The sequence below is a fragment of the Capricornis sumatraensis genome, chromosome 18 (assembly GCF_032405125.1).
Source record: "Capricornis sumatraensis isolate serow.1 chromosome 18, serow.2, whole genome shotgun sequence".
Taxonomy (NCBI): Eukaryota; Metazoa; Chordata; class Mammalia; order Artiodactyla; family Bovidae; genus Capricornis; species Capricornis sumatraensis.
This window is the reverse complement of record NC_091086.1, coordinates 67,165,154-67,309,332: the sequence shown is the minus strand read 5'-3', so window position 1 is coordinate 67,309,332 and position 144,179 is coordinate 67,165,154.

The window sequence follows — 144,179 nt, the reverse complement described above, 5'->3', positions numbered from 1 at the left end:
TATTCAGGTTACCTGCCCCTGGCTGCAAACCTTTATATAGACTGGCTGCTCCTCCACCTCCCTGTAGTCAACTCTCGCAGGGCTTCCTGAGATACTTTCTCCAGGGCTGGAGTCCTAACATACCCCCCGAATAAAATCTCCCAACTTTAAGGTTTTGCTTGTATATATATTTTTTAGTCAACCTACCCTTATCAAAAACTTGAGGTAGTATATTTCATATCTCTAGTATGTATTTTCAAGGGAGAAAGTGTAGCAGTCTCTGATATTTTCAATTGCATTGTTTGGAAAAGGAGAATAAAACTTAACGTAATTATCACCATGGTTGAAACTCAAATATACACCAAACTGTTTCATGTTCTTTGAATAGTGCTTTAAAGTACACAGAATAACTCTATTAGGCTGAGCACAATGGAGAGGCAGTAAACTACCAGTTTTCTCCTATCACTGCTGTTTGTCTTTATAGGTTCCCAAGGATCCCAGGGGCTTTCCTGGTGGCTAAAGAATCTGCCTGCAATGCAGGAGACTCAGGTTCAATCCCTGGGTCAGGAAAATACCCTGGAGGAGGTGATGACAACCCACTCCAGTATTCCTACCTGGAGAATCCAGGCAGAGGCTCCAGAGGAGCCTGGTGGGCTACAGTCCATGGGGTCACAAAGAGTTGGACATGACTGAAGTGATGAATCCTAGGCCATAAAGAAGGTTGAGCACTGAAGAAATGATGCTTTTGACTTGTGGTTCTGGTGAAGACTCTTGAGAGTTCCTTGGGTAGCTAGGAGATCAAATCAGTCAATCCTAAAGGAAATCAACCCTGAATATTCATTGGGAGGATTGATGCTTAAGATGAAGCTCCAATCCTTTGGCCACCTGATGAGAAGAGCTGACTTAGTGGGAAAAACCCTGATGCTGGGAAAGATTGAAGGCAAAAGGAGAAGTGGGTGGCATAGGATGAGATGGTTGGATGGCATCACTGACTCAGTGGACATTTTGAGCAAACTCTGGGAGTTACTGGAGGACAGAGGAGCCTGGCATGATGTAGTCCACATGGTCACAAAGAGTTGGACATGATTTAGCCACTGAACAAAAACAACAACAAGGATTCTAGAAAACTACATTAAATCTTGGAGGAACAACCAGGACTACTACTTGGTCAGCCATTTGCTCTTCCTGACATGGGAAAATACATTGTTTATCATCTTTGATCACTTGGTACAAAGTCTTTATGAGTCTGTTTGCAAATGGTCCATGAATCAGCCTGCAAATGGTTCATGAATTGGCCTATAAGTTGCCTTATATAATTTTATCTACAATTAAGAGCCAAGGATTGTGATATATGTGTAGTCTCCATCATATAAGGAAAATTTAACAAGTAATAAACTGTTGATTAAACTAAGAAATTACATTTCCCAATGTGATTCAGAAAAGCTGATTTTTAAGGAAGGAATATTGGGCTTCCCTGGTGGCTCAAATGGAAAAGAATCGGCTTGCAGTGCAGGAGACCTGGGTTTGATCCCTGGGTTTGGAAGATCCCCTGGAGAAGGAAATGGCAACCTGCTCCAGTATTCTTGCCTGGAGAATGCCATGGACAGAGAAACCTGGTGGGCTAGAAACCTGGTCACAAAGAGTCAGACACGACTGAGCGACTAACACGACTATTCTAAATGTTAGATCACTGGTGAATTCATTGGGATAGTATATTACTTTCCAACTGTGTGGCTTAAAACAACAAAAAATATATTCTTCCACAGTCCTAGAGGCTGCAAGGTGTCAGTCGGGTCACACACCCTCTGTAACCTCTAGGGGAGGATGTTTCCTCTTATCTTCCAGCTTCTGATCGTCTCACACGTTCCTAAATTGTGCTGGTGTGACTCCGTTCATTGCTTTCACCTTCACAATGTCTTCTAATGTGTGTGTGTGTGTGTGTCTAAATTTCCCTATTATAGTAGTGATGATAGATTTAGAGTCCACCCTTCTCCAGTATGAACTCATCTTCATTTAGCTGCTTGTATCTGCAAGGACCCTTTTCTTAAACAAGGTCACATTCTGAGGTCCTGGGAGTGAGGATTTTATCACGTCTGTTTGGGGGGCACTAATCAACCATTACTGTGCTTAGTTGCTCAATCGTGTCTGACAGATGACTAAATAAAAAGATTAAATATTAATTGTTTGCTGCTGGATATATGGATACAGAAAGTTTGTTATGATGCAAGTTTCATGAGAGTGGAAATAAACTATTTATTTTTGTAAACTAGAAATTCAGAGGGTGTGAAAATGTTTGCTCAGTTTAACTGAGTAATTTTATGTTCTGCACAATCTGCAAGTAAAATTGCTCCATCATATTCATCAACTCAGGAAAATGCACTTATAAAATTATTCCCAAGGTTAGGTAATTGTTCTTCTTTAATAATTTGTTGCTTGTATGGCCCTCAATTTGTTAAAATGAAATAAACATGATGGTTCATTTGATGGGATCCCTATCCCAGTATTATTTTAATGTGCCATATAGAATACTCTAAAGTTGAAGAGCAGAGTTCTGGAGACAGAATGCATAACTTGGAATCCAAGCTCTGTCACGTACCAGGAATATGACCTTGATCAATTTGTTTATTATCTCTCTGCCTCCTTCCCTTTAATGGTACAATAAGCGTAATCAGAAAAGCTACTTGATGAGGTTGTATTGATATGAGGCACATTTACAAAAATATGTAGAAAAGAGTCTGACAAATATAAATTTCTTAATAAATATTTTTATTGTGGCTTGTATTAAAATATCCAATCTTTATTGGATATAGGAAACGATTTTTACTATTCAAGTAAATAAAACAAAGCTGTATATTGTCACCCTGCTTATTTAACTTCTATGCAGAGTACATCATGAGAAACGCTGGACTGGAAAACGCAAGCTGGAATCAAGATTGCCAGGAGAAATATCAATCACCTCAGATATGCAGATGACACCACCCTTATGGCAGAAAGTGAAGAGGAGCTAAAAAGCCTCTTGATGACAGTGAAAGAGGAGAGTGAAAAAGTTGGCTTAAAGCTCAACATCCAGAAAATGAAGATCATGGCATCCGGTCCCATCACTTCATGGGAAATAGATGGGGAAACAGTGGAAACAGTGGCTGACTTTATTTTTCTGGGCTCCAAAATCACTGCAGATGGTGATTGCAGCCATGAAATTAAAAGACACTTACTCTTTGGAAGACAGGTTATGACCAACCTAGATAGCATATTCAAAAGCACAGACATTACTTTGCCGACTAAGGTCTGTCTAGTCAAGGCAATGGGTTTTCCTGTGGTCATGTATGGATGTGAGAGTTGGACTGTGAAGAAGGTTGAGCACCGAAGAATTGATGCTTTTGAACTGTGGTGTTGGAGAAGACTCTTGAGAGTCCCTTGGACTGCAAGGAGATCCAACCAGTCCATTCTGAAGGAGATCAGCCCTAGAATTTCTTTGGAAGGAATGATTATAAGGGTGAAACTCCAGTACTTTGGCCACCTCATGTGAAGTGTTGGCTCATTGGAAAAACTCTGATGCTGGGAGGGATGGGGGGTAGGAGGAGAAGGAGATGACAGAGGATGAGATGGATGGATGGCATCACTGACTCGATGGATGTGAGTCTGAGTGAACTCCGGGAGTTGGTGGTGGACAGGGAGGCCTGGCATGCTGCAATTCATGGGGTCGCAAAGAGTCGGACACGACTGAGCAACTGAAGTGAACTGAACTGAACTATAGGAAGTCAAGAAACACCTGGAGTAACAGGCAAATTTGGCCTTCAAGTACAGAATGAAGTATGGTAAAGGCTAATAGAGTTTTGCCAAGAGAACGCACTGGTCATAACAAACACCCTCTTCCAACAACACAAGAGAAGACTCTACACATGGACATAACAAGATGATCAACACCAAAATCAGATTGATTATATTCTTTGCAGCCAAAGATGGAGAAGCTCTATACAGTCAGCAAAAACAAGACCAGGATCTGACTGTAGCTCAGTTCATGAACTCCTTATTGCCAAATTCAGACTTAAATTGAAGAAAGTGGGGGAAACCACTAGACAATTCAGGTATGACCTAAATCAAATCCCTTATGGTTATATAGTGCAAATTAGAAATAGATTTAAGGGACTAGATCTGATAGACAGAGTGCCTGATGAACTATGGACAGAGGTTTGTGACATTATACAGGAGACAGGGATCAAGAGCATCTCCAAGAAAAAGAAATGTGAAAAAGTAAAATGGCTGTCTGAGGAGGCCTTACAAATAGCTGTGACAAGAAGAGAAGCAAAAAGCAAAGGAGAAAAGGAAAGATATAAGCATCTGAAGGTAGAGTTCCAAAGAAGAACAAGGAAAGATAAGACAGCCTTCCTCAGCGATCAATGCAAAGAAATAAAGGAAAAGAACAGAAAGGGAAAGACTAGAGATCTCTTCAAGAAAATTAGGGATACCAAAGGAAAATTTCATGGAAAGATGGGCTCAATAAAGGACAGAAATGGTATGGACCTAACAGAAGCAGAAGATATTAAGAAGAGATGGCAAGAATACACAGAAGAACTGTACAAAAAAAGAGCTTCATGACCAAGATAATCATGATGGTGTGATCACTCACCTAGAGCCAGACATCCTGGAATGTGAAGTCAAGTGGGCTTTAGGAAGCATCACTATGAGCAAAGCTAGTGGAGGTGATAGAATTCCAGTGGCACTGTTTCAAATCCTGAAAGATTATGCTGTGAAAGTGCTGCACTCAATATGCCAGCAAATTTGGAAAACTCCACAGTGGCCACAGGACTAGAAAAGCTCAGTTTTCATTCCAACCCCAAAAAAAGGCTATGCCAAAGAATGCTCAAACTACTGCATAATTGTGCTCATCTCACATGCTAGTAAAGTAATGCTCAAAATTCTCCTAGCCAGGCTTCAGCAATACATGAACCATGATCTACCAGATGTTCAAGCTGGTTTTAGAAAAGACAGAGGAACCAGAGGTCAAATTGCCAACATCCACTGGATCATCCAAAAAGCAAGAGAGTTCCAGGAAAAACATCTATTTCTGCTTTATTGACTATGCCAAAGCCTTTGATTGTGTGGATCACAATAAACTGTGGAAAATTCTGAGAGAGATGGGAATACCAGACCACCGGACCTGCCTCTTGAGAAATCTGTATGCAGGTCAGGAAGCAACAGTTAGAACTGGACATGAAACAACAGACTGATTCCAAATAAGAGAAGGAGTATGTCAAGGCTGTATATTGTCACCCCGCTTATTTAACTTCTCTGCAGAGTACATCATGAGAAATGCTGGGCTGGAATAAGCACAAGCTGGAATCAAGATTGTTGGGAGAAATATCAATAACTTCAGATATGCAGATGACACCACCCTTATGGCAGAAAATGAAGAGGAACTAAAAAGCCTCTTGATGAAAGTGAAAGAGGAGAGTGAAAAAGTTAGCCTAAAGCTCAACATTCAGAAAACTAAGATCATGGCATCCGGTCCCATCAGTTCATGGGAAATAAATGGGAAACAGTGGAAACAGTGTCAGACTTTATTTTTTGGGGCTCCAAAATCACTGTAGATGGTGATTTCACCCATGAAATTAAAGGACGTTTACTCCTTGGAAGGAAAGTTATGACCAACCTACATAGTATTTTCAAAAGCAGAGATATTACTTTGCCAACAAAGGTCCGTCTAGTCAAGGCTGTGGTTTTTCCAGTGGTCATGTATGGATGTGAGAGTTGGATTGTGAAGAAAGCTGAGTGCTGAAGAATTGATGCTTTTGAACTGTGGTGTTGAAGAAGACACTTGAGAGTCCCTTGGACTGCAAGGAGATCCAACCAGTCCATTCTAAAGGAGATCAGTCCTGGGTGTTCATTGGAAGGACTGATGCTGAAGCTGAAACTCCAATACTTTGGCCACGTCATGCGAAGACTTGACTCATTGGAAAAGTCCCTGATGCTGGGAGGGATTGGGCGCAGGAGGAGATGGGGATGACAGAGGATGAGATAGCTGAATGGCTTCACCAGCTCGATGGACATGAGTTTGAGTGAACTCCAGGAGTTGGTGATGGACAGGGAGGCCTGGCGTGCTGTGATTCATGGGGTCACAAAGAGTCGGACATGACTGAGGGACTGAACTGAAGTGAACTATATATAAAAAGAAACCTAGAATAATTTAGTTCCAATTTACAAAGTCCTTTGTAATTTACAAAGACCTGTCTAATCAAAGCTATTGTTTTTCCAGTAGTCATGTATGGATGTGAGTGTAGAGAACAAGGCATAAAGAAGGTTGAGAAGTGCTTGCAAACGAGACTCTCAACCAGGGCTGAACATTCTTGCAAACGAGATGTTCTGCCCAGTGTAGGGAACTAGGTTTAAGGAAGGTTGAGAAGTGCTTGCAAACCAGACTCTCAACCAGGGCTGAACATTCTTGCAAACGAGATGTTCAGCTAAGAATCCTGTTTGTTCCCGTGGGAAAAGAACATTTCTTGCACACAAGGATGTTTCTCTGATTCCTCAAAAGGAACAGACCCTGGGACAAAACGGATTCTAAGTTGATAAGGAAGTTCCCCAAAACAAAGTCTTAGCTGCAGTAAATAAGTCAAGGTAAAGGTTATCTCGCCCTGCGCCTGCGCACTGTATAGTCTCTGAATCATAGTGCTTGGCAGCTTGCCCTGTAGGTTGTTGTGCAAGGGATATAAAATAAAGTAGCTGTAAGAAGCAAGTGTTAAAATATAAAGATTTAAACCACTCTGCAGTGTTGGTGTTTCATTCCGTCGCTGGCATGTGAGAGTTGGACTATAAGGAAAGCTGAGCACAGAAGAATCGATGCTTTTGAACTGTGGTCTTGGAGAGGCCTCTTTAGATTCCCTTGCACTGGAAGGAGATCCAACCAGTCAATCCTAAAGGAAATCAGTCCTGAAAATTCACTGTAATGACCAAATTCATTGGAAGGACTGATGCTGAAACTCCAATACTTTGTCCATCTGATGCAAAGAACTGACTCTCTTGAAAAGACCTGACTTGATGCTGGGAAAGATTGAATGCAGAAGGAGAAGAGGAAGACAGAGCGTGAAATGGTTGGGTGGCAGTGACATCACAGACTCTATGGACTTGAGTTCGAGCATGCTCCAGGTATTGGTGATGGACAGGGAAATCTGGCGTGCTGCAATCCATGGTGTCATAAAAAGTTGGACACAACTGAGCAGTTAAATGGAACTGACAGAACTACAAAGCCCTTCAGTTCAGTTCAGTTCAGTTCAGTTCAGTTCAGTCACTCAGTCGTGTCCGACTCCTTGCGACCCCATGAATCGCAGCACGCCAGGTCTCCCTGTCCGTCACCATCTCCCGGAGTTCACTCAGACTCATGTCCATCGAGTCTGGGATGCCATCCAGCCATACCATCCTCGGTCATCCCCTTCTCCTACTGCCCCCAATCCCTCCCAGCATCAGGGACTTTTCCAATGAGTCAACTCTTTGCATGACGTGGCCAAAGTATTGGAGTTTCAGTTTCAGCATCATTCCCTCCAAAGAAATCCCAGGGTTGATCTCCTTCAGAATGGACTGGTTGGATCTCCTTGCAGTCCAAGGGACTCTCAAGAGTCTTCTCCAACACCACAGTTCAAAAGCATCAATTCTTCGGTGCTCAGCCTTCTTCACAGTCTAACTCTCACATCCATACATGACCACAGGAAAAACCGTAGCCTTGACTAGACGGACCTTAGTCGGCAAAGCAATGTCCCTGCTTTTGAATATGCCATTCATATCTGCTCTGGTTGGGATTGATGTCAACTTGAATATCTTCCAGGTGTTTTCCTTATACCCATTCCATATCTTTGGAAATATATAGCACAGTTCAATGAATGCAGCAATTCCTTTATTCATTTATTATTGAAATAGGATTCTATAAAATTCTTTGTATGCACCTGCCCCCAACCATCACTACATCAATTCTTAGAAAAAATTCCTTGACTGTGAACATGAAAGACATTCACTTGTGTCTGACTCTTTGCAACCCCATGGATTGAATTCCATGGAATTTTCCAGGCCAGAATACTGGAATGGGTAGCCTTTCTCTTCTCCAGGGGATCTTCCCAACCCAGGTCTCCTGCATTGCAGGTGGATTCTTTACCAGCTGAGCCACAAGAGAAGCTGAAGACTACTGGAGTGGGTAACCTATCCCTGCTCCAGTGGATTTTCCCAACCCAGGAATCTAACTGGGATCTCCTGCTTTGTAGGCAGATTCTTTACCAACTGAGCTATCAGAAAAGCCCTTCCATGACTGTACATTCCTTTAAAATCCTGGAAATAGAGTCCAAAATATGGAATCAGAATTGTATTCATAAATTCTCTTATTTATGGGTATGTGGATGGCTTCTATTCTTACATGTGAATCTCCTAGAAGAATCTCTGTCTGTGCCTCTTGATGTACACATTTTACTGGGGTAAATATCTGGAACAAAATTTTCTGAATTACAAATTATGTGATTTTTAATTTTGTGGACTCTGTTATATTGACCTCTAAAACAGTTATTTTTGTGGTCTGATGTCTTTGCAGTACTTGCTAATACCCATTTTAAAATAGCCTCATGGATGCTTCACATTCTCAAAATTTTAATATTTGAAAATTTCTTACTCAAACAATATTAGCAACAGCTAGACCAGACATGGAACAACAGACTGATTCCAGATTGGGCAAGGCATACGTCAAGGCTGTATATTGTCACCTTGCTTATTTAACTTATATGCAGAGTATATCATGTGATGAGGCATAAGCTGGAATCCAGATTGCCGGGAGAAATATCAGTAACCTCAGATACGCAGATGACACCACCCCTATGGCAGAAAGCAAAGAAGAACTAAAGACCCTCTTGATGAAAGGGAAAGAGGAGAGTGAAAATGTTGGCTTAAAACTCAACATTCAAAAAACCAAGATCATGGCATCTGGTCCCATCACTTCACAGCAAATAGAAGGGGAAACAGTGGAAATGGTAAGAGACTTCATTTTCTTGGGCTCCAAAATCACTGCAGATGGTGATTGCAGCCTTGAAATTAAAAGACACTTGCTTCTTGGAAGGAAAACTATGACCAACCTAGACAGCATATTAAAAAGCAGAGACACTACTTTGCTGACAAAGTTCCATCTAGTCAAAGCTATGGTTTTTCCTGTAGACATGTATGGATTTGAGAGTTGGACTATAAAGAAAGCTGAGTGCTGAAGAATTGATGCTTTTGAAGTGTGGTGTTGGAGAAGACTCTTGAGAGTCCCTTGGAATGCAAGGAGATCCAACCAGTCCATCCTAAAGGAAATCAATCCTGAATATTCATTGGAAGGACTGTTGCTGAAGCTGATGCTCCAAAACTTTGGCCACCTGATGGGAAGAACTGACTCATTGGAAAAGGCCCTGATGCTGGGAAAGATTGAAGGTTGGAGGAGATGATGATGACAGAGGATGAGGTGGTTGGATGGCATCACAGACTCGATAGACTTGAGTTTGAGCAAGCTCAGGTAGTTGGTGATGGACAAGGAAGCCTGGCATACTTCAGTCCATGAGGTTGCCTAGAGTTGGACACAACAGAGCAGCTGAACCAAACTAAATAATGTTAGAAATCACTTTCTAGTTTTACTAGTCATTATACATTTTTCTGAATTTCCTGATCAAAGTCTTGGCTGATTTTTTTCTGTCAAACCACCCTCCCCCCACCCTGCTCTGACTGATTTGTCTGCACTCTCCAAGAAGATATATTCACTCAATCATGTCCAACTCTTTGTGACCCCATCGACTGTAGGCCACCAGGCTCCTCTACCCATGGGATTTTCCAGGCAAGAATACTGGAGTGGGTTGCCATTTCCTCCTCCTGGGTATCTTCCCGACCCAGGGATCGAACCAGCATCTCTTATGTCTCCTGCATTGGCAGGGGTGTTCTTTGCAACTGCCTCAATAAAAGGGTAACTGATTCACAAAAAATTAATATATACTCCTAAAGAGGAGAAGAAGTGAAACAAAGATGTAGAATGGATAGAAATCAAGTAGAATGTAAGTAGTAAATTGGTAGATTTAAAATAATATTTATAGTTATCAGTTCAGGTCAGTTCAGTCGCTCAGTCGTGTCTGACTCTTTGCGACCCCATGAATTGCAGCACGCCAGGCCTTCCTGTCCACCACCAACTCCCGGAGTTCACTCAGACTCACGTCCATTGAGTCCGTGATGTCATCCAGCCATCTCATCCTCTGTCATCCCCTTCTCCTCCTGCCCCCAATCCCTCCCAGCATCAGAGTCTTTTCCAATGAGTCAACTCTTCACATGAGGTGGCCAAAGTACTGGAGTTTCAGCTTTAGCATCATTCCTTCCAAAGAAATCCCAGGGCTGATCTCCTTCAGAATGGACTGGTTGGATCTCCTTGCAGTCTAAGGGACTCTCAAGAGTCTTCTCCAACACCACAGTTCAAACGCATCAATTCTTCGGTGCTCAGCCCTCTTCACAGTCCAACTCTCACATCCATACATGACCACAAAACCATAGCCTTGACTAAACGGACCTTAGTCAGCAAAGTAATGTCTCTGCTTCTGAATATGCTATCTAGGTTGGTCATAACCTTTCTTCCAAGGAGTAAGCATCTTTTAATTTCATGGCTGCAGTTCACCATCTGCAGTGATTGTGGAACCCAAAAAAATAAAGTCTGACACTGTTTCCACTGTTTCCCCATCTATTTCCCATGAAGTGATGGGACTGGATGCCATGATATTTGTTTTCTGAATAAATGTAAATATCCAGGTCATCACATAAAAGGAAGCACAAATAACAAACTAAATTTAAACTTGGCTGTTTAAATAATACATATTGCACTTTAAAAATAACTACTCAAAAGGTTAGAATTTAAAGAATGGAAAAAGATAACCCTTGCAAAAGAATGGAAATATTGCCGTAGCAATATAAAACAAAGTAGGCATCAAACAGCGGCCATAAGAGAAATATTTCAGTGTTTAATTTATCCAACGAAAATAAATCAATTCAAAAATCATATGAACCCAGTAAATATACCTTAAAATGTGTAAATGAAAATTTACCATAATGAAAGAGGAAGAGACAAATACAAAAATAATATTATCATTCTCTGAATATTTTTTGGAACCAGTAGTCAAAACACCAGTAAGAATATTGGACATTTGCAGCAGTACCTGTAAACATGATAAAGCCTTTCCATCAAAACTTACACAATTTTCAATTTTAATTGTTCATGAAATGTGTATCATTATTGACCATATGAAAAGTGAAAGTTGCTCAGTTGTGTTCTACTCTTTGCAAACCCATGGACTATAGCCTGCCAGACTCCTCTGTCCATGGAATTCTCTAGGCAAGAATGCTGGAGTGAGTTGCCATTTCCTTCTCCAAGGGATCTTCTTTACCTAAGCATCAACCCCGAGTCTCCTGCACTGGCAGGTGGATTCTTTACCACTGAGCCACCTGGCAAGCCGTTCTTTTAAAGATTTTACTTTAATGAGGTTAATAGCCATAATGACTTAAAGGAAATTTTAATTCTGGATTATTCATTAAATGTTTACAATACGATGAGAAGTTTAAATAGTCTATCAAACTATACTTTATATTTAGGTTATGAAATCATGCTAGCTCAAGATGTGGTCTGCAAGTAGGTTCAAAACAATTTTAGAACTCATGTTTTAACTTTGCCTTACTTATTTTGGTGACTCTCTTTAAGTTTGTGCTGTCACCCTTGCTGGTATGGATGACAGGATCTGGTGGAAATTTCCTATTCTTGGGAAGACCTGACCACATAAAGGGATGGAGTTGGGGGAGTAGTCCTCCCAAAAGGAGGACAGACGATCTGCTTCAGTGCAGTTCAGTTGCTCAGGCATGTCCAGCTATTTGCAACCCCATGGACTGCAGCACCCCAGGCTTCCCTGTCTATCACGCACACCTGAGCTGTTCAAACTCATGTCCATCAAGTCGGTGATGTCATCCAACCATCTCATCCTCTGTCATCCCCTTCACCCCCCGTCTTCAATCTTCCCAGCATCAGGGTCTTTTCTAATGAGTCAGTTCTTCCAATTAGGTGGACAAAGTATTGGAGTTTCAGCTTCAGCATCAGTCCTTCCAATGAATATTCAGGACCGATTTCCTTGAGGATTGACTGGTTGGGTCTCCTTGCAGTCCAAGGGGCTCTCAAGAGTCTTCTCCAAAACCAAAGTTCGAAAGTACCAATTCTTTGGCGCTCAGCTTTCTTTATAGTCCAACTCTCATCCACACATGACTACTGGAAAAACCATAGCTTTGCCTAGACAGATCTTTGTCTCTGTTTTTAATATGCTGTCTAGGTTGGTCATAGCTTTTCTTCCAAGGAGCAAGCATCTTTTAATTTCATGGCTGCAGTCATCATCTGCAGTGATTTTGGAGCCCAAGAAAATAAAGTTTCTCACTGTTTCCATTGTTTCCCCACCTATTTGCCATGATGTGATGGGACTGGATGCCATGATCTTTTCTTGAATGTTGAGTTTTAAGCCAGCTTTTTCACTCTCCTCTTTCATCAAGAGTCTCTTCAGTTCCTCTTCACTTTCTGCCATAAGGGTGGTATCATTTGTGTATCTGAGGTTATTAATATTTCTCCCCACAATCTTGATTCCAGTTTTTGCTTCATCCATCCTGGTATTTCACATGATGTACTCTGCATATAGTTTAAATAAGCAGCGTAACAATATACAGCCTTGATATACTCCTTTCTCAATTTGGAACCAGTCTGTTGTTCCATGTCTGGTCCTAACTGTTGCTTCTTGACCTGCACACAGATTTCTCAGGAGGCAGGTTAAGTGGTCTGGTATTCTCATGTCTTGAAGAATTTCCCACAGTTTTAATGTAAGACTTTCTGCTTAGCTCTTACATTACAAAGATGAGAAAGCATTTGATGTTCACATATAATCCAGGCTCATTGATTAAAGAAGGTGACTAGGCTGCCTGCTAATAAAACTCTCTCTTCCCAGAGGTATCTGTTTATGGACACACTTAGGTCCCCAGCGTGACCAAGAATTCTTGGTTGTAACCACAGACTCAGAGGAGTGGCACTGAAGCTTTGACTAATTTCATGTGAAGTGCCAGTTGTTTGACAAGTCATGGCAATTTAGGATTGAACTTTCAAATCATTAAATTATTCAAGTGTAGGCAATTAGAAGTTCTGAAATTACCAACTGATCCATTTTTTTTTTTTTCCTGCTAAGAGGAATACTTCTTCATTAAAGGGCTGTTATTCCCTGTGGTCATACAGTATCAGCTTTAGCAGATATATGTCCAGATTTGCACATGTTCACAAGAACTATTGGAAAATTCCAGATTTCAGCAGCGATTTCAAAGGTGAAGCAAATATAAACTTACATTTGAAGAGATTATGTAGTCCAATGAAGCTGCCTTTCGAGCATTACTTTTCACAGCTGAAATAATAATTATTGTTAGAGCTGGCAATTCCAATTATCTAGCAAAATAAATCACAAAGGGAACAACTTAACACTTGTAAGATCATTGTGTGTTGAGTATCATAAAGTTCAGCTAGCTCAGTTCAGTTCAGTTCAGTCGCTCAATTGCTAAAACTAGAAAACAATGTCATATTTGTTCAAAATCTGTCATTATGATATTCAAATCTGTTTTGAAACTCAGATTTTAAGTCATCATGAATATTATACATTGTGCATTTTGTTCTTTCTAATCTCATACAACTTCTAGAAGCTTATGACATATCTTGTTTCATCCAAAAACAAACAAAGCAAGCGTAAAAAAATTGAGTTTGAACATTATTTTCAATATACTTGTAGAACAGATCTTAAGCTAACATGAATTCATAATCTAAATATAAAGCATATTTTGAAAGGCTATTGCACAGACTTTTGAGAGTAATGTAAACATTTAATAAATACTGCAAAATTAAAACTTCTTTTAAGTCATTGTGGCTGTGTAATGCCTATAACTGGAACTTTGCTTCATTAAAGTAGGATATTCAGAACCTAGTTCAAGGCTGCCCCAGCCTGGAAATTGGCCTTAATAGTGAGCATTAGCCTACCCGTCAATGAATGGCTGACTATGAGTTAGAGCAGGAAGTGAGTTTATTACTATAATTTATAGAGTTATGGAAAGGCACAGAGTCATCAGAGGGTTTTATTGCACTCTCTGAAATGCTTCTCTTTAATTTGTTTGTTAAAGAAACAATGTCCTAATATATGAGATATGCATCAAGGGATGGATTATTGAATACTGAATGATCTCTGGCCTCACATAAATTAGAGTCCGGCTAACAGCACATTTTTTTTTTTTTTCAGTGAATCTTGCATGACAAGGATAAACTCAGGCATCAGGGAGTACATAGCAAGGAGAAAACATTCTGAATGTTATAGGAACAAATGGAAAGGGAGCACCTTTCTGAATATGTAATCACTATATAAAATAGCCCTTCACTATTTGGTAAGATAACCAGTAACTGCACAATGGCAACTGCACACATGCTTATATTTTTTATTTTGTTCATCATCTCCTGATCAATGTTTTTATTTTATTTTTTTTACATAGTTGAAATACCAACATTCTTCTAAGTTTAAGGTTAACTAATAGCTTTGCTTCCCAGTGGCTCAGCAGTAAAGAATTCACCTGCCGGTGATTCCTAGTGACTAAATCAAGTTCACGAGGTAGTCCCTGCTTCTAAACTGATGCCCACACCCAAAGCGGTGCTGAGACTGAGCCTTGCAGAACTCTGCACCATGCCCCCTGCCCGAGTACAAAAGCCCCTCCATGTTCCCAGCCTCTTGTTTGGTGAAAAGGTGAAGTCTCTCGGGGCTCCCCGAGTAACAAAAGAGCTGTACTGATTAAGATGAGAGTCACAGAATCATTTAGCTTCTGATACATATTCGAGTCATTTTTACAGGTACTATAACTGTCACCAGGGGAAGAAACGCTAACTGTATGCTGATCAGACCATGACCATGATGTAAACCCATGGCTAACATAATCCAAGAACTGGCCTCAAGACAATGGGATTAATATTGCGCCTGTGTTAAGTCGCTTCAGTCGTGTCCGACTCTGTGACCCCATGGATTGTAGCCCACCAGGTTCCCCTGTCCATGGGATTCTCTAGGCAAGAATACTAGAGTGGGTTGCCATCTTCTTCTCCAGGTGATCTTCCTGACCCAGGGATCAAACCCTCCTCTCTTGTGTCTCCTGCATTGGCCGGCAGGTTCTTTACAGCCCAAGCCTACTTATTGTTCATAATATCTGTGTATATGTGGGTATCAAGACAATTGTAGCTTGCTTTGCTTGTATATGTAAGTGGGCAGCCAAAATTTTCAGCAGAGTGATGCCACAGACCCAAGTCTACATATTCCACTCTAAGAATGAAGCAGCCCTTGTCAGTATGAGGAAATTACAGAAGATGGACCATTGCCCCTTTGTTGTTCAGTTGCTTAGTTGTGTCTGACTCTTTGCGACCCCATGGACTGCAGGACTCCAGGTTTCCCTGCCCTTCACTATCTCCCGGAGTTTGCTCAAACTCATGCCCATTGAGTTGATGATGCCATCCAACCATCCTCTGTTGCCCCCTTTACCCACTGTCCTCAATCTTCCCCAGCATCAGGATATTTTCGAAAGAGTTGGGTCTTCACATCAGGTGGCCAAAGTATTGGGGCTTCAGCTTCAGCATCAGTCCTTCCAGTAAATATTCAGGACTGACTTCCTTTAGGATTGACAAGTTTGATCTCCTTGCTATCCAAGGGACTCTCAAGAGTCTTGTCCAGCACCACAATTCTAAAACATCAAGTCTTCAATGCTCCACCTTCTTTATGGTCCAACTCTCACATCTGTACATGACAACTGGAAAAACCATTGCTTTGACTATATGGACCTTTGTCAGAATGATGTCTGACAAGTGGGGATTTGTAGGTAGTCTGTGACCATTTCCTGTTTACCTGATTCTGTTCCCCTTTATCCTTAATTACCAAAATGAGATCACTAGATAACCTTTAACTGAATTCCTGATTTCTCTCTAATGAATGTACACAGTGCCTTGCCTAACCTGTTGATTCCTTTCATGGATTAAAAGGAATCAGAATAAAGAATTAAGTGGCTCAATCTCTCTACCTTCTGCTTCCTTCTGCAGAGTACATCGACAAATAAACATCCAAAGTGAGATTAGGAGAAGTAGCAGATCTGCACGCGATGGAAAAATCAATGAAGAATCTGACCTCCTACATTAATGATTACCTGAAATGGCTTCCCTTTAAACACTGTCGTGACCAAGCAGAACCTTTGGAGTTGGTCTTGGAAAGTGTGCAGCAAGAAGCCCACCTGAGTTCAGCTAACAAGATTAATATAATTATTTAATTGAGCCAGGCACACAGGCTATAAAAACTGAGAAGAGATGGAAAAACAAATTAGTTCATTTTAAAATAATGTATAAAGTGTACTTAAAAATTTACGTTTACTATTTTAGATTAAAAATACCTCTTTTCAGGGATACAATTTTAGAAACAAAGATTAGATTTTTATTCTTACCCAAAAAGAAATATTTATGACATGAAGTACAAGGTTTATAGATCTAGAAAAAAATCCCCTGTTCTCTGGGGATAAAATCCTTACTCTGCCAAGCATTGTACCCCTAAAGTTTAATAAAACTTTAATTCTAACAATAAGCTGATTATTTAGCAGAAAGCTACAATATATATGGTAAATTAAAAGAAAAGTTAGAGCTTCCACAGTGGCTCAGCAGTAGAGAATCTGCCTGGCAATGGATGAGATGTAGGAGACACAGTTTAGATCCCTGAATCTGGAAGATCCCCGAGAGAAGGAAATGGTCAACCACTCAGTCCCTAAGTCTTGTCCAACTCTTTTGCAACCCCATGGACTGTAGCCTGCCAAGTTCCTCTGTCCATGGGATTTCTCAGACAAGAACACTGGAGTGGGTTTCCGTTCTTAGTGACTGAACATACACACAAAAGAATAGATCTGATAAAGCATTTATGTTACATCAGTTTAGATTGTAGCAGACCTCCCTGACAGTCTAGTGGTTAAGACTCCGTGCTTCCAATGAAAGGGATGTGCTTTTGATCCCTGTAAGGGAACACGTCTTTCAGTGTGACCAAAAAGTGAAAATAAAAACAAAAGAAAACAAAAAACAAAACAGTAGAATATGGGCCCAATGTGGCAGACATAATGAAATTAAGTCATTTAAAAATGAAAGAAAATCAGTGTGGGCCAGCCTCAACTGGAGATTGGCATGCCAAATAGGATAATCCTAGTTATTGTAATAAAATCAATGACGAGAAAATAATGACTCTTGGGGAAATCCTGGATGCTGTCATGAAGCTGATCGCAGTCAGAGACTACCAGACATTGGCTGCCAAGAATTCAGAAAGAAAAATGCTTAGGTGTAGGTGCTAAGTGTATGGACTTCCCTGGTGGTTAAGTGTATGATAATACTGTATTACACATTAGTTCAACATTTGCTTATTGGACATATTATTCATTATAAGTCTAGCATGAACTATAAGTAGAATGAATGTTGGATCTTTAACATTTACATTTGAGTCAACTCAGTAGCCCTGTGCTCTGTAGTCTAATCATTTTCCTTATATTTGAACACTCATTTTCCTTATATCCACTATACAAATGTCAACAAATTAAATTTCATAAATGTCCACTCTCTACATTTAAGTTAAACACTTGTGGCAGTAACTATACTGTACATAGACAGTCTAGCCTAGCTCTTAGGCATCCTTTATACCAGAGAAGATAAAGCTTACGGTGGAATTCTCAGAAAAAAAATTTAAAATGTTAGATGAAGCTACACACAACCACATACATGTGCCTGCTCACCGACACAACACACACATACACAACACATGTGTACTGAGGATGCAGAGAAAAGCCCTGATAACTTCCCTGGTGGCTCAGACGGTAAAGCGTCTGTCTATAATGCTGGAGACCCAGGTTCGATCCCTGGGTCGGGAAGGTCCCCTGGAGAAGGAGATGGCAATCCACTCCAGTACTATTGCCTGGAAAACCCCATGGACAGAGGAGCCTGGTAGGCTACAGTCCAAAGGGTCGCAAAGAGTCGGACACAACTGAGTATCAGCATACTCAGAATCCCATTCTTTCCCAGTCAAATATCCTTCAATAGCTTGGATATTTCATACCTTGTTTTGTAATCTAGAATTTCAGTTAAAATTAACCTAGAAGGCATATGTGGATGGCTCATACTTAACTAAAGTAATTTAATTATAAAAAATGACTAGAAGTTGTAATAAACAAGGTGTCAAAGACATACATTTTAATTTATTTGATTTTATTTGCAAAAACATTGAGTACATTCTACTTGAGAGAAGACTTGTTGACATAAATAATACACTGTTATGCTTAAATTCCTTTCACAAATAAGATTCAGAAAAGAATAAGATGTACACGGTCTGGTGGCCAGGGAAGAGCAGTCAACTGAAGTGCTGTTAGAAGCCAGCCTAGCCAGTCAAGGGTGTCTTTTACATTTCCCAGTGTATCAGGACTTTGGGTTGCTCTCAGTAATTTATTGAAAACAGGATAAAGTTGTGTTATGAATTAACTAAAAAGCTTTGTTTTGCTTTACTGCAAAGTAACTACTAACCAGAAAGCACATACACAAGTTTTGTCCACATGTGTGCTTTAAGGAATCTTAAAAGAATCTGGAGAAAAAAGACAAGGAGGCTTCAAATGAACAACAGGAAGACTACAACTGACTTCCTTACATCAGCCTGGGAAGCTGAAGACAGCAGAACGGGGCCTTCAAAGGGAGGAAAGCAGATATCTGTCAACTTTGAATTCCAAAGCCATCAACACCATTCAAAAAGTGAAGATTAAAAGAAGAGATTTTCAGGAAAATAAAAGTGAAGGTGATTTATTACTTGCACAATTTTACTAAGTAAATATATTTTTGTGGGGAAAGTACAAGAATGCCAAATGAAAGCTCAAGATGTAACTTTAAAGAAGAGCATCGAAAATGGCAAATGTATCAATAAATATAAATGATATTGACAGTGACTTATGGGATTAAGATAAAGATAATTAAATCACTTGACAAAAGTAGCTTGTAAGGACAAATGAAATTGCAGTGTTTCAGGATCATTATTTGCCGTGGAAATAGTAAAAGTCCTAAACATTAATAGTCAAGGAGGTATATTATAATTTCAGGGTAACCACTGAAAAGCCTGGCAAACATAGAAAGGCAAGACTAAAGGAAAGGGAGCTGAATTCATACCCAAATAGAACATTAGTTAAATACAAACAGGCCAGATGTTCTGATTAAAGGAAAGCCTTATCAGATTGGAGACTCGAATCTGGAATGTAAGGAATAAGACATTTGAAAACAGCAGATAGTACTGATCTAAACTTTAAAAACTTTTAATTTCTTTATTTGGCTGTGTTGGGTCTTAGCTGTGGCACAGGGGATCTTTGTTGTGTTATGCTGTGTGCGGGCTCAGTAGTTGTGGAGGGCAGCCTTAGCTGCTCTGAAGCATGTAGGACATTAGTTTCCAGACCAGGGATTGAACCCACATCCCCTGCATTGCAAGGCAGATTCTTAACCACGGGACTGCCAGGGGAGTCTCTTCAGACAGGATTGCGTTGACAAAAATCTATTCATAGCTCTATAACTAAAGGATATGTACCCAAATATTTCTAAAATTTGTTCAGACAGCATAGGTGGTCTTTATGCACTTTCTCCAAAAGAATAGAGTATGAACAGTTATATGTTGCAACCTATATCTAAATCTACTGCAGATTATTAGAAATAGAAACTTTCATTTTCCATTTGAATTAAAAAAATTCAGACTGACTTGCACTCCCCTCCCAGTTTTTCATCTAGTTCCTTCTCTAGTTCTCACTCAACTAGAAATTGAGTGCAACAAAATATGTTTTCTTTTCCTCCAGCCCTCCTCATTCCTTCAAAACCCCTTGTAATGAATCTCCAGACTGTTCATCTTGCTTGCTTATGTGTGTGTGTGTGTGAGTGTGTTAAATCGCTTCACTTGTGTCCGACTCTTTACGACTCAATGGACTGTAGCCTGCCAGGCTCCTCTGTCCATGGGATTCTCCAGGAAAGAAGACTGGAGTGGGTAGCCTTTCCCTTCTCAAAGGAAGCTTCCTAACTTGGCAATCAAACCCATGTCTCTTACATCTCCTGCACTGGCAGGCGGGTTTGTTACCACTAGCACTTATTTCAATTAGGGAGCTGTCACGATAGCTTTGAATGAGTTGCTAAATAAAAAGGATATAGTCTTCAGTCTGTTCATTTCTTAGGCCACATTTCTACCTTTTTCTTGCAATATTTGAATTCTACTTGCCAAAATAATACGGGCAGTGGGATGACCTTTGTCAAGTTAAAAGCTTAACCCCAGATATTTTCTGAGCTATGTTTCCTCTAATCAGCATTTAAAGTTGTATAACTTGAAATGTAAAATATGTAACTATATTTCTTTGATTTTATAGTGACATGGAAAATAAGCTATACCATATGTACACACGTACAATTACATGTAGGTGTATGTGTACAAATCTTACGACATGATTTCAAAGATGTCAAAATAAGAAAAAGATTAGTCTTAGAAGTGGAGAAATGTGTTGGTATAATAAACTGAATTATTTGCTTCATTACTAGATCCATGGAAAAGAAATTCCATGGAAAGCAGTACCACTATGAGCTCCTACATTTTTATTACGTCTAAGACTGTGTGTAGGACGGTTCTGAGTAAAGGTTCTGAGTGAAGGTTCTGAGTGAAGGTTCTAATTCTCATTCACATGCATATACCTGTCTGTCTGATATTCCTACTTGGTCTTTTAGCAAAATGCAAATAAGCTGAACAAGCCTAGCATCAATTTAATATTCTCCTTAATTCATCAACCCAGTTCCATGCCAAGGAGACTGTTAGGCAAATAAGTATTCTTACATCCCTTCACCCATATTGCAGGGATTTTATTCTCTTCCATTCTCATGGGCAATGTCAAGTTGTTCTTGGGTACACAATTATTTTGTGTATGTGCTGCCCTCACCAAATTATATATTTTTGAGAACCTGGTAGGACTGATCCCAAGGCATATGATGGAATTTTACATTACTGAAGCATTGATAGATTAAGTAAAGTTATAATATATACAACGGAATATCAGACAATAAATGAAAATGGTCAAATTTGGTACCATAAAACTTCCCTGCACTTCTGTCACTTTCAAATCTGCTACTAATCATGAGAAAGGAGAGAATTTCTTCATTGTACTGGTTTCATTATTTTGGGATGAGCATTCAGTGTCTATTCAATATCGAGGTCAAACCTTTCTCTGTCTCTCTTTATGTCTCTTTCCTCCCACCCCATTTGACACATGAACACACATGTATACAGAAAGAGAAAGAATCACAAGGAATTTTAATGAAGCAAATCTAGTATTACAGTGAACACTATAAAAAAAGGAAATGATATAAAAAATAAAATGGGTTAAGGAAAGAAAGACAGACATGGAAGAAAGTAAAACACTTTTTTCTTTCTTTCTTCTAATCTCTTTTTTTCCTCTCAATTACAATATACATGTATATTGTATCACTTTATCAATATATTAGATTTAATGAATTAGATAACTTTTTAATTTTAGAGAAATATTATGCTATAAATACAAGTTTTGAATAGCCATATTTCAAGTTCATGAATACAAAATTAATTATTTGCATTGATATTAGCACTGAAGACCTTTAGTGTACAAATTGCAACTCCATTAAAAAAAATTATCATTGCAGTTATTAGACTAATCTGTTTTCTTATGTAACCAGTAATTCTGGAGTGTCTTAAAGAAGTTGTGTTTAAAAAAGTTGTACACAACAAATCCTAAAAGAATCTCTCTCTTTCCTTCCCTCTCTTTCTCTTTAAACTTTGTTGATTAAAACATGGCTGCCTTCCTGACTTTGATTGACAAGGTATCAAAGTTTTGATGAACTATTTATATTTTAGATATTGTTGCAATGTAGGTAGGAGGAAACATGGAAACATTTAGGAAAAATGAATGTATTCTTAAATACAAAGAAGTAATGCTTCAGCCATGTCACCAAAAGGATATAGCAAGAAAATATCACATTTTTGACTCTAATAGTGGAAACTACTAAAAAATGGTATTTTATATGCAATAAACAATCTTCCAGATCATGGGTGTAGTCAGCAGAAAACTGCTAAAACTGTTCACAGAATGAAATACAGCCACCACTGGAGTAGAATTGATACAGGATTTGATGTTAGTAAATTTCTTTAGCTTTGGAAATTACTATAGCAATTTAATTGCTATAAAGTCACTACTGCCATGAATCCTGGGACAATAGATGGTTCAGTTCAGTCCAGTCCAGTTCAGTTGCTCAGTCGTGTCTGACTGTTTGCGACCCCATGAATCGCAGCACGCCAGGCCTTCCTGTCCATCACCAACTCCCGGAGTTCACTCAGACTCACGTCCATCGAGTCAGTGATGCCATCCAGCCATCTCATCCTCTGTCATATCCTTTATTTTAGTAAAAAAACTAAAATAATTTATTGCATTAAAATTGATTCACTTAAAGTTTCTGTCAATTTCCTCCACAAAATTTAAATGCAGCAATACGCTAAGGAATGCTTTGTAAATGTCAAGGTATAACATTAACATTTGATTTAAGTTGTTATAATTACTTTTCAAACTCCACAAAATGAGAGGTTTCTATTGTCAGTAAAAATTATTGTCACAGTATGCAAATATCAGAACATAAAATAATTACATTGTTATTTATGAGCCTGATACACTTTATTCCTTTTGCTGGCAAGAAAGATTACTTCACTTTTTTTCTGATTAAGTATGCATGTATACTTTTTAGAGTACATGCATATGTGTTAGAAGCCTTATGTGGAAAACTGCACACCAGCAACAAGTATTTGTGCTTGCTAAGTAGCTTCAGTCGTTTCTGACTCTGTGACACTGACTGTAGCCCTCTAGGTTCCTCTGTCCACGAGATTCTCCAGGCAAGAATACTGGAGTGGGTTGCCATGCCCTCCTCCAGGGGATCTTTCCGACCCAGAGATAGTACCTGTGTCTCCTGTGGCTTCTGCATTGCAGGTGGATTCTTCACTGCTGAGCCATTGATGGAGTCCATAAAAAGGTATATGTAGAAAAATAGATTAAGTACACTGAAATTTTTGCTAAGACTCATCCATAGGGGAAGCATTTCATCTGACATTACTTGAAAGAGAAGTGAAAGTGAACGCGGCTCAGCCGTGTCTGACTCTTTGCTACCCCATGGACTGTAGCCTGTCAGGCTCCTCTGCCCATGGAATTCTCCAGGCCAGAATAGTGGAGTAGGTAGCCATTCTCCTCTCCCCTCCCCTCTTCCCAGCCCGGGGATCCAGCCCAGGTTTCCTTCATTGCTGGAGGATTCTTTGCCATCTAAGCCAACAGGGAAGCCAAGAATACTGCAGTGGGTAGCCTATCTCTTCTCCAGCGGATCTTCCTGAGCAGGAACCGAAGCAGTGTCTCCTGCATTGCAGGTGGAGTCTTTATCAGCTGAGCTACCAGGGAAGCCCAAAGACTTTGTTTGGATCCTCTTTATTTTAAGGAAATCATAATAGTATTCAGGTTACCTATTTTTGCATAATTATTATGACTACTTACACATATTTCCTTGAAATATTAATCAAAGTTCCTCCTTCAAAAAAAAAAATTAAGAAACTTTGCCTTATTCGTGCAGTTGGGTTTTCTACCTTCACCTTGGGAACCTGAGTGCTTCCCAGGTGGCTCAGTGGCAAAGAATCCACCTGCCAGTGCAGGAGACACAAGAGACATGGGTTCACTCTCAGGGTCTGGAAGATCCCCTGGAGAAGGAAATGGCACCTCACTCCAGTATTCTTATTTGGGAAATTCGATGGACAGAGGAGCATGGTGGGTTATATACCATGGGGTTGCAAAGAGTTGTGTGACTGTGCAACTGAGCATGCGTGCACTGCATGGGATCTCAAAATAAACTTCAGTCACTGGAAACAATAATTAACAATGTTACTTGAATTTTGACCTTCCCACAACCAACCCTATTCCCATCAAAGTAAAATTCAGCACCAGTTCCACTTATACGATGTGGTACATGTATAGGAAGTCTTGAAATTCATGACCAACTAATATTCTGATCATCTTAAATTTGATTTTACTTGGTTTAATAATTGCATATTTTGGGCCCCCTAATAGTTATTTGTTGGGTGAAAATATAAAATCTAGGTTCGATACAGGATACAGGATGCTTGGGGCTGGTGCACGGGGAAGATCCAGAGAGATGATATGGGGTGGGAGGTGGGAGAGGGGTTCAGGATTGGGAACTCATGTACACCTGTGGCGGATTCATGTCAATGTATGGCAAAACCAATACAGTATTGTAAAGCAAAATAAAGTAAAAATAAAAATTTAAAATAGAAAAAAAAAAAACCAAATCATTTAAACTATTCAGTGACTGGACTATCTAATCGTTTGTTTTGACTTCAATGAATATTTAAAAATGTAATCTATTATCTTCTTCATCTTAAAACAAATCCATCAGTCTTTACAAAAACCATTTTACAAATTACAGCCTTAAAACAGACAGATTTTCATGCCTCCTCACTTAAAATGGTTTCATCCATGTTTGTTTCCAGGTGTTTGTTAGTTGCTCAGTCCTCTCCAGGGGGAAATAAGTAAGTGAATTTTAATTAGACACTTCATCTAAGTGGATTTTGTTTATGATTAAATGGTGATTCTTTTGTCTAATCTATCAAATTCAGGCTACCAGATTTCCTGTGTTCCTCCTTTCTACTGAATACATCATGTCCTCACTCTTTGCTCTCTCTACCATTTTCACAGATAACTCAACAGCATCTTGTCTCACCTATACCACTTGTCAAAATCTTCCTGTCCCTGACTTTCTCTAATGGGTTCTGGGCTCTCTAGGATCCAGCCAGCCAGTGACCCAGGCAGGTACCTAGAGTTGTTCATGAACCCGTGGGCCAGCTCTTGACAATCACTATACTCTGGTGGGTTTAGTTCAGTCACTTAGTCTTGTCTGACTCTTTGAGACCCCATGGAGTGCAGTACACCAGGCCTCCCTGTCCATTACTAACTCCTGGAGTTTATTCAAACTCATGTCCATTGAGTCAGTGATGCCATTCAACCATCTAATCCTCTGTCATCCCCTTCTCCTCCTGCCATTAATCATTCCCAGCATCAGAGTCTGTTCCAATGAGTCAGTTCTTCTCATCAGGTGGCCAAAGTATTGGAGTTTCAGCTTTAGCATCAGTCCTTCCAATGAATATTCAGGACTGATTTCCTTTAGGATGGACAGGTTGGGTCTCCTTGCTGTGCAAGGGACTCTCAAGAGTCTTCTCCAACACCACATTTCAAAAGTATCAATTCTTCAGCACTCAGCTTTCTTTATCGTCCAACTCTCAAATCCATACATGACTACTAGAAAAACCATAGCTTTGACTAGATGGGAGAAATATCAGTAAACACAGATATGCAGATGACACCACCCTTATGGCAGATAGTGAAGAAGAACTAAATAGCCTCTTGGTGAAAGTGAAAGAAGAGAGTGAAAAAGTTGGCTTAAAGCTCAACATTCAGAAAACTGAAATCATGGCATCTGGTCCCATCACTTCATGGCAAATAGATGTGGAAACAGTGAAAACAGTGGCTGACTTTAAAAATCACTGCAGATGGTGACTCCAGCCATGAAATTAAAAGATGCTTGCTCCTTGGAAGGAAAGTTAGGACCAACCTAGACAGCATATTAAAAAGCAGAGACATTACTTTGTCAACAAAGGTCCATCTATTCAAGGCTATGGTTTTTCCAGTAATCATGTATGGATGTGAGAATTGGATGATAAAGAAAGCTGAGCGCTGAAGAATTGATGTTTTTGAAGTGTGGTGTTGGAGAAGACTCTTGAGAGTCCCTTGGACTGCAAGAAGGTCCAACCAGTCCATCCTAAAGGAGATCAGTCCTGGATGTTCATCGGAGGGACTGATGTTGAAGATGAAACTCCAATACTTTGGCCACCTGATGTGAAGAGCTGACTCATTGGAAAAGACCCTGATGCTGGGCAAGATTGAGGGCAGGAGAAGAAGGGGATGACAGAGGATGAGATGGTTAGATGGCATCACCGACACAATGGACATGGGTTTGGGTGACTCTGGAGTTGGTGGACAGGGAGGCTTGGCGTACTGCAGTTCATGGGGTGGCAAAGAGTCAGACATGACTGAGTGACTGAACTGAACTGGACTTGACTAGACAGACCTTTGTTGGCAAAGCAATGTCTCTGATTTTTAATATGTTGTCTAGGTTGGTCATAACTTCTCTTCCAAGGAGGTAGTGGCTTTTAATTTCATGGTTGCAGTCACTATCTGCAGTGATTTCAGAGCCCCTCCACCCCAAATAAAGTCTGTCACTGTTTCCCCATCTATTTGCCATGAAGTGATGGGCCCAGTTGCCACGATCTTAGTTTTCTGAATGTTGAATTTTAAGCCAACTTTTTCACTGTAGTGGATACTGGAGGATAAATACTCACCTTTCTGTCTCATCATTTGTGAATTCTCTGATGCATTCTAATGAGTCCTTGTAAAATGTGTTCCAGGAGAATCCAGACCCAGTTACTCCTAGTAGTGATCGACTTAAAAGACAAACCGTTAAGTTGGTTTTTCCACTTTCTATGTCTTAATTGTCCCAGTTTTCTACCTCATTCATATACACATCCAAGCTCTTCTTTCTGGGGGAAAAACCAGTGTCAGGACCTCATTATCTGTGTGTGTGTGTGTGTGTGTTTCTATTGCTCTCTTTTGTGTCTTACTAATTCTTCATGCTTTCTTACCTTTTCCAATTTTCTTAAAATATTTTCCTTTATTTTCCTTTGACATTCTGTCTTTTGGGAGTTAAAAAATGATTTACACTTATAAAGGAGCAACGTGAAAGATGCTTATGATGGTGGGAATATTCTGTATCTTGATTGTGGTGGTGGAAATACAAACCTACAGATTATAAAATTGAAGAGAACTAGATATATACCCTGGAGAAGGCAATGGCACCCTACTCCAGTACTCCTGCCTGGAAAATCCCATGGATGGAGGAGCCTGGTAGGCTGCAGTCCATGGGGTCACTAGGAGTTGGACACGACTGAGCGACTTCGCTTTCACTTTTCACTTTCATGCACTGGAGAAGGAAATGGCAACCCACTCCAGTGTTCTTGCCTGGAGAATCCCAGGGACGGGGGAGCCTCGTGGGCTGCCGTCTCTGGGGTCGCACAGAGTTGGACACGACTGAAGCGACTTAACAGCAGCAGCAGATATATACACAAATACAAGCAAAATCTGAATCACATATGGATTGATCAATGTTAATATAATGGTTATAATTCTATATTGTAGTTCTGCAGGATGTCACCACCAGAGAAAACCAGTAAAAGAAACTTGCGGCTGTGATGCTGTTTAGCTGCTCAGTCACCCGGCTCCTTTGTGACCTCATGGACTATAGCCCACCAAGTCCTGTGTCCATGGGGTTTCCAAGGCAAGAATATTGGAATGGGTTGCTAATCTCTTCTTCAGTGGGTCTTCACCACCTAGGGATCAAATCCTCATCTCTTGCGTCTCCTGCATTGGCAGGCATTTTCTTTACCACTGAGCCACCTGGGAAGTCCAAAATACACGTGAGATCACTGTATATTGTTACTTACAACTTCTTGTGAATGCACAATTATCTCAATAAACATTTAATTAAAGAAAAAGCAATTTTGCTTTTCTCCAACTATAGCCCCTCAATTTAGATACACACAAGAAATACATTCTTTTAGTAAGCTAATAACCAGGTTAAGTACTTATATACACATTTGTAAGAGCATTTCACTTAAATTATAAACTCATAAATGCCTATTTGACTTTTAATTAAAAGCCATCTGTTAACTTTTGTCCTTCAAACATCCTGGAATCTAGTAAAAATAATTACATATTATATACAGGATTAAATTAATTTGAAAGAGCATTCTCATTTGGTGCTTTTAATATTTCTTAAGTAGCAAAACACTGCAAAGCTATTTGATCTGGGCTACAGAATATACCTTCTATAAAGGAAGTTGTATAATACTTGTTTAGTTTATAGTTTTTAATTTCCTTTATTTTTTTCCACTTTTCTAAAGGACATCTCTGCTTCCTTAAACCCACTGGAATGGATTTCAAATAAAAATATTGACCATTCACAATTGGGAAAAGAGAAAAAAATGATATCATTTGTCTGGATCAGTTATCTACCTGATTCCTAAGAGTCCAGTTTAGAGACTGAATTTGTATTTTGTATAAAGGATGTTCCCTCCACCCTTAAAGACAGATTAAGCATAGAAATAAAACACTATTAGGGCTAGGGTTAGGTTATTATTTGCAATAATACATGCAATGTATTATAATTTTAAGGACTTTCTCTCTTCAGAATTGTTTGTATCAACTCAGGACAACTTCAGAAGTGGAAGAAAAAAAAAAAACACAACTGGCCCAATGTTTTCCCTGTCTTATGGGTATAAAATCAGTTCTGCTACATCTTTCTATAAATGCTTTTGATGACTCCCCTCTCCAACACGTGTCTAAACATTAAAGTTTGCCTCGGTCATCTTTCTCAAATGCTTTGGTTCCCTGTTTTAGTTACCCTTGGTCTAAACCTTGACCTTCTGCTGCCTGTCTCAATAAATTCAGAACATAAGCATTTACCTGCAGCAAATGTGAATGGTTCCCCCAGAAATAATAGCATCCAATAAAAACCAAAACCAAGGGAAGAGAAAGGTGAGGTCGGGTATAATTTTCTCATCACAGCTTCCTTCGCTTTTTCTTTTTGGCCTTAGACACTCTGTTGACCTCTGTCTATTTTTATGGTGAGATTAATTCTTCTATTTCAATGAGTCTGAATCTTTCAGAATCATATAGTGGGGTTGACCTTAAAAAGTGCTAATCTTAAAAAAGATGATGTGAAAAAAATGACCAAAAAATGAAAAAAAATTCTTGCAGACCCAGGAAATAGAGATGACTTTACTCAACTTTCTAAGTTCATAAAGAGGGAGGTGGGTAAAGGACAATCAAGTGACACAGTATTAGGCTTGTATCCCTCCAGTATTGGCTGTCAAATCCTCTAAGCCTTGCTTCAGCAGAAATGCAGACCCCAGGCCAACTATATCCCAAGTCAGTGGAAGTATTAGAGATCCTAGACTGAGTGCAGAATATTTAGATTAAAATTAGAATTTCTAATACTAAAACTCTGAATATCTATCTATCCACTAGCAGTTGAGTGTTGGGATTTTACTCTGTTGCCAAGTCCTTGCTTTGTGCATTTCCATAGCCAGTGACAGGGTGACGTTATTTAGTACCTAAATCATTCCTTTTTTCCATAACCCCCCCCCCCCCCCCCCCGTTTAAGGTCTTGTGGACTTTGGTCTTGTCTTTTTCACTTTTGGTCCTTCTCTTCTCACAAACGCCCTATGGCCTGTGCAAGGACCCATAATTCATCCCAAAAGATGAAATATACCACTTATCCCCAGACTCCTAGGTGTTCACAACCTAACTTCTTTGAGGTCTTCTTCTGAGAAGGTCTTTCCACCTCTGTGGACTAGTATTAGGTCAGAACTACCTTTCTGGATGTAAATGTGGTTCTCCACAACCAGCCAAAGGGATTCCACAAATATCTTACCATCTAGGGACACTTATCTTTGAGAAATTTATCTTCAGACTTAAACATCTGTCTGAAGGATGTTTTTCTATGGTTGTCTAGCTTAATAGGTCTCCTTCTGCCCATGTTATGGTTAAATTCAGCCTCAAAGGTCTATTTTGGGTGTTATGAGAGAGGAGTCAGGCATGAGAAAAGCCAGTGTTTGAAAGTGATACATTCAAAATGGTGGAAGAGAATTAAGTGAAGTATGAAGTGAAAGTGACTCAGTCATATCTGACTCTTTGCAACCTCATGGACTATACAGTCCGTGTAATTCTCCAGGCCAGAATACTGGAGTGGGTAGCCATTCCCTTCTCCAGGGGATCTTCCCAATTCAGGGATAAAATTCAGCTCTCCAGCATTGCAGGTAGGTTTTTTATCATCTAAGCCACCAGGATAATCCAACTATTGTTTTTTTTTTAATAAGTATTGTATTCTCCTGATTTGATTAACTATCTTCCTTTATTCTTTTACATCCAAGATTGCCTTACTCATATTCAGCCCTGAAAACTATTTTCCTTAGGCACTACTACTGTGATATAAAGTATTATTTTGTGATTGCTGATGTTTGCTTTTTAAAAAATATGACATCATAGTTAGTGTTGCACAAGACACATTAGAGGTGATTAAAAAGTAACTGCTTTTACTAGTTGAGTTCTACAGAACATAAATGAAAAAAATATAACAAGTGTTTTATGATCTCTGAAGCATCATGCAAATGTAAAATATAAAACCTCTTATAATGTTGCACACTGATATAATGCAAACCAAGGAATGTTACAAATTTGAAATGCAATTATTTTAGATATTTATGGAGGATGGTAAACCAATAATTTCTGATTATTCCTTCATGCTTCATTTTTCTATATAGTTCTCACTAGCTAATCAAAAGGCAAAGGGAAAACATTTTAGGCAAACAATAGTACATAGTAGAAAATGCAATAAATTTCTATTTGCCAATTGGCAGGTACATTTACATTGGTACAGGACATACTGTTATAGAACAAAATATATTTAGTTTATATATATATATATATATATCTGTATATGAACTGATTTTCAGCTCTTACAAGCCCTGCATAATTAAAACCTGCAATTAGAACTACACACACTAAGACAAGTATTGTCAACATTGAGCAAAAGAAACTAAATACAAAAGTGAGCATACAATACTAGTCCATTGATCAGAAGGTGAACCACACACAAAACATACCAAGGTTAGGGTAGTGGATTGCCTATGGGTGAAAGTAGAACCTGGAAGGGGAGGTGTGTGTCTGGAATTGCAATAATGTTTTGTTTCTTGATCGAGGTGCTGGCTTCCTGAGTGTGTTTACTTTATGAAAATTTACTAAGCTTTCCAGTAGTCATGTATGGATGTGAGAGTTGGACTGCAAAGAAAGCTGAGTGCTGAACAACTGATGCTTTTGAACTGTGGTGTTAGAGAAGACTCATGAGAGTCCCTTGGACTTCAAGGAGATCCAACCAGTCCATCCTAAAGGGGATCAGTCCTGGGTGTTCTTTAGAAGGAATGATGCCAAAGTCGAAACTCCAGTACTCTGGCCACCTCATGTGAAGAGTTGACTCATTGGAAAAGACTGATGCTGGGAAGGATTGGGGACAGGAGGAAAAGGGGATGACAGAGGATGAGACGGCTGGATGGCATCACAGACTCAATGGATGTGAGTTTGAGTGAACTCTGAGAGTTGGTGATGGACAGGGAGGCCTGGTGTGCTGCAATTCATGGGGTCGCAAAGAGTCGGACATGACTGAGTGACTGAACTGAACTGAACTGAACCCCTATATAACATATACTCAGATGTCCTACTAGTTGTCTGACTAGTCTTGCTTATGGTTTCCAAATGGAATCCTGATTAATGGGAAGTGTGTATTTGGTAAGGATATACCAAATATTTTGGTTACATGTGAGTTACTGTTTTAAGGTTTTTATAACTAAAACAGATAGATATTGTCCTTTACTCATTGGAAGCAAGCAGGTGATGTGAATTCATGAATCTCTGTCTAAACTGAGTGAATTATCTTAAGTGAATATTTATAACCTTGTGAGAATCATTAATGTTTTCATGTTGTGAGTAAGATGCTATGAGTTGGAATGGTGTTGCAAGTGGTCATTTCTAGAGGTTAATAGAAACCACGTTTTGTGCTTCTCAAATACTGCTAAACTTGCTGTGTAATATTTTTTTTTTCCAAAACTTAACTGAAAGATAATAGCCAGAATGTTATAATTAAAGGCCATAAATACAGTAGCTGTTTAGTGTAAAAAAAAAAACTTTGACACTTAATTACCTACCTAAGGCTGTAATTTCATTAGAATCATGACACAAATACTGTTTACAGAATGCCTCATGAATCTCTTTGGATTACTGGGAACAAAAAGTCAATTTTTTCTCTACATTTTTTCTCACTCCCTGTCAAAAGAGATAACAATAACAACAGAAAAAAGGAAAAGGAAAGTAACAAAAGACAAAAGGAAAGTAACATTTTAGGAAAGTAACATTTTAAAAACTTTTTTGATTTTATAGAGAAACTAAATCAGTCAGCATAGCACTCAACAGCATTTTCAATCTTGAAATACCTTTCAGTCTTATAAAATATGGCTTAGCTCATGAAAATGAAAGATTCAAAGCAATGACTGATATAAAATTTTTTTCCAAGCATTTATTCTGTTATCATAGCAGAATACTGCCTAGTGATTGAAAGCATATATATTGCAAATTTATAATAAACCATTGTAAACTTTATGTCTTTAAATGGACCATAATTCCAACCCCCAGGCCTAAAAGAAGTAGTTGGCCATAAATAAGTTTTCAGAGTACTGACAGAAAATGTAATACTGAGGTTACCCTCAGTGACTGCTTTTGTCTAAATGTTGAAATAAAAATAGATTTCGCAGACTTTTCTTAATAAAAATTTCATTATTTAGATTTATATTGGCCAATTGCCTACCATGTTAATTTAATGATTTAGGTATTTAAAGAAGAATGAAAGTTCAGCTAAAGTTAATTTTATTAGTGAAAAATGAAAGAGTAATAAAAGTAATAAAAATGGGAGAAATTATAAGGCAATGGTAAAAATGGGTATATTTAGCAAGGAGAATTTCTTAATTTTAACCTAAGTGGATAGAATAAATTCCTCACGCAGTATCATTTATATTCTCTGTTGAGGGAAGGTGACTGATAACAGCATTTGATTAAAAAATAAATTATACCTAAAAAGCTACTCAGAAAATAATTCAGATAGTGTGTTCTACTTGTGAATTTTGAAATGCCTGATTGGAATGCCAATCCCAACTGCCTGCTGTATTGCCTTTTTAAAGCTCAGGCCATTTTTTGAGGAATCTCCACACTGTTCTCCATAGTGGCTATACTAGTTTGCTGTCCCACCAATAGTATAAGAGGGTTCCCTTTTCTCCACACCCTCTCCAGCATTTGAGAGAACAGCATTGACACATGTATATTGCCATATGTGAAATAGACGACCAGTCCAAGTCTGATGCATGAAGCAGGGCACTCAAAGCCGGGGCACTGGGACCAACCCAGAGGGATGGGTTGGGGAGGGAGGTGGTAGGGGGTTTGGGATGGGGGACACATGTACACCAACAGCTGATTCGTGTCAATGTATGGCAAAGCCCACCAAAATACTATAAAGTAAATAACCTCCAATTAAAATGAATAAATAAATTAAAAACAAAACAAAAATGCCCAGGCCGTTTTCTGGATATCAGAGAGCTCATCTGTGTGGAGTGTGGACCAAAGTGTAGAGTTTGCTCCAGTTTCAAAAGTTTAAATGCAATTTTATTATTTTCTTATTGATTAAAATTTAAGCATAATTGATCACATGGATGCCTTACAGCATATTCTTTGGTAGCAGAGAAAAATATTGAGGGCTCTCTATGTTCATGCAATGTTTCAAAGGAGAGATGGATAGAAGAGTATATGGCAGAAAGCAGCACAGCATGAAACCAACATAGCTGATGGGTGTTTTTAATAATTTTATCTCCTGCTCTGCTGCTGCCATCTGATTATCTCTCTGTTGTATTACACCAAAAGCTACCATCTACGGATGAATGCATATATTCAGTCAGCTCAGCTCAGTTCAGTTGCTCAGTCTTGTCCAACTCTTTGCAACCCCATGAATAGCAGTACGCCAGACCTCCCTGCCCATCACCAACTCCCAGAGTCCACCCAAACTCATGTCCATTGAGTTGGTGATGCCATCCAACCATCTCATCCTCTGTTGTCCCCTTCTCCTCCTGCCCTCACTCTTTCCCAGCATCAGAGTCTTTCCAAATGAGTCAGCTCTTTGCATCAGGTGGCCAAAGTATTGGAGTTTCAGCTTCAACATCAGTCCTTCCAATGAGCACCCAGGACTGATTTCCTTTAGGAAGGACTGGTTGGATCTCCTTGCAGTCCAAGGGACTCAAGAGTCTTCTCCAACACTGCCGGGGTCCAGCCCTGGTGGATCCAGGGTGATTCGAAGGTGGGGATGGAATCGGCGTCCTGGAAAAAACTTATTTAATTACAGATACAGAGGGAGATTAGAGACAGATAGTGTAGTAGGAGAATTAGTGGAGAAAAGAGGCTGAACAACTGGTTTACATGGAATACCAATCACCCACCTATGTAGGCCACAGGCGTCTTTCCATTCTCCCAAAGGAGAGGAGGCACTGAGGCCTCCCCAGTCCGATCTCAGAAGCCCAGGCAGAATTAGCAGGCTTGGTGAGTACCCACATTTCAGATGGTAATTCAGCCAGGAAAATGGGGAGCGAGAAAGAAACGACATGGGGGAATCAGTCTTTCCAGAAACTGATCCGATTTCTTTATTTTTCAGGTTTGTTTATATACCTTTTTGTTATACATAGGGATGAATACAGAGTCATGCGGGGGTCAGCAGACCTGACCCTTGTCACAATCAGGTGCTTCATATAAAATTATACCAAGGTCTTATGAGTTTCATCATCTTTTAGCCATGAGGTCTGCTGACATTTTATGGCCCTTTCTGATACTGGTCAGTTAACCACAAAACTTATTTTTCCAGGGGTGATTTTTTCTTAAATCAGGCGCCACACTCCAAATAAAGTTGCATTCCTATAGGGTGAGGGTGTAGTGAGTCACAATCAAGAAAGCAATTTACTTAAGCTAAGGTTTAACATGATTAATCTGAAAGGTTAATACTTATTTTTCCTATATGCTAGTTATATTCATTATAAGGGCAGGAATATGAAGTTTTAGCAGCAAATATTGGCTCAACAAATGTAAACCCTTTACCAATGTTCCCCTTAAGATCTATTTTGTCTTAAGATAGTGATAAAGTTACATAGCATAGTGATTTATAACAAAGTACAGTGATCTATAACAAAAGGGAAGATTAATTAACTCAAAAGTCTAGTATTGCTAACATCAAAAAACTACTATATTTCCTTTTCTATATTCCAAATACATTGATTAATATATTCCCAGGTGCCTAAGGATATGGAGGCCTGATGGCAATCATTGACTCATCAATGAAAAAAGCCCTATGCTGATACTCCAAACTCTCTGTGCGGTTTATGGCTGAGAGGCTGTCACACAAGCTAGTTTGTCAGCAGAGAGGTTTGACCTGAGACATCCTTGTCACACCCAGGGCAGGGAATTAGCAGTAATTATTGGCAGGATAAATGAAAAAACCCTTCACCAATATAATTCCTAATCATCCTACTAATACTATACTAATGATCTTCTAACTTCTCAAAAGAGTCTGTTTTTAGAAAGTTTTAAAACATCCCGTGCCTCTCACAGTTGGGAGGCTGTAAGCAATCACATGCGGCCGGACGAGCCTGATCAGCAGGCCAGAGAACCTTCAGAGTTCATAAGTTGAAACACTCTTATCATGCCCAGGAATTTTTATTAACTGGAGCTGCAAGTTAACTCCTTCTCTGAGAGAAATGGTTATGGGGGAGAGCTCCCCGTAAAGTACTCTGGTTTTGGGGGTAGATGCTCGGAAACAGGGGGTTTCCTGAGGCTTGATCACGCCTTTGCGTATGTCAAGCTTCCTTCCTCATGACCTTTGCCATGGGCGGAGTTCCTCACGCTGGCTCCCAACACAACACCACAGTTCAAAAACATCAATTCTTCAGCACTCAGCTTTCTTCACAGTTCAACTCTCACATTCATACATGACCACTGGAAAAGCCATAGCCTTGACGAGATGGACCTTTGTTGGCAAAGTAATGTCTCTGCTTTTTAATATGCTGTCTAGGTTGCTCATAACTTTCCTTCCAAGGAGTAAGCACCTTTTAATTCCATGGCAGCAATAAACATCTGCAGTGATTTTGGATCCCCCCAAAATAAAGTCAGCCACTGTTTCCACTCTTTCCCCATCTATTTGCCATGAAGTGATGGGACCGGATGCCACGATCTTCGTTTTCTGAATGTTGAGTTTTAAGCCAACTTTTTCACTCTCCTCTTTCACTTTCATCAAGAAGCTCTTTAGTTATTCACTTTCTGCCATGTATTACAAATTCATATTTTATGCTTAAAATTATAATTTTTCAATATTTTCCTCTAATAAATTTAACCCTATTTTTAAACAGTTTTATTGAAGCATAAACAGCATACAATAGACTATATGCTAGTTTAAATACTACATGCAATTCAGTAAGTTTGGGAAAAGTTCACTGTGTGGATTGTGGTGATGGTTTTACAGGTGTAAATGTAGTTCGAATCTGGATTTCTTCTATTCTGATTTGATTTAAATAGTCTTTGTATTGTAACAGTGTGCCTCCTTGCTTCACTCAACGTACTTACTCTTGTGAAGTTTTTTAAGGAAAATATTTAATTTAACAAATCCACTATGGAGATGTACATAATCAACAGAGAAGCCCAAGTTAGCCACACAAAGTTACTATGCAATTATTTATTCATTATTATATTTAGTCAATAAATATTTTTTTCATTCTGAGCCAAGAACTCTAGTAGGCATCAGAATATTTCTAAACCATTATTAAACTGGATGAGATGAAGAGGCTCTATTCTCTGTGTATAGTTTGATATACAGGAGATAATAGTTGAAAAGTGACACGATAGGCTGGGGGACTGGATGTAAGATAAACACAGTGTGCTCTGGGAATAACCCGAGAATCCTTACCCAATCTTGTGGAAGACTTCCTAGAGCAAATGATGTCTGAAAACAAGTAGGATCTATCCACTGAAGGGAGAAATATGTGAGTGCTCCAAGAAGAGGGGACTGAATTTGCAAGATCTCCAAGGGACACAGACAAGGAAACCTGAAAGTCACCCAGCACATCTGGACCAGTTGAGTTTATCACAGTTTGAAACACAGCAGGGACTGGTGGATCACTTTAAAACCCCTAACTCCGTGGTCCAGAGATGATGAGATTAAAGAATTGATTGTAATAATAAAATTCCAGTGACAGTATTGTCAAGAGTTGTAGCTTGAGTCTGTGTGTGATGTGTTACTTTAAATTAGATGAATAAATCTGTGATGGAAACAAGTTCAAGAAGTATTTATGAGATCCACACCATAGGTCTTAAAACAGAGAAAGCTGAAGAGAGAGGACTATGACCAAAACAGAACAAAACAAAACAAAAATCAAAGCTACTGCCCAGGTTTCTAATTTGACTAAAGGAATAAATTATGATGTTGCTTATAGAATTAAAGCATGAAGAGGGAGGTGAGGGTTTAGTTAGTTTTGATCCACTGTGTACTCAAACTGATAGGTCTGATGGATAATTACTTAGAAACTGGTTTAAGCCTCAGTGAAGAATTTGGAGCTGAACAGATGATTTCAGTTTTTCTTTTTATTGAGATGTAATTGCCAAAATCACTGCAGATGGTGATTACAGCCATGAAGAGACATCACTTTGCCAACAAAGGTCCGTCTAGTCAAGGCTATGGTTTTCCCAGTGGTCGTATATGGATGTGAGAGTTGGACTGTGAAGAAAGCTGAGTGCCGAAGAATTGATGCTTTGAACTGTGGTGTTGGAGAAGACTCTTGAGAGTCCCTTGGACTGCAAGGAGATCCAATCAGTCCATTCTTTTTATTTTTTTTAAGTTCTGTTTTTTTTAATATAAATTTGTTTTTTTTTTAATTAGAGGTAATTACTTTACAATATTGTATTGGTTTTGCCATGCATCAACATGAATCCGCCACAGGTATACACTTGTTCCCCATCCTGAACCCCTCTCCCTCCTCCCTCCCTGTACCATCCCTCTAGGTCATCCCAGTGCACCAGCCCCAAGCAGTCCATTCTAAAGGAGATCAGTCCTGGGTGTTCTTTGGAAGGAATGATGCTAAAGCTGAAGCTCCAGTACTTTGGCCACCTCATGCGAAGAATTGACTCATTGGAAAAGACTCTGATACTGGGAGGGATTGGGGGCAGGAGGAGAAGGGGACGACAGAGGATGAGACGGCTTGATGGCATCACTGACTCAATGGACGAGAGTCTGAGTGAAGTCCAGGACTTGGTGATGGACAGGGAGGCCTGGCGTGCTGCAATTCATGGGGTTGCAAAGAGTCGGACACAACTGAGCCGCTGAACTGAACTGAACTGAATTGACATACACCATTGTGTAAGTTTGAGGTGTACCATGTGTTGATTTGATAAGTTTATATACTGCAATGTGATTACCACCATAGAGTTAGCGAACATCTTTATCACATCACATAATTATCATTTTCTTTCTTTCCTTTTTTGGTAATGAGAACAATTGAGATCAAGTCTCTTAGCAACTTTGAAGTTTACAAAACAGAATTGTTGCTTAGAATTGTTATGCTGTGCAATAGATCTCCAGAACATATTTAACCTAGTTGAAAATTTGTGTCTTAAACAGCCTCTTCCCAATTGCCCCACCTCCCAGGCTGTAGTAACCACCATTCTACTTTCAGTTTCCACAAATTTGGCTTTTTGAGATTCTGTCTGTATGTGATGTCATTCTAGTCTCAAGCTATATGCTCTGTGATCCTGTACTTGAAGCTTTGAGAATACCTTAAATACAGAGTAAAATTTTCTACAGTCATACATTATTTTGTTTCATACCTGGTTCTGAATTTTCCGAATTCCATATACTACACATATGTTATCAAACATAAATATCAGGCTTGAAATCCTTATACCTTAAAACTTTCCATCTTAAAACATTTGCTAAAAGCCCTGAGTCTCTGTCTTCTTTAGGAAAAGATACCTCATGATTCATTTTAAAAACAAAAAGAATCACAGAGTGAATTAATCAAATTAATATTAAAGTCCTCACATAGCACCAGGAACATGTGATTATTATTACTTTTAGTCTGTATGATAAAAAGGATGATCCAAAATAAAAGTATGTTTTTTGTTACATGTATGGTGACCTTTGGGTTTCCCCAGTGGCCCAATGGTGAAGAATCTGCCTGCAATGCAGGAGTCACAGAAAGTATGGGTTTGATCCTTGGGTTGGAAAGATACCCTGGAGGAGGGCATGGCAACCCACTGCGGTATTCTTGCCTGGAGAGTCCCATGGACAGAGGAGCTGAGTGAGTTACAGTTCATAGGGTCACAAGGAGTCAGACATGACTGAAGCAACTTAGCATGCACACAGGCATGGTGACCTTTATGTATAAGATAAACAGATTTTTCCACATATTTATTTATCAACAGTAGTGTTTTAATAGGAGTGTTCATCTTCAAATAGTTTAATACTACAGATAATGAAATAGCTTTATAAATCATGGATATTGACTTCAATAAGTCACTCATCCAAGAGATTAAAAATAAAAACAATTGAATGCATCATAGCATAAAACCAGGGTTTCAGTTTTTCACTTTTAGTGATAGGAACACCAGGCACTCAAATGAGGAGATATATTTTCAATCACATTTATGAGTCTAAATATAACTTTACAAGAAAACTAGATGCCAGATAGCAATATAAAAAATAGATGCTGATATGATGTTTACATTCCTATGAATAAAGTTCTTTTATTATGACACTTAATTATTTTTATGTGAATAGAAGATCCTGAGGTAGTGATAACTGTTTTTGAAAAAAAATAATCTGACAAGAACTTCCCCATGAAAAAGAAGAATTATATGACTTTTAACCTGGTTTAGATCCTGGTTTTGACTGATTCTTGTATCTGTTATTCTATGTAAAGTATTTAAACATTTACAATTTTGATTTTAGTTCATTTGTCTTGCCCTTATTCTAAGGCAGGAGGATCTTTTTCTTTTCCACTCAAAATTCTGTATTGTTTTGTGTCAGTTACTATTGTTGAATAATAAATCACTCTCAAATTTAGTATCTTCAAACCACAGAAAGTTATTATTTCATGCACGTCTACATTAATTTGACGGTTTCACTAACTGGCCTGGGCTTGTCATGCATCTGTGGTCAGATGTCTGGTTGCTGGCTGCTCTGGGAAGACCAGGCTGGATCTATGTGACTCTGCTCAGCATCATATGGTCTCTTGTGGGCTTCCCAGGTGGCGCTAGTGGTCAAGAATCCGCCTGTCAATGCAAGTAGAGGTAGAATCCCTGGGTTAGGAAGATCTCCTGCAGGAGGGCATGGCAACCCATTCCAGTATTCTTGCTTGGAGAATCCCATGGATTGAGAAGGCTGGCGGGCTACAGTCTGTGGGGTCGCAAAGAGTCAGACATGACTGAAGTGACTTCGCATGCGTGCATGTGGTCAAGAGGGTTTGCCCAGTCTGGTTCCTTATTGTGGGCAAGACCTCAAGAGAGATAGCAGAAGTGAGCATCTAAGAGCTAAAGCAAGTTACAGAGTCAGTCCAGATTCAAAGGGAAAATTTGCAGTCATGCTGCAAAGGATGAGGGGACATAGGAAGGCTTGGAGAAATAGGGGCCATTTTTGGACATTAATCCTAACATATAGTATATGGTTTATTAATTTAGTTGCTTACAAATCATTTAGTAATTGAGAAGGGACTTTTTAAAAAGATAATTATCATTGGCATTAAAGAAGACAATAAGTCATTATTTTTAACATTTTCTTTATTGTTAATTCTTATTGCTAGTTGCAAACTATGAAATGTCTTTTAAGTGTTTTATACTACTTTTAATTTTCATGTTGATATCCTACTTATTTTTGAGCACCTATCAAGTAATATATTTTACAGCATAAAGATGAAGCACCATCTGCTTCACATTCAGTGAGTTCAGTTTATCAGGAAGACAGTAAAGATAAAAGAAAAAAATAATACATCATGGTTGTCTAAAAGCTGTGCAAAATTCACTGTGGAAATCATGGTGAAGGAAGAACATCCTTTCTGTGGGGGTTAGGGGATGATTTCATTAGCTGAAAAGACGTGATTACCAGCTAGAGAGGACCAGGAGTTCATTCTACAGAGGGTGAAGGGGAGGGTGTGTATGCTACACACAGGAGCCAGTAAATAAATCAGCATATCCAGCAGTCAGGAGGAGAGGGCTGATGTTGAAGTCAGAAGTCTGACAGGGATTAGATGGTGAAAGTTCTTGTAGGCCATATCTTTTCCTATTCCACCATGCCTCCACTATGAGTTATTTTTGTTTTCCCCAAGTATTTACTAATCTGACTTTGAGCTCTAAGAAAGTGACTGGGCAATATTTTCTGTTTTCTTTATTAATTTTTATGCCTCTTTCTTTTCATTCTTTTTTTTTTTTTTTTTTTTGAGAAACAGTACAAGTTTTTGTAGATACCCATGGCTTCTCTCTCCTGGGCTTCCCTTATAACTCAGATGGTAAAGACTCCGCCTGCAATGCAGGCACCGGTTCGATTCCTGGGTCAGGAAGATCCACAGGAGCAGAGATAGGGTACCCACTCCAGTGTTCTTGGGCTTCCCTGGTGTCTCAGCTGGTAAAGAATCTGCCCGCAGTGCAGGAGACCTGGGTTCAATCCCTGGTTGGGAAGATCTCTTGGAGAAGGGAAAGGCTACCCACTCCAGCATTCTGGCCTGGAGAATTTCATGGACTAAATAGTCCATGAGGTCTCAAGGAGTTGGACAGGACTGAGAGATTTTCACTTTCACTTTCTCTCTCCTATCTGCCACAACCACCAATCAAGCAGCAACATGGGTCAATGAACTCATTTATGACCATTAACCTTCATTGCTTCAGTCTTCCATGTCATGCTGCTGACTGGAAAGCAGTAAGACCCAACTTCCATTTGGGTTTAAGAAATTAATCAAAGGACATTTTAGGCCTATAAATGTATTCCACATTTCATAATTAAGTGTTGGCCAAAGCCTAACATGGGAGTTGCAGGCATTAGTTCCATTAATAGAAAGTGTAAATTCACTTCAAGTTTGAAATTTCTTTAGTGCAAATAGATTTCAGAGTCTTCCACCAGAAGAAAGCTTGCACTAGGGCAAATCTGGGCACCCTTGGTTCTTGGATATTATTTATAATACTGTCTCCTGTAATATCACCATTGCCCTGAACACATGAGTTAGCAGAATTTTAGAGCTAGAAGACAGAAAATTTCTAGATTTTTCTCTCCTTGATATCAGAAAGGAGGTCTTTTTGCTCATTTATCGTTGCTGTTTTTGCTATTTTAGTTCTAGGTTTACAGCCCAGTCCACAGTTAGTGCTCAAAAAAATGACTGTCCTATGAATCTAGTTTAATTTTCCTATCTTATCAAAAAAGAAGTATTTCTTAAAGGTCAAGATCACTATTTTATCATAATGTCATCTATGGAAGTTTAATTGCTGTAGTTTTCTCCAGATGTTTCCTCCACCTCCTCAAGTTTGTTTGTAACTTTATATGTCTTTCCTCTACCATAATGGATAGTCAGATGTTCTAATCCTGGTCAGTGATGTTATTTATGTCTCACTAGTTTCCAATGCTTTTTTGGTAATCCTTAAAACCTGAGGCAAGATAACAGTTCATCCATAGGTATTTTCAAAATTAGGCTGTTTACTCTGGAGGTCACAATACTGTCCCTCATTAAGTAAAATAAATTTAGCTCAGTTGTTTGAAATTGATGGACCAGTAATCTCTTTTCTACCCTTAATCTACATTGCTAATTTCAGTAGAGAAGCTAATAATTGCTTCCCTATTAAAGCTGTTAATTGTACTCACTTTGCCCCCGTAATCTGTAGACAAATGAAGTTCCAACCATCCCTCCATGGTTTTATTTAGTTTTTTTTTTTTTTTTTTTGGTAACTTGTAACTCCTTTAACACCATTGACAGAAGTAAAGTTTTGACATAAGGTGCATAATCTATGTGCGTACGTGCTCATTCCTATTCAACTCTTTGTGACTCCATGGACTGCAGCCCACCAGGCTCCTCTGTCCATTGGATTTTCCAGGCAAGAATATTGGAGTGGGTTGCCATTACTTCTTCCTTACTCAGGGCTCGGACCCGAGTCTTCTACTTGGCAGGTGGATTCTTTATCACTGCACCACCTGGGAAGCCCCCAAATAATCTATATACAATGCTAAGTCTGATTTTATAAGAATTGGAACCAGAAACCTTAGAGTCTAGGCCAGTTAAATTAAGCCAGATGCTGAACTTGAGTTCAACCTTTTAGATGTAAAGCCACAGTGGACATTAGGACATATTAAAGTCTTTGAGGAACAGAAAAGGCATAACTCATGGGGAAATGTGTGTTTGTAGAGAGGCAGGTGACTTAGCAACTGAGCGCAAGCACATACACAGGCTAGTGCATTAGATAATTCAGTGAAAAGCAGAGATGCAAAGAAGAGATGGTTTTAGTTTCTAACGTTCAAATTCCAGATCCATGTACCTTGGGTGTGCGTATTTTCTATTCCCACAAACACTTAGATCATCTATGTACTTTAACAAAAGAAATTCCTATACCTACATTGGCATGAATGTCTTTCTCTTATTGTGATTAAACAATAACTAACACAGTATAGCTTTTGAAGCTTCTAAGTCCACTATTAGAAATACCTTTTTTTGAAATCTTTGTAGCTGACATTAGTGTTGCTAGAGTTGACTTTCTTCTAGAAACTCTACTTTCCAGTTCTTAATATGACCTTTGGTTACAAAGGGCGGCCGCTCCATCAGGCTCTGAAATATTGATAAGGGGCACTGTTAAGCTCGTAAACCAAGCATCAGTAGGCGGGTGTTTGAAAGCAGGCTTCCTGCTCAATTTTCCATTCTGCAAATGCGTGTTGGCTTTAAAGGTCAAGAATGGTACCACAGGGATGTTTTTATTGCATTAACCAGACTTCTCAGCTCTGAATCACCTTCTTTCCAAAGCTGTAGAAGCAAAGGCTCTAAAATAAATTTAGTCATTACTTTTTATGATATTACCTCCCCTTCTTTGCCTGTCTGGAAAAATGCATAATAATGGCTGACAGTGGAAAAGAGCTTTTCAATTTTTCCTTGGAAGGAAGGGAAGGGAAAAATCAAAGAGGAAACAAAATACAACGGGCTTTAGAATATTCCTTTCTACTTTTGTTTGCCAGTGACTGAATTGGCTCATGGTTTTCTAGAACTATGAGCAAAGCTGCTTATAAAGGCCAAAGCAGAGCTCCTACACAATTTAATCTGTTACTTAATCAACATATTTATTTTTTATGAAGAGATATATGTAGTATTAGAATATTTATTTCCTCAAGACAAATAATTTATTTGTTTTTAAGAAGCTTATATTTTATTTTAGGAAATATACATACCTCATCTCACACACTAGTAAAGTAATGCTCAAAATTCTCCAAGCCAGGCTTCAACAATATGTGAACCGTGAACTTCCTGATGTTCAAGCTGGTTTTAGAAAAGGCAGAGGAACCAGAGATCAAATTGCAAACATCACCCGGATCATGGAAAAAGCAAGAGAGTTCCCGAAAAACATCTATTTCTGTTTTATTGACTATGCCAAAGCCTTTGACTGTGTGGATCACAATAAACTGTGGAAAATTCTGAAAGAGATGGGAATACCAGACCACGTGACCTGCCTCTTGAGAAATCTGTATGTGGGTCAGGAAGCAACAGTTAGAACTGGACATGGAACAACAGACTGGCTCCAAATAGGAAAAGGAGTGCATCAAGGCTGTATATTGTCACCCTGCTTATTTAACTTACATGCAGAGTACATCATGAGAAACGCTGGACTGGAAGAAACACAAGCTGGAATCAAGATTGTGGGAGAAATATCAATAACCTCAGATATGCAGATGACAGCACCCTTATGGCAGAAAGTGAAGAGGAACTGAGAAGCCTCTTGATGAAAGTGAAAGAGGAGAGTGAAAAAGTTGGCTTAAAGCTCAACATTCAGAAAATGCAGATCATGGCATCCGGTTCCATCACTTCATGGGAAATAGATGGGGAAATAGTGGAAACAGTGTTAGACTTTATTTTTTTGGGCTCCAAAATCACTGCAGATGGTGATTGCAGCCATGAAATTAAAAGACGCTTACTCCTTGGAAGAAAAGTTATGACCAACCTAGATAGCATATTCAAAACAGAGACATTACTTTGCCGACTAAGGTCCGTCTAGTCAAGGCTATGGTTTTTCCTGTGGTCATGTATGGATGTGAGAGTTGGACTGTGAAGAAGGCTGAGCCCCAAAGAATTGATGTTTTGAACTGTGGTGTTGGAGAAGACTCTTGAGAGTCCCTTGGACCACAAGGAGATCCAACCAGTCCATTCTAAAGGAGATCAGCCCTGGGATTTCTATGGAATGAATGATGCTAAAGCTGAAATGCCAATACTTTGGCCACCTCATGCGAAGAGTTGACTCATTGGAAAAGACTGATGCTGGGAGGGATTGAGGGCAGGAGGAGAAGGAGATAACAGAGGATGAGATGGCTGGATGGCATCACTGACTCAATGGACGTGGGTCTGAGTGAACACCAGGAGTTGGTGATGGACAGGGAGGCCTGGCATGCTGTGATTCATGGGGTTGCAAAGAGTCGAACACGACTGAGAGACTGAACTGAACTGAACTGAACCTGAAAATATCAAACACATGCCTATATATAGGTCTATGTATTAAATAAAACAGTTACTTAAACCATTAGTACTGTTTACTATGACTTTAAGGGAAAACACACATAATGGTGAAGGTATAATTAATTCACACATTTTTCATCCACAAAAATGTGTTGGTTTCTTTGGCTTAATGTGCTCATGACATGTTTAACATCTCATGTAAAATGTTATCTTTTGATTGATTTTTTTTCCTTTTGACTAGACTCTTCAAATTATGTCCAAGTTTTTTTTTTTTTTTTTTTCATCTTTAAATATTAATCCTTAATATTCTGGGCTCCCTTGTGTTGGGTCGGGGCTGTAGTAGAGATAAGTGTGTGAATGTCTATCATCTCAGACACATACTTTTCTCTTCCTGAATTTTTCCTAGGGTTGTACTTAAAAAAAAAAAAAAAAAAAGAGAGAGAGAGAGAAGAAGAAATGGAAAATAATGAGCTTTACTCAGGGAGTGGATGGAATTGGTCCTTCTTGTTTTTCTTCTAAATCATTGTTTATCCTACATAAGAAATCTCAAGTCAGGACTTTGAAATGAAAGACAGCAAGTCTTACTTAGCATTCTACCTTGCTCCCCACCCATCCATGGAGGGGAACTGGAGAAAAAGGGAAGGGGGCCGAACACATTGCAAACTCTGCATCGCAAATGAAAACTGTGAAAGTGTTAGTTGCTCAGTCACATCCGACACTTTGCGACTCCATGAACTGTAACCCCCAGGCTCCTCTTTCCCTGGGATTCTCCAGGCAAGGATACTGGAGTAGGGTGCCATTCTCCTCTCCAGGGCATCTTCCCGACCCAGGTGTCCTGCATGGCAGGGAGATTTTTTATCCTCCGAGTCAGCATCTCAAATGAGTGAGTCTCTATCTCTTCTGCTTCACAATGCTCTTGTTAAAAAAGTTGGGACTTCTGTTTGTCAACTTTCTGGACGATGTTGTATGAGATAAACTGAGTGACTCTGCAAATTAAAGCAAGTAACATGCTACATACAATTTAAAAAGAAGAATATATTTATGAATGGACATGAAAATAAGAAATAATCAGATGCCTCAAATATAGTGAAAGCAGCATCCCCGGGACAAGAGGGATGGATCTAACTTTCTCTCAGAGGGTTTCTGAAAACCTTGGATTTTGACTTTAATACTATCTCTGCCATATATGACAAGTGACGTCAATTAGCATTTCCTTAACATGGTGAAGCTAATAGGATGAATAAGAATTAAACCCTCCCACTCAGAAGGGTGGTTTCCTAGGTGGCGCTAGTGGTAAAGAATCTGCCTGCCAATGCAGGAGACACAGAGATGCAGGTTTGATCTCTGGGTCAGGAAGGTCCCTGGAGAAGGGAATGGCAACCCACTCCAGTATTTTCATCTGGAGAATCCCATGGACATAGGAGCCTGGTGGCCTAAAGTCCATGGGGTCGCAAAGAGTCGGATGTGACTGAGCAACTGAGCACGACCACTACCACTCAGGAAGATGATATGGATCCTTCCAAATCCAGATTAACTAGATAACCAAGAAAATGGATAAATTGAGATTTCAGGACAATACAAATTAAAAAAGTATATCCCAGACTAGACACTTTCCAGAGAAATTGTAAAACCCCAAAAGAGAAGATCTTAAAAAGTGGAGATTAAGTTTGGAAGGGTGGTCATCTTCAGAGTAAGGATGGATTGACAGTCTCACCATGGCAACAGTGAGGTAGAGTTACATCTGTATCAAATTACATTTGCCTGTATTGAGTTGCATCTGCATAAATTACATCTATATTGAATTCAGTGTTAACCTAGAATGCTATTCCAAACAAATGATCTTTTAGGAAAGTAGGTGAATCAGGACATTTGTAGATAACAAAACAGAATTTGCTATTAACCACCTTCTTGGACAGCATCTAACAAAAGAAGGAAGGTTGAATAAAGATATTTTTAATAATGAAAGTAAAATTTAGTAACTATTGATTGCATAAAAGCAAAAACGAAAATGATGGATAAAGTCATAATTTGATGTAGGTTAAATTTTTAAAATCTTTGCATTAAATGATTGTATCACTAACTCAATGGGCATGAGTTTGAGCAAACTCTGGGAGATAGTGAAGGAAAGGGAAACCTGGCCTGCTGCAGTCCACGAGGTCGCAAAGAGTCAGACAAGATTCAGTGGCTGAACAACAACAACGAGTAAATATAAAGAAATAAGAGTATACAAGGCCTCAACAGGTAGAGAAGAAAAGCATAGTCTTGAACAACAACATTCAATTCATACAGGAGCTGGGAAAGGTGAGGAGGATGAGGTGGGTCCCTAACAGTGGTCCTGCTGGAATGACGGCTCTAAACGGCTACCAGGTAGGCTGATCCTTTGAGACTGGAATACGGACTAATTAATACCTTAGCTCATCTGTTAAACTCTTGTTGTCAACTCCAGGAAAACAGAAATAACTTGTAATACCACTCTTCAAAATTAATTGAGACGAGGCAGAGTTCACCTGAAATAATTTTGAGTCTAGGAGGGAAGGTTAGAATTAATTCAGGTGGATCTTACATGAAGTGGCGGTTGTGAAACACTCATTAGCTGCAACTATCCTATTTTCTTTGGTACAAAGTATAGAGACTGATTAATTGAAAAGCATTTCCTATTGAAATGATGTACAGTATCCTCTTATTCTGTTCTTTACAGAGTACATGTTATGAAATAAAACTTACTGGAGGGGAGATAAATTAGGAGTTTGGGTTTAGCACACACTACTAAAAATAAAATAGATAAAGAACAAGGACCTATTGTATAGCACAGGGAAATATAGTCAATATCCAAATATAGCTACAATGGAAAAGAATATGAAAAAGAATTACATGTATATATAAAACTAGACCACTTTACTGTACCACTGAAACCAACACAACATTGTAAATTCACTGTAATTCAATAAAAAGTGGTTATAAAAATTCGAGAATTATATTTTTGTATAGAAGTCAAATATACTGCAATGTAAACTGCAAAGGCTTGTTTCAGTGTGTTTCAATAGTATTACTATTTTCAAGTGTAGATGCTCCAAATGTCAGCAAGAAGATATCAGGCCAAAAAGAATAAGATCTATTTTCCTCAAAAATTTATGCTTTCAATATGATTATGTCATCTTGAAAAAGTTTCTAATTTTCATTTGATTAACATATGATAATATATTTAGGGAAATAAACTTACTAAAATGTCCTTTCATATTTATTTGTTTTTGTAGACAGGTGACATTAATTGATTATAACGAAAATTATAAATTACTCTATAATTAAAGGGTCTAATCAAAATAATTAGAACTCTGAGTGATTCAGTTATTTGATTTGATTAATTTAATGCATAATAATATTTCTTTATAGAGAAATCAAAAAGTTTGGGTGAAATTATAAGATAAAGGATATCAAAAAAGTAAATCACAATTTTTATGAACTTGAAGGACCAAAATATCTTACATCTTGATATGATGTTAAAAGTTTCCAAACTTTCTAATATTATATAATTATATAAAATAAGGAATAATGACCACATACAGGCATTTCTAATTAAACTGATTTATTCTTTATAAAGAATTTCTGTTGTAAGTTTGTCATCTTTCTCATTTGGCCTTGTAAATAGTATTTATTTGTTTTGGATTTTGTTCAGTGTGAGATATTTTCTCTACACATTAAGCCTTATATTAAGAAATGTATCTGTTTAATTTTAGAATGTTTAGAAACTCCTTGTCATATGTTGCTTTTCTCATATTCATTGTCATTCAAGTCCCTGATTTTCTGAATTATATCTGTCATCTTGTTTTGTCTTTGAAAAGACATTAACAACTTCCTTTATAACTTCTGATTTCACAGTGCATTGCTGGCCCCACAGAGCCTCAGGCTAACTTAGTGAATGTGTGATTTATTTACTCACTTCTTATATCCAGTTGCTAACTTCTTTGCTTCTCTTTAGACTATATGTTTTAAGCAAAAAACAAACAAAAAACCCACAACTTTGTTACAAGTAAAATAAATTAAGTTTTGGTTTAAATTTGCAAAATATTCAGCATTAATTAAAGAAAGTACATACAAGTGATTCTTTCACCCAGTAATTTTTATCTGGTTAAGTTCTGCTAAGAATATAATTCATCGTGTAAAAATGGTTTGATTCCTGCATCATTTATTATTACAGTGGTCTTTAAATACTGTCTGCCTCAAGAGTCTAGAACTCAGTTTGCATTATATGGCTGCTAAACCCTTATATTCCCAAATGAGAATAAAAGAATACCATCAAGAAAGAGGAAGATGACTCTGTGAGGATGTGGAGTGAGACAGAAACAAGGCTGTTCCATAGCCACAGGAATGCACAAACATCCCCTCTTCTGTTTGCCATGAACAGTGTTTGCTTTTTTTTTTTTTTTAGGCCATAACAATGCTAACCATACTTCATTCCTCAGTGTCCTAGAGAAATATTATTAAAATGTATTGATATTAATATTAGTTGTATAGTTGCTAAGTCATGTCCAACTCTTTTGCCACTTGATGGACTATAACCCACAAGGCTCCTCTGTCCATGGGATTTCCCAGGCAAGAATACTGGAGTGGATGGTCATTTCCTCCTCCAGAGGATCTTTCTGACTCAGGGATTGAACCCACGTCTCCTACATTGACAGGAAGATTCTTAACATAATCATTAGGTTAGTAATTGATCATATAACACTAATTTTACATTGTATGTTATAATACATATAACATAATTATATGATATATTTTCATATAAATTTATATAATATACATTGCAATATGTACTAGTAAAAAATAGTATATACTTTTATTTATGTAATTGTACTTATATATATTACATAATTATAGTTATAATATATTTATATTTATAAACAGTTGTATAATATCAAAATAGTAACATTATAAATATTTATTGTAATCATAAAATTGTCTCTCTTTTGGACATAAAACAATAGACTGGTTCCAAATAGGAAAAGGAGTATTTCAAGGCTGTATATTGTCACCTTGCTTGTTTAACTTATATGCAGAGTACATCATGAGAAATGCTGGGCTGGAAGAAGCACAAGCTGGAATCAAGATTGCCGGGAGGAATATCAGTAACCTCGGATATGCAGATGACACCATCCTTATGGCAGAAAGTGAAGAGGAACTCAAAAGCCTCTTGATGAGAGTGAAAGAGGAGAGTGAAAAAGTTGGCTTAAAGCTCAGCATTGAGAAAACAAAGATCATGGCATCTGGTCCCATCACTTCATGGGAAATAGATGGGGAAACAGTGGAAACAGTGTCAGACTTTATTTTGGGGGCTCCAAAATCACTGCAGATGGTGACTGCAGCCATGAAATTAAAAGATGCTTACTCCTTGGAAGGAAAGTTATCACCAACCTAGATAGCATATTGAAAAGCAGAGACATTACTTTGCCAACAAAGGTCCATCTAGTCAAGGCTATGGTTTTTCTAGTGGTCATGTATGGATGTGAGAGTTGGACTGTGAAGAAGGCTGAGCGCTGAAGAATTGATGCATTTGAACTGTGGTGTTGGAGAAGACTCTTGAGAGTCCTTTGGAATGCGAGGAGATCCAACCAGTCCATTCTAAAGTAGGTTAGCCCTGGGATTTCTTTGGAAGGAATGATGCTAAAGCTGAAACTCCAGTACTTTGGCCACCTCATGCAAAGTGTTGACTCACTGGACAAGACTCTGATGCTGGGAGGGATTGGGGGCAGGAGGAAAAGGGGACAATAGAGAATGAGATGGATGGATGGCATCACCAACTTGATGGACGTGAGTCTGAGTGAACCCCGGGATACGGTGATGGACAGGGAGGCCTGGCGTGCTGTGGTTCATGGGGCTGCAAAGAGTCGGACATGACTGATCAACTGAACTGAACTGAATTCAAGACTGACCTCTGCTTTCTTAAACCACCAACTTTAGAATTATCCAGTAGAGGTCCAAACGCCCTATGAATTCCTTTCCAAGGCCTTCTTCTGAGATGCCCAACAGCTGCTGTGGAAGGTGTTCACCCTTGCTGTGCCAAAACTAATAGACCTGACTCTGTTATGCAGCCATCTAAGGTCTTACTACAGGCCTAGCATCATTTCCTGCTGCATGTCTTTATTTCCTGGTTCGAAGGGCAATTAGTAGAGCCCCTGTGATCTTAGACTATCTACACTGTGGGAACACAATGGCAACCATGTCATTTCTACTGCTTTGATGATTGAAAGAGAAGGTAATTGTGGGTGAATTATAAAATATCACTCAAATTGTAGTTGCTAATGCTATCATATTCCATCTTCCTACTATTTAGGCAGAATTCCATTTTTGTCACCCAATGTCCACAGCCACTTGTACTAGCTTTCACTGACAGAAAATTCTACTTTCTGCACTGTACTTAGAGGTAAGTCTGATTCCTTAAAATGTGTCATCAACAGTTTATTAGAAGATGCAAGGCTCAAAAACACATTTCTGAAGTTTCTCTACTTACTTCTGTATATCTTATGACTGATGTTTATTTGGTAGACTCCATTGACTCTGATTTTAAGTAACTCATAAAAAGCAGAGTATAATTGGCAAGTTCTCTAACAAGAAGAATATTATGTTTCCTGAGTACTGTTTGATTGTAAACCAAGTAATGTATCAAACATGTCAGACTTTTGTAGTCATGTTACTTAAGGAAAAAGCAGGATTCCATTTGAAACCTAATATCCAAATCTCCAGGGCTGGAATCCAAGCATCCTAACGTTTTAGAAGTACCCCAGCTCCTGCCCTGAAGTAGGGTTCCAAAGGAAGCTCTAGATAACTATGCTCTTGGCAAATCTTACGTACATCTTAAATTTCTAAAAAAGTTTCATCTTTCAAATCACAGAAGGGGGAAGAAAAGTTCATGAGTCAAAACCATTTTCAAATAACCTGAACATTTTGTTTTAATATTTCCAAAAATACTATTGTATTTCAAGGAAAAGAAAGTCAACAAGCATAGTAAAATTTTCTTACTCCAAAAACAGTGATAGCAGTCATAGAGAAGAGACCTGTGGTTGCCAAGAAACCTGTGGGAGGGGAGGATTGGAAGTTTGGGATTAGCAGATGAAAACTATCAATATTACATATGGAATGGACAAATAGCAAGGTTCTACTGTACAACACTGGAAACTATATTTAAAATCTTGTGATAAACCATAATGGAAAAAAATATGAAAAAGAATGTATATGTATAATTGAATCACTGCTCTGTACAGTGTAAGTTAACATAACATTGCAAATCATAATGTTAAATGTAAAAGATACTTCAGTAATCTTTTTTTAAAGGGATATAATAAATTATTCAGTTGTCATTTAGGACGTCTCTAGTAGATTGAAAATTCTCTAATTCTTCGTAACCCTACCATGATTTACATCAGGTTTAAAAATCATCATTAAAGTACACGTGTCTCTTTCAATTCTGGTTTCCTTGGTATGTATGCCCAGCAGTGGAATTGCTGGGTCCTAAGGTAGTTCTATTTCTAGTTTTTAAAGGAATCTCCACATTGTTCCCCATAGTGGCTGTACTAGTTTGCATTCCCACCAACAGTGTAAGAGGGTTCCCTTTTCTCCACACCCTCTCCAGCATTTATTGCTTGTAGACTTTTGGATCGCAGCCATTCTGACTGGCATGAAACGGTACCTCATTGTAGTTTTGATATGCATTTTTCTGATAATGAATGATGTTGAGCATCTTTTCATGTGTTTGTTAGCCATCTGTATGTCTTCTTTGGAGAAATGTCTATTTAGTTCTTTGGCCCATTTTTTGATTGGGTGGTTTATTTTTCTGGAATTGAGCTGCAAGCAGTTGCTTGTATATTTTTGAGATTAGTTGTTTGTCAGTTGCTTCATTTGCTATTAATTTCACCCATTCCAAAGGCTGTCTTTTCACCTTGCTTATAGTTTCACAGGTACCCCAATGTTCATTGCAGCACTATTTATAATAGCCAGGACATGGAAACAACCTAGATGTCCATCAGCAGATGAATGGATAAGAAAGCTGTGGTACACATACACAATGGAATATTATTCAGCCATTAAAAATAATACATTTGAATCAGTTCTAATGAGGTGGATGAAACTGGAGCCTATTATACAAAGTGAAGTAAGCCAGAAAGAAAAACACCAATACAGTATACTAACGCATATATATGGAATTTAGAAAGATGGTAACAATAACCCTGTATGCGAGATAGCAAAAGAGACACAGATGTATAGAACAGTCTTTTGGAGTCTGTGGGAGAGGGAGAGGGTAGGATGATTTGGGAGAATGGCATTGAAACATGTATAATATCATGTAAGAAACGAACAGCCAGTCCAGGTTCGATGCATGATACTGGATGCATGGGGCTGGTGCACTGAGACAACCCAGAGGGATGGTATGGGGAGGGAGGAGGGAGGGGGTTCAGGATGGGGAACACGTGTATACCTGTGGTGGATTCATGTTGATGTATGGCAAAACCAATACAATATTGTAAAGTAATTAACCTCCAATTAAAATAAATATATTTGTATTAAAAAAATTATTAAGGTAGAAGAGGGATCAGAATTTTTTTCCAGTTAATGGGTCACGGGGTTCAGTTCAGTTCAGTTGAGTTGCTCAGTTGTGTCTGACTCTTTGCGACCCCATGGATTGCAGGACGCCAGGCCTCCCTATCCATCACCAACTCCTGGAGTTCATTCAGATTCATGTCCATCGAGTCAGTGATGCCATCCAGCCATCTCATCCTCTGTCGTCCCCTTCTCCTCCTGCCCCCAATCCTTCCCAGCATCAAAGTCTTTTCCAGTGAGTCAACTCTTTGCATGAGGTGGCCAAAGTATTGGCGTTTCAGCTTTAGCATCATTCCTTCCAAAGAAATCCCAGGGCTGATCTCCTTCAGAATGGACTGGTTGGATCTCCTTGCAGTCCAAGGGACTCTCAAGAGTCTTCTCCAACACCACAGCTCAAAAGCATCAGTTCTTCAGCTCTCAGCCTTCTTCACAGTCCAACTCTCACATCCATACACGACCACAGGAAAAACTATAGCCTTGACTAGACAGACCTTAGTCGGCAAAGTAATGTCTCTGCTTTTGAATATGCTATCTAGGTTAATCATAACTTTTCTTCCAAGGAGTAAGCGTCTTTTAATTTCATGCCTGCAGTCACCATCTGCAGTGATTTTGGAGCCCCCAAAAATAAAGTCTGACACTGTTTCCACTGTTTCCCCATCTATTTCCCATGAAGTGATGGGACCGAATGCCATGATCTTCGTTTTCTGAATGTTGAGCTTGAAGCCAACTTTTTCGCTCTGCTCTTCACTTTCATCAAGAGGCTTTTGAGCTCCTCTTCACTTTCTGCCATAAGGGTGGTGTCATCTGCATATCTGAGGTTATTGATATTTCTCCTGCAATCTTGATTCTAGCTTGTGTTTCTTCCAGTCCATCGTTTCTCATGATGTACTCTGCATAGAAGTTAAATAAGCAGGGTGACAATATACAGCCTTGACGCACTCCTTTTCCTATTTGGAATCAGTCTGTTGTTCCATGTCCAGTCAGGGTAAATATGTTAAACCTTTCAGTCATTCAGCTTCTATCTCAACTACTTAAGTCTGCCATTATAACACAAAAGCAATCCTGGCAAACATAAGCAAATGGATGTGGATGTCTTTCAGAAATTTTTAATTTACTAAAACAAGCACAGGTTTTGTGTGCTAATCCCGACATGGAAGTTAAATTCTTTTTCTTTTTTTACTGAGTCAATTTTAATATGAATATGCTTTAGTTTACCATATTTTACAATTGATATAAATCTATTCTAATCACAATTCACATAAAACCTATTTGTTAGCAAACTGATTGGTGAGAAAAAGTGTTTCTAGGAATAAAACACACTTGTCAATGTTGAAAAAAATGTTAAATTCTTTATTGAATTGGTAATAATATTCCTTCTTTTTTAAAATTGTCTATTTATTTTAAGTTGAAGGACAATTGCTTTACAATATTGTGCTGGTTTCTGCCATACATCAGCATGAATCAGCCAAAAGTATAGTTCTGTCCCCTCCCTCCTGAACCTCCCTCTCACCTCCCACCCCATCACACCCCTCTTGGTTGTTACACAGCCCCAGTTTGAGTTTCCTGCATCATACAGCAAATTCCCACAGGCTATCTATTTTACATGTGGTGGTATATATGTTTCCATGCCACCTACTCTTCTTCTGTCTTATGTTTTTGGTTTTTGACCAAGAAGTATGTGGGATCTTAGCTCCCCACCCAGGGATCAAACCCACAGCTCCTTCACTGGAAGGTGAAATCTTAAGCACTGAACTGCCAGGGAAGTCTTTGGAAATCTTAACACATGCTTCATAAAACAGATTAGACAGTCTTGGAAGCTTGCAAATGCCCTCACTGGCCCTGATAGATTCCTATCCTCAGAGTAACCATTAACTGATTGCATATTAAGGATACAGTTAAGATTAATTGTACGACACTTGATCTTAGCCAAAAGACATGTTTGGATGTGAACGTTGGACCATAAAGAAGGCTGAGTACCAAAGAACTGATGCTTTCAAGCTGTGGTGCTGGAGCAGACTCTTGAGAATCCCTTGGACTGCCAGGAGATCACACTAGTAAATCCTGAAGGAAATCAACCCTGGAAATTCACTGGAAATACTGATGTTGAAGCTGAAGCTCCAATACTTTGGCCACCTAATGCGAAGAACCAACTCATTGGAAAAGACCCTGATGCTGGGAAAAATTGAAGGCAGGAGGAGAAGGGGATGACAGAGGATGAGATGGTAGGATGGTATTACCGACTCGATCAACATGAATTTGAGGCAGCCCCATGAGTTGGTGAAGGTCAGGGAGGCCTGGTTTGCTGCAGTTAATGATGTCACAAACAGTCAGACATGACTGAGCAACTCAACAAAAACAAGGTTATTTCAAGCCCCAATCAGAAATTCTATCTGTCTCTGTTCTGATTTTGTTTTGTTTCAATAGGTGGTTGGCATTATGCTTTTATTATTATTGTTTGAAAGTTCCTACTACAATTTACAAAGCAGAAGTTAGGTTTCTGGGGAGAAAGAACAAATGAGACCAGTTTTTCAGAATGTTGTCAGAACAGGTTGTAGCAAGTACTTCTGAGATCTGATATAGGAAATAGGGTCAGAAGCTCAGGCTCCCAGAACCAGATGACATGGCTTGTGGAGCAGACATCTCACATATGGCCCTGAGTTAGGATTTCCAGGTTTAATGCGGAAGCAGATGATTTCATGGGGTGAACTGCTGACTTAAGATGAGAAGAATCAAAATTAATTATCTCGTTCTTGGATGGATCTGAAGAGGAAGGTTTAGCTGCAGTCATTTGACTTAAAATATGTTCACTATAGTTTTACTCTTCATTCTCTAGTTGGACTATGAGAAAACATTTTTAAAAGTCTAGTCATCAGGACTTCCTTGGTGGTCGAGTGATTAAGAATCCACCCTCCAATGCAAGGGACGTTCGTTCAATCCCTGGTCAGGGAACTAAGATCTCATGTGCCACTGGACAATTAAGCTCACATGTACCATCAAAGATCTCATAGGCTGCAGCTAAGACCTGATGCAGCCAAATAAATAAATAAAATCTAGCCACCAATTTAAACTGAATTGCTTGGGAGAACTGGAATGATACAACTTCTGAATAGTGATTTCTTCTAATTGAGCTCTCAGAATTCATAAAAAGTACTTTACAGGAAATGTTATATGCATTCAGTTCAGTTCAGTTCAGTTCAATCGCTCAGTCATGTCTGACTCTTTGAGACCCCATGAATCGCAGCACACCAGGCCTCCCTGTCCATCACCAACTCCCGGAGTTCACTCAGACTCACGTCCATCGAGTCCGTGATGCCATCCAGCAATCTCATCCTCTGTCGTCCCCTTCTCCTCCTGCCCCCAATCCCTCCCAGCATCAGAGTCTTTTCCAATGAGTCAACTCTTCACGTGAGGTGGCCAAAGTACTGAAGTTTCAGCTTTAGCATCATTCCTTCCAAAGAAATCCCAGGGCTGATCTCCTTCAGAATGGACTGGTTGGATCTCGTTGCAATCCAAGGGACTCTCAAGAGTCTTCTCCAACACCACAGTTCAAAAGCATCAATTCTTTGGCACTCAGCCTTCTTCACAACATGACTACTGGAAAAACCATAGCTTTGACTAGACGGTCCTTAGTTGGCAAAGTAATGTCTCTGCTTTTGAATATGCTATCTAGGTTAATCATAACTTTTCTTCCAAGGAGTAAGTGTCTTTTAATTTCATGGCTGCAGTCACCATCTGCAGTGATTTTGGAGCCCCCAGAAATAAAGTCTGACACTGTTTCCACTGTTTCCCTGTCTATTTCCCATGAAGTGATGGGACCGGATGCCATGATCTTCGTTTTCTGAATGTTGAGCTTTAAGCCAACTTTTTCACTTTCCTCTTTCACTTTCATCAAGAGGCTTTTGAGTTCCTCTTCACATAAGGGTGGTGTCATCTGCATATCTGAGATTATTGACATTTCTCCTGGCAATCTTGATTCTAGCTTGTGTTTCTTCCAGTCCATCGTTTCTCATGATGTGCTCTGCATAGAAGTTAAATAAGCAGGATGATAATATACAGCCTTGACAGACTCCTTTTCCTATTTGGAACCAGTCTGTTGTTCCATGTCTAACTGTTGCTTTCTGACCTGCATACAGATTTCTCAAGACGCAGGTCAGGTAGTCTGGTATTCCCACCTCTCTCAGAATTTTCCACAGTTTATTGTGAGTTATATGCATTACTGTGTAACTAAGAGTACCTAAGAAGATAATTCCCTTGAAATTACTGAGTAATTAAGAGTAACTAAGAAGATAATTCTCTTGATAATACAACATGCATTGACCATTCTTGTTTGAAAAGTAGTTAACTGTTGATCTAAGTGGTTTTTTGAGTCTTTTGATTTTATGGCAAATTGTTATTTGGATAGATTAAAAAAAAAAAAGAACAAAACCAAACCCCAAATATTCAGTCAGGCCATGCCAGAGATGTTATATTTGAAGGAAAATCACTTGATTATATATATATATATATATATATATAATTAAGGAAATAAAGGCTATTTTCATACACAAAGATTATATGTGCAAATTCCTTCTACTAAACAAGTCTGTTGCTACTCTGGGGCTTACAGCATCCAGCCTTATAGGAACTATAGAATGTTATTTCCTGGCAGATGCCTTGGGCTACCTGGAGATTCTGGTTTCCAAGTTTGGAATGAATGACAAGAAAAGGACAATCAAGTTATATTTCACATGAGAAAGATGGTGAGCAAATAACTCTAGATACTTTGAAACTCCTGGTTTATTATTTATTGTTTTAGTTTTGTCAACCATACCACAAGGATATTGTTGTATGTTTATCAGTATCTTTTGTTGTCCCTGCATAAATGAAATAATCAAAATAGAACAAATCATTGGTTCTGAATAAGAGAAGCCACTAATCAAATCCACCTCTTTGTGGATGGCCACTGCATGTCCCTCGAAATGTGATCCTGCTATCTTGCCTTTATCCTCACCAAACATTTGGCTGTATGAGGAGAAAACAAAAACAAAAACAAAACAAAACAGACTAGGCCAAAACAGCTTATGTTTCTCAAAGTCTGAGACAAACAATCAACTATAAGAAATTCTTCAAAGCCATGAAAGTTAGAGCATTTCCAAAGCCTTGAATTTTGAGATTGGCCTTTTAGGACCAAAGATTTTTTTTTTTTTTTTCCACTAAAATTGATTCAAATTTATCTAAATGGAATTATTGTTGACAATATCAAAATCTGAGCTATAATTACTACTTTCACACTGTATGCTTCAAACCAGCTGTTCTGAAAGTTAGACTCCCCAGCACATGATTTCCTATTACTACAAAACTGTCACTCAGGGCTCAAAAGTTGTCAACAATTTTTTTCTCTAAAGTCATGTAATGTACTGATCTCAGCAAAACAGCAGTGAGTGGTGGCAGGAAGTGAGATCTTAATTCCCTGCCCAGGAACTGAACCTGGGTAGCCTGGATGAGAACCAGGAATGCTGGCCAGCAGGCCAGCAAGGTCTGGAGGCTAAACTGAATCTCTACCTCCAGTGAAAAATGCATTTATCACGGAGGCAGAAACTGTAAATGCAGGTACAAAGCTTACTGTTACAGAAATAGAACAGCAACAAGGGGGGGAGCACAGACAGGAAAGGCAGAAGCAAGGCAGAGATGAACACCCGGAGAGAAAGTGTGCGGAGTCCCCCGAGTGAGGAGGAGTGTCGTAAAGAGTGGTTTAAGTTATCTACACAGTTCAGTTCTTCCAGGTCTTTGTCTTCCTTCAGGCCAATTATCTGTTCTCTTTTTCCACACCTGACCTATTATGGGATCCTCTCCTGGGGTGCAGGCACCCCTCAGCCAAGACGGAACTCGAAGTGAAGGCTTCTGGGATGAGCAAGACTCAGTGTGGCCTGGAATTATCACCTGATTTTGGCCCACTAGGAGCCTTTTCTGCACATGTGCAGTATCTCCCATGTTGCAAAAGAGCAGAGCGGGAGATCCCTTAATCCTTTACTCACACAGGATTTTGCCCCTCTTTGTCCTTGCCATGACTACTACCTTATGGTGTTTGCAAGAGACAGACACTGGCTATTTGCTCTATTTCTGTTGCTATTTCCATTTCAGAGGGTGAACAGGAGGCTGATTACAAATGCCTCAACCGGAGCCCAACTGTCTCTTGTCTCAGGAAATGCAAACAGGAGGCTGGTTGTCAGTGTTCAACCTGGAGCCCATCTATCTCCTATGTCAGCACTATCACATACCAGATAGTTCAAACTGGCAAATGCCTGAGATAGACACTAGTATTTCCAACTCCAGGACAACTTCCAAACCTGCAAAAGTTTATGTTATGAAAAGTGTATCATTTATGACCTCAGTTTTGTGCCCATTAAATGCTTAATTTCACTTGATTGAGACAAAGTGGACACTAATTATATCCCAACAATCTGTTTTCAGTGAAGGGGTTGGAGGTAGAAATTCCTGTTTTATCCAGGGGAAAATTCAAAGAAATTACTACTTTTCTTTTTCATTCAAGAAGATCAATTGATATCATTATATGTGTATCTGATAGTGAATATCATTGACTTACTTTTTAATGAATGTGCTAAGTGGCTTCAGTCATGTCTGACTCTTTGTGACTACATGGACTCTAGCCTGCCAGGTTCCTCTGTCCATGGGATTCTTCAGGCAAGAATACTGAAGTGGGTTGCCATGTCCTTCTCCATTTTAATGAATATTTGACTTATAAAAACAATGTACTTGTATATAAAATTTATTTCATTTTGATTATGCAATACATTTTTCCTAAGTGTCAAATATGCACCCAGCACTCTCCTGAGGGTCATGATCTATCAATAAACTAAGCGGACAGAAATCCTTGATTATTATGAATATTATGGTAGAAATATCATGTAAAAAATACTAGCAAACAATTCAACAGTTCATTTAAAGTAGAAGACATTATGACCAAGTGAGATTTATTCTAGGAACACAAGAATGATTTCAATATTAGGAAATTCAAAAGTATTATCCACTGTACTGATGGATCTAAGTTTAAAAAAATACAGGATCCTCTCCACTGATGCAGAGAAGGTGTGAGAAAAAAATCCAATGGGCTTTCTGATCAATAACAACAACAAACACAACTTAATAATATAGAATAGCATAGACACTCCCCTAATACAAAGTATATATAGAGAAACCAGTAGGTGAGAATGAAATACTGTTAGGGAAACAGTATGCAGCTGGTGAAGCTGGAATTCAGGATGGCAATGTGAAGAAGGGAGATTAGATAAGCAAAAAAGAGTTTACATGGTTTGTAGAGAAAATTTATTTTATCTTGATGATATTAGGAAACAAATTATGGTCAGCAGGGGATTTGATTAACTTTAGGTTTCATAAACAGCATTGTTTTCTATACACTGAGTGCTACGTTGCTTCAGTCCTGTCTGACTCGGTGCCACCCGGTGGACTCTAGCCCTCCAGGATCCTCTAGTAGAACAAATTTCAGTCAAGGAGACATGGAGGTGATTGTAATAAAGAACGGTGGGGATCTGTGTGCAGGGAGGTGTGAACAGGATACTGAACACTTAGTCGGACTTTGATTAATGCAGTACTTAATTCACAGACAGAAAAAATTACCCAAATAATGTGATAGGGAAGAACAAATCTGACTCCATACAGGATATCTTTCTTTTAGCTTAACCTTTGTATTTTATTGCTTTTCCTACCAGTTAATCACAAAGGCATGTGGCTTGTAGTTTAGAGTATACATAATGGCTCATCTCTGGTCTCCCAGGCCTTACGGTTAAAATAAAATACCTTTGTTTAGCTCACAGGAAACATTCTTTCCTGCTCTCCTATGAATAGGTATAGAAAAGAAGAAATGAACATATCTCCTTTTCAGTCTGGCAGAACCAGGAAATATTTGAGACCAATTTTTGCCTTTGTTACTGTATTGCCTTACCTCCTCTTCTTTGCTTTATAAAAGAAACTAGCATCCGAACTCAGGTAAGATGGATCTTTTGAACAGTAGCCCACCATCTTCTCGTTCTGCTGGCTTTCTGAATGAAGCTGCGATTTCTTGCCCTGACAATGTCTCTACATTTAATGGCCCATAGTGTGGCGAGCAGTACAAGCATGGATTCAGTAATGATAAAATTTACTCATCTTATTTTATTTAAAAATCTTTGAGGATCTTGAAATAACAAGGGGTCAATGTTTTTGGTTAAACTAATTATTTCACAGTTCTAGGGATTAATAGAATATGAAGTAATAGGAAGTTTATGTTATGACTTCTGACTTTTATTGAAGTCTAAGATGTGGTTTTCTTTTTGGTTAATATTTTCTTGTTTTTATAATATTTGAAATGTTTTGTTAGATTATTTTTATTTGTATAATTTAAAAAAGTGTATAGACAACATACAGAAGAAGCTCTCTTAACTAAAAAGCAAACAAATAAAGCATATTGCACTTATTGCAAAAAAATATGTAATATGTGAGAAAAACTTCTCAGAGATACAGACTGTGTGACATGATTTTTTTTCTAGCATCTGTACACTGTTATTTTCTAACCTCATGTATTTAATGGCAGGAAAGAAAGAAATAACATATGCTTCTTCATATATTTACATTTTAAAATTATCCGTACAAGGTCAGCGTGTTGTCATTTGCCACTAGGCAAATTCTTTTATTTTCCTTTGATTATGGACAATGTACATAATTTAGGTTTCAAGATTCTCATCATCTCAGTGGTTTCTACTATAATCAGAATCATTAAAGAATGCAATTAGAGACAAATGCAAGAAAGTATGCTATGAACTGTTAAAATGATGTGAAGTATAGCAGAATTTTAAGTGGGATACCATTGGATTTAAGGGAGGGGTGCAGGTGCATTGTATCTTGAAAAATGTGGAAAATTTGGTTCAGCAGAGATGAAGTGTATTCTAGTCTTTTAGTTCAGAGCCTGAGTAAGGTATCCCCACCAAAGGAATGAATATTCATGTTAAATTAAAATGCTAGTAGGGATTCCATCCTCAGGTAACTGTTACTGATCCAGAAATTTTTTGTCATCTGTATAATGTTGAGCACCAAAAAATTAACTGCTTACTTTTATATTAATTTATTTTCAATGTTTGGGACTTGTTATTACTGAATTATATTGTATATATAAAGCCTAATCTCTTTGTTGTCATTCTTCTCCGTTTATTAAATAAATAAATTTTGAAGTTTGTCAACATGTTGTTGTTATTGGTCAGTTGCTAAGTCATGTCCGCCTCTTTGCAACCCCATGGACTGCAGCACACCTGGCATTTCTGTCCTTCACTATCTCTCAAAGTTTGTTCAAACTCATGTCCATTGAATTGATGATGCCATCCAACCATCTCATCTTTTGTTGCCCACTTCTCCTCCTGCTCTCAATCTTTCCCAGCATCAGTGTCTTTCCAGTGAGTTGGCTCTTTGCATCAGGTGGCCAAAGTATTGGAGCTTCAGCTTCAACATCAGTCCTTCCAATGAATATTCAGGGTTGATTTCCTTTAGAACTGACTGGTTTGATCTCCTTGTAGAGATCATTTAATTCATCCATTTGGTGTTTACAGAAGAAAGGAGCTTTCCAGGAGAGTGTGGTGGTTCAGCCTAAAATGTCCAATTTATTAACAGCTGAGAATAGCTGACAATCAGAGGCTCTGATTCCTAAGAGTCCTCTTACTTCTTTTTTATCTAGTATCCACTTAGACAGATGCTCGGTAATTTCTCTGAAAGGTAAAATATTGAACATAACTGTGAAAGAAGTCTTAAAGAGTGCAAAAAGCATGGATTATTTTTTAATAGCTGTGAGTTAGCAGAGGTTCATTTTGTGGTATGTCTTATTCTGATGAATAAATATATTGTAATTGACAAATACAATTAAATAAGTAATTTTTCTTGGCCAATATAACATAGATTGTATATGAGTGCAAATTAAAAAAAATGGTAGTTTGCTGTTCCAAATATAAATAATACCTCTCAATGAACACTTAAATATAGTTTTAAGCATAAGAGCTTTTTGACCTGGAAATTTTCCTACAAAAATGGCATTATTAAGCTTCATTTTCAAGATAAAGCAATTGAAGCCAGAATAATCATGTAAATTATGAAGATAATACAGTCCAGTAGTGATAATCTAAGATTCTAAATCCACTTGTGTGGCTCTCAGGTAAGCATGCCTACATTAATATGTTCCCCCACTCCACTTCTTAAAATTAAATATGACCTTTTGCTTCTATAGATTGATATTGAAGTTCAGCTTGTTTTTGCCTAAATGAAGTAAAAATATCAAGTCAGTGGATAAACTAGATTATTTTTCAAAAGCATATATTTCATATTTTGCAGCTAAAGGTTGATACTTTTAAAGGAAAATGATGGAAAAGGTGAGGAAAAACTATAACCATTTTATTTACAAAGTCATTGTTCTAAAATCAGAATCACAGTTTACTTTGACAGTAAAAACTTGCATTCTTGAAATTAATCTAATTTTTCCTATGGTGTTTAAGAAATGATTATCATTCTACCAAAACTTGGTATCTTTTTGCTATACAAAAGTTGAGATATTATCAACACTAATAATGAAAATATTTCCAACACACTCAAGGAATTGTCTGGAGATATCACTTCTATGGTTGACTGATTTTAAACAGGAAACTAAAAATTTATGTTGATGCCTTCAATGAAGCATCTCAGTGATTCACTTAGAGAAAGGAAAATCTTTTTCTAAACAATTTAACTCTTAGTTTTAAATAATAGTTACTAGTTCAGTTCCCCTAACCCTAATAATAACGTCTATTTCTAGTATATTTTTCAGTTAAGGTGATTTCCTATCAACACTCTCTTGTTAACTCATCACACTCGCTCTTGAAATTAATGAGATGACTATGCTTGTGAAACGGGCTGAGTATGTAAAAACTATGCTGAGAATGAACTATGTTACTTATCTCTGATCTTTTCACTCTAAACTAATTGAAATTTCCCCCACCCCACACTTACTACTCCATGGTGTAACTCATCACAGATTTTACCACTGTGATAAAAGTCACCAACTTTAAGATTATTTTTCAACCAATAAGTTAGTTGAGTCTGCCACACATAAAAAAAGAAAGTAAAAAGTAGAGATTTCTCTGGTGACTGCACTGGTCAAGGAAGACTTAACAAGATTAAAAACTGGGCTGTGTAGGCCCTCAGTTCAGTTCAGTTCAGTTCAGTCGCTCAGTTGTGTTCGACTCTTTGAGACCCCATGAATCGCAGCACGCCGGGCATCCCTGTCCATCACCAGCTCCCAGAGTTCACTCAGATTCATGTCCATCGAGTCAGTGATGCCATCCAGCCCATCTCATCCTCTGTAGTCCTCTTCTCCTCCTGCCCCCAATTCCTCCCAGCATCAAAGTCTTTTCCAGTGAGTCAACTCTTCGCATGAGGTGGCTAAAGTACTGGAGTTTCAGCTTTAGCATCATTCCTTCCAAAGAAATCCCAGGGCTGATCTCCTTTAGGATGGACTGGTTGGATCTCCTTGCAGTCCAAGGGACTCTCAAGAGTCTTCTCCAACACCACAGTTCAAAAGCATCAATTCTTTGGCGCTCAGCTTTCTTCACAGTCCAACTCTCACATCCATACATGACCACAGGAAAAACCATAGCCTTGACTAGACGGACCTTAGTGGGCAAAGTAATGTCTCTGCTTTTGAATATGCTATCTAGGTTGGTCATAACTTTTCTTCCAAGGAGTAAGCATCTTTTAATGTCATGGCTGCAGTCACCATCTGCAGTGATTTTGGAGTCCCCTAAAAAGAAAGTCTGACACTGTTTCTACTGTTTCCCCATCTATTTCCTATGAAGTGATGGGACTGGATGCCATGATCTCCGTTTTCTGAATGTTGAGCTTTAAGCCAACTTTTTCACTCTCCTCTTTCACTTTCATCAAGAGGCTTCTCAGTTCCTCTTCACTTTCTGCCATAAGGGTGGTGTCATCTGCATATCTGAGGTTATTGATATTTCTCCCGCAATCTTGATTCCAGCTTGTGTTTCTTCTAGTCCAGCGTTTCTCATGATGTACTCTGCATATAAGTTAAATAAGCAGGGTGACAATATACAGCCTTAACGTATTCCTTTTCCTATTTGGAACTAGTGTGTTGTTCCATGTCCAGTTCTAACTGTTGCTTCCTGACCTGCATACAGATTTATCAAGAGGGAGGTTAGGTGGTCTGGTATTCCCATCTCTCTCAGAATTTTCCACAGTTTATTGTGATCCACACAGTCAAAGGCTTTGGCATAATCAATAAAGCAGATGTTTTTCTGAACTCTCTTGCTTTTTCCATGATCCAGGGGATGTTGGCAATTTGATCTCTTGTTCCTCTGCCTTTTCTAAAACCAGCTTGAACATCAGGAAGTTCACGGTTCACATATTGCTGAAGCCTGGCTTGGAGATACACATTCTCAAGGAGAACTCTGAAGATTCATCTAGCTCAGATTAATCTCACTCTCCTCCATAACACTGGGCTGTGTTTCTTGAGCCTTAATATTACACTCATCAAAGCACATCTCTCTTACATATGTTGTGATGGTTCTGCATTCACCCGTACCTCCTATCATACCTTTCAGAGTGGTCCTCGACAAATTTGTGTGTTGAGCTGAAAATGTGCAAAAAGATAGGAGGAGGATCTGTCCTGATTTTCAATGGAGGAAGGGAAATTCTATATTTAAAGAGCCTATTGTGTGTCAGGCGTTCAGCAATGTGCTTTTCCATGTCTTAAAGTAGAAATCACTTAAAACAGATGTTATAACCATTGGTGTATTTAAAAGTGAGTGAGAGAGAGTACTGCAACATTAAGATTTTCTGAGGAATATAAGAGACTCAGTCAGTGAGCAGTCCAGTCTGATCTGTCTCCAAATACCTACTGCTTTCCACTTCTTTCTGTGAACTTCCCTTAGAAATATTCTTCAGTAACAAAAGGTAACCCATATTCCAAATGGGAGCACATTGGTTTGTAATTGGGTTAGAAGTGTAGGCATCCCTTGTAAAATGTGTTCAGGCATTATGGGTTTGACTCAGGGTTTCTGCTTAGAATTTGGAGAACTGAGAATTTCACACTGAGTTCAGTGACAAATGACCCTATCCTTAAGAAATGAATTTCCCTTACTTAACACGTTCATCACAGCACAGTTCTGGCTCTCAGTTTTGCTAGGCTAAGGAATGAGCCACTCACCTAGTTCTCCAACTGAAGTAAGAAATCTTGAAAAGTCAGGGAATTCAAAGGAAATTTTTAAAACACCAACATCACAGTTCAACTGACGTTTTTGAACTGTGGTGTTGGAGAAGTTTCTTGAGAGTACCTTGGACTGCAAGGAGATCAAACCAGTCAATCCTAAAGGAAATCAACCCTGAGTATTCATTGAAAGGATTGGTGGAAGGCTCCAATACTTTCGCCACCTGATGCAAAGAGCTGATTCATTAGAAAATACTGGGGTGGGAGGTGGGAGGGGGTTCAGGATTGGGAACTCATGTACACCTGTGGCTGATTCATGTCAATGTATGGCAAAACCAATACAGTATTGTAAAGAAAAATAAAGTGAAAATAACAATTAAAAAAAAGAAAATACCCTGATGCTGGAAAAGATTGAAAGCAGGAGGGGAAGGGGACATCAGAAGATGAGATGGTGCATGGCATCACCAACTCAATGGACCTAAGTTTGAGCAAGCTCTGGGAGATGGTGTGAGATAGGCAAGCCTGGTGTGCTACAGTCTGCGGGGTTTCAGAGTCAGACACGACTAAGCAACTGAACAGCAACAAAAGAATTGTGTTCTTTATGTTCATTCATAAGCATTTATTTGTTACAGACTTATTTTGCAACAGACAAATTGTCCAGACATAAAAATATAAGCTGAGAGATACTGACCAATCTGGGCAGTTCACAATCTACTTAAGTTACAATTGTATTGTTGACAATATAATTGTAACAAAGAAGAACAGATGAAATACAGAATTTAATGACATCAAGCTTTCCTTGCCTAAAATCTTTTCTCCGTCCCCCCACTGCATTAAAAATATCACCTCATTAGTGTTTTTGTGATTATCATTTCACTATGCTTCTATTGATGACCGACAGCTCTTACAATTCAGAGGCATTTTCTAGAATGTATCAGGTGTTCAATAAACACATGTTCACCAAGCCTGCTACTGATGATAAATGGACCTGGAGAGGGCTGGTTGGTAGATTTGAAAAAAGTAGTTTAATTTGAATATGAAAGGAGTGCCAGTTGAGGCTAAGGGAAATGGACACAATGCTCTCTTTACTTGTTGTTGATCAGTTGCTCAGTCATGTCAGACTCTTTGCGACCCCGTAGCACACCAGGCTTCCCTGTCCTTCACCATCTTGCAGAGCTTGCTCAGACTCATGTTCATTGTGCTGGTGATGCCATGCAAGCATCCTCTGTCATCCCCTTCTCCTCCCACCTTCCTTCTTTACCAGCATTAGTTCAGTTCAGTTCAGTCGCTCAGTCCTGTCTGACTCTTTGCAGGCCTCCCTGTCCATCATCCACTCCCGGAGTCCACCCAAACCCATGTCCATCGAGTCAGTGATGCCATTTAACCATCTCATCCTCTGTAGTCCCCTTCTCTTCCTGCCCTCAATCTTTCCCAGCATCAGGGTCTTTTCAAATGAGTCAGCTCTCCACATCAGATGGCCAAAATATTGGAATTTCAGCTTCAATATCAGTCCCTCCAATGAGCACCCAGGACTGATCTCCTTTAGGATGCACTGGCTGGATCTCCTTGCAGTCCAAGGGACTCTCAAGAGTCTTCTCCAACACCACAGTTCAAAAGCATCTATTATTCTGCGCTCAGCTTTCTTTATAGTCCAACTCTCACATCCATACATGACTACTGAAAAAACCATAGCCTTGACTAGATGGACCTTTGTCAAGAAAGTAATGTCACTGCTTTTTAATATGCTATCTAGGTTGGTCATAACTTTACTTCCTAGGAGCAAGCATCTTTTAATTTTATGGCTGCAATCAGTCCTTTCAATGAATATTCAGGATTGATTTCTTTTATGATTAACTGGATTTTATCTCCTTGCAGTCCAAGAGACTCTCAAGAATCTTCTCCAACACTGCAGTTCAAAAGTTTAAATTCTTCAGAGCTTAGCCTTCTTTAGGTCCAACTCTCACATCCATCCGTGACTACTGGAAAAACAATAGTTTTGACTAAACAGACCTTTGTCCGCAAAGTAATGTCTCTGCTTTTTATTACACTGTCTGATTTTTTCATAGCTTTTCTTTCAAGAAGTAAGCATCTTTTAATTTCATGGCTGCAGTTACCATCTTCAGTGATATTTTTACCTAACTATATCAATGATTTCCCACAATGCAACCTGCCAAAGACCTGCAACATACTTCTGAGAATCTTTGCACACTCATCTAGGGTTCCAATCAGACTGAAACAAACAAAAAAAATGTATATGTATTAAATTCTACAGGTATATGTATTTAGTACTTTCTTAAATAGGCTCATGCTACTATAGCAATAAAATGGTTAGTTACCAATGTAAATAATAAGTGGAAACTATTTGGAGGACAACTCATTTTCCTTTAGTGGGGATTCAATAAACAAATAGTGCGGAAATATGAAGAAAATTTCATGTTTCTCTCTAGTGGTGACATAAGAGAGCAAGGCAGGTGATAACCAGGATTTTATTCCATGAAAGGTGGCACACAGATTAGTGGGAAATAAAATGTAAGTTCTGTATATAAGATTTGTGAGACTCCATGTATTTTCTTTTTTTATCCTTTAAAAATATTTAGCATACCTGCTTGAATATTGTAAACTTGAGGACAAAGGTAAAATGTGTGAAGACAAGTGAAAAGACTCAAGCTGACCTCTTGGATTTGAAATAATAGATTATTAACTTTAGGCATATGACAGCACTCCTCTCAGAGTATGTTAGAAATGATTAAAGGAAAATTCCTTTGGCGTTTGGAATGCGTGGATATTTATGTATAGAACTGTGCCTCATGGTGCAGGGAGATGATAATTCATGAGTCACTCACTCAGGAGTCTCTCACCTGAAGAACCAGGGGGTTATCTTAGAGGGTCCACTGGAGAAGCACTGCAGTGTACAGTGCCTTGGAACTGATTTAAGTTATCTACAAATAGACATTGAAAAATATTTTATTGGAAAATACCTTATTGGAAATAACCCTGATGCTGGGAAAGATTGAAGACAGTAGGAGAAGGGGACAACAGAGGATGAGATGACTGGATGGCATTACTGACTCAATGGACATGAGTCTGAGCAGGCTCTGGGAGTTGGTGATGGACAGGGAAGCCTGGCATGCAGCAGTCCATGGAGTCACAAAGAGTAGAACAGGACTGAGAGACTGAACTGGACTGAAATGGGCAAGTGGACATATTTTACTCAACCTTTCCAATATTTTAAATTGACTTAGGTGTCAATATTTAAAAATCAGAAGTCTCCAAATAAACAGTTGCGTATTGCTACCAAGTTGATCTACGAGACCCCCTCTAGGTTCCTTCCTCAGATCAAGACCCCTTGTCCTGGCCAGGGAGGTCTTCTGATGTATTCACATAGCCAGTAATGAAACCAATGCTGAGACTGGAAGAGCACAAGCTTCATTCAATGGTCAAAGAATCTAGTTTGAAAAGCAACTTCTCAAGCTAATTCATCTGGAGATAAAAATATAGGAGATTGGAAGTAAAAGAGAGGGGTTTGGAAAGGATGGTAGGAATATTCATGACTTATCCAAGAACAAGCATGTGGTTAGAACCTAGAAGTGATGTAACACTTCTTTTAAGTCCTTATGTGGGCTGAAAAGGGTTGCACCATAAAGAGGACTGAATGCTGAAGAATAGAAGCTTTTGAATCATGATGTTGAGGAGACTCTTTTTTTTTTTTTTAATTGTTTTTACTTTACAATATTGTATTGGTTTTGCCAAACATCGACATGAATCTTCCACCAGTCAGTCCTAAAGGAAATGAACCCTGAATATTCATTGGAAGGATTGATGCTGAAGCTGAAGCTCTAATACTTTGGCCACTTGATGCAAAGAACTGACTTGGAAAAGACCTTGATGCTGGGAGAGATTGAAGGCAAAAGGAGAACCGGGCAGCAGAGGATGAGATAATAGCAGAGGTTAGTTAGCATCACCAACTCAATGGACATGAATTTGAGTGAACTCTGGGCGATGGTGAAGGACAGAGGAGCCTGGTGTGCTGCAGTTCATGGTGTTGCAAAGAACTGGACGCTACCTAGCAAATCAACAGCAGCGATAACGATGGCTCTTCTGGTTCTTGTCATGACAATTGCTGACTGTCATGGCACTGGTTGGCATGTCATTCAGCAAATGCTAATATATTACAATGAGTGTATAGTGAGGATCAGGGTCTATTGGAAGTCAAATCTTCTGCCATTTGGGGCCTAGTTTTTGGTTCTAACCAGTTCTTATTCTTTCTCTTGGCAGCTTCCTCCTGAAACTTAAATAAGAATAATTGTTTTCCATTTAAGGGAAGTGCAGAGGTATGATTCTGGGCCAACAACCTAGGTAACAATATTATTTTATAGACTCAATGATCAAGCAACATTGAGTCTATTTCCTCATGTCCTCCAAATACTTAAGCTGAAGACTGGTTGCCTTTTAGATGGGGAACCCATTCTCATGTAGGAGTGTGCTTCTTATCTAATAAACTCCAGTCTTCTGAGTTACTTACCTGCTTCTTCCAACATCTGAGTGTGTGACTCCCCAATATGTGAATGAAATGGATCTTAGAAGGGTCATTCTTCTGGGATGGACCAAAGAGCTCTCTAAGAGAAACTAGCTGTAAACTTCATATTAAGAGCAATGCAAATTTAAAAAAAAAAACTAAAAAAGTGCAAAGATGATGTATAAATCATGTTGCTTTAAGTTTTCTGTGTTACCATTACTTATATAGATATGAAAAAACCCTACAATTTCTTCTAAATGTAGAAGGAAAGGAAAATATTTGATTTTTAATAAAGAGCCGTCTTCTATTTATAAGGCCTTTAAAAGGCAAGTGGGTTCCTAGAATGTGCTGACTACCATTTTTTCCCAGCTTCTCCGCTGTTCATTAGCAATTTCACATAAAGTAACATGAGATTCCCTGCTGTACCTATTAATTCATTACAGAACTGATTGCATTTTCTTTTTCACCTTTTTGAGCTATCTGATGCATCCTTATTCCTCATAAAAATGTCTTCACTTGCCTACTTCTCTTTTGGATTTTATTTTAAACATAATACTATTTTTTTCCCTTTAGATGCATATTAACTTGCTACTTGTTCAAATCAGCTAACTAGAATAGGTTTTTGTGTTTTTTTTTTTGCTGTCCTTTTCGAACTTTATATCAAGTTCAAAGAGCTGATAAAGATATTTCTTTCAAGAAAGGAACCCAGGGATCGAACCCACCCCTCCTGTTTGGAAAGCGAATTCTTTACCACTGATCCACTGGAGAAGCCCATATATAAGTGTGAATACCAAGAAATATGGACACTTGAGACCCATCTTAGTGTCTACCTGCCACATCGTTGTATATACTATAGTTCAGTCCTTTGTCAATCTTCAATCTATTGATCCATTCAAGATAAAAGTTTAAAGCATACAAAATGCAAAAATAATGCAGGTTTTTCATATTATTAAAATTTACCCTTAAAGTATAATAGTGCACTGAATTCAATATACTATTACATGTGACTTCAAGTAATTCTGCATCTGAACTTCACGATGGAGAACTACAGTATGGAGAACTGTGATTCTGGTAATCATATCTTAAACAATGCTTAAGTTAAGGTTGTTAAGTTAAGGTTGTTAAGTTAAGTCAGTGTTGTGAGATACAACACTGACTCCTAAACTATTTTGTGACAGTGCTCCGTGTGGTTATTTCTGTTCAGTCACTAAGTCATTTCGACTCTGCGATTCCCTTTATTGCAGCATGCCAAGCTCCTCTGTCTTCCACTGTCTCTAACAGTGGATGTTGTTCTAATTCATGTCCATTGCAGCGGTGATGCTATCGAATCATCTCGTCCTCTGCAGCCCCATTCTCCTTTTGCCTTCATTCCTTCCCAGGAGTGCCCATAGCATTCCTGAAAAAATTTACTAGGAATTTTCTAATTTATGCACAGAGTTGTAGATGTTTGGGTTAGAAATTGTGACCAAAGAAAGTGAGATGGTAGCTGCCCAACCTCCAAATTCCATGGCTGTGCTTGGATAAATTGGGAACTTCATTGCAAAATGAGGTGAATTAGGATACCATATATTATCCCTTGGTGATGTGCAGAAATGAATGAACTTTTAACAAGGCACTTCTGATTTGCAAAGGGAAAAGCTACTTTCTAGGGATCAAATTAAGTATCTTCATTTAAAGGACAAATCAGCTAAAGTTGAATGGACAGAATTAAAAATTTCTATACAATAGATAAATTTTCTGGGTCAGCATTTTATTTTATATTAATATAGAAGATATAAGCCTTAATCAAACGCAATAACAAATACTGATTAGACAAAGTAATCCTTTCTGAAAACATATCGTAATCTCATTATAGCAGCTATTAGATTAACTATTTCACAAATAACAAATTTTCATGTTTACGAAATTTCCTCTTCAAGAGCTCTGCTAACCAAGTGATATTTTGTATCTGTGTGCTTCCAAAATAAGCATTTTATCCTGTGAGTTTGAATTTTAATGTTATAGTCCATGTATTTGCTTGGTTCCTTTATTTGCCACAATCTGAATTTATATAATTTATTGTGTTCTCTCGTTTATACTCTTCAGGCTCATTTATTCAATATTTAGAGTCCATTTTAAAGGTAAATAAGAGGTTTACATGTGAAGTTTTCTTATCTTTGTGTCCAAGTTTGCTGTTATTGTGTCCAATGTTGAATCCATAATGCGGAAGTATTGCTAAAATTGAAAAGCTAACATTATAATTTAGAAATGGTAATTCAGTTCTTAATTCCACCTTACGATCGTTAACTGCAATATGTCTTTGGAGTCTTCTGAAAGTATCCATCTATCAATTGCTGTATTTTCTTTTACCTTTAGTGAGAAGTATAGTTTGTCATTTATTTATAACTTTATGTACACTGTTGTGGATTTCCCTGGTGGCTCAGACGGTAAAGAATCTGCCTGCGATGCAAAAGATCTGGTTTTGATCCCTGGGTCGGGAAGATCCCCTAGAGAAGGGAACGGCTATGCACTCCAGTGTTCTTGCCTGGAGAATTCCATGGAGAGAGGAGCCTCACAGGCCACAGTCCATGGGGTCATAAAGAGTCAGACACAATGGAGAGACTAACATATATACATATATACACACACAGACATATATATATATAACTTCTTTATGTGTACTATTATAGTCACACATGATTTAAATAACATGCTTTCACACTTTTTTTAAATAAAATACAGAATGAGAAATTTCATAAACAGATGTTCTAATATTTTCTTTCTTAACCCTACTGCAGTGTTTTTCATATTCAATTTTAGGAATCTAAAACTACTTTATTTTAAAGTTCCAACGAAATTGCATGTTTTCCTTAGAGTTTATCCATATTGTTTAAAACGTTTGCTCTACTTGAAGTTGTTATCAGTGGTTTTAGCATTGAAATATACACTGCCTTGCTCTGAAATATGTTTTCACAGGTGTATGCAGTAAACTGCTAGAATACAATGTGATGTTTGATTCAGTTCAGATGCTATAAGATCTTATAATACAAACATTGTCATGCACAACAATAATTATTAAACTCTTGCTAATGTTGGCACTTGCGTAACCAGAGGTAGAGTTTTATTTAAAGTTGTAAATATGGCTGCCGTGGAATTGACCTACCCCTCCTGCTGGCTCAGGTATGTGTGTGTGTGCTTAGTTGCTCAGTTGTGTCTGACTCTTTGTGACCCATGGACTGTAGCCCGCCAGGTTCCTTGGTCCATGGAGATTCTCCAGGCAAGAATACTGGCATGGGTTGCCATGCTCTCCTCCAGGGCACATTCCCAACCCAGGGATCAAACCGGAGTCTCCTGCATTGCATGCAGCCAGTTTCTTTACCAGCTGAGCTACCAGGGAAGCCCAGCTCAGGTATGATTAGTCTCAATCAGAAACTCTCACAGTTAGAGAAGTCTAGCTTTTCCTAATGAAAGATAAAGGTGATGCATTAAGATTGTTAATTATTTATTTTGGGGTTAAATTAGTTTGACAAATCCTTTTTAGAGAGTGACTTTTGAAAACAGGACAACTTAACAGAGTGAATTGCACTGCGTGTATGGGATACAGTCCTAGGTATCATTGAGGGTTAAGAACAGGCTTGAAAGGGAGGGGACAAACATGCCCAGTATATTTGTTTTTCACAAGCCTTTTTCACTTAAAATATGTGTTCACTTAGTAGCATAGTATCATAGATGATTTGTGCATTAATAATTGAGAAAGGAAATTTAGGTATATAACACTAAATGACAGCCCACAAAATTGATCTTATTACTTAGTGAATTTTAAACAGCACTTGCAGCTTGGGTATATTTGATCTTCTGGGGAAGAAAATAATTTGGTTAAGCATAATGAAACCCAGGTTTTTAACGGCTATCTAAGTTAACAGTTCATAGTTAATTGGAGCCAAGATTGAATCCGAGCTTGGAGTATGGTTATAGGTACTTGGGTAATCTTTATATCAGTGCTGTTGTTCAGCTGCTAAGCCATATCCAACTCTTTGTGACCCCATGAACTGCAGTACTCCAGGCTTCTCTGTCCTTCACTTTTTCCTGGAGTTTCCTCAGATTCCTTTCCATTGAGCCAGTGATGTTATCTCATCCTCTGACACCACTTTCTCCTCCTGCCCTCAGACCAGGGTATTTTCCAATGAGTTGGCTATTCACATCAGGTGGTCAGACTACTGGAACTTCAGCTTCAGCCTCAATTCTTCCAGTAAAAATTCAGGGTTTATTTCCTTCAGGATTGACTGGTTTGATCTGCTTGCTGTCCAAGGGACTCTCAAGAGTCTTCTCCAGCATCACACTTTGAAAGCATCATATCAGTGGATATTAATTCATTCTTCAAATTCGGAAAAGAAGACCTCTTATATGTATGAGAAAGGTTAACAAATTTGCATCTCATAGATTATTTGCCTTTTTGCAAAAATACTCATTTAAAAACTATGTGAAAAATGTAAAAGTAAATTTTGATTAATTAGGAAATTTTTGGTCTGCTTGCCATATAATTTACTTTCTGCACAATCTGATGTGTGTTTTCATTATCTTTATGAAATAAAAATTCGTTGTTATTTGAACTTTCAGTTGTGATCTTAACTGGAATGAAAAATGCACAAAGATCTTTACATTCTTAAAAAAATAAAAACATATACTCGAGAGAAGGAGCCTTTCCCTTGTGGACATATGGAACAAAGAATGCATAATTTAGGAAGAAAATATGCCTTTAACTTTATACACATATTTAATCTCACAAGCTAGATGTTCAGCTGAAATTTGTCTGGTAAATACAAGGTGAATACTTTGATAGTGTCATGCATAATGTGACTTACTATATGTGGTAGGATGGGCTCCCTGCTTCTCCAGCATATGGTAATTCAGGTTCAAACTGTATTTAATCATCAAGATAGTACTGAATAAAATTTTTTTCTTTGTAATTCACTTTGTGTTTAATACTTGAATCCTACAATCTAGATCTCATATACACAAACTACAAGTTTGTTATTTCAAGGCTGATTTATGCATTTTAAAAATGTCAGCTACACCTAGTTTACTGTGTAAAAAATTTCATATAGGCTGCACAACAGAGTTATAGAAAAATGCAGATAAAGCACTGCCACTTAACACATCACTACACTGGTTAAACTCTGAAACATTAATCAAACCACATTAAGAGCTGAATTTGGAGTGCGTGGAAGGAAAAAAGGGATCTCTGAAAATTGACTGAAAGAAGAAGAGTCTGGCACTAGAAACCTGTAATCACAGGGGTTCATGCTGGAAGATGCTGATCATTGCCATAGCAACAGACAGTGTGTGTTACATCATGGAAACAAGGAGTGTGAGACTGCTTGGGAGCAACATCCAACCCGAGGGATGAATACAAAGCCATTATAGGAAAGGATAACATAAAATGTAGTCACAGGTCAAGCTGAGTGTTTTGGAAAGGGCGATGACAAAAGCTTGTGAAGATGCATGGGAGGCTCATGAAAGTTAAATTCTATTTTTATGTTGGGGTATTCATTTGTAACCTTTCTTAATCTCCGTTATCATGGCTTATTCCTTCCTCCTTGGCTTTCTCCCTTCCTTCTTCTCTCTCTCCTTCTCTACCTTCCTTACTTCTTTTATCTTTCTTTCTTTCTTTCACCCTCAGCAAAATGGAGCTTCAAAAAGAAAGTTCCGATTTTTACCTATTTTATTTTCTGAGATGCTGTACTTGACACTGTTGTCAAGAAATATATAAAGATTTAATATTATATATTGTAAATATGATTCTCATCCAAATATATGACTGGCTCTATAATGTAGAGTCATTATGTTAATGTTAAATGTATATTTTCCAAATATATGTACATCTATTCTAATACTGGGAAGCATATTAAATGCAAATGTGTTGATACATTATTAAGCAAAGTGTTCATTTGTATAACACCCTCATATTTGTTCAAAACCCTATAATATACAGCTGTATTTTCCATAGTGATGGAGTAAGGTCAAAGTGGACTGATGATGCCACAGAAAGCAGTGATGAATATGGACATAATATAATAAGCAGCTGTCTGAAGGCCCTAGGTGATGAAGAAGACAGGAGGGGATAGAATGCTGTTTCTGAAGGAAGATATATGGTAAGCTCTCCATTGTTTTTCCCCAACAGTAATGCTCACATATGTTGCTTGGGAGTGGGGCGATAATAGAGGGACCATAGTATTTCTGGCCTCAGAAACCACACTTGGGCATCACGGTGAGTCAGCTACTTTGAAGACAAGGCAAGGTACCTATGACAACATTGTGAATTTGCTCTGAAAAGGCCAGAGAAAGGATCTCAGATTTCTGTCTGATCACGTTTTGGCTAATCCTTGAACCATTCCTGAGTGGAGCAGACTCAGAGTAAAATCAAACAGATCTGAACTGAGATGGAAGCTAATATCAAAAAAACAAATTTAATTTTGAGAACTGTCTGCTAAAACAAAAGACACATTACTGACAGACAATAATAATGGATTTTAGATTTCTCACATCTCAACATTCATAACACTTAGGACACTCTCAAAGACAATTTTCAAAAGAGAAGGTAAAATTATGAGCCTCATACAGGTAAAAAGATGAACACATTTGAAATATTTTGTTCTGTTTGTTTATCAAGAAGGGATTGGATACAAGTTATAACCATTTCAAAAGATATACAGCAGGGATATTGAAATGAGTGCTCAAATGGGAGCAAAATTATTTTTTTCCTGCAGCAGAGAGAAAAGTGAGTTGAACTTTTTACCAGAGAAAACAGAATTTGCAGATTTTTAAGTTAATTATGACTTACCAAGCTTTAGCTCAGAAGACAAGGACCTAAATCAAATTATCTGAAGATTGTCCTCTACACATTGCACAGTTTTCCATTGAAATGAAACACAATCTAAAATTTCCTAACATAAAGAGGACCAGGAAACTGGGTAACATTCCTAATTGTCTCAAAAAGGCAACAACGTGAAATCAATCTTGAAATGACCCGTAGATTGAGATAAGGAAATAAAGACTTTTGAGAGCCATGATAAATATTCTTAGGGAAGTAAAAAAAAAAATTACTTACCTTTTTTTAAGAAATAGGAAATCTCATCAGATAAATAGAACAACAACAAAGGAAGACAGGAATTTCTAGAACTGAGAGCTAAAATACCCAAAATAAAAGACTAACAAGTACAAACTGGATGAATTTAAAAATTGAAGAGAAACAACAGAGAAAAGAAAAATTGGTGAACTTGGATACAGATCACTACTAATTATCAAAGTACAAAGAGATAAAGCGCTGAAAAAAAGAAAATGCAGAGACTCAGGAACTTTGAGATCATATCAAAAAGCTGAAAATACATGAAATTAGAATCTAATATGTTCAGAAAAATGTTTGAAGGAATAATGTCTCCAAATTTCCCAAATTTTATGAACTATACAAAATTATTGATTCAAGATTCTCAATGCAAACCTAGAATAAACACCAAAAAAGGTCACACATAGGCAAACCATTGAAAGTCAGAAGTTAATAGTGAATCTTGAAAGAATCAAGAGAAAAATATAATAATAAACTGAAAAAATGATTCAGCCAGAGACTTAAAGGAAGGAATCATGAACACCAAAAAACACTCGAGTAACATCGGTAAGGAGCTGACGTACTGAAATATGTTACCCCAAGATTCTGGATCAAGCAAAAGCTTTCTTGAAAGATGAAAATGAAAAATATGTTTCTAGATATAAGAAAGTTAAGAAAATTAATTGCAAGAAGAATGTCACCACAAAAAGTTTGTAAAAACTTCTTCAGACTGAAAGGAAATTATATCAGATTGAAACCTGAATCACCAGGAAAGTATGAATAATATCAGAAATGGTACATATAAAATATAATTTCTAAAATTTTTCATCTTTATATTAACTACTTTTTAATTTATGTGAATATTTAATAAAAATATGAGATTATACCATGAGTTTTATAGCATGTGTGTATATATATATATATGTATATATATATATACATACAATAATATAGTCATTAAATGGCTCTGGAACTATTAGATATACATATAAAAATATTTCTTAAACAAGATACAAAAACACAAGTCATAAAAGAAAAATGTATGAAATGTGAGAACTGTTTCTTCAGTATTAAAACTTGCTTTTTTGAAGCCACAATTAGGAAAATAAAAGGTCAGCCCAAGCCTGGAAGAATGTATTTGCAAATATCTTATAAAAGTTCTTTACCAAAAGTTAAGTACTCAAGTCTTTCAACTCAATGCTAAGAAGATAACTCGGTAAAAAAAATGAGCAAAACATACAGAAACATCACACAATAAGATATACAAATGGCTACAAAATATTTATGAAAAGATGATCAGTATTGCTTGCTCTTAATTAAGAAAACAGAGGCACATTCACAAGAATGGCTAAAATGAAAAAGCCTGGCAGTTTCAAGTGGTGACAAAGATAGGAGAAATTGTGATCTCATATGTTACAGATGAAAATGCAAACTGGTTCATTCAATTTGGCAAATAGTTCAAAAGTTTCCTATAAAGTTAAACATATACCTACCACGTGACCTGTCGATTTGACTCTGAGGTATTTATTCAAGTGAAGTGAAAACAAAGACATATACAAATATTCATGCAGTCTTATTCATAGTATGCCCAAATTGCAAAGCACCCAGATGCTTATTAACTACTGAATGAATTAACAGATTCTGGTATATCCATGCCTTAGAAATCAAATCAGAAATGAAAAGAATGAGCTGCTGAAACACACAAAAGCATGGATGAATCTTGAAAGTATTATGCTAAATGAAAGAAGCCAGACACAAAAGACTACGTATTGTATGATACAATTTACATTACCGTCTATAAAAGTCAACATTTGAGTGACTATAAACAAACCAGTGGCTGACAAGGATTAGGGGTGGAACAGTTTTCAGTGCAAAGTAGTAGGAGTAAACCTTTTGAGGAGATATAAATATTCTATATTTTCACTGCGGTAGTGAGTCCACAATAATATACATTTACCAAAATTCAACAAACAGTGCAATTTAAAAGGGTGTGATTTATTGCATATAAATTATACTTCAATAAATCTTATTTTGAAAAATCTTTGCAGTTTTATGATGTGGGTGGTGAAACAATATACTATTCAATTATAACATCAAACACACAAAATTTGATGCATTATATTATGAAAATTATTGAGACCAGTTGAATTTGTACTAATGATTATCAATGAGATTATCTTAACTCTTTCAAAATATTTATTTAATATATGTGATAGTTTTAACATCCATTCCATCACTATTAATGATGTTTATCTGTATATAAACATTCTGTTTTAATTAGTAAGTAAGCTGAATAACAACTAGTATGTTACATAGGTAACATTTTGATTCGACCATTCACCCCAGAAATGCATATTAATCAATGAAACTTACTGAAAGTTATTTATTTGCTGTCTTCCATTTTATTTAAAATGACTAAAGTAATACAGAAAAAGTATTTTAGTACCAAAAACGCAGTCCAGTTTTCATACATTTGTCTCATGGTGATAACTGTCATAGTTTAGTAAATCTGATAAAAATAGCATAGTGTTTATGGTCAGAAAAATTTCATTTTGTATCCTAATTGTATTTGCATGTGATCTGAGAAGAATTACCTTAATGTATAAAACCTGAGTTTACAATGGTAAAACTTATTTATTAATGCCTTAATTGTTGTAAGAATTTACCACAAATATAGAGGCTTCAGTTCACTTCAGTCAATTAGTGGTGTCTGACTCTCTGCAACCCCATGGACTACAGCATGCCAGGCTTCCCTGTCCATCACCAACTCCCAGAGCTTGCTCAAACTCATGTCCATTGAGTTGGTGATGCCACCCAACCATCTCATCCTCTGTCAAACTCCATTCCTCCTGCCTCAATCTTGCCCAGCATCAGGGTCTTTTCCTATGAGTCAGTTCTTCACATCAAGTGGCCAAAGTATTGGAGTCTCAGCTTCAGCATCAGTCCTTCCAAAGTATATTCAGGACTGATTTCCTTTAGGACTGACTAGTTTGATCTCCTTGCAGTTCAAGGGGCTCTCAAGAGTCCTCTCCAACACCACAGTTTGAAAGTGTTAATTCTTTGGTGCTCAGCTTTCTTTCTTAGTCCGACTCTCACATCCATATACGACTACTGGAAAAACCATATCTTTGACTACATAGACCTTGGTCAGCAAAGTGATGTCTCTGCTTTTTAATATGCTGCCTAGGTTGGTCATAGCTTTTCTTCCAAGGAGCAAGCTTCTTTTAATTTCATGGCTGCAGTCACTGTCTCCAGTGATTTTGGAGCCAAGAAAATAAAGTTTTTCTCAGTGTTCCCATTATTTCTCCGCCATTTGCCTTGAAGTGATGGGACTGGGTACCATGATCTTCATTTTTTTGAACACTGAGTTTTAAGTCAACTTTTTCACTCTCCTCTTTCACTTTCATCAAGAGGCTCTTCATTTGCTATTCACCTTCTACCATGAGGGCTGTGTTATCTGCATATCTGTGGCTATTGATTTTTCTCTGGGCAGCCTTGATTCCAACTTGCGCTTCATCCAGCCGGGCATTTCACATGACGTACGCTGCATATAAGTTAAATAAGCAGGGTGACAGTATACAGCCTTGATGTACTCCTTTCCCAATTTGGAGGCAGTCTGTTGTCCCGTATCCAGTTCTGTTGCTTCTTGACCTGCATACAGATTTCTCAGGAGGCAGGCAAGGTGGTCTGGCATTCCCATCTCTTGAAGAATGTTTCACAGTTCTTTGTGATCCACATAATCAAGGCTTTAGCATAGTCAATGAAGCAGAATTAGATGTTTCTCTGGAATTCTCTCGCTTTTTTATGATCTAACGGATGTTGGCAATTTAATCTCTGGTTCCTCAGCCTTTTCTAAATTCAGCTTGAACATCTGGAAGTTCTCAGTTCATGTACTGTTGAAGCCTAGCTTGGAGAATTTTGAGTATTACTTTGCTATCATGTGAGATAATGGCTTAAAACAACATAAACTTAGAATTATGGGGGTCAAAGTTTAAAATAAGTCTCATTGTATTATAGGCAATAGTGTCAGTGAGGCTTATTTCTTCTTAAGTCTGCTGTCCACTGGGAGGGGGGCGGGAATGTAGAACTAATGGTTAAGAATTATATTTTATTTGGTGAACTTCCTGAGGATTTAAACTCCTGAGATAGCCTCTCAGATGTCTCTGAGGGACTATTCCAAAAAGGTGAGGGAAGAATTAGGATCTATAGGAGTTTTGCAACAAAAACCAGGTAGTTGGAACATCAAATTGTTAATGTTAATTAAAGGAAACCAGATAACTCAGGTTAATGAATGTAGTGGTTTCTTTGTGCGGGAAGATGCAAGGGTCTGGGATCATTGAAACTGTCACTTGGATATGCACCTTAGCTGTCTAAGGGGCTTTCCAGGTGGTGCTAGTGGTAAAGAACCTGAATGCCAATGCAGGGGACTTAAGACTCTGGTTCAGTCCCTTGGTTCAGAATATCCCCTGGAGTGAGAAATGGCAATCTGCTCCAGTATTCTTGCCAGGAAGTTTCCATGGACAGAGGAGTCTGGTGAGCTACAGTCCATGGGACTGCAAAGAGTCAGACAAAACTGAGCAACTGAGAAGCACATCTGGCTATCTGGAGCCAGTATCCTCTTCTTTCTGAGGCCCTTCAGGGGGCACACTGGAGGATGGCTGCAGGGGCTGAGGGCTTGGTAAAGGGGCAGTCTGCTTGTCTCCAGCCCGAGTTCCTTCAGGGATCACTGTCTATGTTGGTTGTAGTGGGGGCCTTTGTTTACAGATACGGCAGGCTATATTTTTCATCCAGAGCAAGAATCTATTTCCTCATGTCTTTTCCAGCTTCAAGAGGCCACCTGCTTCCTCCTGGCCATTTCCTCCTTCTTAAAAGCCAGCAGGGCACCTTCGGATCTCTGACTTTCCTGCCTCCCTCCTATAAATACTCTTGTGGTTATGAGTCCAACGGGACATCTAGGGTAACGTCCCCATCCTGAAATCCTTAAGGCAGTCAGATCTGCAAAGTTTCTTTTGTCGTAGAAGGTAACCTATTCACATGTTCTAGGAATTAGGACAGGGATATTTTTGGAGTGGATGTCATTTAGCCTCCCACATCTGACAACCGTGAATTCTACTGTCAGCTGGGCTTTCAACGGTGAGTAAAGAAAAATAATGTCCTTGACCTCCAGAGCTATACAGCCTAGTAGGAATTTCAGTAAATCCTAGAAAGGCAGTGTAGGACAAGCTATAATTTATAGGAAGTGGCTGGTACAAAACACCTGCAAGTTACAATAATGAACAAAGGGAAACGAATAAATATAATTTTATATTATAAAAATACACATGCAAAAGTCCACCGCAAAAGTAGTAATGATTATGAAAATTCAGAAAATGTTCCTGTAAAAATTATATGACAAGATGTAATCAACTGCAAAGATGGAATGCCATTTCAGTAGTGATTTTTGTAATTCTTTTCTAATTGATGTGTGTTTATGCAGACAGTTAAGTAAATTGTATCTGATAGCTTTTTTGAGGGCTTCCCCAATGACAGAGCAGTAAAGAATCCACCTGTCAATGCAGGGTTCACAAGAGATGTAAGTTCAGTCCCTGGATCGGGAAGATGACCTGGGGGAAGCATTAGCAACCTATTTCAGTATTCTTGCTTGGGAAATCCCAGGGACAGAGGAGCCTGGTGGGCAATAGCCCATGGGGTTGCACAGAGTCAGACACGACTGAGCAGAAAGCAAACTTTCTTTGAGCCCTCTTGCTGGCTGTGCAAAAACTGATATTTCATTTTGAAAGATGGATCCACAATTTGGTGGATGAAATATTGGAATTGAGACAGCATACCCAAAGTGGTTATTAGTATATAGAACTTTTTGCATATGCTTTGATTTTGAGGAGACAGCCCTGACTGATAGCTTGAAGCAAAATTCTAGCTCCTTGCCTAGGAATCAGATGTGGGTAGCCTGGATGAAAGCCAGGGATCTTAGCTGCTAGACCAGCAAGGTTAGAGATTAAAAGCAAAGTTCCTCTGGCTCTTGCCCTGCTTGAAAGCAAGAATGTTTCAAGGAGGCAAAAACTGTGAAAAGAGATACAAAGCTTATTATTGGAGCCTGAGCACAGGAGAGCTCAGAGTGAAACTGTTTAGTTAGGACAGAAGCAAGGCAGAGATACATACCCAGGGAGAAGGGTGTGGGTATCCTCCTTAGTGAGGAGGAGCCCAGTAAAGAGACCGTTAAATCCTTTATCGCCTGGAGAACCCCATGGACAGATCATTCATAAATCATTTATAGAGGGCAGTTCTGGGTCTTCGTTTCCATGTGTGCTCAGTCACTCTTTGCCTCTATAGCCCACCAGGCTCTCTGTCCATGGAATTTTCCAGGTAAGAACACTGGAGTGGGTTGCCATTTCCTTCTTCAGGGGATCTTTCTGACCCAGGGGTCAAGCCCATGTCTCCTGCATTTGTAGGCAGAGTCTTTATTACTGAGCTACCTAAGAAGTCCCTGGGTCTTTGTTTACCTTTACTCAATTCTCCTGTTTCTTTTTCCACACTTGACTTGCCCTAGGACCCTCCCCTTGCCTGGGAAATCCCATGGATGAAGGAGCCATGTAGGCTGCAATCCACGGGGTCGCCAAGAGTCGGACACGACTGAGAGACTTCCCTTTCACTTTTCACTTTCACACATTGGAGAAGGAGATGGCAACCCACTCCAGCGTTCTTGCCTGGAGAATCCCAGGGACAGCAGAGCCTGGTGGGCTGCCGTCTATGGGGTTGTACAGAGTCAGACATGACTGAAGCGACTTAGCAGCAGCAGCAGCAGGACCCTCCCCAACATGTGTTTGCAACTTTAAGCCAAGATGGATTCCAGGGCAGAAGCCCATGGATGCTTGGTATCACCTATTATAGGGTGGCGCCTCCTCCTTTTTGATCCCCAGGGAGTCTTTCTGAGCACGTGTAGTCAGGGAGGTTGCCTTGACTGCAAGAATGAAAATACATGGTCACTTTATCTTTTATCTGGGCAGAACTCAGCTCCTCTCTGCCCCTCCATTACTGCTATCTTAAAGCATCCTCCAGAGGCAAAGTCCAGCCCTTTACCTTGTTCCTGATGTTATTTCTATCTGGAAGTGTAAACAGGATGTGGCTATAGGAGTCTAACCTGTAGTCCATCTATTTCTTGCCTCAAGAAATATAAACAGGAAGCTAGTTGTAAATGTCTAGCCTGGAGCCCACCATCTCCTGCCTCCGTTTAACTAGAGTCAAGGCCTTCTGGTATACTGCTCTCTTAAGAACAAAAGTAGTTTGTGACATTCTGGGAGAAGAACGTGGAAGAAAATGTTAAGACTGATGGAGCATCAATTAGCTAATGTAGTACATGCAATCCAGGTTGTCATGGTGACGGTAGTGCTAAGAGAGGGAAGCAGAGTCCCTAAGGAGTACCACTGCCACATCCCATCATTTCAGCTCAGCCATGATCTGAAGAGCTTTGCTCAGTATTGTATAAAGTGGTTTTCTCTACCAGAAACATGTTTTAGACTGGAACTTGAGTTTTCAATTACCTTATTAAAATAAATAGGAGAGGGATAACTGCATCTATACTTATTTTCTTATATATTATTTATTCTTAAGAGCAAACTCAAAAATAAATTCACTACAGTTAAGCATCATCATTTTAAAGTTTCCAAATTGTTTATTTTACTATTCTTTTTCTTTCTAGCCAGTCAAGAAATTCGCAACTATTACTTTGAAAAACTTAATGACATGTGAATTTTATCCTAGTTTCTAGCTAGTTTTAACGCATTAAGCTTTCTATGTGGTTCAGTGGCAAAAACTCTGCCTGCCTATGTAGAAGACACAAGAGACACAAGTTCAATCCCTGGGTTGGGAAGATCCCCTGGAGAAGGAAAGGGCAACCTACTCCAGTATTCTTACCTGGGAAATCCCACAGACAGAGGAGACTGGTGGACTACAGTCCATGAGGTTTCAAAGAGTTGGACATGACTGAAACGACTGCGCACACGCCCAATACACTAAGCAGCCTGATAATATTGTTTGAAGATATCTCATACTCTTGGTGAGAATTCAACTGTACTTAGCCCCTATAACTTATATTGAAAATCTCAAAAACAAAAAGTTAAGTGAATAGTTTTACCTACATGCATGATGATTTTATTATCAAAATCATGTTTTGCCATAGTTTTTATCTTTTTCAGTTCAGTTCAGTCCAATCATTCAGTCAAGTCTGACTCCTTGTGACCCCATGGACTGCAGCACGCCAGGCCTCCTTGTCCATCACCAACTCCCAGAGTTTACTCAGACTCATGTCCACTGAGTCTGTGATGCCATCCCACCATCTCATCCTCTGTTGTCCCCTTCTCCTCCTGCCTTTATTTTTTTTTAATTTAAATTTATTTATTTTAACTGGAGGCTAATTACTTTACAATATTGTATTGGTTTTACCGTACATCAACATGAATCCACCACGGGTGTACACATGTTCCCAATCCTGAACCCCTTCCCACCTCCCTCCCCATATCATCCCTCTGGGTCATCCCAGTGTACCAGCCCCAAGCATCCTGTATCCTTCATTGAACCTAGATCAAGGTCTGTTCAAATGAGTCAGTTCTTTGCATCAGGTGCCCAAAGTATTGGAGTTTCAACTTCAGCATCAGTCTTTCCAATGGCTATTCAGGACTGATTTCCTTTAGCATGGACTGGTTGGATCTCCTTGTAGTCCAAGGGACTCCTAAGAGTCTTCTTCAACACCATAGTTCAAAAGCATCAATTCTTCGGCACTCAGCTTTCTTTATAGTCCAACTCTCACATTCATACATGAGTAGTGAAAAAACCATAGCCTTGACTAGACTGAAATTGTTTATCTTTTTAGATAAATATATACAACCATATGTTCCTCTGGTGAACCATTGAGAATCAGTTGTAGGAACAATGGCACTTCACCTCTAAGTACTATAGCATGAGTTTTCTAAAAACAAGGATTGTTGTTGTTCAGTCTCCCAGTAGTGTCCGACTCTTTGTAATGCCTTGGACTGCAGCATGCTAGGCCTCCCTGTCTCTTACCATCTCCCAGAGTTTGCCCAGGAACAGTACAATGATCACATTCAAGGAATTTAGTGTTGATAACAAATTCATGTTTGCTCAATTGCCTAATAGGTCTTACGGCATTTTTAAAACATATTGCAATTACAGTTAATATACTGAATTTAGTTTTCATATTTCTTTAGCTCTCTTTAATCTAGAATATTTCTCCTATAACATTGATAATTTGGAAGAACCTAGGTTAGGTGTTGGGTAACTCGGTCTGCTTTTTTCCTCCTGATGTATGTTTAGACCATCCTTGGTGATTTTGACTTGGATCATTTATTTTCTTCATTGTTAAAGTGTCATTTCCTCTTTGCAATGAATAATCTGCAAGTTGATACTTTGAGACTGTCTCATCATCCCCTTCATTCTGCTGCCAAGCTTTGGGTGACAAAGCTTGTTTTCTAGACAACTTTAAAAAAAAGTATTCAAGAATGCAATATTCCCTGAGTTATTGGGTGTTTCAAACTCTTTTCCCTATTTCTTGTTCCTTAAAGCACAACTTTGTTGAATACAAAGTCTTTGGTCCACCCTTTGAACTTTAAATTTCTTAGAAATCTGATGAATTTCGTTCTTGTGTTCCATATTGCTCTGAAAAAGTCTGGTGTTAGGTTGATTCTTTCTCCTCCTCCTTCTTCCATTCCTCTTCCTCTAACCTCTGTTTGCCCTTTGTAAATACCTTAGTATTATTTTCCTGGGAATCCTGCTTGCTCATTTGTTTGTCAAAATCTAATCATTTTACTATGTTAGAATATATCATCAAGGCATTAATTTCCATGTATACACTATGAACTGTTTCTATACAAGAGTCAACTCTATTTCTAGAAAAATTTCTTAGAGAGTTTAAATATGTGTTCTACTTCATTATTTGGTTTCTCTTTATAAACTCTTAATACAATACAGCCTCTATTTTTGTCTCATATACCAATCAATGATGCCATTTTCTTCTTATTTTATTTCATTTTCTTATTCTTTATTTTTTTTAACTTTAATTTTTACTTTATTTTGCTTTACAATACTGTATTGGTTTTGCCATACATTGACATGAATCAGCCATGGGTGTACATGAGTTCCCAATCCTGAACCCCCCTCCCACCTCCCATCACATATCATCTCTCTGGATCATCCCCATGCACCAGCCCCAAGCATCCTGTATCCTGTATTGAACATAGACCGGCGATTCGTTTCTTACATGATAGTATACATGTTTCAATGCCATTCTCCCAAATCATCCCACCCTCTCCCTCATTTTCTTATTCTTTAAATCCCTTTATTTCATTCTCTTTGTCTTGACTGTCATCATGGCTTTCTTCACTGACATTTGCAATTTCATGTTTATTCTAATGTAATTCTGAGTTATTTAAAATGTATTCATTCATTAAACATAATTCTGACTCACATCTTTCTTTTCCCTCTCTTCTGTTTCAGTCTGTGACATTTGTTACAAGGGGATTTTATCACAAGCAAATAATTGCTTAAGGATTTTTTGGGTATAATTTTCCTTTGCTTCATGAATGTTTTGTAGGGGGAATTTTCATTAGATGAAATGTATTTCTTTTTCATATTATGTTTCTTCTTACAATATCTTTTTATGCATGATTCCCCTTGAGCCCAATCAGAAATAATAGTGATGTCAGTGGATATTGAGGATTTGGGTTGGTTTATATCACAGGTTTGCATTCCATGGTGGCTCAGTGATAAGGAACCTGTCTGCAATGTAGGAGACCTGGGCTCAATCCCTGTTTCGGAAGACCTCCTGGAGAATGAAATGGCAACCCCCTCCAGTATTCTTGTTGGGGAAATTCCATGGACAGAGGAGCCTTGTGGGCTACAGTCCATGGGATCACAAAAGAATTGGACATGACTTAGCGACTAATCAGTAACAAATGTCACTGGTTAGGCACCTTAACAACTGACTCTGATATACAATTTAGCCTTCAGAATATTTATTAAGGGTGCCCTTAAGATCAACACCGGTGACAGGTAGTGGAAGAAAGCATAGTGGGTGGCAGAGGAAAAAACAGAGCTGTGACAATTTCCCCATGGAATGATCTCGAGCTACAATGGTCTTTCAAAATTGTCCCAGTTAGGGCAGATGGCCATGTCTTCATAACAACTTGTTTCAATATTCTTGAATGTATGCTACCTGTGATAGGAATATCACCTTTAATGAGGCAGCTCTCTGCAGTTTGGCCACTTTTTGAAGTCGTTAACACCTGGATTTGTCAGTGGTATTGATACAGTGGAATGTGGCTGTTCAGTTGCTAAGTTGTGTCCGACTCTTTGCGGACCCCATGGGCTGCAGCTCACCAGGCCTCCCTGTCCTTCGCTATCTCCCAGAGTTCACCCAGATTCTTGTCCATTGAGTTGGTGATGTTGCCTAACCATCTCATCCTCTGTCTCCCCCTTCTGCTTTTGCCTTCAGTCTGTCCCTGCAACAGAGTCTTTTCCAATAAGTTCGCCTCTTGGCATCAGGTAGCCAAAGTATTGGAACTTCAGTTTCACTGCTCTCAATGAGTATTCAGGGTTGATTTCTTTTTGGATTGACTGGTTTGATCTCCTTGCTATCCAAGGGACTCTCAACAGTCCTCTACAGGACCACAATTTAAAGGCATCAGTTCTTTGGTGCCCAGACTTCTTTATGCTTCAACTCTCACATCCATAAGCTACAGTGGAATATATTTTGTTAAATTGATTTTGTTCACTGGGGAAGAGAGAAATACTTTAATATATCTGCCACATCATTCTTTGTCATTGCTATAAAGCTATTACTTATTCCACCTGCATCCTGCTTTCCCTGTGGTATCAAGCCTCTAAGGAGGACCTCTCATTCCAGGTTGCCCCATTCATCCTGAGAATCACTGCTTCCTCCTAGGAACTTATGCAATTTCAGGTTTCTTAACTTTCAATTTGCTGGAAACGATTTCTTTGGCTTGAATTCTCTGGGAAAAAATAAAAGTCCTCCAAAGGAAACTGGCAAGGAAGTTTAGAAACGAAAATAGGAAAGAGAAGGAAGTCAGGTGAACTTGTGATATTCGGCTAAATTCTGTAGTTCCTCAGCATTTTAACAGTCTTCAGCAATGACACTGGACTTGTGAATTCCACACTCATTGTTTAGGGTCACCTTTAGTTCTTTGTGCCTGCAAGAAAAAGGACCCCACAAGCCCAGAAGAGGCCCTCTAGAAAGCAGTACTGATGTTGGCTATTGGATGGAGTGGAATAAAGATACAAGCACATAAAAACACCATCAAAAGGAAGCTCAGAGAACCTTGGTGAAGAGCTGCCATTATCCACTGAAGTTGCTCACTAGGAACAACCAGGTCTCAGACGGTTCTCAGATTACCTACACTCACGGTGGGGCTTTCCTGCTTCTTGGGCTAACTTTACCTGTGCTTCGTCTCCTCCAGGCTTCTCTGCTTTGATATTCAGTTCAGTTCAATTCAGTCGCTCAGTCGTGTCGGACTCTTTGCGACCTCATGGACTGCAGCACTTTAGACCTCCCTGTCCATCACCAACTCCTGGAGTTTATTCAAACTCATGTCCGTTGGGTCCGTGATGCCATCCAACCATCTCATCCTCTATCATCCCCTTCTCCTCCTGCCTTTAATCTTTCTCAGCATCAGGATCTTTTCAAATGAGTCAACTCTTCACATCAGGCAGCCAAAGTATTGGAGTTTCAGCTTCAATATGAGTCCTTCCAATGAACACCCAGGACTGATCTCCTTTAGGATGGACTGGTTGGATCTCCTTGCATTTCAAGTGACTCTCAAGAGTCTTCTCCAACACCACAGTGCAAAAGCATCAATTTCTCGGTACTCAGCTTTCTTTATAGTCCAACCCTCATATCCATATGTGACTGCTGGAAAAACCATAGCCTTGACTAGACGGACCTTTGTTGGCAAAGTAATGTCTCTGCTTTTTAATATGCTGTCTAGGTTGGTCATAACTTTCCTTCCAAGGAGTAAGCATCTTTTAATTTCATGGCTTCAGTCACCATCTGCAGTGATTTTGGAGTCCCTCAAAACAAAGTCAGCCACTGTTTCCACTGTTTCCCCACCTATTTGCCATGAACCACTTTGATGAGATTTCCACAAACTATCTCCCTGATTTTCTTGCTTCTGAATGAACCTTGGAACCAATTTTGCTGTTTAGGTATTTATTTCCTATTTATATATTACTGAAGTTTGGAATATCCTCTGTCTCCTACTCATGCTGTTGTCCTTTTATCAAAGATTTTTGTTTGACTTGTGCTGGGTGAAAGCAGAATTTTTTGGTCTGTCTAGTTTTTTTGAGTTTGAGAGGAGAGATTTGAAATGAGGATATTTCATTTGGGAGGTGGAATATTTTCTTAACACCGTGTTTATCACCGTGATTATTTCTTACATATATTTAGTACTTATATACTATAAAATATATTTTTTCTTTTTTTAATTTTACTTTATAGTATTGTATTGGTTTTTAATTAAGTATTTTCTTCAAAACTCATTAGAAAGATGTTGTTTTTATTAATATTACTTTTTAAAACAGAGGAGATTGTAGATTAATAAGCTTAAATGAGTTGCCCTAGGAAAGTGTATTAGTCACTCAGTGATGTCTGACTGACTCTTGTGTGACCCTATGGACTGTAGCCCACCAGGCCCCTCTGTCTATGGAATTCCCCAGGCCAGAATACTGCAGTGGGTTGCCATTCTTATCTCCAGGGAATCAACCTGACCCAGGGATCAAACCTGGGTCTCCTGCATTGCAGGCAAATTCTTTACCATCTGAGCCACCGGGGAATCTTGTTGCCCTTGGAGGTATGAGTGGAATTCAATAATTCAAGGCATATCATCTCAGAGATTATGGTGATTCACCACTGAGTTACACCTGTAGCGAAACTCGTATGCCACACGTCTAGAAAGTTAAATGTTCTCATTAGTGGCTCAAATTCAAGCAAACACATGTGAAAACTTCCAGATAGTTTGAAACAGTCAATCAATACATTCATTAATTCAAATTTTTATCATCTATAATGAGTTTAATCACATTCTTAGAAATTTCTGGATTTTTATATACTTTTCTTCTAATCTTGAGTATGTTTTTAGTCTTATTAGAAAGACTCTATTCATTTTGGCTTAATTATGTGATTGGAATGATTGGAATTTGTGTTGCAGTTCCTTCCTACAAATTTCTTAGTGTTACCCTTATAAGAATATATTCGTTTCATGAAGTATTTATGAGGTTATTTTGCCTAAATGGAATCTCTTTTCATTATATGTCCAGCCATTGAAATTGTTGGTAATGTTAATCAAACTCCATGTTTTCACATAATATGTTCTTATGATTTTTACAGTAACAAAGAGATTTTAATTCACCCACTAGAGCCCATTAATTTCAGCTCGTATTATGCTTATTGTAGATAAAAATTGGACTCAGCTTTAGATATAATCTTGGTGAAATTGAAGTCAGCAATTGAAGTTGACAAGTACTGTCTTTGATCTTTAAATTTTAAGGCAAAAATTCTCTGGGTTAGGTTTTCTGTCATATACTTCAACTTATTGGGCTTTATACAAATGTAGGACATGGAAGTAGTTTTTTTAAAAACGGTGCAGCCACTTTATTTTTATAGTGTTTATTTATTTATTGGCTGTGCTGGGTCTTCATTACTGCACACTATCTTTTGTCTTTAAATTTTAAGCAAGAATTCTTTGGGTTAGGCTTTCTGTCATAAACTTGAACAGATTGAGCTTTATACAATGTGGGACATAGAAATATATATATTTTTAAATGGTGCAGCCACTTTATTTTTTATATTTATTTATTTATTGGCTGTGCTGGGTCTTCATTACTGTGCATGGGCTTTCTCTAGTTGCAGCTTGCAGGCTTCTCATCGTGGTGGCTCCTCTTGTGATGGAGCAGCCACTCTAGGTACACGGGCTCAGCAGTGGTGGTACACCGGCTTAGTTGCTCCAAGACACATGGGATCTTCCTGGACTAGAAATCAAACTGGTATACTCCACATAGCAAGCAGACTATCAACCACTGAATCACCAAGGAAACCTTGGAGGAAAAAGAAACACTTAACTTCACATATTTATTTTCCCTTTTTAATCCAGTCGTTCAATGTAGTAGTACAATACTTACTATGGTCTTCTAGGAGTGCCCCCATTTTATACATTCATGTTAAATTTCTGCTAAACTAATAGGTGCTAATCATCTATGAAGAGTTAAGGTATGTCCCCCTTCAGAAGTATGTGCATAATTGTTCCTGGACCCAGTTTTAACATGTGTGTGTTTGTTGTGGGAATTTCTCCACACTTTCAACTAAGAATGTTCCAGAGACATCAGCTGGGCATCTTATAATTCCACTCTGTTCTGACACTACCCAGTGATCACACCAGATTCCACAGGTTACCATCCTACAAGACTGTCCCCACCTCCTCCAGACGCCAAAACAATCCCAGGTGATCACCTGTGCTTCTGACTTGTGCTTAGTCACTCAGTCTGGCCTGACTCTTTGCAACCCCATGGATTGTAGCCCTCCAGGCTCCTCTGTCCATGGGAATTCACCAGGCAACAATACTGGAGTGGGTTGCCATGCCCTCCTCCAGGGGATTTTCTCAACTCAGATATTGAGCCCAGGTCTCCCACATTGCACGCGGATTCTTTACCAACTGAGCCATCAGGGAAGCCTAAGAATACTGGAGTGGAAAGCCTATCCCTTCTCCGGGGAATCTTCCCAACCCAGGAATTGAACCAGGGTCTCCTGCATTGCAGGCGGATTTTTTACCAGTTTAGCTACCAGGGAATCCCCGCTTCTGACCTACTGCCAGTAAATCAGAGGTTCTCAGGACCATCTCCTCAGGTTTGATTAATATGTTAGCACAGTTCACAGAACTCAAAAATATTTTATTTGATAGATTTATTGGTTTATTAAAAAGTATATATCTCAAAAACAGTGAGATGGAAGAGTTGTGTAGGGCAAGGTGTGGGGAAAGAATTTTGAGCTCCCTTGATATGCATTCAGTTCAGTTCAGTTCAGTTCAGTCGCTCAATCATGTCTGACTCTTTGTGACCCCATGAATCACAGCATGCCAACTCCTGGAGATCACTCAGACTCACGTCCATCGAGTCAGTGATGCCATCCAGCCATCTCATCCTTTGTCATCCCCTTCTCCTCCTGACCCCAATCCCTCCCAACATCAGTCTTTTCCAATGAGTTAACTCTTCGCATGAGGTATCCAAAGTACTCAGCTTTAGCATCATTCCTTCCAAAGAAATCCCAGGGCTGATCTCCTTCAGAATGGACTGGCTGGATCTCCTTGCATTCCAAGCGACTCTCAAGAGTCTTCTTCAACACTACAGTTCAAAACCGTCAATTCTTTGGTGCTCAGTTTTCTTCCAAGGAGTAAGCGTCTTTTAATTTCATGGCTGCAGTAACCAACTGCAGTGATTTTGGAGCCTAGAAAAATAAAATCTGACGCTGTTTCCACTGTTTCTCCATCTATTTCCCATGAAGTGATGGGACCAGATGCCATGATCCTTGTTTTCTGAGTGTTAGGCTTCAAGCCAACTTTTTCACTCTCCTCTTTCACTTTCATCAAGAGGCTTTTTAGGTCCTCTTCACTTTCTGCCATTAGGGTGGTGTCATCTGCATATCTGCATATTCTCCTGGCAATCTTGATTCCAGCTTGTGCTTCTTCCAGCCCAGTGTTTCTCATGATGTACTCTGCATATTAGTTAGATAAGCAGGGTGACAATATACAGCCTTGACGCACTCCTTTTCCTATTTGGAACCAGTCTGTTGTTCCATGTCTAGTTCTAACTGTTGCTTCCTGACTTGTATACAGGTTTCTCAAGAGGCAGGTCAGGTGGTCTGGTATTCCCATCTCTTTCAGAATTTTCCATAGTTTATTGTGATCCACAGTCAAAGGCTTTGGCATAGTCAATAAAGCAGAAATAGATGTTTTTCTGGAACTCTCCTGTTTTCTCGATGATCCAGCGGATGTTGGCAATTTGATCTCTGGTTCCTCTGCCTTTTCTAAAACCAGCTTGAACATCTGGTAGATCATGGTTCATGTATTGCTGAAGCCTGTTTTGGAGAATTTTGAGCACTACTTTACTAGTGTGTGAGATGAGTGCAATTGTGCGGTAGTTTGAACATTCTTTGGCATTATGTGACTCTCCCTAAATCTCCTTTTGTTCACCAACTTGGAAATTTTCCAAACCCCTTCCTTTCGGGGTTTTATGCAGGCTTCATTATAGTAGCATGATTGATTAAACCACTAGCCATTGGTGATTGATTCAACATCTAGCCTCTTCCCTTCCCCAGAGTTTGAAGGGTCAAGATTGACATTTCTAATCATTTAATAGCTTTGTTGGTTCTCCTTGCAACCAATTTACAATCCTTAGGTGCTTCCCAAAGGGCACAACATAAATATAACAAAAGATATTTAAGATTCTCAGCATCTAGAAGACTCTAAGAGTTTTAGGAGCTCTGTAGTAGACCTAGGGATGAAGACCAAATATACATTTCTCATTCTAAATCATAATATCATGATGCAAAATCACAAATCTTAATGACTAAAAATATTGAAAGCATAAACACATAAATCCCAATTATGAAGATTTCAGAATAATTCAATGGAACTTTTCTTATAGATGGATGAATGGGAAGAACTGCTTTGCGGTGCCATACTATTCTTCCAAGAGTGTGAATGTCTGAAGTGCAGAAACACTGGCTTTGAATATTTCTAGGACTAATACAGCAGAATGGATTGTTGAATGAATTTGCTGAATAAATGAATTGATTAATCTATCCTACTTCTTTATTGATTGAGCCTCTCAAATATTTCTTGAGAAACTGATATTTTTTTTTCCATTTTAACAGGCTCAATACTACTAATGAGATATGAAATCTGCCAATTTTTCATGTGGAGTTAAACATAAATTAATAGTAATGACTCCATTTCCATTTTATCTATTTATTAATTATTCTTTCAATCATAGTTTTGAAAATATTAGTTTTCTGTTATAACAGATGGCTTAAACATCTGTATTTAGCCATTTTATTGCATCAAGTGTGCAGTGTAAAGTGTATATGCTATCCAAATTCAGTGCAACCATTCAAGAATAAAATGAATTTGAGTTATTATCAACTGTTTCTACCAAATTTCCTTGAATGAAAAGAAATCTATTTGGCTTTAATAGCCCTCAGCTTTTGGCATTTCTTTATAAGATGTTCTACCTTGATATTTTCATTATAAAAAATAGTTTAATTTTCAATGTTAAATCTATCTATATCTGATACACACACACATATGTATGTATGTGTGTGTGTTGTGTGCTTAGTCACCCACTCGTGTCTGACTATTTGCAGTCTCGTGGATTGTAGCCCGTTAGGCTCCTCTGTCCATGGAATTCTCCAGGCAAGACTACTGGAGTGGGCTGCCATTCCCTTCTCCACGGGACTTTCCCGACCCAGGAATTGAACCAGTCTCTTGCATTGCAGGTGGATTCTTTACCAACTGAACTCTCAAGGAAGCCCATATGTATCAGAAAGAATATTAATTTCCTTTTGGGGCATACATATATTTCTTTAAATAGATATTTTTTTTTTGCTTAGGAAATTATATTAAACAAAATGAATAATCTTGATAGTTGTGACTTCTAATCTTCTTGATGAGTTTCAGTTGTATCTGCTAACGATTGCTCAGGCTTGATCCATGGCTCTTACGGCAATATCATTGAAATTCCTCAAAATGTTATATAGTACACTAAACTGTCATGGGAAAATGCAGTGTATCGGTTAAGAACACAGCTCCTAAAATCAGACTCTGGCCATGAACACTAGCATCCAGATCACCACTGGAAAGAAAGCCCCAGAGCTCCAGCTCTAAAGTCTCATGTCTCAAACAACAGATGTTTGTGTGCATTAGAACTGCCCCTACTATTCTTTAAAACAAAGAAGACTGGGCCCCACCCCAGGGTTTCCTATTTAATAGGTCTGGTTTGGAGCTCAAGGCTTTACATTTTTAACATGTTTCCAGGGGTTACAAGTGAGGTTGTCTGTGCAGGGACCACCTTGGGAGGGAACTCTAAATCCAGGGGCTCTAAGTAAGCTGTTTTCCCAGCTTTACAACCATTATTATTGGGAAGGAAAAATAAATTTGGGGATCTTCAATGCTTCAGAAACATCCCCACTGCCTACTCTCTTTCAACAATGGTAGTCTTACCATCTTATCTGCCATAGAAACACTGTGAAAATTAATCACATTGGTGTTATATTAAGCCCTAGACTCCAGGTGAACCTTCATCTCCTGGATTCCAGTGCCTGGGCACTCCGTTTCACTTTTCCTTGTCCTATGTTTCTGGACTTTTCCAAAGTGTCCTCTGGAACTCACTGTTTGTCATCAACAAAATACTGCCTCTGCAGTATTCTCCAGTGAGGGCTGCTTTCTCTCCCACACTTCCTATAATTTGACCTGGAGGTGGGATAGCTATCTTTCCTGCTGTTTATTTCCATTTCCAAATCTTTCTTCTTTTTCCTAAACTCCATCACCAGTTTTCAATTACTTGTCATTGGGCTATATAATCTGATTATCCACCCTGGTGCAGTCATCTCTTAATATCTGATCAAAGCATCTTTATTCATTGAAGCTTTAATCACCCAGTTCACTTACTCTCTTTTGTAAAACTTCTGAGTTAATTCTTGGTAATTTCCATCTCTATGTAGATAATCCTTTGAAAACTCTCTATTCCTAGCTTTTTGTATGATTGTACCCTCCACACTTTCTCAGTCACTCATTCTCAGGATATATCTATTAGTTTTTCATTAACTATAACAACAAACCTTTCATTTTTCTTAATTTCATGGATCCTACTCTGATCTTCACTCTTTCCTTCAAGCTCATTCACAAAATTTTCTACCACCTGGGGCCCTACTGATTCTAGCAAACAAATTTGAACTATTTTCTCTATTCTGCTTTTTTTGTGTGTGTTCATTTGTGTCCAACTCCTCATATGGACTGTAACTCCCAGCATCTCCCATCCATGGGATTTTCAAGGCAGGAATGCTGGAGTGGGGTTGCCATTTCCTTCTCCAGTGAATCTTCCTGAACCAAGGATTGAACCCATGTCTCTTGCATCTACTGCATTGGCAGGCATATTATTTACCACTAGTTCCACCTGGGAAGCCCATTATGCTTTTTACTAAGGCTTCAAATTTTATGTAATTCAGACCCCTTCTCACTGCCTTCACCACTGCTGCCCTGGTCCAAGACAATATCATCTCAGTTTCCTCATGGCTCCACCTCCAGTGCTGACCCAGTGGATTTTCAACAGAATAACTAGAGTTTAGAGTTTTCCTTGTAAAAAATATCTGTCATACATTAACATGAATCCACCACGGGGTTTTCTTTTTTTAATATCTGTCAGATAATGTCAGAAATAATTTCCAATTGTGCCAAATTAAAAGACAAAAGCTCCTGTTAATAGCCAATGTTGCCTCAAAAATGACTGTGGTCAGGAATATTTGCACTTCAGTGTCTTTACACAATTGTCTCCTTTGCTGGTGATCTTCATTGCCAAAATATGCATATGCTTGGCTCCCTGGCCTCCTTTAGGTTCTTGCTAAAATGCCACCTTTCCATATGGATAAATCCAACTAAAGTTTCTGACCCAGGGATTCAACTCTGGTGGCTCAGACAGTAAAGAATCCACCTGGAATGTGGGAGACCTGGGTTCAATCCCTGGGTTAGGAATATCCTCTGGAGGAGGGCATGGCAACTGACTCCAGTATTGTTGCCTGAAAAATCCCCAAGGACAGAGGATCCTGGAGGGCTACAGCCCTTGGGGTTGCAAAGAGTCAGGCACAACTGAGTGACTAAGCACACACACACACATAACTGAATTTGATTATACAGTTAAACAGATTAAAAGAAACCTGGCATAAGAAGAGAGAGAAAAATCAAGCAGGTCACCAAAACAGAAACCAGGAAAGCTGTCAAAAAATCTATGTCTCGTAAATCTTCCATCATACTGACTTTAAATACTATTTTAGCCAGGTAATTGTGGGAGATTTAAATGAAAATAGAAGAGGGACGTAAGCATAGCAATTCACTTACATCAGTGTGTTCAGAAACTTTCCTGATTGCTGAAAATGTTGGATAATATAGATTTTTATCTTGAGATCCATGTGTCCAGCCAAGAAAAAGATCACAGTTATGAAGGATGAGGGGGGAAATGGAGGTTGAAAATGGGGCCAACTGGAAATCCTTGCTACAAGGGCATAAATAATATCTGAATAATTGTAGATATATAATATCATAAAGATAGTTATACTCCCAAAGGATGGAGTATTCTTTACTAAATATTTGCACAGATTATTAAAACAAAGTTGTGGAAATGACACTAACATGGTATGAGACAGTAAAATAATATGAGAATTAAAAATGAAAAAGAATTAATATAATTAGGGTGTTCAAAAATAGGTATGCAAGTTTGTGGCAGACTTTCTGGTGGAAAAGTATCACAAGTCTAGGGATAAGTAGACATATTGGAATAATTATCTTAATTATGTGGAGAAAATATATCTTATCTCACATCACATATAAAAACATGTTCCCAAATATTAATGGTTTAAATGTAAAAGTACAAAATATAAAAATAAAACATAATGTGAAAAATAATCTTTATTACTTTAAATGGGGAAGAATTTCTTAAGGCATTCCAACATTAAATATGTAGGCAATCACTGAATAAATTTCACTCCATCAAAGTTAAGAATTTTTGACAAATGAACATGATAGACAAAGCAAAGGCTGACATAGGGAGGTATTATTGCAATTTATGGGACCAACAAAGATTAAATACTTATATGCCTGTGTGCATGCTAAGTTGCTTGCACAACTCTGTTCAACTCTGTGTGATCCTATAGACCATAGCATGCCAGATACCTCTGTCTATGGGAATTTTCAGGCAAGAACACTGGAGTGGGTTACCATGCCCTCCTCAGGGGATCTTCCCAACCCAGGGATCAAACCCACATCTCGTACATCTCCTGCATTGGCAGGTGGGTTCTTTACCACCAAGGCCACCACAGAGTCCCAAATACTTATATACTATACGTAAACGTGAAAGTGAAGTCGCTCTGTCGTGTCTGACTCTGTCACCCCATGGACTGTAGGCTACCAGACTCCTCCACTCATGGGATTTTCACGGCAAGAGTACTGGAGTGGGTTGCCATTTTCTTCTCCAGGGGACCTTCCCGACCCAGGGATTGAACCCTGGTCTTGCGCATTATAGGCAGATGCTTTACCATCTGAGCCACCAGGGAAGCCCATGTGTGTGTACGTGTGTGCACCCACCTTTTTGGGTATGCGTGTATACAGGTGCATGTCCATTGGTACCTGGTGATTTAACCACAATTTCTCTCCCGTGACTTGGATCATTCACCAGTGTCCACTGTCACTCAGTTTATCACCCCACATTGGCAAATCAATTTTTCATTTTGTTTACCTATTTGTCACAAAGTTGTGGCGTATGCATGTTTATGTGTTTCTCATTTAGTCTCAGATATAGTCATCATTGTCTGCCTCCTGAGTACATAGGAAGGCAGATTCTTGTATGCTTATATGTTGCCTTGCCATTAAAGATTAGACACACTCTGAATATATATTTAAGAAATGCTCTTGCAAAATTCTAAAATGCTGAAAAACTGACGTGAAGGCAATCAAGATTTTGTGGCTTTCCACAGTATCTTTGAAATACATACCTTTGTTATACCTATATGCTTTGATTTAAAAACTAAAGTTTATTCAATATTTTTTTTACCGCTTCAATGAAAAATTACTCTAAGATGTTTAAATGCTTACAGTGTAGCCTTGTATTTCTGAGACTTTTGGCTGTTAACCCCATTTAATATATAAGTGATGCTATTTTAGACTGAGACCAATCAAACAATGGGAAGAGATATTTGATTCTATGGGGAATTTGAAGCTTCCTAATGGTTCCTTACTTCAGTTCAGTTCAGTTGCTCAGTCATGTCCAACTCTTTGTGACCCCATGAATTGCAGCACACCAGGCCTCCTTGTCCATCACCAACTCCCGGAGTTCTCAAACTCATGTCCATTGAGTCGGTGATGCCACCCAGCCATTTCATCCTCTATCGTCCCCTTCTCCTCCTATCCCCAATCCCTCCCAGCATCAGGCTCTTTTCCAATGTGTCAACTCTTCGCATGAGGTGGTCAAAGTATTGGGGTTTCATCTTCAGCATCATTCCTTCCAATGGACACCCAGGACTGGTCTCCTTTAGGATAGACTGGTTGGATCTCCTTGCAGTCCAAGGGACTCTCAAGAGTCTCCTCCAGCACCACAGTTCAAAAGCATCAATTCTTCGGCACTCAGCTTTCTTCACAGTCCAACTCTCATATCCATACATGACGACTGGAAAAATCATAGCCTCGACTAGATGGACCTTTGTTGACAAAGTAATGTCTCTGCTTTTTAATATTCTATCTAGTTTGATCATAACTATCCTTCCAAGGAGTAAGCATCTTTTAATTTCATGGCTGCAATCACCATCTGCAGTGAATTTGGAGCCCCCAATAATAAAGTCTGCCACTGTTTCCCCATCTATTTGCCATGAAGTGATCTGACCAGATGGTTCCTAGGACTACATAAAAAATTTTTTTTTCTAAGCTCTGCAGATATTGAAAAATATTTATATCATTTTTGGCAAAATGCTTTCACCTTCTTTGAGACATTTCATACAATATATTACAACTCAATGATCAAACTTTTAATATTTTTCTTACCAAGCATATATGTATAATTCTTTTCATACATTTTCAATTGATAAGTGATAGATTGTTTCCTATAATGATGCCTATCTCATGCAAAAGCTGTTTGATTTGTGCTTCATTTTTCATGTGTTTTATTGGCAAACACTTTAAAATAGCTTCATCAAATATAAATTACAATGATTAATATAGCATACAAAATTAAATAGGAATAAATATTTGCATTAAAAAAGGCTAACATTTTAGTAATATAGCACAAGGGCATACAAAATGGTTTCCTTGACAACAAGAAATAATAAAAATTTATTTGTGAGTTTAAAATTATATTATCCCATAATTCTAAGCATATTCTATTGTCTTTATCTTACTGCAAGAAAATTCCTCTGTACTAAACAAAAGTAGGTAAGATAATCCTGCCATTATAAAAGAATAAATTTTACCCAGATTCAGAGAATACAAAAGAAATGGGGATAAACAAAATAGGTCTTATTCAGTTTAAGTTAAAAATAATTATAAAAATATTCACTTAGTCTTTTTGAAAATATTAGCTTTTAGATAAATAAATATTACATAAAATGAACCTGAGATTAAGATTATTTATATCTGTTAGTTCCCCCAAAGCATACCAAATGTAGGTGTTTTCATAAAAATAAAGAATCAGATAACGGATTTTATGCAATTATTTAAATTATCAATTAGCGTTATCTTTCATTTGAACATAATATTGTTAGTTGCAAAATAGAAGCACTGCATCAGTATATTAATCAGATTTCTCCAGAAAATAGAATCAGTAGAATACATATGTGTTAAGAGATTTAAGGAATTGGCTCACGTAATTGTGTGGACTGGCAAGTCTAAGATCTGTAGGCAAACTATGAAGTTGGAGATTAAGGTAAGAACTGATGTTGCAGTCTTAAGTCTAAAAGCTAGAAAATTAAAGCAGAATTTTTCTGTGTTACATTGTGGAGGTACAATTACTCTTCTCAGAAACCCAAGTCTTTGCTCTTAAGGCTCTCTGTTGATGGGATGAGCATTGTGGAGGGTCATTCATGACTTAGAATCAACTGATTATAAACTTTAAGCTCATCTAAAAAATGCCTTTATAGCAGCACTTAGATAAGATTTTGAGCAAACATCTCATTACCAGAGTCTAGTCAAATTAATGACATTAGTCATCACAAACAATAAATAAGATTTCAATTTCAAGTAAAAAAAGCCACAAATCAAAATGACTTGAATAGTAAAGATACTTGTTAAATAAGTTAAATCATGTCAAACTCTTTGTGACCCCCATTGACTGCAGCAAGTCAGGCTCCTCTGTCCTCCACTATCTCCTGGAGTTTGCTCAAATTTATGTGCACTGAGTTGGTGGTGCTATCTAACCATTATTATTGCTTTACTGCCTGTTTTTTTTTTGGATGTCTGCCTGTGCATCAGTTCAGTTCAGTTCAGTTCAGTTGCTCAGTCGTGTCCGACTCTTTACGACCCCATGAATCGCAGCATGCCAGGCCTCCCTGTCCATTACCAACTCCCGGAGTTCACTCGAACTCATGTCCATCTAGTCGGTGATGCCATCCAACCATCTCATCCTCTGCCATCCCTTTCGCCTCCTGCTCCCAATCCCTCCCAGCATCAATGTCTTTTCCAGTGAGTCAACTCTTCATATGAGGTGGTCAAAGTACTGGAGTTTCACCTTCAGCATCATTCCTTCCAGTTGACACCCAGGACTGGTCTCCTTTAGAATGGACTGGTTGGATCTCCTTGCAGTCCAAGGGACTCTCAAGAGTCTTCTCCAACACCACAGTTCAAAAGCATCAATTCTTTGGTGCTCAGCCTTCTTCACAGTCAAAATCTCACATCGATACATGACCACAGGAAAAATCATAGCCTTGACTAGATGGACCTTAGTCGGCAAAGTAATGTCTCTGCTTTTGAATATGCTATCCAGGTTGGTCATAACTTTTCTTCCAAGGAGTAAGCGTCTTTTAATTTCATGGCTGCAATCACCATCTGCAGTGATTTTGGAGCCCAAGAAAAATAAAGTCTGACACTGTTTCCACTGTTTCCCCATCTATTTTCCATGAAGTGATGGGACCAGATGCCATGATCTTTGTTTTCTGAATGTTGAGCTTTAAGCCAACTTTTTCACTCTCCTCTCTCACTTTCATCAAGAGGCTTTTTAGTTCCTCTTCATTTTCTGCCATAAGGGTGGTGTCATTTGCATATCTGAGGTTATTGATATTTCTCCCGGCAATCTTGATTCCAGCTTGTGCTTCTTCCAGCCCAGCGTTTCTCATGATGTACTCTGCATATAAGTTAAATAAGCAGGATGACAATATACAGCCTTGATGTACTCCTTTTCCTATTTGGAATCAGTCTGTTGTTCCATGTCCAGTTCTAACTGTTGCTTCCTGACCTGCATACAGGTTTCTCAAGAGGCAGGTCGGGTGGTCTGGTATTCCCATCTCTCTCAGAATTTTCCACAGTTTATTGTGATCTACACAGTCAAAGGCTTTGGCATAATCAATAAAGCAGAAATAGATATTTTTCTGGAACTCTCTTGCTTTTTCAATGATCCAGAGGATGTTGGCCATTTGATCTCTGGTTCCTCTGCCTTTTCTAAAACTCACTTGAACATCTGGAAGTTCATAGTTCATGTATTGCTGAAGCCTGGCTTGGAGAATTTTGAGCATTACTTTACTAGCATGTAACATGAGTGCAATTTTGCTTTAGTTTGAGCATTCTTTGGCATTGCCTTTCTTTGGGATTGGAATGAAAACTGACCTTTTCCAGTTCTGTGGCCACTACTGAGTTTTCCAAATAACAAGAAGGACTTTGTCTACTTTAAAATAAGAACTGAATGCATAATGAAAAAACTCATAAAAACAGTTTAGGAAATTACTTCTGGGAATGAGCACTTTTAGGGTGCTGTGCTGTGTGCTATGCTTAGTTGCTCAGTTGTGCCTGACTCTGCGACCACATGGACTGTAGCCCACACAGCTTCTCTGTTCATGGGGATTCTCCAGGCAAGAAGACTAGAATGGGCTGCCATGCCCTCCTCCAGGGCTATAATTTGTTTCATTCTGGAAAATGAAGTTGTTGTCCCCACTAGAGATCAACATTATCATGGAAAGCGTTTCTTAATTACTTTTTCGAAGTTCAAGAAAGTTTGATTAAAAGCTTATATAAAATAGTTGATTTAATCAAGATTTGCTAGCTCTTTGGTTTTTTGTTTTTCTTCTTTTTACTTGGCGAATTCATTCAATAGTTTGGAGAATGGATCAGTAGACTGAAATTATTTAGAAAAACATTTTTCCTGGAAGTGTATCTCTTACTGCATCATGTCTGGGCCAAGAAACATAGTGTGTTAGGAGAATGTGCACAAAGCCTCCATGTTTACAAATATAAGGTTCAAGAGTGCCTGGATTACAAATACAGTCTTTTAATAAAATGGCAAAGAGGTCATATGGGGAGATATGAATTAAATAGTTGAGGATAACTGCTTCTAGGTGGCTCAGTGGTAAAGAATCCGCCTCCAATGCAGGATTCCTGGGTTCCATCCCTTGTATGAGTCCTCTCATCCCCACATACCGCTCAGCAGTTGGACCCCCAGGCGCCACAACTACTGAGCCTGGGAGTTGCGACTACTAAAACCTACTCATCCTCAAGCCCCTGCTCCCCAACAATGGAAGCACCTGCAATGGGAAACCCTTGCACCACAACCAGAGAATAAACCCTGCTCACCACAGCTAGGTTCTTTACCAACTGAGCTATCAGGGAAGCCCAAATGTACATTACATTTTGCCAAAAGCTTTTTCTGCATCAATTGAGATGATCATATAGTATTTTTTTCCTTCAATTTCTTAATGTGGTGTATCACATTTATTATTTTGTGGATATTGAATGATCTTTGTATCCCTGGGATAATCCCGCTTGATTATGGTGTGTGATCCTTTCAATGTGTGAATAAGAAAGTGAAAGTGTTAGTTACTCAATTATGTCCAACTTTTTGCGACCCCATGGACTGTAGCCCACCAGGCTCCTCTGTCCATGGGATTCTCCTGGCAAGAATATGGGAGTGGGTAGGGGTTCACTTCTCCAGGGAATCTTGCCCTCTAAGGGATAAAACCCAGGTCATCTGCATTGCAGGCAGATTGTGTAACCATCTAATCCTGGTACCAGTGCAGCCTTTAATGTGTAGTTAAACTCAGTTTGTTAGTATTTTGTTGAGGATTTTTCTTTTATGTTTATTAGTGATGTGGGTCTGTAATTTTCTTTTTTTGTGGTATGTTTGTCTGGATTCAATATCACAGGCCATATAAAATGAACTAAGAAGCATACCTTCCTCTGCATTTTTTGAGAATAATTTGAGAAGGATAGGTGTTAACCCTTCTTTAAATGTTTGGGAGAATTCATCTGTAAAGCCATCTGGTGCTGGACATTGTTGAAAGTTTTTTAAAATTGCTGATTCTGTTTCATTACTGGTAATTTATAAAGCATGCTCCAAAGTGGCTACAGGAAGCAGGGACTTTGGGGAGGAGAAACTGGGTGAAGGGGATCAAAAGGTACACACTTAAGTTAGGAGAGAAATAAGAATTATGGATGTAACATCGTGATTAATATAATGAACACTGCTGCCTGTGATACACGAAAGTAGTTAAGAGTAAATCCTAATAGTAAACAAGTCCCAAACATGAAAAAATTAGAGAAGAACAAAGAGGAGGAATCTATAAAATTGAAAGCAGGACAAAAATCAGTGAGACCAAATATAGCTGGTTCTGGGAGGAGATGCATAAAAATAAACTCTGTGCAGATGTGCTGAGTGAAAATGAAGATACACATTATCAATATTTTAAAGGCAAAGCTGACATCTCTAAGATCTTACATAGATAAAAAGACTAAGAGGAATATTATGAATACCTTTATACCAATCAGTTTGATAATAATTGAAATGAAATTTCTTGAAAGTCGCAATCTATCAAAGCTCTCTCAAGATGAAATAGGTTATTTGAGAAATGCTTTTCAACTGGAATCACCATTCCAGTAATCAGTACCCCTTTAAATCTTTTTTATGTCCTTTTATAACACTAAGCATGCTTTCTGATGTTATAATTTTCTCAGGATAATTGCCATCAGGGTGGGAATCTGACATGTGTTTTAAATTCGGTTACTGAGGATCCTGAATTGAAAAAATATCTTTTTAAACTTTTGAACAGTTTAAAAAGTGAACATTGCGTCTAGGTTTTGACATGTATCTAACTACATTTCTAAGACCATAAAGGATTTATTCTGGTCCAAGGAGTTGCATTCAGGCTGTACTACCATCCAAATGTGGAGACAGTTTCTGGGTAAGAGTGATTAAACTAAGGAAATAGGGGGTGGATTTGAAGACAGAGTTGTTTGTTTTGCACTTTAAGATATATCTTTTTACTTTGGGCTTTAACTTATAAGAATGACAAAACATTTTTTTCTATTGAATTTTAACACCTTAAGAAGCATTAATTTTTATAACTAAAATGTTGGCATTTTCTAAGTAACTGTGTTTCATGATTAAAACAGCTTTTCATAGCATTCAAATGGCAGGGCCCTGGAGGCTGTGTACAATTTGGAATACGATATAGCGGCTTCCCTGGTGGCTCAGCAGTAAAGAAAGAACCTAGAGCCTAATATGCAGAGTGAAGTAAGTCTGAAAGAGAAAAATAAATATTGTGTATTAATGCATACATATGGAATCCAGAAAGATGGTATTGGTGAACCTATTTGCAGGGCAGCAATGGATATGCAGACACACGGGACAGACTTGTGGACACAGCGGGGAAGGAGAGCGTGGGACGAATTGAAAGAGGAACACTGAAACATATACATTGCTGCTTGTAAAATAGACAGCCAGTGGGGATTAGCTGTGTGTGCAGGAAGCTCAACCCAGTGTTCAGTGACAACCTAGAAGGGTAAGATGCGGTGGGAGGTGGGAGGGAGGCTCAGGCGGGTGGGGATGTATGTACACCTGTGGCTGATTCATGCTGGTGTATGGCAGAAACCAACACAATATTTAAAGTAATTATCCTCCAATTAAAAATACATTTAAAAAAACGTTTCAAAAAAAAAAGAAGAACCTAATTCAAATGCAAGACATTGCCTGAAATATTTTGCAGGAGATGTGGATTTGATCCCTGGGTCAGGAAGATCCCCTGAAGAAGGAAATGGCAACCCACTCCAGTATTCTTGCCTGGGAAATCCCATGGACAGAGTAGCCTGGTGGGCTACAGTCCATGGGGCCACAAAAAGTCAGACACAACTTAGTGACTAGGCCACCACTATAGTGTATGGAGTGATCTTCAGTCTTGGGTGAAGAGAGGATTGGGATTGATAGATACACAAATTTCAGAGCATTTGGGGAATAAATGATTACTAACCCAAAGCTACTATTACTGCAGGCAGGGATACCTTAGAAGAAATGAAGTAGCCATCATGGTCAACAAAAGAGTCTGAAATGCAGTACTTGGATGTAATCTCAAAAGTAACAGAATGATCTCTGTCCATTTCCAAGGCAAACCATTCAGTATCACAGTAATCAAAGTCTATGCCCCAACCAGTAACGCTGAAGAAGCTGAAGTTGAATGGTTCTATGAAGACCTCCAAGACTTTTTAAAGAACAAACACCCAAAAAAGACATTCTTTTCATTATAGGGGACTGGAATGCAAAAGTAGGAAGTCAAGAAACACCTGGAGTAACAGGCAAATTTGGCTTGGAATACGGAATGAAGCAGGGCAAAGGCTAATAGAGTTTTGCCAAGAGAACACACTGGTTATAGCAAACACCCTCTTCCAACAACAGAAGAGAAGACTCAACATATGGACATCACCAGATGGTCAATACCAAAACCAGATTGATAATATTCTTTGCAGCCAAAGATGGAGAAGCTCTACACAGTCAGCAAAAACAAGACCGGGAGCTGACTGTGGCTAAGATCATGAAATCCTTATTGCCAAATTCAGACTTAAGTTGAAGAAAGTAGGGAAAAACACTAGACCATTCAGGTATAACCTAAATCAAATCCCTTATGATTATGCAGTGGAAGTGAGAAATAGATTTAAGAGACTAGATCTGATAGACAGAGTGCCTGGTTGACTATGGACAGAGGTTCGTGACATTGTACAGGAGACAGGAATCAAGACCACCCCCATGGAAAAGAAATTCAAAAAAGCAAAATGGCTGTCTAGGGAGGCCTTAAAAATAGCTGTGAAAAGAAGAGAAGTGAAAAGCAAAGGAGAAAAGGAAAGATACACCCATTTGAATGCAGAGTTCCAAAGAATAGTAAGGAAAGATAAGAAAGCCTTCCTCAGCAATCAGTGCAAAGAAATAGAGGAAAACAACAGAATGGGAAAGACTATAGATCTCTTCAAGAAAATTAGAGATACCAAGGGAACATTTCGTGCAAAGATGGGCTCAATAAAAGACAGAAATGGTATGGACCTAACAGAAGCAGAATATATTAAGAAGAGGTGGCAAGAATACACAAAAGAACTGTACAAAAAAGAGCTTCATGACCCAGATTATCACGATGGTATGATCACTCACCTAGAGCCAGACATCCTGGAATGTGAAGTCAAGTGGGCCTTAGAAAGCATCACTACAAACAAAGCTAGTGGAGGTGATGGAATTCCTATTGAGCTATTTCAAATCTTGAAAGATGATGCTGTGAAAGTGCTGCACTCAATATGCCAGCAAATTTGGAAAACTCAGCAGTGGCCACAGGACTGGAAAAGGTCAGTTTTCATTCCAATCCTAAAGAAAGGCAATGCAAAAGAATGCTCAAACTACTGCACAATTGCACTCATCTCATACGCTAGTAAAGTAATGCTCAAAATTCTCCAAGTCAGGCTTCAGCAATACGTGAACCGTGAACTTCCAGATGTTCAAGCTGGTTTTAGAAAAGGCAGAGGAACCAGAGATCACATTGCCAACATACCATTCGCTGGATCATGGAAAAAGCATGAGAGTTCCAGAGAAACATCTATTTCTGCTTTATTGACTATGCCAAAGCCTTTGGCTGTGTGGATCACAATAAACTGTGGAAAATTCTGAAAGAGATGGGAATACCAGACCACCTGATCTTCCTCTTGAGAAATCTGTATGCAGGTCAGGAAGCAACAGTTAGAACAGGACATGGAACAACAGATTGGTTCCAAATAGGGAAAGGAGTACTTCAAGGCTGTATGTATATTTTCAGCCTGCTTATTTAACTTCTATGCAGAGTACATCATGAGAAACGCTGGGCTAGAAGAAGCACAAGCTGGAGTCAAGATTGCCGGGAGAAATATCAATCACCTCAGATATGCAGATGTCACCACCCTTATGGCAGAAAGTGAAGAGGAACTAAAAAGCCTCTTGATGAAAGTGAAAGAGGAGAGTGAAAAAGTTGGCTTAAAGCTCAACATTCAGAAAACGAAGATCATGGCATCTGGTCCCATCACTTCATGGAAAATAGATGGGAAAACAGTGGAAACAGTGTCAGACTTTATTTTTCTTGGGCTCCAAAATCACTGCAGATGGTGACTGCAACCATGAAATTAAGAGACTATTACTCCTTGGAAGGAAAGTTATGACCAATCTGGATAGCATATTCAAAAGCAGAGACATTACTTTGCCAACAAAGGTCCATCTAGTCAAGGCTGTGGTTTTTCCAGGGGTTATGTATGGATGTGAGAGTTGGACTGTGAAGAAAGCTGAGCACTGAAGAATGGATAGTTTTGAACTGTGGTGTTGGAGAAAACTCTTCACAGTCCCTTGGACTGCAAAGAGATCCAACCAGTCTATTCTAAAGGAGACGAGTCCTGGGTGTTCTTTGGAAGGAATGATGCTGAAGGTGAAACTCCAGTACTTTGAGAAGAGTACTTTGGGAAGAGTTGACTGATTGCAAAAGACTCTGATGCTGGGAGGGCTTGAGGTCAGGAGGAGAAGGGGATGAGAGAGGATGAATTGGCTGGATGGCATCACCGACTCAATGGAAGTGAGTTTTAGTGAACTCCGGGAGTTGGTGATGGACAGGGAGGCCTGGCGTGCTGCAACTCATGGGGTTGCCAAGAGTCGAACATGACTGAGCGACTGAACTGAACTGAACTGAACTAAACCAAAACCAATTTCTGGAAGACACACAAAGGGGTACTGGTTAGTTTGGGGATAGGAGGGTCTTGTGAACATAGGAACAGACTAGCAAGGATATGGTGCTGACAGTCTCTGAGAATGAAAAAAAGTCATGTAAAAATAGGTGAGGCTAAACCGCATTTTTACATATGTTGAAAAATATTGGCAAAAGTTATAACAGTACTTTATACGCTAGTAAAGTAATGCTCAAAATTCTCCAAGCCAGGCTTCAGCAATACGTGAACCGTGAACTTCCTGATGTTCAAGTTGGTTTTAGAAAAGGCAGAGGAACCAGAGATCACAGCCTTATATTTCTATGCCACAGTATTTTAAACACTACTAATGGCACCCCACTCCAGTCGTCTTTCCTGGAAAATCCCATGGACAGAGGAGCCTGGTCGGCTGCAGTCCATGGGGTTGCTGAGGGTTGAACACGACTGAACAACTTCATTTTCACTTTTCACTTTCATGCATTTGAGAAGGAAATGGCAACCCACTCCAGTGTTCTTGCATGGAGAATCCCAGGGACGGGGGAGCCTGGTGGGCTGCCGTCTATGGGGTCACATAGAGTTGGACACGACTGAAACGACTTAGCCTATGTCTTTGTGTACTTTCCCAAGTGAGAAATGGTCCGTGAGCTGTGAAGAGTTTAGCCACAACACCTGACCAGGTGGAGGCTAGTACATTCTTCTCTCACTTGGTAGCCAGCTCTTGAGAGTTGCTCTTCCATGAAACAAGATGTATAAAGAGCAAACTTCAATATTAGAAGCACTTTGTCGAACCGCCTAAGCAGGGCTCAATATAACACAATATTAGGATGTCTGGTGTTAATTGCAGGCACTATAAGCTTTATAAATAATAATATCAACAATCTCACTATTGACATTATTTTCGATTTTCATTAGTTTCACATTTAGCATGTGGAGAAAGAGGACTGTTATTGAAAATTTTCCCTTAATATCGTCCCATCTTTTTCCATCTCCAGGCCATCCATTTTTGAAACAGCAATGTGAAATGGTAAATGTTACTTTGGACTCCTTAAGTAACACTAATTGGGTTCAAGAGGAAATTCATTCATTATCAAAAGTAATAGTTTGAAATATGTATTAAAGAGATGAATGTTTAACGTCTGGTTGTTATCATATGATTTAAAATTCAATAAGCATTTGTCCTACATATTATAGAGCCAGTATTTTATATAATGATTAGAACAATTACTATTCATTAACATTTTATTTTGCCGTCTTCCGTTGTCAAGGCAACCTTTCATTCTCTTCTCAACTACTAAGCAGTAGAAAAGAATTACAATTTCTTAGTCTCATTTAAATAATTGGACTTGTTTTTAAAAAGAGACTTTGTTTTCCAACCTTTATTCATTATAATTACTATTCTTTAAAAGGGTATAAGATTAACTTTAAGGCTTTATAAAAAAAAGGGCACCAACATCTCAAACATAGAGAAGTTTCACAAAGAAAATTATAATAAAACTGTTTACTTGGTATGCTTGTAACATTAATAGCACTATTATAAAATATGTTACAAGGATGTTTACATGTATATTTTAATGAGATAGTAATTCAGTGTGCGATTGAATCTTACTAATAGCACATTACCCAGAGCAAAGACATGCAATGTAATCAGTAATGACAAGCTGTCCTGCTTTCCTGTATTAGGCTGGCTATGCCAAGGTCAATACTCTTGCCAGGCTCTTGCATGTACTATCTATTAGGTAGTCTTCTGGTATAATTAATTAGCACATTTGTTTGTGAATTAGTCCTACAAATACTATTAAAGGTCTGTCAGGTGCTGTGTCCTAGAGGTAAGCCTAAGATAGGAGTAGGACAAATGATTTCTCTGTGATCACGAAGCTTAGAGCTACCTCTTTATCTATTTCTGGAAAAGGAAGCAACATCCAGCTACAGAGAGAACATAAAAGCATTGTGAAAACTTGAATTTAGCATTCATGTTAAACTTTTAAAATTTACTTGCCATAACTTTGGATAAGATCATATTATTTTGTGTAAAATCTTTAAAAATAGGAGGATACATGTTTAAAAATATCCTTATTCACTCTATTTCCCATTTTTTACTTTGAACTTTAAATATCTACAATTTTTGTGTATCCTCACTGTTGTTACTGTTCAGTTGCTAAGTTGTGTCTGACATTTTCAGGACTCCACAGATTGGAGATTGCTAGGCTCCTCTATCCATGGGATTTTACAGGCAAGAATACTGGAGTGGGTTGTCATGCCCTCCTCCAGGGGATCTTCCTGAATCAGGGATCCAACAGGAGTCTCCGGCATTGGCAATCAGATTCTATACCACTGAGTCACCAGGGAAGTCCTTAGGGCATCCTCAGTTCAGTTCAGTCCAGTTCAGTCGCTCAGTCGTGTCTGACTCTTTGTGACCCCATGAATCGCAGCACACCAGGCCTCGTTGTCCAACACCAACTCCCAGAGTTCACCAAACTCATGTTCATCGAGTCAGTGATGCCATCCAGCCATCTAGTCCTCTGTCATCCCCTTCTCCTCCTGCCCACAATCCCTCCCAGCATCAGGGGCTTTTCCAGCAGGTCAACTCTTCGCATGAGGTGGCCAAAATATTGGAGTGTCAGCATCAGCATCAGTCCTTCCAATGAACACCCAGGACTGATCTCCTTTAGGATGGACTGGTCGGATCTCCTTGCAGTCCAAGGGACTCTCAAGAGTCTTCTCCAACACCACAGTTCAAAAGCATCAATTCTTCAGTGCTCAGTTTTCTTCACAGTCCAACTCTCACATCCATACATGACCACTGGATAAACCATAGCCTTGACTAGACAGACCTTTGTTGGCAAAGTAATGTCTCTGCTTTTGAATGTGCTATATAGGTTGGTCATATCTTCCCTTCCAAGGAGTAATCAGCTTTTAATTTCATAGCTGCAATCACCATCTACGGTGATTTTGGAGCCCAAGAAAAATAAAGTCTGCCACTATTTCCACTGTTTCCCCATCTATTTCCCATGACGTGATGGGACCAGATGGCATGATCTTCGTTTTCTGAATGTTGAGCTTTAAGCCAACTTTTTCACTCTCCTCTTTCACTTTCATCAAGAGGCTTTTTAGTTCCTCTTCACTTTCTGCCATAAGGGTGGTGTCATCTGCATATCTGAGATTACTGATATATATCCCAGCAATCTTGATTCCAGCGTGTGCTTCTTCAAGCCCAGTGTTTCTCATGATGTGCTCTACATGTAAGTTAAATGCAGGCTGACAATATACAGCCTTGATGTACTCCTTTTCCTATTTGGAACCAGTCTTTTGTTCCATGTCCAGTTCTAACTGTTGCTTCCTGAACTGCATACAGGTTTCTCAAAAGGCAGGTCAGGTGGTCCGGTATTCCCATCTCTTTCAGAATTTTCCACAGTTTATTGTGATCCACAGTCAAAGGCTTTGGCATAGTCAATAAAGCAGAAATAGATGTTTTTCTGGAACTCCCTTGGTTTCTCGATGATCCAGCGGATGTTGGCAATGTGATCTCTGGTTCCTCTGCCTTTCCTAAAACCAGCTTGAACATCTGGAAGTTCACAGTTCATGTATCTCTGAAGCCTGGCTTGGAGAACATTTAAACATTAAGAACATACATATTTTGATTTTTAATCTCAGAACACTGAGAAGCTAATTACTACTTTCTCCTGAGTTGTCTATGTAAATACAGATCTTAGAGCTATTTCACTGTCTCATCCTATAGCAATAATTAATTACTTTATAAGTGCTGTCCAGTAGTCCAAGGACTTTTACTGTCATCTCTTCACTCTTGTCAGAGTAGTCATTTAATTTCTCTCCAAACTTTATTGTTATGAAAAATACCTTAGAGAATGTGACTGTAAGGGTCTCCTTATACACATTGCAAGTAGCTTTGAATCCGTGCCAAGAAAATACTTGCTACAGCAAATTACATGCCCACTTGGTTGGGGGAAGAGGGCTTCCCTCTGAGGTAAAGAATCTGCCTGCAGAGCAGGAGGTTTGGGTTCAATCCCTGGGTAGAGAAGATCCCCCAAAGAAGGGAACGGTTACTCCCTTCAGTATTTTTGCCTGGAGAATTCCATGAGCAGAGGAGCTTGGCAGGCTATAGTCCATGAGGTGGCAAAGAGGTGGACACAACTGAGTGACTAACACTTTTGCTTTCACTTAGTAGGGGAAATGAGTTGCTCAATGGGAGTGAAATTTCATGTATGTTAGGTGAATAAGCTCTAGAGATCTGCTGTACAACATGGTGTCTATAGGTAAAAATTTGTTAAGAGTATAGACCTCATGTTAAGTGTTCTTATCACCAGGGGGAGAAAAAAGGTAAAAAGAAAAGGAAAGGAAAAATAACCCCCAAACCAAAGGATTGCAAGGACACCCTGGGAGGTATTGGCTACATCTGTGTCCTTGACAGTGGTCGTGGCATCATGGGTATTTGCATATGTCCAAACTCATCAGACTGTACACATTAAATATGTGCAGTCATTTACATACCAATTATACCTCAATAAAGCTGTTAAAATTATTTTACTAAAGATATGAAGTTGCACACTAGAAAATCTGTATCAATTTAAACTCTCTGCTAGTAATATATGAAATGATGCATTTCTCATAATCATTTTCCATACTGAATTCATCACATTAAAAGTTATATACAGGAAAATAATTAGGAAAAATTATATGCTATATGTCATTAAAATATACACTTTCCCAATAATTAGTGAGGTTGAATATTTTTCATATACGTATTGGAGATTAATATTTCTTGCATATTTAACCTGTAAATTTGTTTTCTTATTCATTGCTGATTCCTTTATCATAAATAGCTATTTAAAATTCTAAGCTGTTTAAAATACCTCACAAAATGGTAACAATCCAAACACTACAATTCAGGATAAAACACTTATTAATGTGATGCTAAATGTCTTTGTGTATACATTCACAAATCAAAAGTGATCTTATATTGCATGTAGTTTTCTCAAGATCCTTTTAGAAATCTGAACAAAGGATGTGGTCCTTTATTATGCCAATTACTATGCAAACTCAAATCACTTTTTAAGTGCAATATATCCCTTTTTTTGTAGAGATGTATGCAATTTATTTCACTAGTATCCTATGGCTTCCCCGGTGGCTCTGTCTGTAAAGAATCTGCCTGCAATGTGGGAGACCTGGGTTCGAACCCTGAGTTGGGAAGCTTCCCTGGAGGAGGGCATAGCAAGCCACTCTAGTGTTCTCGCCTGGAGAAACCCCATGGACAGAGGAGCCTGGCAGGTTACAATCCTTGGGACACAACTGAGCAACTAAACACAGTGTCTTATGAGTGGATATTTTGAATTCTTCCAGGTATGTGCTATTATAAGCAACACTGCTGTGATAATCTTTACATGGGTACACACACACACACACACACACACACACACACACACACACACACACACACCCCCCATGTCATGCACCTTCTTCATTAGCATCTTAATACATTCATTGATGTGAAACAGCTGGGGCAAATGATATGTACATTCTAAACAGTATACATACCATAAAACTTGCCTTTTACAGAGAGTGTATAAGTTTACAGATTAGTGCTGCTGCTGCTGCAAGTCGCTTCAGTCGTGTCTGACGCTGTGCAACCCCGTAGACAGCAGCCCACCAGACTCCGCTGTCCCTGCGATTCTCCAGGCAAGAACACTGGAGTGGGTTGCCATTTCCTTCTCCAATGCATGAAAATGAAAAGTGAAAGTGAAGTCGCTCAGTCGTGTCCGACTCTTCGCGACCCCATGGACTGCAGCCTACCAGGCTCCTCCGTCCATGGGCTTTTCCAGGCAAGAGTACTGGAGTGGGGTGCCATTACCTTCTCCCTTACAGATTATTAGAGAACTCGTTTTAATATAGCAATAACAAATCCTGGAACTACACAGTTTATTTTTTTTTTCTAATTGGCTAATCAATTAAATGGCAAAAACATTTTATTATTGCTTTAATCTGATTTGGTTTGTTAATATGTTTAATGAATGTTCAATACCTGGTCAGCTTTGTTTCTCTTCTTTTGTGAACTACACATATCTTTACTTCATTTCTTTGGATTTTTTCTTTTTCATACTCATGTGCAAGAACACATCTTAAAGTTTTGCCTATTGTAAAACTGAATAAATGTTTCTCAGTTTATCATTTTAAAATGTTTGCAATGTAAAGAATTTTCATATTTAGGTAAATTAACTTAGAATAGTATTATTAGTAATTACGTCTATTTTGGGTCTTTTTGTCAATTTAATAACTAATTTTTCTAGTTCAAGATTATCTAATTTAATGGCAGTTTATATCACAGTTATACTTCTGGATTCTTAATTATATCTGCCAGTCTTGTATTGATACCAACTCTTTAATTAAATTTATTATAATGTATTTCAGTTACTGGTTGGAAATCTTCCTATAGTAGTCTTTATATTTAGGAATTTTCCATTTACCAATAATTGTTTTTTAAGGATGTATATTAAGATCGCTTTTAAAATGATGACAAATTGTCATGAAATCATTTTAATGTGTAAAAATATTTAAAAATTCAAAGGGATATTAATTAAGTTTCAACAAATATTTTTGGATAGAGGCTGACAAACTAATTAAAAATTATATGTGGAAATGAAAAGCACCTGGAAGAGCAAATATAATTTTGCAAAAGCACAAAATTGGAAGATTTACAATTGGTTAACTAGTCTTAACTTTGATAAGATCTATTATAAACTACTGTTGGGAGCCAGCGTGAGGAACTCCGCCCATGGCAAAGGTCATGAGGAAGGAAGCTTGGCATACGCAAAGGCGTGATCAAGCCTCAGGAAACCCCCTGTTCCCGAGCATCTACCCCCAAAACCAGAGTACTTTACGGGGAGCTCTCCCCCATAACCATTTCTCTCAGAGAAGGAGTTAACTTGCAGCTCCAGTTAATAAAAATTCCTGGGCGTGATAAGAGTGTTTCAACTTACGATCTCTGAAGGTTCTCTGGCCTGCCTGATCAGGCTCGTCTGGCCACACGTGATTGTTTAGAGCCTCCCAAACTTGAGAGGCATGAGATGCTTTAAAACTTTCTAAATACAGATTCTTTTGAGAAGTTAGACAATTATTAGTATAGTATAGTGGGCAGATTAGAAATTATATTCGTGAAGGGTTTTTTCATTTGTCCTGCCAATAATCACTGCTAATTCCCTGCCCTGGGTGTGACAAGGGTGTCTCAGGTCAAACCTCTCTGCTGACAGATTAGCTTGTGTGACAACCTCTCAACCATAAACAGCACAGAGAGTTTGGAGTATTAGCATAGGGCTTTTTTTCATTGATGAGTCAATGATTGCCATCAGGCCTCCATATCCTTAGGCACCTGGGAATATATTAATCAATGTATTTGGAATATAGAAAAGGAAATATAGTAGTTTTTGATGTTAGCAATACTAGACTTTTTGAGTTAATGAATTTTCTCTTTTATTATAGACCACTGTACTTTGTTATAAATCACTGTGTCCTTGCTATGCAAAAATGTAACTTTATCACTATCTTAAGACAAAATAGATCTTAAGGGAAACATTGGTGAAGGGTTTACATTTGTTGAGCCAATATTTGCTGCTAAATCTCCATATTTCTGCCCTTATAATGAATATAACTAGCATATAGGAGAAATAAGTATTAACCTTTAAGATTAATCATGTTAAACTTTAGGTTAAGTAAATTCCTTTCTTGATTGTAACTCACTACACCCTCACCCTATAGGAATGCAACTTTATTTGGAGGGTGGCGCCTGATTTAAGAAAAAATCACCCCTGGAAAAATAAGTTTTGTGGTTAACTGACCGACCTCAGAAAGGGCCATAAAATGTTAGCAGACCTCATGGCTAAAAGATGATGAAACTCATAAGACCTTGGTATAATTTTATATGAAGCACCTGATTGTGACAAGGGTCAGGTCTGCTGACCCCCGTGTGACTCTGTATTCATCCCTATGTATAACAAAAAGGTATATAAACAAACCTGAAAAATAAAGAAATCGGATCAGTTTCTGGAAAGACTGATTCCCCGGTGTCATTTCTTTCTTGCTCCCCGCCTTCCTGGCTGAATTACCATCTGAAATGTGGGTACTCAACAAGCCTGCTAATTCTGCCTGGGCTTCTGAGATCAGACTGGGGAGGCCTCAGTGCCTCCTCTTCTTTGGGAGAATGGAAAGACGCCTGTGGCCTACATAGGTGGTGATTGGTATTCCATGTAAACCAGTTATTCAGCCTCTTTTCTCCACTAATTCTCCTACTACACTATCTGTTTCTAATCTCCCTCTGTATCTGTAATTAAATAAGTTTTTTCCAGGATGCCGACTCCGTCCCCACCTTTGAATTACCCTGGATCCACCGGGGCTGGACCCCGGCAAACTACAGTAACTGATTTAATATTTGTATGACATAGGCAAACAGATCAATGGAACAATAGGGAGTCTAGACTGATCCATGCATATATAGTTAACTGATTGTTGAAAAAGGTCAATGGAGAAAGATATTTTCAATAAATGGTGCTGGATTATCTTAGATATTTTTTTCAAAAAATGAGACTTTATATTTACTTCATACCATGAGAGTTGGACTATAAAGAAAGCTGAGTGTTGAAGAATTGATGATTTTGAACTGTGGTGTTGGAGAAGACTCTTGAGAGTCCCTTGGACCGCAAGGAGATCCAACCAGATCAGTCCTGGGTGTTCATTGGAAGGACTGATGTTAAAGTTGAAACTCCAATAATTGGCCACCTGATGCGAAGAGCTGGCTCATTTGAAAAGATCCTGATGCTGGGAAAGATTGAAGGCAGGAGGAGAAGGGAACAACAGAGGATGAGATGGTTGGATGGCATCACTGACTCAATGGACATAGGTTTGGGTGAACTCCGGGAGTTTGTGATGGACAGGGAGACTTGGAGTGCTGTGATTCATGGGGTCACAAAGAGTTGGACATGACTGAGCAACTGAACTGAACTGATGCATAAAAATTTAATTTATGATAGATCATAAACATAACACTTAAAAGCATAAAAGCTCTAAAAACACATGGATAAGTATGTTTGCAAATTTAGGATAGGCAAACATTTCTTGGGCAAGGCATAAAAAATCCAAACAGAAAAAAAAAAAGGTAAATTGAACTTTATGCCAATTAACAACTTCTGTTCTTCAAGAGATACTCAAGAAACAAATGCAGAGGCACATATTTGGATATGATATTGGATGTTTCTCTATTTGATAAGGACTTCCCAGGTTGTGTTAGTGGTAAAGAATCAGCCTGCCAATGCAAGAGACATAACCTACTCCAGTACTCTTGGTTGGAAAATTCCATGAACAGAGAAGCCTGGCAAACTGCAGGTCATAGATTCGCAAAAAAAAAAAAAAAAAACTCGACATGACTGAGCAACTGAGCATGCCTGAAACACATAGGTACAACCAAGTCTGCCAAGCGTATGGGATGGAGCCTCCAGAATGCACAGTAGCCAGTGAACAAACATTGGGAGCGAAATGTACCTGGAGTGCTGGAGAAAATGGAAAACTTCACAGTAACTGGAAAAGAGAGTAGCTCAGTATAAAACAGGGAGCACAGCTAATATTTGTTTTTAATTTTAATTTTTTATTGGGGTATAATTGTTTGATAATGTTGTATTAGTTTGTCTTTTATCCCCTCCCTCTTGGACCTCCCTCCTGCCCCCTATCTCATCTCTCTAGGTCACCACAGAGCACTGAACTGAGCTCCTACAGCAGCTTCCCCCTGGCTATCTATTTTACACATGTGGTGTATATGTGTCTGTCCCAATCTCCCAATTCATACCATTCCAAGTCTACAAGTCTGTTACCTACATCTGCATCTCATTCCTGCCCTGAAAATAGGTTCATTTGTACCATTTCTCTACATTTCACATATATGCATTAATATACTGTATTTGTTTTTCTCTTTCTGACTTCCTCAGTCTGTATGACAGACTCTGGGTCCACCCACATCTCTACAAATGTCCCAGGTTTGGATAATTCAAAAAGGCACCTGCAGTACCCTAGCACTACTTTCAATAGCCAGCACATGGAAGCAATTGATATGTCCATCAACAGATGAACAGATAAAGAAAATGGAACATATATAGAATGGAGTATTACTCAGCCATAAAAAGCACAGCATAAAATTAAAGTGAGGAGTAGCTTGTGAATAGCTTATGCAAGGAATTAGAATTTAATAAAAATGAAAGAAAGGAAGAAGTAAGACAGAGAAGAAGGAGGAGGAGAAGGGAGAAAAGAGTGGGAGGAGGTAAAGGGGAGGGAAGGAAGATGGAAGGAAAGAAGACGAAAAAGATGGAAGAATACTTCTATAATACTCTTTATGTGTCAGGCCTCATTCTGAACACTTTGCATATATGAGGACCTTTAATCCTTGCCTCATCTGTATATGGTGTGTACTCTTACTATCTCCCATCTGGCTCTGAAAGTTAGTAACTGGCCTATCTCTTCCATGACCAAAAGGCAGAGTTGTGGCAGTCTGGCTTCAGTCTGCATTTGCCTACCACATCACTGTCTTGAATGCACTGGGAGCAGAAGTGCCATAGTGCCCCTTAGAAGGTTAATGCCTCAGTTCAGAAGAGAGATGAGAGTGATTTTGGTTGAGAGACAGTAAACTGGGTGGGTTTGAGTGACTACTCCATAAAATCAAATGAAATTGATAGTAGATTAGATGCAGGTAATGAGGGAAAAAATATCAAGAATGACTCTCCAACTTCTGGATAGATTGGATTATTTACTAACATAGGAAACAGGGATAAAGAAGGCTGAGGATTGAAGAACTGATGCTTTTGAACTGTAGTGTTGGAGAAGACTCTTGAGAGTCCCTTGGACTGAAATGAGATCAAGCCAGTCTATCCTAAAGGAAATCAACCCTGTATAGTTATTGGAAGGCCGATGCTGAAGCTGAAGCTCCAGTAGTTTGAGCACCTGATGCAAGGAGCTGACTCATTGGCAAAGACACTGATGATGGGAAAGATTGAGGACTGGAGGAGAACAAGGTGGCAGAGGATGAGATATTCAGACAGATAGCATCACCGACACAATGGACATGAATTTGAGCAAACTCTGGGTGATAATGGAGGACAGAGGAGCCTGAAGTGCTACAGTCCATGAGGTGGCAAAGAGTCAGACATGACTTATGGACTGAGCAACAACAAGAACCAAAATTACAGGATTTTTTCTTTTTTCATTAAGTTTGAGATGCTAAAGAAATAGCCAAGTAGATACATCAAAATCTCAGTGTTTCTGTGCTTACCTCCCTCTTTCCCAAGATGGCATGAAGTTATCAGGCTGCCCTCCAGGTCACCCCAGGTCACTGACTATTCAGATGTCTTCTCTGAGAGCTCTGTTTGCAGTGGATTACTGTCTGTGAGACTGAGCCATTTTTTCTTTCTGACCTGGCCACTCTCCCTGTTATCTGTGCTACCAACTCTCATGAATAAGAGCATATTGCTTGCTAAGTTGCTTCAGTCATGTCCAACTCTTTGCAATCATATGGACCACAGCCTGCCAGGCTCCTCTTTCCATGGGATTGTTCAGGCAAGAATACTGGAGTGGGTTGTCATTTCATTCTCCAGGGGATCTTCCAGATGCAGGGATCAAACCCAGGTCTTTAGCATTGCAGGCAGATTCTTTACTGTATGAGCCACCACGGAAGCCATATTAACTCAGGGAGAGCATATTAGCTCAGCCACTAACCTCTTCTATATCCAATGCAAGACTACCAGAATCCCTTCCCCAATGTGAGGGGATGGAGAGGGGTCAGATGCGCTCAATCAGGTCCTCTTACTGTTTCACTCCAACACAGCACCTTTCACTGGGTTATGGTGAGTCTACCTGCAGGGAACTGGGGGAGAAAGCAAGGTACTTTGCTGTCAGCTGCCCCTCAATCTATGTTTTATCCTAAAGAGGAAAGTTAGAACACATGATGGCCCAACTCCCTTCCCTTCATCTTCTCTATCTTATTCCTCAAGAAATTTAGCTAACTCTCATTCCTTGATGTCAGGAAATCCCCCTATCTCTTATGTCCTTTCTTTCATAACTGGTAACCCTCACTGCCCCCTTTTTTTATGGGGTCCTAATGCTGGAATATCCTTGAGAGAACTTGGATCCCTGGAAGGATGAACTATACATCTGTGAAAGAGTTTAATTCTTTCAAAATAATTCTTCATTTGTGGTCCTTTACACAAATGCATCTTCATTATCTTCCCTTCACCCACTCAACAGGATTTTATTTGCTGGTCAGGAAAGGTGGTTTCTAACCATTGTCTTCTTCCCCCAATTTAGACACAGTTGGGAACAGGGCAGCCCCCTTCACCCCACCGAGGCATGAAACTCTGAAGGAGTTGAGTGAAACTTTGAAGGTGTTGAGTGAATGTTTGGAATAGATAGACTTAAGCAGCAAGGTCAGTAGTTTAGACTGAGAAAAACAAAAAGGGTTTGAATCATGAGCTATTGAGAGCTGTTAAATTAATTCAACACAGAATTTTAAGTATTTGAAAATGACTGTGTTTAACTGAGCACCCCACTGTGCTTTGACTGAGAGGCCCTGTAAAAACTGCTGTTTTCAAGTGGGAAATACACATTTAGAATCAATTCTGTGTTTGTGAAACTTCAAAGCATGTGACGAATTTCAGAAATTTGATGTGGTTTTAGAATTTCCTTTTCTTTACGTTATTGTCAATAGAGTAGCATAGAATTCAGAGTGATCAGTTCAGTTTTGGCATGTGTTTTATTTCGATTAAATTCTGTCTTACATTCAAAAGTTAGGATGTAGTATACTTTTCTAAGTAATTTCTTAGGTTGTGCTTTCACGAAACTTTTTCTCTGATCAAGTTTGCAAGATCCACTTTCATTACCATAGCCCACTTTCATATTTCATGTTGTATTCATACTATTTTGGCTTCAGCCTCTTTCCTCATTTTTAGTAAAAATAATTCCTTCTTAGAAATGCAATGTTAACTTTATTTTCGCACATGCGTAAGAATATTTCTATAAGAATCAAAGAAACACAAATTGGTAAAAGTTGAAGTGCTCAGTTGCTAAGTCCTGTGAGACTCTTTGTGACCTTATGGACGTTAGCCCACCAGGCTCATCTGTCCATGGGATTTCCCAGGGAAGAACACTGGTGTGGGTTGTCATTTCCTCCTCCATGGGATCTTCCCTACCCAATATTGAACCCTCATCTCCTGCATTGGCAGGTGGATTCTTTACCACTGAACCACGTGGGGAATGCCCAAAGTAGAAGATTGATATTAAATTTATATTGATTCTTCAGCTTTAGTTTTGATTACTTTCCCTGGATTCTTAAAACTTCCATCCTGTCTGACAATGGGTTAAAAAATCTTAGTTCCTGAGACAATCTCAAATGAGATTCAGAGGGATTACAGCCCCTGACTCTCCAAACTGGAAAAAAAAAAAAAAAGAGAGAGAGAGAGAAGAAATTTCAGAATAATTAATTGTGTCTGGATATAGATTCTCACTGATATGGACTTGTTATTGAATCTTATATCTACTTTGCTGTCAGTCAGTCAGTGTTCCCTCTTAATATCCTCTTCTGGTTTGTCTATGTGGTCAAATGGATATAGTTTCAATCGAGTGCCTACTCTGAAAATGATTTACTTTCTTTAATGATGCTTGTGGTAATGTGTACTTTAGGTAGTTCTATTCTTATTTTTAAAAAGACTTTATAGACAAAAGTGATGCATTCTTTTGGTTTGAGTGGTTATGATTATGATTGAAGGTTGTATTTTAAACAGTTTGATTGTCCTTAGTCAATTATTTCATTGAGTCTTTCTCACTCATCCAAACCTAGCTGTTTCTGGGAACTTTCCCAAGGGTTCTATTGCACTCTGATCTTCACTGTTTGAGGATGCTTTGCTCCAGGTGATAATTGCTTGGCTTAATGCAAGATGAGTCCCCTTGAGGTCAGAGGCTGAGACATTTAAATCTGAATTGTGAACCCTAGCAATTGGGGTCTCAGTAGGTGCTGCAAAAATGAGCAAGGGGTAACATAATTTAAAACCTCTCTTCCTCTTCAGTGTATGGGTGATTTTTTTCCTTAACATTGGACATATAAATATAGTACCTTATTCAGTTTCAGGCACAAAGTCACTAACTTTAATGACAATTTGCAGCATTGCAACATAAGCGGATAAATAGAGAATAAATATTGGGGATGCAGTGAATACCCTTGGGCCTCCCAGGCGGTACTAGTGGTAAAGAACCTGCCAGCAATGCAGGAGACACAAGAGATGCAGGTCCCTTCCCTTGGTTGGGAAGATCCCCTGGAGAAGGGCATGATAGCCCACTCCAGTGTTCTTGCCTGGAGAATTCCACAGAGAGAGGAGCCTGGTGGGCCACAGTCCATAGGGTCGCACAGAATTTGACACGATTGAAGCGACTTGGTAATAAGGAGTTCATGATCTGAGCCACAATCATCTCCTGGTCTTGTTTTTGTTGGCTGTATATAGAGCTTCTCCATCTTTGGCTGCAAAGAATATAATCAATTTGATTTTGGTGTTGACCATCTGATGATGTCCATGTGTAGAGTCTTCTCTTGTGTTGTTGGAAGAGGGTGTTTGCTATGACCAGTGCATTTTCTGAGCAAAACTCTATTAGTCTTTGCCCTGCTTCATTCCTCATTCCAAGGCCAAATTTGCCTGTTACTCCAGGTGTTTCTTGACTTCCTACTTTTGCATTCCAGTCCCCTATAATGAAAAGGACATCTTTTTGGGTGTTAGTTCTAAAAGGTCTTGTAGGTCTTCATAGAACCGATTAACTTCTGCTTCTTCAGCGTTACTGGTTGGGGCATAGACTTGGATTACGGTGATATTGAATGGTTTGCCTTAGAGATGAACAGAGATCACTCTGTCGTTTTTGAGATTGCATCCAAGTACTGCATTTTGGACTCTTTTGTTGACCATGATGGCTACTTCATTTTTTCTGAGGGATTCCTGCCCACAGTAGTAGATATAATGGTCATCTGAGTTAAATTCACCCATTCCAGCCCATTTTAGTTCACTGATTCCTAGAATGTCGACGTTCACACTTGCCATCTCTTTTTTGATCACTTCCAATTTGCCTTGCCTAGATCTGATAGATAGAGTGCCTGATGAACTATGGACAGAGGTTCATGACATTGTACAGGAGACAGCTATCAAGACCATCTCCATGGAAAAGAAATGGAAAAAAGCAAAATGGCTGTCTGGGGAGGCCTTACAAATAGTTGTGAAAAGAAGAGAGGCGAAAAGCAAAGGAGAAAAGGAAAGATATAAGCATCTGAATGAAGAGTTCCAAAGAATAGCAAGAAGAGATAAGAAAGGCTTCTTCAGCGATCAATGCAAAGAAATAGAGGGAAACAACAGAATGGGAAAGAATGCAGATCTCTTCAAGAAAATTAGAGATACCAAGGGAGCATTTCATGCAATGATGGGTTTGATAAGAGGACAGAAATGGTCTGGACCTAACAGAAGCAGAATATATTAAGAAGAGGTGGCAAGAATACACTGAAGAACTATACAAAAAAGATCTTCATGACCCAGATAATCACGATGGTGTGATCACTCATCTAGAGCCAGACATCCTGGAATGTGAAGTCAAGTGGGCCTTAGAAAGCATCACTACGAACAAAGCTAGTGGAGGTGATGATATTCCTATTGAGCTATTTCAAATCCTGAAAGATGATGCTGTGAAAGTGCTGCACTCAATATGTCAGCAAATTTGGAAAACCCAGCAGTGGCCACAGGACTGGAAAAGGTCAGTTTTCATTCCAATCCCAAGAAAGGCAAAGCCAAAAAATGCTCAAACTACTGCACAATTGCATTCAGCTCACATGCTAGTAAAGCAATGCTCAAAATTCTCCAAGCCAGGCTTCAGTAATACGTGAACCGTGAACTCCCTGATGTTCAAGCTGGTTTTAGAAAAGACAGAGGAACCAGAGATCAAATTGCCAACATCCCCTGGATCATGGAAAAAGCAAGAGAGTTCCAGAAAAACATCTATTTCTGCTTTATTGACTATGCCAAAGCCTTTGACTGTGTGGATCACAATAAACTGTGGAAAATTCTGAGAGAGATGTGAATACCAGACCACCTGACCTGCCTCTTGAGAAACCTGTATGCAGGTCAGGAAGCAACAGTTAGAACTGGACATGGAACAACAGACTGGTTCCAAATAGGAAAATGAGTGTGTCAAGTCTGTATGTTGTCACCCTGCTTATTTAACTTCTATGCAGAGTACATCATGAGAAACGCTGGACTGGAAGAAACACAAGCTGGAATCAAGATTGCGGGGAGAAATATCAATAACCTCAGATATGCAGATGACATCACCCTTATGGCAGAAAGTGAAGAGGAACTAAAAAGCCTCTTGATGAAAGTGAAAGAGGAGAGTGAAAAAGTTGGCTTAAAGCTCAACATTCAGAAAATGAAGATCATGGCATCTGGTCCCATCACTTCATGGGAAATAGATGGGGAAACAGTGGAAACAGTGTCAGACTTTATTTTGGGGGGCTCCAAAATCACTGCAGACGGTGACTGCAGCCATGAAATTAAAAGACACTTACTCCTTGGAAGAAAAGTTATGACCAACCTAGATAGCATAATCAAAAGCAAAGACATTACTTTGCCGACTAAGGTCTGTCTAGTCAAGGCTATGGTTTTTCCTGTGGTCATGTATGGATGTGAGAGTTGTACTGTGAAGAAGGCTGAGAGCTAAAGAATTGATGCTTTTGAACTGTGGTATTGGAGAAGACTCTTGAGAGTCCCTTGGACTGCAAGGAGGTCCAACCAGTCCATTCTGAAGGAGATCAGCCCTGAGATTTCTTTGGAAAGAATGATGCTAAAACTGAAACTCCAGTGTTTTGGCCATCTCATGCGAAGAGCTGACTCATTGGAAAAGACTTTGATGCTGGGAGGGATTGGGAGCAGGAGGAGAAGGGGACGACCGAGGATGAGATGGCTGGACGGCATCACTGACTCGATGGACATGAGTCTTAGTGAACTCCGGGAGTTGGTGTTGGACAGGGAGGTCTGGCGTGCTGTAATTCATGAGGTCGCAAAGAGTCGGATACGACTGAGTGACTGAACTGAACTGAACTGAACTGAAGCGACTTGGCACACGTGCACGTGATTATTCACACAATTCATATATTTTTATGAAGATGTTCAAATATTGCTCCATCATTTAAGAGGAAATTCCAGGTTTTCATGAAAAAAGTTGAAAAATGCAAAGTAGGATAATTTAATTATTAAATTTATTAAGTAGTCAGTTGAGAACTCTAGAAAAGATATGCTTCTTATAGTTCGACTGGAATGTGATTTTAAGTTTTAATTCTGTTTTGAAAACAGAATTGTAATCTGTGTTTTTGCTACGTTTGTGTGATTTTTGCTATAGTTAACAATTTTAAAATGTACTGGGAAGTTTTCTATTGTTTATCCTTTTTAGATAACTGCCGTCATTCACATCCAACTCTGACTTCAGTAATTGTGTGCATAACACATATGATGTCATTCTATATATTCTTTTTGTTATGTTTTAAATTAAACTTTTTATTTAAAATTTTTAAATTGCATTTAATGGTCTATTCTGTTTTTTTTTTTTAAATTTTATTGTCTTTAAAAAATCTTTTGACCTTGAAATAATATTAGCTTTACAGGAAAATTGGAAAAATAAACCTTTACATAGCTTCCTGTAGTGTTAACAACCTGTTATAACAAGGGTGTATTTATCAATACCAGCAAATTAACATTGTTACAGTTGTCTCAAACAAACTATAGACAATAGTCAAATTTGACTTGTTTTTCACTAATGTCCTTTCTTTAAAATTGTAAATTAAAGCATTTTATTTGTTCATTAGATTTTATTATATTCTTCAACCTTTAAATAAATCTTCCCTTAATAAAGGGGAATCATTACTGTTGACACAAATATGTCCACCTTTCCATTTCAAAGGCTGCTAAGTATTCCATTGAATGGAAACACCAAATTCCTAACAAGCTCCCATGTCTTGAATGCCTGCGTGTTTGTGTGCATGCTTAGTGGCTTCAATCATGCCAGACTCTTTGCAGCCCCATGGACTTTAGCCCACCAAGCTCCTCTGTCCATGGGATCCTCCAGGCAAGAACGCTGGAGTGGGTTGCCATGCTTTCCTCCAGGGGATCTTACAAACCCTTGAATGCTTGAGCTTATAAATTTTTCTCTTTTAAATTGTGTTGCATCACCTATCCTTGTATGGCAAAACCAATACAATATTGTAAAGTAATTAACCTCCAATTAAAATAAATAAATTTATATTTTAAAAATAAATAAATAAAATAGTAAACTTTAAAAAATGAGTACTTGCCTTAAAACAACAAAAAAGTACTTGCCCTTAAAAAAATGCTCTGAAATTGAAATGTCTGCAGATTTCAAAATTTTATATGTCCCCTGGTTACCCTCTAGATAGGTTTTTGCCTTTCATGCATCAGCCTGAGACGAGTACCTATTTCTCCAAGGAAAGCAACTTAAAATTAAGACCTGCCAACATTGCACTTTGCACTGAAGTAGAAAGGAAGCTAGCCTGACATATGCAGAAACAACTTACTTTTTAACATGATAACAATTTGAGGTAATCGAATTTAAGTACAGTACAAGTTGTCCATCACTTGCAAGGCATTTTTATAAGGTCACTGTAAGCACCGTTTGGGGAGGGAAGAGTGCAATTCATAGCAAAAGTTTCCATAAATTCCATTAACTAAATTGTCCATATTTTATACGCTGCTTATGTTTTCATGTCAGCCCACGGAAGCTACTTTGCTAATAATGTACCTAAACCAGTGTATTCACATGACTAGACTGAATCTCTCAAATGTGAATAGAATGAGCAGGAAAAGTATCTGACATTTTCTATTGTTCTCCTGGTGACATGTATTTTAAATAGACAGCATCCTGGTTTTATTTACATAGTCCTTTCCTGTATTCGGGTCTTCCCTTTTTGACACCATAAAGATTATATCCTGTTCCATCCTCAAAATACATATTCTTATACCTTGATCTAAAAAATATGGCTGACTTGTTGATCTTAACTTACTGATGGAGACCACAAGGTAGTTTGACTCACGTCTGCTGCTGCTGCTGCTAAGTCACTTCAGTCGTGTCCGACTCTGTGTGACCCCATAGACGGCTAAGGAGTAAATGACATGCATCAGACGGAGAAAACACCCATCATTAGACATCACTTATATGTGAAATCTTAAAAAAATGATAGAAACAAACTTATTTACAAAACAGAAGTAGACTCACAGACATAGAAAACAAACTTATGGCTATGAAAGGGGTCAGTGGCGGGGGGCAAATTAGGAGTCTGGGATTAACATATACATACTAGTACATATCAAATAAATAGCAAGACCTACTATATAGCACAGGAAACCATATTCATTGTCTTTCAATAACCTATAATGGAAAAGAATCTGAAAAAGAGTACCTACATATATAGACATACACAGACATATACATGTATAACTGAATCACTTTGCTGTACACCTGAAACTAACACAACATTGTAAATTGAACATATTTCAATTTTAAAAAATTATTAAAAATGTAGAAATGACTTATACCATACTAGGCTTATTCAAAGAGTTACATGTGGCAGTACATGACATGAACATATCTCACTTCAGTTCAGTCTTACAGTCCTGTCCGACTCTTAGTGACCCCATAGACTACAGCACACCAGGCTTCCCTGTCCATCACCAACACCTGGAGCTTGCTCAAACTCATGTCCATGGAGTTGATGATGCCATCCAACCATGTCATCTGTTGTCATCCCCTTCTCCTCCCTCCTCGATCTTTCCCAGCATCAGGGTCTTTCCAGTGAATCAGTTCTTCTATCAGGTGGCCAAAATATTGGAGCTTCAGCTTCAGCATCAGTCCTTCCAATGAATATTCAGGATTGAGTTCCTTTAGGAAGGACTGGTTGGATCTCCTTGCAGTGCAAGGGACTCTCAAAAGTCTTCTCCAGCACCGCAGTTGAAAAGCATCAGTTCTTCTGTGCTCTATTTTCTTTACAATCCAACTCTCACATCCATACATGACCACTGGAAAAACCATAGCTCTGACTAGATACACTTTTGTCAGCAAAGTAATGTCTCTTCTTTTTAATATGCTATCTAGGTTGGTCATAACTTTCCTTCCAAAGAGTAAGCGTCTTTTAATTTCATGGCTGCAAACACCATCTGCAGTGATTTTTGAGCTTAAGAAAATAATGTCTCTCACTGTTTCCATTGTTTCCCCATCTATTTTCCATGAAGTGATGGGACCAGATGCCATGATCTTAGTTTTTTGAATATTGAGTTTTAAGCCAGCTTTTCCACTCTCCTTTTTCACTTTCATTAAGAGGCTCTTCAATTCCTTTATGCTTTCTGCCATAGGGGTGGTGTTATCTACATATCTGAGATTATTTATATCTCTCCCGGCAATCTTGATTCCAGCTTGGGCTTCATCCAACCCAGCATTTCTGTTGATGTACTCTGCATATAAATTAAATAAGTAGGGTAACAATGTATAGCCTTGAAATACTAATTTTCCAATTTGGAACCAGTCTGTTGTTCCATGTCTTGTTCTAGCTTTTGCTCCTTGAACTGCATACAGATTTTTCAGGAGGCAGGTAAGGTGGTCTGGTATTCCCATCTCTTTCAGAATTTATGACTATAGAGTGGAAGTGACAAATAGACTCAAGGGATTAGATCTGATAGACTGAATGCCTGAAGAACTATGGACGGAGGTTGGTGACATTGTACAGGATGCAGTGATCAAGATCATCCCTAAGAAGAAAGATGCAAAAAGGCTAAATGGTTGTCTGAGGAGGCCTTATAAATAGCTAAGAAGAGAAGCTAAAGGCAAAAAAGAAAAAGAAAGATATATCCTTTTGGATGCAGAGTTCCAACTAATAGCAAGGAGACATAAGGAAGCCTTCCTCAGCAATCAATGCAAAGAAATAGAGGAAAGCAATAGAATGGAAAAGACTAGAGATCTCTTCAAGAAAAATAGAGAAACCAGGGGAACATTTCATGCAAAGATGGGCACAATAAAGGACAGATATGGTATGCACCTAACAGAAGCAGAAGATATTAAGAAAAGGTGGCAGCATACACAGAAGAACTATACAAAAAAAATCTTAATGACCCAGATATCCACAATGGTGTGATCGCTCACCTAGAGCCAGACATGCTGGAATGCAAAGTTAAATGGGCCTTAGGAAGCATCACTATGAACAAAACTAGTGGAGGTGATGGAATTCCAGTAGAGCTATTTCAAATCCTCAGAGATGATGCTGTGAAAGTGCTGCACTCAATATGCCAGCAAATTTGGATAACAGCAGTGGCCACAGGACTGGAAAAGGTCAGTTTTCATTCCAGTCCCTAACAAAGGCAATGCCAAAGAATATTCAAGCTACTGCACAATTGCACTCATCTCACATACTAGCAAAGTAATGCTCAAAATTCTCCAAGCCAGGCTTCAACAGTATGTGACCCATGAACTTCCAGATGTTCAAGCTGGATTTAGAAAAGGCAGAGGAACCAGAGATCAAATTGCCAACATCCATTGGAACATATCTAGGAACTGTAACAACATGAATTATGTTGAATTGAGTCATAAATGTTTTAGATACTTTGAGTAAATTATTTTTACTTCAAAATTGAGAGATAACAAACTTGCAATGGAGTACATCTAGTATACTAATCTGACATACACAGTTCAGTGATTTTTTTATAGGTACAGATTTAATCTCTAGTCAGATTAAGATATAGAACATATCTAGGGTTACAGAGTTCCTCATGCACTTTCCCAATGTATACAGGACATACATACACAGGCACACGTGCATGCGTGCCAAAATTAATCGCTATTTCAGCATTCTAACTTCCATTTTTTGTTATATCTGTCTGTACTTGAGCAATTCTTATTGTGTAAGTATGCCATTTACCTCCTGATGAACATCGCAGTCATCTAGTTTGGGCTGGTAATAGTACTACTGCTATTAGTCCTTGTGAAGATAGATACACTTCTTTCTTCATGTATAAGTTCTTGTGTAGATAGAGACAATGTTTCATGTACAGGACTTTGTGTAGATAGATATGCTCGTTGCTCTGGGGTTAGAATTACTAGGTCATATATTAAGAGTATGCTTTATTTATGAGAAACCCCCAAATGATTACGTCTGTTTTTCATTATTAAAAACTGTGGCTGCGTTGGGTTTTCACTGTGCTGCAGGAGCTCATCATTGCAGGGCATGGCTGGGCTTCCCTAGCTGTGTCACACAGGCTTTGTTGCCCTGAGGCATGTGGGATCTCCCTGGGCCAGGGATTGAACCAGTGTCCCTGGCATTGGAGGGCAAGATTTTAACCACTGAACCACCAGGGAAGTATCCAAATGATTTAAAACTTAATGCTGATGATTTACAACCCAACAAGGTGAGTTAAGTTGGGAAGATCCCCTGGAGAAAGCAACGACTGCACTCCAGTATTCATGTCTGGACAGTCCCATGGACAGAGGAGCCTGGTGGGCTACAGTCCATGGGCTTGCAAAGAGTCAGACATGACTGAGAGACTTTCACTAGATGTGCTGAGGGAGTTTTCCTTGCTCTATATACAAAAACTTGACACACTTAGTCATTTTAGCTACTGTGTTGAGTGTAGTGAAAATGCGCTTTTTTGCACAAAAGGGGACATAAAGACAAGAGTAGTTATTATAGCCACGCAAAGCAAAAGATGTCTCCAAGTTCCCGAACTATTTAATGTTCTATACACATACATTTTAAGCTTATCATTGTGATTTCTGTTTTTTGTCTATTTAACACCATTTTTCCTATATTTCAACATTTGTGTTCTTGGGATTTTACTTATGACTAAGAATACTCCTGCTATGTTTACTTGTTTAGTCACTAAGTTGTGTTGGACTCTGCAGTCCCATGGACTGTAGCCCACCAGGTTCCTCTGTCCATGGTATTTCCCAGGCAAGAATACTGGAGTGGGTTGCCATTTCGTCCTCCGGGGTATCTTTCTGACCCAGGAATCAAGACTGTTTCCCTTGCATTGTCAGGCAGATTGTTTACCGCTGAGCCACGTGGGAAAGCTGTTATTAGTTAGGAAGGCTTTACTTTATGGTTGTCATTGGTTATATGAAATAACATACTTGGTTCTCGCTATTCATGTTGTCATCGCTTTATTTTGCAGTTAAACTACATGCCGTGAGTTTAATTGCCTTTTGAAATACATTCAAAAGATTACACGATGACTTGCTCCTGAGGAAAAGTTAATATGTATAGAAAACAGCATAGACATAGAGCAGTGGGCACATATTTTTCAGTGACAAAAATATTGATTGTAAGAGGAATATCCTCAATTGGCCAACTAATCTCTTTTTGGGGGAGGTGTTCAGTTCAGTTGCTCAGTTGTGTCCGACTCTTTGTGACTCCATGGACTGCAGTTTGACAGGCTTCCCTGTCCATCATCAACTCTTGGAGCTTGCTCACCCTTATGTTCATCAAGTTGGTAATGACATCGAACCACATCATCCTCTGTCTCCCCCTTCTCATGCTGCCCTTCAACCTTTCCCAGCACAGGGTCTTTTCCAATGAGTCAGCTCTTTGCATCAGGTGGCCAAAGTATTGGAGCTTCAGCTTCAGCATTAGTCCTTGCAATGAATATTCAGGACTGATTCCTTTTTGGATTGACTGATTTTGGGGGAGGGGCAATCTCTAATTCATTTTGTTTGTATTTTAATTTTTTTTCTATGAATGAGAGAGATAAATGGTACATATCTTTGTGTAAATAATTGTAAAAGTTCTCTACTACTAAGAGCAAAATGAAAACTCTTAGATTATTAGGAAACATTGTGTACTGGTTGTCACCTTCTTTTCTTCTTCTTAATGCGACAACAATAAGGGTGCTGGGTAAAATATATGTCATCTTCAATTCAGTGAATTACAGAATTGCTGCCTGTGCTCTTGTTTCTGCTTTTCAATGGTTTGTACATTTCCCCACCCTCTTTTCTTCAGAGGCAACTTGGGCTATTGTCTCAGCCGAGAAATATGGCCTCTTCATCTGGTAATGAGACTGTCTATTTCCTAGATATAGATCATTTAGTAGCTGGGAACTGTCTGCAAACAACATTTATGGAATTAAAAATTGGGAGAAATGGGAAACTTACTGGAAATCATTCTTATTTGCTGCCTCTCTGGATTTAACCTATGTTTTTCATTAATTGGTTCAGTTACTACCCTAACCTCTTCTTACTGACTTATTTAGCTATATGCCAGTTGTTTTCTGCAGCCAGTGTTTACACAACAACAAGGGATCAATTCTGAAGTCAAGTTTGCTAACACTTTTAAGTCAAGTTGCTAATATGTCTGCTCTTTTACTAGAAGTCTCATGAATTTTCTCCCTATGTCAGCCCACAGAGTCTGCATGCCTCATGCATCTGCACAGCTGACAACAAGATCCTTAGCAAAGTTTTTTCCTATTGTTTGTCTGTATCCAGGCCCAGTGTGGTCACCATGCAGCCTTTTTTTTAAAAAATATAAATTTATTTATTTTAACTGGAGGTTAATTACTTTACAATATTGTATAGGTTTTGCCATACATCAACATGAATCCTTTTATAAATGTTCTTGTTCAGTCGCCAAGTTGTGTCTGACTCTTTGTGACCCTGTGGACTGCAGCACGCCAGACTTCCCTGTCCCTCACCATCTTCTGAAATTTACCCAAGTTCATGTCCATTGAGTCGGTGATGCCATCCAACCATCTCATCCTCTGTCACCCTCTTCTCCTTCTGCCTTCTATCTTTCCCAGCATCAGGCTCAGGGTTTTATTAATACCTTCTCCCATTTTTTAGTTTGAAGGTAATTCATAAAAATTGTTTTGACTTGCTGAAATCTACACAAAACTATTGAGAATGTATTTTCAGCTTTAGCATTTTGATTGTTTCCTTGAAGAAATTGACACATCAGTCCAGAAACTATGTTTAATGGAAGTTTCTGAGAGGCCAGAGATATTTTTTCTTTCCCCCAAAAGCAAATTAGTATATCATTATTCTTAGTATATCATTAGTATATCATTATTCTTCTTTGGTGAGTATTTTGTAATAGGATATATTTTGATCTTTAATAACTATATGTTAAGGGATGCATTTTATCCCTGAACTTCAAAATTGATCTAAGCATAATGTGTAGGGATGAGATAGGCAGGGAAGGGAAGCAGGAAAAAAAAGGGGAGAAATAATTTCATTTTGTCCATCTTTTCCTCCTGGACAGTCTCATCTAAATGGAATTCTCTATACTACTACTACTACTACTACTACTGCTGGGTCGCTTCAGTCGTGTCCGACTCTGTGCGACCCCATAGACGGCAGCCCACCAGGCTTCCCTGTCCCTGGGATTCTCCAGGCAAGAACACTGGAGCGGGTTGCCATTTCCTTCTCCAATGCATGAAAGTGAAAAGTGAAAGGGAAGTCGCTCAGTCATGTCCGACTCTCCGCGACCCCATGGACTGCAGCCTACCAGGCTCCTCCATCCATGGGATTTTCCAGGCAAGAGTACTGGAGTGGGGTGCTTCTGGATACTTCATGTACTATTGATATTACATATAGTTTTAATCATAAAAAATTATTGTTCATATAGGCCAAGGTTGGTAACAAATGACAGTTTCATATGGTTCAACATAATACGTAGGAATCAAAGGTAAATTCCACAAATATGTACCATAAAGAAAGATACATAGTGATGTTTTAACTATGTTTGATGGGGAACCAGAAATTAAGAGGCTATTTGATGTCCATGATATATTATAATTAAATTTATAGTTATAAAAATGATGTATACAAAATAATATATTAGTAATTAGGTTAATACTCTAAAGTAAAATATATATATATATATATATTTATATGACAAAATAATTACTACTGCAGTTGCATATTTGTAATATTGGAAAATTACTTAACTCCCTGGGGCTTATTTTTCCTTTTCAGTAAAATGATGATAATAATACTATACTTTCCTTATAGGGCTGTTGAGTGTGGGTGATGGGGTCACAAAAAGAAATAAATCTAAATAATATTGCATAAGTCAATCAATTATTATCTTAGATTACCTTTTACATCTTATTTAAGGAAGTTAGATACACTTATGAGCCTTTCCCTTTTTGCTGCCTAGAAAACTGTTTGATGCAGGAAAAAAGGAAACAATGCCCATGCCATTGCTGTGTGCTTATACATCCACCCTCTGCTGATTCTGGGGAAGAGAAAACAGTTCTCTAAGGAATGAGTCAGACCTTCCAAATAGCCATTTCCAGCCTGGTTTTGTGTACAGGAGAAAACTGCCAAGAAGAAGAATATATTTGAACAGTGAGTCCATCATCTGGGAAGGAGGGAGCAGATTTCAAAGCAAAGAGGGCCTGGCAAGCCAAGGAGAGAGATTATCACCCACCTCTGTACTAATTTGAAGTGCCAACTCCTTCAGGTTTGCGGAAATTGAAATGAGGAAAAGGTTTATCACTCTGGCAGGAGATCTCACACATGTACCAGACTTCTATAGTTGAAAGCTGTGCTGGATTCTCAGGGCAAGACCCCTCCACCAGCCTGATAAAACTGCATGGGAGAGTTGGTCCAGACTGAGCAATCTGAGTGTGGAAAAGTCATTCTCCTAATTAGATTGCCAGACAGGAACAGCCTCTACTCTGAGGTGAAATACACTGAAAAGGAGAGGTAGATGGTGCTTACTATGGAGGCTTGAAAGAGGTACCGCTGCAGAGATGACAGACGTGAGACAATTCGGTGTGGACCATTTTAAATAAAATTAGTGGTTGTTGAGATTATTGATCGTTGCATGTTTCCAGATTTTGCTACAAGCAGTTTCAATGTTTTATCCTCACAACAATTCTATGATTGTCATGATTTTGGTACAATTGGGATTCTCCATTCACAGATGAGTAAACTGAGACTCAGTACGATAAATCAATTGCTTAAGACTATACAGCTAGTGAGGAAGGCGATGGCACCCCACTCCAGTACTCTTGCCTGGAAAATCCCATGGACGGAGAAGCCTGGTAGGCTGCAGTCCATGGGGTCGCTAGGAATCAGACACGACTGAGCAACTTCACTTTCACTTTTGACTTTCATGCATTGGAGAAGGAAATGGCAACCCACTCCAGTGTCCTTGCCTGGAGAATCCCAGGGATGGGGGAGCCTGGTGGGCTGCTGTCTATGGGGTCACACAGAGTCGGACACGACTGAAGCGACTTAGCAGCAGCAGCATAGAGCTAGTAGAACTGATGAAGAAGAACTGATGCTTTTGAACTGTGGTGTTGGACAAGACTCTTGAGAGTCCCTTGGACAGCAGGACATCCAACCAGTCCATCCTAAAGGAAATCAGTCCTGAATAGTCATTCTCAAGGACCGATGCTGAAGCTGAAACTCCAATACTTTGGCTACCCGATGTAAAGAACTGACTCATTGGAAAAGACACTGATAGTGTGAAAGATTGAAGGCAGGAGGAGGAGGGGACAGCAAGAGATGAGATGGCTGGACGTTTGAGCAAGCTCTGGAAGTTGGCAAGGGACAGGGAAGCCTGGTGTGTTGCAATCCATGGGGTCACAAAGAGTTGGCCACGACTGAGCAACTGAAATGAACTGAACTGAACAGAGCTAGTCGAGACACAAGAGACGCGAGTTCAACCCTTGGGTCGAAAGATCCTCTGCAGTAGGAAATGACAACCCACTCCACTAATTTTGCCTGGATAATCCCATGGACAGAGGAGCCTGGCAGGCTAAGGTCCATGGGGTCCAAACAGTAGGACACGACTTAGCAACTGAACAATCACAAGAAAGATTTATTGATTCTATGTGTGTTCCAGATTTTGCTATAAACAATTTCAACAACTCTAGGATCATCATGATTTGATGCTGTTAAGATTTCTTTTTCTCACGTGAATAAATATAGTCTAAACTCCAGTACTCTTGCCTGGAAAATCCCACAGATGGGGGAGCCTGGTAGGCTGCAATCCATGGGTTTGCACAGACTCAGACATGACTGAGTGACTTCACTTTCACTTTTCACTTTCATGCATTGGAGAAGGAAATGGCAACCCACTCCAGTGTTCTTGCCTGGAGAATCCCAGGGACAGGGGATCCTGGTGGGCTGCTGTCTATGGGGTCACACAGAGTCGGACACGACTGAAGCGACTTAGCGGCAGCAGCGAGTGTTATAAGTCCATTCTTTAAGACTAGAGGGGCTTCCCGGTGGCTCAGTGGTAAAGAATCTGCCTATAATGCAGGAGCTGCAGGAGACTCGGGTTGGATCCCTAGGTCAGGAAGATCCCCTGGAAAAAGGCATGGCGACCCACTCCAGTATTCTTGCCTGGCGAATCCCATGGATAAAGGAGCCTAGCGGGCTACAGTCCATTGAGTCACAAAGAGTTGGATACGATTAAGGGGACTTAGTATGCAGGTAACACTAGGGAACTAGAAGCACCAGAATGAGATTCTAATCCTAGACATTCTGACTCCAGAAGAACCATTTGACTCTTATGGCAAGTGGTTTCTCCTTCCTGCTTCCCACACCATTTCCTTCCATATCTTGTAGTTTATCATGCAGTTTTACATTTTTTGTGTGCATGTGTTTCCTTCCCTTCCTGTAAACTCTGGTGGTGGTTTAGTCACTAAGTTGTATCCAACTCTTGAGATTCCATGGACTGTAACCTGCCAGGCTCCTCTGTCCGTGGAATTCTCCAGGCAAGAATATTGGAGTGGATTGCCATTTTTCCTCCAGTGGATCCTCCTGGTTCAAGGACAGAAACTGTATCTCCCATAATGCAGGTGGATTCTTTACTGACTGAGCCACCTAATGACCCATGAATTTTTTGAAGTGCAGTTATCACCAAGGTGAGCAAGGAATGATGAGATAAATCTCCCAGGACTCCTTGGTGCCTTTGCTAAGATTTGCTGTTGGTAGTAGCATTGACCTGGGGCACTGTGTTCTCTGTGATCCATGTGGCAACCAGCAGCAAGGTGATTTTAGGCTCACAGTATTGGAAATGGCAACCCACTCCAGTGTTCTTGCCTGGAGAATCCCAGGGACGGGGGAGCCTGGTGGGCTGCCATCTATGGGGTCGCACAGAGTCGGACACGACTGAAGCGACTTAGTAGTAGTAGCTGCACTAAACAGTGAGAGAAGGCAGGTCAGACAAAATGGATGGTGAAGTAAGGGAACATTGGCAATGAATGCACATGAAATCAGCTGCCCCTGCTTCTTGCCCTGCCATGCCAATAAAAATGTGTAACTTTATATGGCCTGAAAGTTTCCTGCAAAAGCACATTTGAAGAAAGGCAAAATGACAACTTACCAAAAATAAAATCAGAGATGTATTATGGATTTCACCCTCATTTTAGATTACCAAATTAGCTAACCAACCACACTGACATAAACTGTACATTCAGTGGTTAAAAATAATTATTTCTAACACCTAATAATTATCAGGCCAAAAAATTATGGAGGATAATTGAGTTTACTATCAAATTTCACATCTTGTAACTCCTAGTCCTTTCCTCCTGCAGCTTAGCAAGAGATTTACATAGCTTCCTTCTCCATGTGAAACTTATTCAGGATAACAAAAGCTCCTGTCTTAGACTTGACGATTCACAAAAGGGCATTACAAGATTGAGATCCTATGTGTGAGGGTGTTTGGACTTGTTCTGAAAGAAGAAAGAATTTCTTGGCTGCGAGAGTTGTTCTCAGGAACTATCACTTTTCTTGGCTGTTAAAAGTATCTAACTGATTTGTGTCACCAAGCGAAAGTCATCCAAAGCCCTAACAAAGATCACAGTACAGGGCATGCTTGATTGGAGATATTATTTCTCACCCCCTGGGGACAATCCCATAACAGGTATCTTGCTCCTATGACATTTTCTGCAGCCCCCTGATAAGATTAAGTTCACAGAATTTCATTTTCCTTTTACTATAATTTTTGACTGGAAGAATTTTGATTCTTAATCTTCAGGGCCCTCAGGAATGTTCCCTTGGATTGCAATTTAGATTTATTTTCTCCATTGATTTTCTCAGGCCCTTTGTAACCTGTGTTGCACTTCTTTATCGTATAACTTTTAGATAATATAAATACAATTTTGTACGCACAACTTCCTGCATCAATTCATGGCTATAATTTCTCCTCTATTAACCTGTTCTTTCTAACATGGCACTCTAACTGGTAGTGAAGAAATGGCTTAGATTCAAGGGGTAGGTACTCACATGAGTGGCATCACATGTGTGCTCCATTGTATCCGACTCCTTGTAACCCCATGGACTGTAGCCCACCAGGCTCCTCTGTCCATGGAATTTTCCAGGCAAGGATACTGGACTGGGTTGACATTTCCTACTCAAGGGGATCCTCCCACCCAGGGATCAAACCTGCATCTCCTGTGTCTCATGCATTGGCAGGCAGAAAACCCGTTAAACTTCCCCTCAGTTCTCTCTGTGTTGTTAAAACTTCCTTCAGGCTGTCACTTAAGCATATTACTAACAGAATTATTAAGTCAACTTGAATACTGTACATTGATATAGCCGTAATCCAGGTTCTTGTCTTTTCAATAGAATAAAAATATCAATTTGACTGTATCTTCTGCAACTAGCTCCAATACTTTGGCCTCCTGATGCAGAGCCAACTCATTAGGAAAGACTCTAATGCTGGAAAAGATTAAAGGCAGGAGGAGAAGGGAATGACAGAGGACAAGATGGTTGGATGGCATCACCAACTCAAAGGGCATAAATCTGAGCAAACTCTGGGTGATGGTCAAGACAGTTCATGGGGTTACTAAGAGCTGGATACGATTGAGTGACTGAACAACAGCAGCAACAACCTGCAATTAGATTCAAATTTTATTTAACATTTAAACTATTCAGTGAGGAAATTCTATGTCTCAGAGTTCTATCTGGGAGAACTGAGATTCAGTCATAAATACAAGAGATGAAAATTCCAGCTTTCACGGGTTTAGTGACGTGACATAGCAACTGATTTTTCTAGAGGTAAGTGGACTGTGTTAAATGTTTGTAACTGCCATTCTGACCATAGGTAAATATTGAACAGCAATGCAATTAAAATTCTGAAGGGAAGCTTAAAATAATCAAATCAGATTCTTGATGATTATAGAACATATCAAGGAATGGCATTATGTATGTAAGATTATCACAATGTGACAGATTTATGGCCATTCATATTTGAGAATGTTTGTTTTTTGGTAAAAAATTAAATTAAATTTTAGATGGGATGCATAACCATTTTCCAAAGTTTTAATAAAATAGAGGACTGGGGGTTGCACAATTATATTTTGAAATGATTAGCAATCATTCTCAGTAATTAATTTTAGCCCACAAAGCCTCATCATGATTATTAGATTGCAGAATTGTGAGTTGTTCTAGGAAAGTGCTGGCTATCTAAATGTTGTACCAAATTTGTGGCAGAGCATGTATACAATTCTAGGTTTTTGCAGAACTGCTTGCTGAGTTTATTTACTAATGTTAGCTAAGTTTTGGAAACTAGTCCATGTGGTATCAAAAGAACTGCATCTAGATATAAGAACTGCTAACTATGAGACTTAATGGCTTAATGGATAGGCAGGTTGCTGTATTATGATGCTAGATCACTAGGCACTCTCCCTCTGGTGGTTGGGGGGGTAGGGTACAGGTAGTCTAGAACTTGGACCTAATATTTTTCATGAGCTTTAGATAAAACTGCTATTGAAATGTGTGCTTTTTTGCATGCTTTGTTTCTTTTTCAGTAGTTAAATAAAATTATGTCTGGAACACATTGTATTATACAAACCTTTTCAATAATTTCAAACCAGCGACCAATGGGTACTGTCAGTGGTCATGTAACACTCCCCTGTAACCTTCACCTTGTCTACATATAATTATTGTATCAATTATTGTATCTGATCTAGAAAAATAAGATCTTACAAATCAAATAGAAAATAGTAGATGATATCTATGACAAGAAGACAATAGAATATGATAATTA